General features: G+C 40.1%; 4 protein-coding genes across 6 annotated transcripts in view; all 4 read left to right on the plus strand.

Annotated features, from left to right (window-relative positions):
- Positions 1-6,606: 6,606 nt before the first annotated feature.
- On the plus strand, positions 6,607-30,117 carry PAIP1 (poly(A) binding protein interacting protein 1). Its single transcript, XM_032213194.1, has 11 exons — positions 6,607-6,983; positions 13,998-14,146; positions 14,422-14,610; positions 20,044-20,156; positions 22,359-22,470; positions 23,320-23,445; positions 25,018-25,124; positions 26,342-26,459; positions 26,591-26,645; positions 27,794-27,878; positions 28,537-30,117. Exons 1-11 carry the CDS (start codon positions 6,767-6,769, stop codon positions 28,643-28,645), a joined length of 1,380 nt encoding a protein of 459 aa, XP_032069085.1. The 5' UTR covers positions 6,607-6,766; the 3' UTR covers positions 28,646-30,117.
- Positions 30,118-32,157: 2,040 nt separating this feature from the next.
- C3H5orf34 (chromosome 3 C5orf34 homolog) lies at positions 32,158-50,391 on the plus strand. 2 transcript variants are annotated; one of them, XM_032214609.1, is made up of 13 exons: positions 32,158-32,398; positions 35,235-35,471; positions 37,777-37,866; positions 39,100-39,737; positions 41,216-41,317; positions 43,960-44,080; positions 45,314-45,405; positions 46,581-46,650; positions 46,741-46,911; positions 47,968-48,062; positions 49,081-49,173; positions 49,507-49,547; positions 50,002-50,391. In XM_032214609.1, exons 2-13 carry the CDS (start codon positions 35,277-35,279, stop codon positions 50,241-50,243), a joined length of 1,950 nt encoding a protein of 649 aa, XP_032070500.1. In that variant the 5' UTR covers positions 32,158-32,398; positions 35,235-35,276; the 3' UTR covers positions 50,244-50,391. The 2 variants fall into 2 exon arrangements, with proteins under 2 accessions (XP_032070500.1, XP_032070499.1); XM_032214608.1 differs by having other exon boundaries at positions 32,158-32,255.
- A 2,717-nt stretch (positions 50,392-53,108) lies between these two features.
- TMEM267 (transmembrane protein 267) lies at positions 53,109-61,721 on the plus strand. Of its 2 annotated transcripts, none has more exons than XM_032214736.1 (3): positions 53,109-53,174; positions 57,010-57,397; positions 59,569-61,721. In XM_032214736.1, the coding sequence occupies exons 2-3, from the start codon at positions 57,074-57,076 to the stop codon at positions 59,902-59,904; spliced, it is 660 nt and encodes a 219-aa protein (XP_032070627.1). In that variant the 5' UTR covers positions 53,109-53,174; positions 57,010-57,073; the 3' UTR covers positions 59,905-61,721. The 2 variants fall into 2 exon arrangements, with proteins under 2 accessions (XP_032070627.1, XP_032070628.1); XM_032214737.1 differs by having other exon boundaries at positions 53,115-53,174; positions 56,951-57,397.
- Positions 61,722-103,386: 41,665 nt separating this feature from the next.
- CCL28 (C-C motif chemokine ligand 28) overlaps positions 103,387-103,681 on the plus strand; it is a 20,319-nt gene continuing 20,024 nt past the window's right edge. The window contains exon 1 of the mRNA XM_032212466.1: positions 103,387-103,504. Coding sequence (XP_032068357.1) covers positions 103,444-103,504 — 61 coding nt within the window. The 5' untranslated portion in view covers positions 103,387-103,443. The remainder of the gene's footprint in view (positions 103,505-103,681) is intronic.

Genomic DNA, 103,681 nt, shown 5'->3' on the forward strand with positions numbered 1-103,681 from the left:
ATTTAGTGACCGTTTACAGTTACATTAGCACTGAGAAAAGTGACTTATGCCTGGTTTTTCACACTTATGACCGTTGCAACATCCCCAGGGTCACATGATCAAAATTCAGCCGCTTGGCAACTGGCTCATATTTATGACACTTGCAATATCCCGGGATCCCCTTCTGCGACTTTCTGACAAGCAAAATCAATGGAGAAGTGAGATTAGCAATAGCAATAGCAGTTAGACTTATATACCGCTTCATAGGGCTTTCAGCCCTCTCTAAGTGGTTTACAGAGTCAGCATATCGCCCCCACAGTCTGGGTCCTCATTTCACCCACCTCGGAAGGATGGAAGGCTGAGTCAACCTTGAGCCGGTGAGATTTGAACCGTGGCCTGCAGTACTGCACCCTAACCACTGCGCCACCTCGGCTCAAGAGATTCACTTAACAACCATGTTGCTAGCAATAGCACTTAGATTTATATACCGCTTTACAGTACTTTACAGTTTAGAGAGCCAGCCTATTGCCTCCAACCATCTGGGTCCTTACCCACCTCGAAAGAATAGAAGACTGAGTCAACCCTTGAGCCTAGTGGGATTTGAACTGCCAAATTGCAGGCAGCCAGCAGGCAGCAGAAGTATCCTGCAGTACTGCACTCTGACCACTGTGCTGCCAAAGCTCTTAACAACTTAACGACTGTGGGAAGAAAGGTAAAATGGGGCAAAACTCACTTACCCAATGTCTCACTCAGCAACATAACTGTTGGGAACAATTCTGGTTGTAACTGAAGAACTACCTGTACTTCAGAAGAGAGGGGTTAGCTCTTTTTAAACTCGACAAAGTGGTAGGCCTTGACTTACAACCACAACTGGGACCATTTATTTCCATGGCTATGGAAGGCAGCTGTTCAGTGATTCACACCCAATTTTATGATCCTTTTTTTTAGCCATGGTTATTAAGCAGCCACTCGGTTGTTAAATGAAACATGCAGTCATTAAGCAAATCTGATTTTCCCGTTTGAGTTGGCTTATCAGAAGGCTGCTGGGAATGTCACAAATAACAATCGGGTAGCCCCAGGAAGCTGCAACTATAATAAATGCACCCTGGTTGCCAAGGCCCTGAATTTTGATCACAGGATTGTGGGGAATGCTATGATGGTTAAGGACTAGCCATTAAGTCAATTTTTTCAGTGCCATTGTAATTTCAAATGGTTGCTAAATGAATAATTGTAAGTCAAGGACTACTACTAGTCAGGCTTCAGCAATTGAAATTGACAGGATACAAGAGATTTGTAAAGTTCTGCATCTGGGTAGGAAAAATGTGAACTGTGGGCCAGCAGTATGATGCAGCTACTATCTTGAGGTACATAAGCGACATAGAATTTGGCTCATTGAAAGTAATTGTGCAATTCTACTTTGCTCTAGTCAGACCTTACTTGCAATACTGGTTCTTGGCAGTAAAGTTCAGAAAAGGGAGTGATATATTAGAGTGAGTTCAAAAGCGGGTTACCAAGAGGCCTAGAAACCTGAATGGCCTAGAAACAAATCCTATCAGGAACAGTTAAAGCTCTTCAATACAAGAGATTAAAATATGATAACCATCTTTAAATATCTGTCATATAAAAGGGGAAGTTGATTTATTCTTTATTTGCCCCAGGAAACAAGACCAAAACCAGTAGCCATCAGGAAGAACTTCCTGATATTACAATCTGTCAGCCAATGAAACAGGGTAGAATATGAAGAGATAAAATCTTCCCTGGAGACTTTCAGAGGTTAGATGCTCATCTGCTAGAAATGCTTAAATGAAACTTGCTCTCAGTGAAGAACTGGCATCTAGAGTACCTTCCAATGTTGTAATTCTATGAATAGATTATAATCACAAAATCAAGAAAAATGCAGTACTGAGCATTCTGAGCTATTATTGGATTAGAAATGCAAAAAAATGGATAAAATTCTAAATAGGAATAAAAATGGCTCCTATCCCTGAACTGAGCTTGTTGTAAGAACTTGGCAGTTTTTTTAAAATGATATCTATATCTGTTTCCACCTGTCTCCCCATTCATGTCCCTGTTTTAGAGATTATAAAACTGAGGCAAGAATTATATTATTCTAAAATAATGTCTTTCAAATATCTATTACGGTAAACTTATTTCAAAAGTTCTTTATAAAATAATACCATAATAATCTGCCTAAAAGATAGGATATAAAATGGCAAATAATAGTGCCTGGATAAATTTTTTTCTAATTTATATGAAAAGCAGTATATAAATGATCCTTTTGCTTACATATTGTCAGTAATGAAATCATTCTGAGATACATCATCATCCTGGAATCTGAATTCTAGTACACAGAATACATGTAGCAAAGTATATGTGGGCCCAGTTGTAACACACACACACAATGTGTGTGTGTGTGTGTGCGTGCTCACATTGTAAACCTAGTTGCAGATGTGAGTCAGGCATAAGGGAACAAAACACACACTAGCCCTATGAAAAATTTAAAACAAAATTGAAACTCCTTGCCATTGAAATGACAGAGGTAGAAAGCAAAAGAATGGGATCATCAGGTATCTGAAATAAAAGCCAGATTTTTTTATGGGCCGCTGGAAGCTGGTTTGTTTGCTTGCTTGCTTGCTTGCTTTAGGATAATACAGAGCTTAATCCACGAGTCAGCTTTGGTTGTTGCAGTCGAATACAACCAGATTCATACAAGAGATTGCATCAAAAACACAACATGTTGTGATATATAGGGCAATCCGTAAACCCATCCTGTGTGTTGAAACTACAAAGGATATATACTTGCAAAGGATAATCCTCTGAATGCTTTTGTGGAATAGTCTTAATGGGGCATAGTAGGGTTTGTTTTTCCTTAAAGATGATAGGATTGCTTCCTAGTTGCATATTTGCTAGGAGTATCTCTGAACATGATGAGACAAAGACTTGTTTTAGTAAAGATGGAACATGCTTAGGCTTATTAACACTGTCACTTGAAGAAATTATTGCTAGTCACAATTGACTTTAGCTTTAAACAAGCGCAGATAGAAACACAATTGTTTCTTGCTTTTTAAATATCTGTTGAAAGAAATACCTTTCTCGGTTCAGCTCCAAGTGGGGAAAAGGACACTGGAGACATGGAGGCTGCTTGGAAAGATGGTTTAATGGTGGACAGGACCACATGGCTTGAGTCCTGAACAGAAAAAGGTGATCACATGCTTCAATGTTGGTGGAGAAGAGAAGGGGTCGAAGCAGGGGCTTGCTAGCCTTTTTATAACCTGTTCAGTCCCACCTCTGCTTCCTGTTCCTGTGTAAGAAATATATTCAGATTGGTTGTCAGACTCCCATGGAGCCATGCAGGGGCAACTCTCTAGGCTGCGTTTTGAATCCAGGTTTGGTTGAGTTCTCATTTGCCAAGTGGTGAGTTGGGTAAAGGGCCAATATTATCATGCCTTAATCCCATCCCCTGGAGCTGAAGGGGAGAACTCTTTATTATGTAAAGGGACTGGCTTGGACATCTTAATGGCCCATTGACAAAGTGGTGGGGGCAGGAAGCTTCAGGGAGCTATTCTCTGTTTAAAACATGTTTCTTCCTTTTCACATCCAGGGAAATATTCTACCTTTTCAATATTTCCTAGGATATTTCATTTTCTGGGAGAGGGATGATACATATCAAAATATAGATTTAAGATAAATGTTAAAATATCCAAATTACTCTCTCTGTATGTTTGTGTGTGTGTGTGTGTGTATACATACATACATACATACATACATACATACATACATGCCAGATTTAATGGCCTTTTGGCCACCGTAGTTCAACAAATCATGCAGTTACGTGAATCATGCAGTTGTTAGGGAATCTGTCCCCTCCCCCCCCCCATTGACTTTGCTTGTAAGCTGGCTGGGAAAGTGATCACATGACCCAGGACGCTCCCATTATTATAAATGCATGCTAGTGGCCAAGCATCCAAATTTTGATTACATTGGGTGCTATGATGGTTGTAAGTCACTTTTTTTTAGTACTGTTAGAACTTCAAACTGTTGAAAGAAATATCCTTCTGGGTTCGGTTCCAAGTGGGGAAAAAGACACTGGAGACATGGAGGCTGCTTGGAAAGATGGTTTATTGGTGGACAGGACCACATGGCTTGAGTCCTGAACAGAAAAGGTGATCACATGCTTCAACGTTGGTGGAGGAAAAGAGAAGGAAGGGCTGAGATGCTGAGTCCCTGGTTTTATGCCCTCTCTGGCCTTTGATCTTGAGCTTGTATTCTGTTTGGTTGTCAGACTCCCATGGGGCCATGCAGGGGCAACACTCTAGGCTGCGTTTTGAATCCAGGTTTGGTTGAGTTCTCAGATGCCATGTGGTGAGTTGGGTAAAGGGCCAATATTATCATGCCTTAATCCCATCCCCTGGATCTGAAGGGGAGAATTCTTTATTATGTAAAGGGGCTGGCTTGGCCTTCTTAATGGCCCATTGACAAAGTGGGTGGAGGCAGGAAGCTACAGGGAGCTATTCTCAATTTAAAACATGTTTCTTCCTATTCTGCCTTTTCAATATTTCCTAGGATATTTCATTTTTCTGGGAGAGGGCTAACTTCCTACAAAACAATCTCTAAACAAATGTGGTAAAACAAGGACTAGTTTAGTTGGCAAGAATGTGAAAAAGTAGTTTGCATCATGAGCTTTTTGCCTATTTCATACTCTAGTTTTCCTGGTGGTCTCTCTTCTGAGCATAACCAGACCAATCCCTTTTAAGTTTTTGAGAAGGATAGCAGCCCAAGTCTTTTAAGAAGGAGTGCTGTGAGAACATTGGAAGACCATTGGAATAGTTCAGTAATGATATCAGGATCCACTTGGCAAGGATTGGTAAGGGTTGAAGATAAATGGCTGCTTTTTGAGCTTTTGTGCTATATTAGAATCCATGTACTGTAATACCTTTGTAGGAAGTTATCACCCAGCCCTCTCCCAGAAAAATGAAATATCCTAGGAAATATTGAAAGGGCAGAATATTTCTCTGGATGTGAAAAGAAAGAAACATGTTTTAAAAGACAGAATAGCTGCCTGCAGCTTTCTGCCCATCCCCACTTTGTCAATGAGCCATTAAAGCCTGAGCTAGTCCACTTTACATAATAGAGTTCTCCCCTTCAACTCCAGAGTGATGGGATTAAGGAATGATAATATTGGCCCTTTACTCAACTCGCCACATGGCATCTGAGAACTCAACCAAACCTGAATTCAAAACGCAGCCTAGATAGTTGCCCCTGCATGGGCCCATGGGAGTCTGACAATCAGAATACAAGCTCAAGATCAAAGGCCAGAAAGGGCATAAAACCAGGGACTCAGCATTTCAGTTGGCCCTTCTCTTCTCCAACAACATTGAAGCATGTGATCACCTTTTCTGTTCAGGACTCTAGTCATGTGGTCCTGTCCATCATTAATACCATCTTTCCAAGCAACCTCCATGTCTCCAGTGTCTTTTTCCCCACTTGAAGTCGAACCCAGAAGGACATTTCTTCCAACACCTTAAAAGTTAGGTTTGTAGCACATAGGTTGCAAAGAGCAGGAGATAATTGATTCTGCTCTCTGCTGCTCTGACTAATCAGCATTAATCTATTAACCCACTGGATTCAGATATTACATTTTCTGGTTTTTGTTTCTTTGACAAAAATATGTGAATATAAAAACCAATGTACATGTTGTTTAATGCTGTGTGAACATATACCTATATTATGACATTGAAAAGATGATGAAAACAAAAGAAATGGCTTGGGGGGGGAGGTTGCATGAAAAAAAAGCAAGGAGTTTATCAAATTGCTTGAAAGACATCTTTCCTTGTGTACAAACAATTGTTTTCATAACGTTTTGTTGATCAAGCAATAACAAGAGGAAATGGAATTCCAAGTGCCAGTGAAGAATGTGTATTAATCAAGCCTAGCACTTTTTAGCTACATGCTTTTGAAGGGGCACTTTGTAAAGGTGGTAGAGACGTGTTGCATTGATATCCCTGGCTGTCTCACACATACTAAAAATCTAAATGTGCCTTTATCTTCTCCTTTGTTTTCTTCTACCCTCCCACTTGTCTTTACCGAACAAGCTGTAGTGCTTGCATTGGCAGGTCGATGTAATAAACTCAGCACACCGAAAATTTAGCAAAACGTTTTAAGCAAAGGCTTTTCTTTTGTTTTGGCTTAATCTTGACAAAGAGCGTCTAAGCCTCCCGCCGGGACCGGCCCCTATAGCGCATTCAGAAAACATTGGCTTGCCCAGCGGCAGCCTCGCGACCGGAAGAAGCTCTTCCCGCTGTACCAACAGAGGGCGCTGCGAGCTCAGCCGCTTGCCTGGAGGAAATTCGCTTGTGTGTACAGTACTGTAAAGCAGAGGCAGCTTTAAGACTCGTGGACTTCAACTCCCAGAATTCTTTATGCTAGGAATAGCTATGCTGCCAGAATAGCTATGCTGGCTGGAGAATTCTGGGAGTTGAAGTCTTAAAGTTGCCAAGTTTAGGGACCTCTTGCTGTACAGTAATATAGTTGCCGGGTCGCTAATCCTGGATTGTTCTGGCGACATCTTGACAGAGACCCTCCGGAGCGCTGGGAGGCGCTGTGGGCAAAAGCGGAGGGATGGCTTAGAGGCGCTCTGCTTCTCGTTTGTCGGCGTGCCCTGCGACCAGAAGCGGAGTGGGGAGGACTAAGAGCGGCGGGGCGAGGGCGGCCGGCGGCCCGGACCCTGCTGCTGCCCCCCCTCCTCCCCACTCGGAAGAAGAAGAAGCAACGGCTGCGGAGAGCGGATATGTCCGACAACGGCTTCGACCGGGCTCCCGGCGCTGGTCGAGGCCGAGGGGGTGGTGCCCCATTAGCCCCAGAAAGCGGGGCTCGCTTGGGGAGCGGCGGCGGCGGCGGCGGCACTTTCGGGACTCCCGAGCAGCTCCTGAAGCAGGGCTTCGCGCGTCCTCAGGAGCCTCTCCGGCCGCCCAAGACGGCGCCTCCGGGCACCAACGCCGCCTCAGGTACTGCACTCCGTCGCCCCCTGCAAAGGATCCCCTTCGCTCCCCTTTGGGTGGAGGAAATGGGGGGGGCTCTGGCCTCCAGGCTGGGCCGCTGGGGACCGTTCCCCGCGTTGCCTCTCCCTCTCTTTACAGGAGGAGGCGAGCCTGGTGAGGAAAAAGGCCGTCCCACACTCCTCTCTAACCTCGTCCCCTCCTTAATGCACCATGAGGGGGGGGCGGAGGTTGCATGGATTCTCGCTTTCTTCCCACCCCGCTACCAAATGTCTCCCAACGTCCCCTGTTAACTTGCTCGCCACATTCCTGGGTTTCCAAGTCGTTTGGGAGCTCTGCAGTTTTTGTGGCAAATATACTGAGTTTTTTTTCCCCAAATAAACACGCAGCCTCCCTAATTTAAGCCCCGGCTTTTGCTGTAGTCCTTCTACGGGCATTTAAGTTTTTTTTGGGGGGGGGGTTGTGTTTCGGTGTGCAATTTAAGTGAAATGTGGCCTTTTTCGTTAGATGAGATCCAAACGTAAGCTTTGAATGTTTATTTGCAAATGTTAGGGGGGGAAATCTATATAGCGGTTCGCTTTTGTTTAAATGCTAGTGGATTCTTGACATTTGTCAAGAATCATAAGGTACAACACTTAATGATAGTCATAGGGCACAAATAAGCAATCAGGAAACAATGTCAATATAAATGTTCTTCAAATGTTTTAGTCTCCAGGTCTTTAATCATCCTTCCATTACTTCGAAGGTTTCAAGAAATCGAATTATTAACTTACGAAAGGCTATTTGGACTCATGAGTAGTGTGAGAATATGCATGTTGTAGAAAAAATATTTCTGGGGCTGACTAGCTTCAGCTGCATTTGGCAGTCCTATTCCTTGAATATACTGCTTCCTGTGATTGCCCTTTAAAATGCCCTGGAATAGATATTTAAGGTTGTAACAATGTGTCATTGATCTATATTTGTGTAACTTCTGGTATTACATAGTGAGGTATGTATAATTTGACCTTTCAATGCATGAATCCATTCGTACCTGTATCTCTTGGGAATATGAATATGAAGACAGTACTCTTTTAATAAGAGATTTATTATAAATAAATAATTCATTTTTTTATTTTTGCCTTCCTGGTGCTAAATTTTATGCCAATTGGACATTGTTTTGCTCAATCAGTAGAATTCAGTTCCAAATTTGTATATTGTTGGCTCTGTGAAATCCTAAACGTGAATAAAAATACAAAAAAAAAAACCTTAATTCTGAATACTCAAGTTTTTAGGGATGAATTAAACTTAATACAACTATATTTAATCAATCCTAATAAAAAATTAAGATATTCAAGTAGTTCTGTTCTAGGCATGTAAAAAACATAAATTGAAATTATGTTTAAAGCAATTTACAATGCACAATAGGACACTAAGAATAAATAGTAATCTAAAACCTGTGTAAACCATGTTTACATGTTGCACTCTGCTTGAGAAGCAAATTCTATTAAAATCGTTAGCTTATTTCTAAATAAATTTGACTTTCACTTACTTGAAAATGTTCCAAACCAACTTTCATAGCTCTCAACAGTTCAGACTCTAGACTAATGGAAAAAATGGGGGAAACCGTGTTTTTTCCCAAATTTTTCTGTTTTTTTCCCAGGCGTTCCCATCTCTAGGTCTTCCCCATTTTTATCCTTTACAAGGATATTATCAAGCTATAAATGTGTGGAAAAAAAGAGAAGAATGTGTGTTTTCAATAAATGCCTGCTGTGGGGAAAAATCTATTCCTTGGGGAAGGATAGTTTATTCAATTCTGTCAAATACCATAAATATTTATGGCACTATTAAAATAATCATGATATAATGTGCTTTTTAAAATACTGTTAAAACAAATTGATTGCTATTTTTTTCAGAAAATAGTATCTATACAACCTTTGCTTATTATTATTATTATTATTTGTTTTATCATTTTAATGTTTTAATGGGTGGCACACAAATCTAATAAATAAATAAAATACAGTATTGCTCTTGATCCATCCTATCTGTACTCTTTACCTTTCATTTTGATAGTCATATCTTTTTGGGTATTGGAAGGATGCTCAATGTTTGGCTTCCTTTCTTCCAACATTGAAAGATCTCTGTATATTTTAAATAATATTTAAAGCCAGACAGTATAAGGATCTGTACTGGGATGGAAGAGGTAACATTTTAGTTTTAAAATGTTACCTCTTCCATCCTGTGATTATACCTTATATTACAACCTGGACTGGTTGTAATAAGGAGGGCAGTGCATATTAACATTTGCATTGTTGCTTGGTAATATCATCAGTACTCTAGTGTAAGAATGGTCCACACACACTGTTGCTGGCAGAAATGTATGATGCTATTCTCCACTCAGGCCAGTTAGTAACTAACACAACTTTTGTTTTCTGGCTCCACATCAGATGTACACAGATTGAAGTCTTTAGGGCAGAGAAGTCCCTTGGGTATTACTGCCTTTAAAAAATTGTACAGCAGTGTAAACAGCCTTCCTAGATTAGTGCTCTTTGATTGCCATTACAGCTCCAGAATTCTCAATCAGCATTCTGGAGGAGATAAGAAGGACAAGGTTTTTTGATTCAGGTAATCAGCCAGATAGTCTACCTATCCAATAATTCCTCAGTTCTGTCTTTGGGATGCTGTTGGAAAAGAGCTGCATTAGCTTGCTGTACTATACAGACATAAATCATTATGCACTATAATTTTATATTGCAGTTTTGAAGTGACACTGTACTTTATGTACTTTAAGTACTTTAACAGTATGTGAACAGAATTAATGATGATAATATAAGGTCAGTTATTACTTGGTATTTAAAAATGGTATTTTTCTATGAGACTTACAGATTTCACACTGACTCAATAATTTTCTTAAGGTTGAAATCTGCTATAGATGTTCAGGTCACTAGGTTTATTCTACTCCATTGATTTGAAAATTGCAAACAAACATTTTCTCTTAGGAATATTTAGAAAAATCTTGGAATATAAGATTGATACAACTTTTCCTCTGATTGATAGTAATTTACATTTAAATTACCACAAATTCTAATACTGAATTCTAAAAATGCAAAAAAAAAACCTTATTTATAATCAAATGTATTTATTTAGGTGACCCCAGGCTGCTTCCAACATTAAAAATCCAAACATAAAAACCCATACTCCCATCCACATAGCAGCAGCAACATAAACCAACCCCTTGATTGGCTCCATGTCCATTCATGGTCCCCAAGGCAAAATTGCAGACTACTCCATTCTAAGCCAACCAAAGCTTCCGGACACACACTCCAAAGGCATCCCGATGTAGATTGCATTATAATAAGTCAGGTGGGAGGTGATCAGGTTGTGGGTAACTCTGAGAAGGTCCAAAAATGGGCATAACTGGCATGCATCTAGAAAATGGTTGCATGCGAGATTCTTACAGCCCCATCACGTGTATTCTTGCAGACAGCTGTCTTTGAACAGAATTACCTAGAAAAGTTATAGCAATAGCAGTTAGCAGTTAGACTTATACACCGCTTCATAGGGCTTTCGGCCCTCTCTAAGCGGTTTACAGAGTCAGCATATTGCCCCCACAGTCTGGGTCTTCATTTCACCCACCTCGGAAGGATAGAAGGCTGAGTCAACCTTGAGCCGTTGAGATTTGAACAGCCAAACTGCAGTCAGCTGAAGTAGCCTGCAGTGCTGCATTTAACCACTCCTCCACCTCGGCTCTTATCAACCGTTTCCATTGCTATTGGCCATTTTTATCCTATCAGGAACCACTTCTTACTTTATTTGTACATTAGAACCTCTGTTCACAAACACTTTTGATCACGACCAAATCGGGTATTTTTGTAAGCACCAAATTTCCTGTTATTCTCCATAGTGAGGGGAGGAGTATACAGGATGGCTTGACTTATCCTCTCGTTGATTGGACTGAATCATATAAGCTCTTGGTATACGCCCGTGGTCCACTAGGCACTGCCCAGTTATCGACTCAGTCCCTCAACTGGGCGGTTTGCCATCCTGGATCTCCAATAATTTTGAGGAATTTTAAAGGAAGAAAAAGGATATTCATCTCTCTAGAGCAGCAGCTGCAAGCGAGCTAGACAGCTCCCCGAGCGGAAGAAAACTCTGCCAAAAGCCCCCTTGGGGGCGGCACGCTGCCCAGGCATCTGAGACAAGTATCACTCAGAACAGGAAATCTGCTAGGCAAACAGAAAACAAAGGGCACAAGCCTTCCAAAGGCAAGCCCTGCTGCGTAGGCACCAGCGGCGCCGGAGCGCTCCTCCGCTTCCCACAGGGTCGAATAGTGGGCTGTGGCTTCCTCAAGTGCCATGGGGCGCGAATCGGGCCACCAGCAAGTGAGGGCGGCGCTCAATTCCCGCCCAGAAGGTAAGCCTCGCCGCGGGAACTCTGCCAGGCACCGGTGTGCTCCGCTGCTCCCCGCTGGGTTGAGCAGCGAACCGCGGCTTCCCAAATGCCACAGAGCGCCTGCGCCATTGTCCACATGGCCCACTTCATTGGAGGGGGTCCACAGGCAGAGCCCAGCCTCTTGCAGCACCAGAAAGACGCAAAAGAAAGAAAAACCAGCGGCAGAGGTGCACGGCAGCTCTTTGGAACACAAGCCGCCAGAACAGGAGATTTAAAAGAGGCGCCCTTTGTTCTCCTGGCACGGGCGCCATTTTGAAGCCGGGAGGAGCCACGTGTTCCAAGATGGCGGCACCCATCAGCAACGAGGAGACTGGCAGGACTCAAGTACCTGCAGCAATAGCCAGCAGCCTCACCAGAGGGGCAGAGGATCAACCAAGGTTAGTGACCACCCCAGAGGCTGCCCAGAAAGGAGGGGGGGACAAAGGCTAGAGACAAGAAAAAGCACCTTTCCCCCAGGGCAGAGCTGGAGGCAGAGGGTGGTTAGAAGCCTTCCAAACCCTCTAAGTATGAGAGGCGAAGGGACAAGAAGCTGGAGCAACTCTACAAAAAGGCAAGTGGCCTTAAGTCCATCCCAGGCCTGGGACAGAAGGGGAAGGCCCCTGGAGTCCCTACAATAGGTGGGGCTACAGGGGAGGCACCCACATTGCAAGCAAGGATCCCTATTGACACATCAGGTCTTTGGGGTCTTCCTCAGGGGTGGCAATCCCCCCCCACATACGGGTTCCTGGGGTTCAGCCCAGCCCACGGGGCTGCCACCTCTGGGTTGTCCCCACACACAGATGGGCATGTGTTCTAGCCAGCAACCCCCCACAGGGCTCCCCAATTTTCAGGACCTGGTGATGTGGGCCTTCTAGCAATGCATGACAGCGGCATTTCAGCAGCCACAAATGCAACCTCAAGTGGCATCTCTCCCAGGATACCAGAGGGCCTGGAAACCCAGGGGGAAGACAGCTCTAGTTCCTCAGCCTCATCACAAGAGGACAGTGACCTGGATTGCGGGGAGAGGGAAGTTAGGGAGGATAAACTATCCAAAGATGAAGGCACACCCCCTCTTAAGCCGGCCTTCACTGGGTTGTTCTACCCTTCATTGTATAAGTTACTCCTGTTCAAGGCCAAAGCAGCCGCCAAGGTCGGAAACAGAGCAGCAGAAGCACCACCTCAGCACCAGCGGTTTTCTGCAGAAACCATCTTTGATGAGCAGGCCATTGAGACCGACACGTTGCCAACTCCCAAGGCCTTTTTTGAGTCGGTCAAGCGCCAATGGGCTGCACCCACAGCGGGGCCCATGCCCACATCCACAGACAAGACTTTCTTCAATGTGGACAAAGACATGGCTGGGGTGCTATCTCAGCCCTCCACTGATGCTCCAGTATTGGTACTACATACCGCCCCCCCCCCTACTCTGCCAGGGGAACCAGAGGAGGCTCTGAAGTTGGAGGACAGGAAGGCGGACCTCACCCTCAAGCAGCATCAAGCAGCTGCCTGGGCCTGGGCAGTGAAGGCAGCCACCACCACCTCCTTCTTCAACAGATCTTCCCTACTCTGTCATGATCTTCTTTAATACACCTGATTGGTCTCGTTTTGTGCAGAGTTAGTAGAACTTTTTTAAGCAGAGAATATTATCAAGTAATGCAGCTTAAGTTAAAAAAATATGTGTATACAGATTCCACTGCCACTACTTCCACTTAAGTATTAGAACCGACATCATTCAGAGTATCATCGCAGTGTGGCACTTCATAGAAAAAGGAAGGTGGTGACGATCAATTCCCATATAGTTGAGCATTTTATAAATGTTCAAAGTTATGTTTAAAAAATTAAAGATTGTTTCCTCACCCTCAGATTTTAGAGATACAGAATCAGTAAATTAAACAAATATACTAGGAAAAGGCTGCCAACACAATAAAGAGTAGAGAAGTAGGAATGCCTCGCCATTCACATAAAGTAGACTCTGGTGTCACATGCATATATAACTTCATTAGATAAGATCAGTTAAGAGGGTACTAGATAACCACTTTTTCAGCAGTAGTTCCAGTGTCACAGAGCATTCTTGCTTCTTTTAGATGTATTATTATTAAGCCATCTCTTGTTCCAGAAAACTTTCTGCCTACTGACTTCCTAGTGGTTCAGATATTGCCTAGGGCAGGCAACAATTCTTGGTTTTTAATTGCTTTTTACTGATAATTGAGTCTAATATTGTAAAGTATCTGTGAAGGAATTTATCACTAAGGATGACATATCCATAGTTAAACAGAAAAATAGTGAGTGAAATCCATCTCACTATCTGTTTACAGAAGCAGTTTCCATTAGTTTTAGGTTCCTTAAAATAGCTCTATGGTGGATTTTGAGGGTATATAAAGGGGGAAGGCAAACATCCTGTCATATGTGAAGGTTCACCTGTTCAATAAATGTTCTTAATATATTTTACTGGTTTATTTATATAGTCTTTTATTACATATCTCCTAATTATTTTCTGAGCTAGTAATTTATAATGGCAGATTGTATTTGTCTGCTGCCAGAATAGATAATGGTAGTTTTAAACTGACATATAGCGCAGCATATGAAAGCTATTTAATTAGGCTTTGTATATTTTTTCAGAGCCAGCAAGACCTTCATCGTTACCAGAAAAAAATAATCCAGGCTCAGCAGTAACTAAACCTCATGTGGTTGTGGCTCCAGTGGTAATGTCAAAGCTGTCAGTAAATGCTCCTGAATTTTACCCATCAGGATACACCCAAAATCACACTGTAAGTATTAAGAATTTATCTCCACCTCTTCCACCTAAATAAAGAAATTTATAAGTTTATTTTTTAAAAAAATAGGAAATACATTCACTCTATTGTGAATGCATCTATTTCATTCCAAAATCTTCCTTTTGATGTAGATTTAAAAAATGAAGATGTTTAAAAAAATAATAAATGTTATTCACTTACTATTCCTTGAATAGTAAACTGAACATACAGAGACATTTTAAGTATAAATTAATGATAGCAAACCAATTCATATTGATTATTATTTTTAGGGATCTTCTTTAGAAGATGACTATGCTGGATATCCAACTTCAACAGAATATGTGCAGGATTTTCTGAATCATCTTGCAGAGCAACCAGCCTGTTTTGAAACTGAAATAGCACATTTTGCAGAAATTCTAAATGGTTGTGTGACTACATACGAAGCTTTACAAGAACTTGTTGAACTCATATATCAACAGGTAAAGTGTTGGGTAGCTATGGCATTAGAAATTTGTGTAAATAAAGCAAGGGAGTACATGGCCCAGGACCAAGTTATTTGAGGAGCCTCTTTCTGCCTGTCCAAACATGCCTCAGCAGAGTGCATGTGCTCCAGGTCCCTTCCTTGAAACATTGTCATCTCACGGGATTTAGGAGGTAGACCTTCTCTGCTTTCACCTGCATAGTGATTCCTTCTCTCCTCCCCCCCCCCCCTGAGGTTTTTTCTCAGGCATTAGGGGCAGAATGGGCTTCATCTTGCAGATGTAACAGGTGTATGACAACTATGTAACCTTTTAATGGTTATTGTGATTTTTGATGTTGATGTATGCCTCTGAGAGTCCATTTTTTTGCAAATTGGGTAGTCATATAAATCTTTAAAATAAGTAAACGTGTAATGCTATAAAATCTTTACCTCAAATCATTAAAAGCTTAGACCAATTGGAGATTTTGAGATTAAAAAAAAGGTTTGCTATGCAATATAAAAAGAATAGAGGGAAGCATTCCTTTTGAATATTGATTAATAGCAAATTAATTGTGTGCTTTATCTGCTTTAACACCTGATATGAAAGAACCTTGCAATCTAGCATAAGAGAGAAATGTTTACCAAATTTTTTTGTTCAAGGAAATAAATGGAAAGAGCGTATAGTAAACTTCTAGGCTTTATTTTTAGGGGAAAAACCAGCAGCAAATCAGCTGTTTTTTTATTAGAATCTCACCAAAGGAAAGTTTTCATATATAAAGCAGAAGTAATAGAAACATGCATGGAAACTGGCATCTATCTTGCAAATTATTGATTTTAAAGGAAATTAAAGCTGAAGGCTCTCACATTTATATTTAGGATGTCAAGAAAACAGATTATAATAGGGAAATAATAATAACATTTATTATGGAGAAGGTAATGTGAAAATAGAACTTAAGATGACTGAGAAATCCTACTACAATTTGAGTTATTAAAATTAAATTGCAAATAGTTCCAACAACAAAAATAAGAAAGATAGTTGAAGACATTAAAGTGCTCAGAATGCTTTTTACAGAATCTGAAAATCACAAGGATATGTAGATAGAAGGAATGGACCATCAAGAGTGCACAGAGATAGTCCAATCTTGTAGCGATGTTGTCCAGGAGGCTAAAGTACAAAAATTATCTGAATTAAGTGAAGGATGCTAACAATAATAAAAAGAGCTTCTATTAATATATTCAAAATAAATAGAGAAGAAAACAATTTATCATTCCCTCAATGGAAATGACAAAAGAGTAGCAAAATTCATCATTTATTTTGTCTTGTTTTTGAAAAAAAGGATATGGATTCCATTAGGCAATTGTAAAGAATCAGTAAAGGGGGCACATTTCAATTTGAATTAAGGGATACCTACTGGTTCTGAATTATGTTCAGATTTTTAGCCCATGTGTATTGCATCTTAGTGTCATAAAATACCTGGATGATGATCTGTCTAAACCTCTCATTAGTGTCTGAGAAATTCTGGTAAGCATGTAAATTGTCAGACGACTGGAAAGCCATGAAATTTCTGTTTTCAAAAGGGGGGGGGTATCAATATTTCGGAAGATTCTAATTCAAATATTAAACCAGTATGTTAGTGTCTTGAAAATAGTGCAGCAATGTGCTAGGCAAATCCTTTTGTGTGTTGGGGGTGGGTGGGTTAATAACTTCTTAGTACATGATGGAAAAGGGATGGACTTTAATGCATCAGGACTTCAGCTAAGCATTTGACAAAATATCCTGTGATATTCTTATTGGCAAACAAGTTGAAGATGGGATGGAATATTAGTTGGATCCTTTGGTGACTTGAAAGGTTTACAAAGAATGTTAATAATTGTTTTGAGGGAGTATTTTTCAAATGAACCTCCATATAGTTTGGTCATTAAATATATTCCCTGATGACTCAGATAAAGAGAGAAAGGGTTTTTTTTTTTCAAATTTTTGAATGGTATAAAAACTACGAAAGCTAAAGCTTCAATAGGTGGAAACAAAATACAAGATCATATTGATAGAGCAATGCCAGGATTAAACTTAGAGTTAAGAAGAGGGAAAGGCCAGTTCTTTATGAAAGGGCAGGAGAAAGAAACCCAGGACTGAATCCAGCATTATATCTTTTTCCAGTATTATGAGGCTCTGTGTGCCCTGTCATCTCTCACTTGGTTGACCGCAACTCACTCTACATTGAAGAGTATTTGGAAATTTATCACTGGTGCAGAACACAGCAGCACAAACAGTTCTAGATGCCCCTCGGTAGCACATGTAGCACTGAGTGAGCTGCACTATTGCAGCTCCAGTTCAAGGTGTTGGTTAATGCCTGCAAAGCCCTTTATGTCCAAGGTATCTGAGGAGCCATCTCACCCCAATGGGATTGACCTGTCCTACTCCAGCAAAAGAAGCCTATTTTAGATCCTGTATATCAAAGAATTTTGGCTCTCAGGGTCCAGGAGAACATCCTTTTGTGGGCCCTGCCCTCTGAAATATTCCCCCACCAGAGGTGAAGTCAAGACCCACCTTCCTGGCCTTCTGGAAGAGCCTTAAAACCTGGCTTTGCAAGCTGATCTGGGTCCTAATAGCGCTGGTGCAGTCTGCTGGGAATGACTGAAAGGATTGGTAAAAGATCCACCCCTGTTCTTTCCTGTGTCATCTAACCTCTTGATTTTTAATTTCTATTTAATCTTAATGGTTTTATATCAGATTTTAACAGTTTATAAACCTCCCAGAATCACTTCAACAGTGAGATAGATCGCAATAAATTTAATAAATATATCATTGGAATCTTTAGGCTGCTAGAAGCTTCATCCCATTTAGAATGCTATGATTGCAGTAACAGAATTTTACTCATTCAAATCAGGTTCTATGTTTCTTGTGAATGTGCCAAATTCCAGAGAAAATTATTGCCAGTGTCCAAGGCAATCTTATAATGTAGGGAAATGGGCTGTAAACAAATTGAATTCAATAAAGATCTAAAGTACTTTGCTGAGAAAAAAGAAGCACCAACAGTAATATAATTTTCAGTCAGACAAAATAATCATTTCACTGTCTCATTTTCAGTAGAATGTCCTATTCTGGGCTCTAGACTCCTAAGAAAAATGTGAGTAAACTGAGACTGAGCAAATAAAAATAGTGAAAATTATCAAGATGTGTTATACAGAAGGCAGCAAAAATCTGTTCTCTGGAGGCCTAGGTGCTCTTCGTTTGCTTGCATATGTTTTATCATCAGCTAGCTAATATTAGGATCATGATGGGAGATCATGATATTAGCAATAGCAATAGCACTTAGACTTATATACTGCTTTACTGTGCTTTATACCTCTCTCTAAGTGGTTTACATTATCTAGTAATGCGATGAAACATCTGCAAGCAAACAGCCATGCTCAGAGATTCCACAGTTCAACCCTGAACTACATATATTCTCTTCTATTGGATCTGTTATCTATGGAATAATAGTCTTCTGTTAAAATAAAACAGGTTCTGATTGAATGGTAGGAAATAATTTGACCAGAGCAGATTATCTAGGGAGACCTAAGCTGCTTTCTCTGGATATGATCAGACAGAATTTAGACAGCCATCTGTCAAGGACGCTTTAATTTGGATTCTTGACCTAAGCAGAGGTTGTACTCAATAGCTTAAATGCCCCCTTTGAACCTTGTTTCTGTGAGGAGAGTTAGGTAGGAGTATATAGCTAATTCAATATAAATTTATGAAAACTCTAGATATAAAAGAGCAATAGGTTGGTTTTCTACAATGCTTTCATAATAAATAGCAGCTATTAGGACAGTCAGTCTTGGTTTCTTGATTTGGTGTACCTTATAATAATAATAAACCCTGATGTTTGTTAATATTGTCTCATTGTTTATCTAATCAAACTAGAAATAGATTGTTTTTTTATGGATAAATTTTAAAATAATATTCTAAACATTCTCTCTATCCTTTTACTATAAAGGTAGTCCTCAGATTATGACCGTAATGGAGCCTGCCAATCACAGTCATAACTCATGACCGTGATAAAATGGTTTGGTCAAACCAATTATAGGACCTTTTTTGTAGTGGCCATTGAATAAATCAAAGGTTTGCAAAGGTTTTGCCACAAACAGGACATGCTGATTTTCAGCAAAACTGTCATAATCCCCGGTCATGCATGGAATGCTGCAGATGGCCATAAATGCAGCCTAGTAGCCAAGTGCCCAAAGTTTAGGCATGTGTCCATGAGGGAAAATGTTGAAATTCTGAATTCAGTTTGTAAGTATCCTCTAGGTAGATCCATTAGAATTTCAAGTACTTGTTAAGTGAGTAGTCATAAGTCAAGGACTATTTGTAGACATATATTTATCTTATATATGTTCATAATTTAAGGAATTGGTTTTTCCATCTTGGAAAACATCTGCTGCATAAATGTAGCAAAATAATACTGTCAAAGATAGTAATTGTAGAAAAAGAACAGTTACGGTAATTACCAAAGTTAAGGCCGTCTGTATATTTTGAAAATGAGGACAAAGGATATGAATTGAGAACATGAATCCACTAGGGAACTCAGCATTTGATTACAAAGCAGCATTTGTTTGTAAATATTCTGTGGTATGTTATGTTAAGTGCATTTGGTTTCTGTTTCGTTTTAGCAAGGACTTTAATTGTTATCTGTTAAGGGAAAGTGAAACTAGCAAGGGCAATTTTGTTTCTCAATTTTAAAAAACATTGACATTCAGGGAAAGGAAGCTGTGTATCCGTAAAAAAATGAAATGGTTCAGGAATTCATAATTCAACAGATTGATGTACATGTTGTATAATGTGTCTTCACAATTGTTATTAAATAAAAGATTAGGTGATGCTAGTAATGTTCATATGCCTTTGAGTTGATTTGACTCTTTGCTACTTCCTGGACAAGTCCCTTCAAGATTTCAGAAGGGGCTTCTGCTTGCCTGCTTCCTAAGCCTGAGAGAGGGTGACTGGCTTAAGTCATCTGTCTTTGTGGCTAAAGCAGATCTAGAACCCATGGTTTCCTGATTTCTACCCTGGAGCCTTAATCATTATACCTAACTGGTTCTCTTAAAGAAGTGAACTAATAATTTGGGAGAATTCATGTGTGTTTAAAGGAAGGATTGCCTAACTTTTAAGCAATCTTTTCGTTCCAGTCTCTTTATGAGAGAGTAAGAACTCCTAAATCTTTGAGAAACCCTTTCAAGTCCCATCCTTAAAATTCAATTCTGAAGTCAAATACAATCTTAATGTTCTATTAATGACTATCCAGTTTTTATTGTGATGTCAAGTTTTAGCAAAAATCCAAAGAGGTTTGCCACCTAAAATTCCTGAAACGCTATTGAGAATATTACCTATATTTGAAATAAGTAGAAAATATAGAACCACCACAGAACTTTTGAAAATGTCTAATTCTGGTTGTTTTTCTGATTATTTTGAAAGGCTACATCTGTCCCCAATTTTTCCTATATCGGGGCACGGCTATGCAATTATCTCTCTCATCACCTCACGATTAATCCACAAAATGACAACTTTAGAAAATTACTCCTTTCCAGGTCAGTACATGTGTGTATGTGTATATGTGTGTGAATTTTAACAAAAAAAACCCTCTGATTCAATATTTCCCAGGAACTTTTCAGAACATTTTTTATTCCAAAATTAATTCTCTATGCATTGTTACTAGCTTTAATTCGTAAGATACTTGTATGAGGTTGAAATGGAAGTTTGCAGATGTTGTTATATTGAAAGAAGCTGCCATTGACAGAAACAAAACTGTCAATCTTGATTCTGTGCATATCCTACATTAGAGCTCTGCATACTTTAAAAACGATTCAAAGAACTTGCTAACGCAAGCCCTTTCAACTATTAATTAAAGCAGTCCATTTTTTCCAGACTTCCAATCAAGCATGAAGAAAAATGTTTCTGCTTTAAGATGTTCATTATTAATAAAATACTTTAAAGCAGCAGAATCAGTTTCCAAGCTTATTTAAAAAGCTAGAAAAAAATTGAATGGTAATACAGTGTGCTAGATTTGCATTGCTCAGAACTATTGTTTCAACTTTTAAAATCATTTCTTGTTTTGTTAAAAATGAACAACTTGCTTCTTTCAAAAATATTATTTGAAATATCAAAGTGAATAAAATATCTTAACTAAAAATGAATCAAAACATCTGCAAATTTCAGAGGGAAAAATCTTTAGCTTTTGTGATATCTGACATTATTTGTTTCAATTATTGTAAGCAATGAGGAGGTTTGCTTGCCACAGACCTGAATTTTGAGTGAAAGTGTGGAAGAACAAGCAAAACATAGGAGACTGAGACTTTGAATGTCAATGATGTTGTGCTGTTTGCTTTTATATTCTCAAAGGTAAACAAACTTTATAAATGAATATTAATGAAAGTAAGATGATATTCAGACTGTTTACTTCTTTCAGAATAAACAGATACTCTGACTAATCTTGCAGATAAACTAGGTGAAGCTCCTTTGTTCCCCCCTGAGGTCAAGAATGTTGCCTTTGAGGACATCATCAAATCAAGAAAATAAAGCCTGAGTTTGTCTATAAACATTGGTTTATTTTCAGTTTTGAGGCTGCTTAACTCCATAACAACTCTAGGCAGTTTACAGATAAAACATTAAAACAAGTATTGTAAGAAAAAGGAGACAGAATTTTTAAAAAGCCCAAACTAAAAGGGGTCAGACATCATCCTAAATCAACATTTGGGAGGACAAACAGGTTTCTGTTGTGGCGTTTGCAGGAGACAATTAGTTCACTTAATTAGTTCATGACTCCCCGAGACTCCTTGCCAAGTTTCGGAGATAGCAGCCTGCCAGATAAGGTCTGTGACTGTAGATCCTCCCTTGAAAGACTTTGCTGGACGTGAATGAGCAGAATTCGCAGTAAATTAATAAAAGGGTTTTTTGTTGGGACAAGGTGTTTGCTTCATGATCTTGGGAAGCCTCGGTCAGAACAGTTTCTAGCAGTTTGTTGAAAGTCATGAATGCCAGGTTTTATTTTGAATAAGTGAGAAAAACTACTACAATACTGTTTTCTGCAACCACCAGCTTCCTGTTCTTTCTTTGGAGAAGTTACTGATAGGTCTGGGGAAAACCTCTGATGAAAGATCAGCCACAGAGAGCAGAATAAGCTACCTGGGAGAGGGAGAAAAGGAACGATTCTTTACCTAGTATTGAAAACCCACGTCCAGATTTGTTCCTGAGTGAAAGCCATACCAGATATTCTGGGGTGAAATACTGTTGCCTCTAAATACATCAGATTGAAGTTTTACATGGAGCCATCATTGTTTATATATTTTAGTATTGTTCAGGGACTCCGTTGAAATACTTTTTCACAACTTTATCCTACATAGTGCCTTTTTTTTTTACTGTGTTATGTAGGAAGTGGAAGACTTTGAGAATAGAATCATCCCCTAAATGTGTTACTTCTCCTTGGAGTCCCTTTTTGGTCATGTTAAAGCAGACTATTGACACTCATGGTGTTGGATGATAGTTACGATGATTCTTAAACTTTGACCACATCATCAGGAATAAACAGAGTTCAGAAATGACAGCCCAAGCAACAATAAAGTATATAATCAAGCTGCATAATCTATTTTAATGTTTTGTTACTTTGCAACCAAAGATACTTTATTGTATAAATGTTAAATCTTTTTCCTGTCATCCTTTAACATCATATATGCCTCAGTTTTTAAATCACATTTTATGAATTTTACCAATAAGTACAAAAATGTATCTTTTAGGTGTCAAAAAGAATTTGAAAATAGAGATGGAGCTGCCAAAGGGGATGATGCTGTAAGGAAAAGATTTCATGCATTTGTGCTGTTTTTGGCTGAACTTTATCTAAATCTAGAGGTAAAAAAAAATATTTCTTTCAGATTGAATTGCTTCTTTCAATCTATAATTCTGGCCAGACATTTGCAAGGAAAATGGCTGAAGAATTCATCTGTAGAGCATTGTAACTCAATGCAAATCAGAAAACTCTGGACAAATTTAAATTTTTATTAGACTCTTTCTTATTTAATTTTGTTCTTAATTGTCATATGCTTGCATCCTTATAAAAAAAAACACTAGGTGTTCTTGCACTAATTTGCACATTATTATTTTAAATGAACAATTGAATAAAATGCTGAGAGCATATTTTCCATTATATTTCCAAAAATAAAATGTATTTATGGAGATTTTTATTATTTCCTAACATAACCGTTCAGAAGAAGTGCCGGAGATGTTGTTATAAAAATGAAGTGGTAGTATGCTTGTACATATTGTCGTGATCATTTTATTGCTAGAGCGATACCTTTCAGTACAACAGTCATGAATCAAGCTTTTCTATTTCACTAGACTCAGTTGCAACATACTACTTACTGTAGGCATTTTATATCCTCTTTGGTATAAAATTGTGAGTCCTCTCATTCAATTAAATCCAACAGGTAGTTAAATTGTATTTGTTTATTAAATTTACATGCTGCTGATTTCACTATCGAGAGTGATTCTTAATAAATAAAATATTTTGCCGGGTTACCAGTGGCAGCTAAAAAAATTTGAACTGAGGAAAATAGCTAGCCCCTTGAGGTGAAGTATTCTATTATATAATCAGCTATTCAATTAATATAGAAAAATACCAAATACCTGAGTAATAAGAACTTGGAATAGTTTTTAATTTTCAATATTAATTTTGCAAATATTATTTTTACATATTTATAGGTAAAAGGAAGTAAAGGACTAGTAACTCGAGCTGACATTCTTCAAACTGGACTTCATGAGCTATTAAATACCCTTTTTTCAAATCCTCTGGACAGCAATTTAATTTGTGCAGTAAAACTATTGAAGGTAAGACATTTTTATTCTGAGATTTTTTAAAAAACAATTGTGTTAATTATTAACGCAATTAAAGAGCCTCTTTATCAAAGAGCCTCTTTGGGTGTTTATTAATATTAATATAAATACTGAAGTGTGACTAAGTGTTTCTTTAACCGGTGGAAATATATTCATCTCTCCTGGCAAAATGGGGGGTTGAACATTACATTTAGTCCATGGACAGCCTGTCCTATTACAGGATATCCTAGCATTCAAAATGCTGTTGATAATCCAGCCACATCTCTACCCATGGCTGTCCAAGCGAAGCTGCCAAAATTCTGTTCCCGTATCTGGATGTGGAAGAATAGGCTTCAGCCAACCCTTCCAAATATTAATGGCTGTAGGCATAATGACCAGAAGGAGTAACCTTGGAACAGGAGAATCACAACCAAGACAACACTCAGAAGACAAAAGAAACCCGAACCCAGGACAGAGATGTAATTGGACAAAGTGTTTGAGACAGGATTTTCCCTAGTTCTCACAAAAATAAAAGTTTTTCATAGTTCTCATAAAGTATTCAGACTTGGAAGATTCTGTACCTTATAATAAAAGTAGTATTAGCATTCATAACTTTACTTTCCTAGGTTAATCTACCTTGAAGGGCTGATGGTAGGTCTTGAGACCCCCCTTGTCTAAGAATTTGAGAGTTTACATTTTTTACTTTTGAACTAGGCTCAAGATTTCAGTGTGCATCTGCTCAGGTCACAACTCCTGCCAGAAGAGTGGCAACAGCTACAGCCAGGGAGGCTATTGAACAACTTTGTCTTCTGTGCCAGTTGCTGGACTAGGGGGCCTTGCTCATACCTTGACTCCCATTAGGGTTACTACAATGCACTGTACATGGGGCTTCCCTTGATGAAGATCTGGAGGGTTTCTCTTGGTCCAGAATGTGGTGGCTCAAGTAGTTATAGGCTCTGAATACTCCTCTACTCCACAAGCTGCAATAGCTTCTAAAAGGCTTCAAGATTCTGTACATCATCTATAAAGCCCTCCATGATATAGGACATGGTTATAGGCAGGGTTGCCTTCTCTAGGGTTGTCCCAGATGCTCCAGTAAGGCCCATTCTCACTCCCGACACCTTTTAGGACTTTAGCGATGTGCTTTCTGAGTTGGGCCCCTTACTGTTGAAACAAATTGCCCTGATACCTGGCGGACAACTGGCGGCCCTTCACATTTTTGGAATGTCTGTCAAGACCTGACTCTTTTCCCCGGCATTTGAGTCCAGATGAGTGGAGCATCAATTAGTAGAGTTGCAGTGCAGTTTAACCTGGTTGCATTTTATTGCTTCAGTTTTTTTAAAAATGTATTGAGCTGCTTGTTTTTTATTTTGGGGGGGGGTGTTATTTGTTGTTAACTTTTTGTTTGAATTGGGCAGCATTATGCATTTTATAAATATATAAATAAAAGTAGCTTTGCAAGAAGCATCGACTGTAATCGAAAAAAGGTTAGAAAGCATAGTTCTTATCCAATTCTGAATGCAACTCGCTTTTTCAAATTATTTTAATCTGATGTGTTCTCAGTCATTGCTTTTATTTGTTTCCCAGTTGACAGGATCTGTCCTTGAAGATGCATGGAAAGAAAAAGGAAGTACTTATATGGATAATATAATACAGAAAATTGAAAATGTTGTCTTAGATGCAAATTGCAGCAGGTAGTAAGAAAATTCAATCGTTTCCCAGTTATCTTGTAATGTAAAACCATTTTGTGTCATTTCTAATGTAATAAAAAGTACAGTTCAGTTTGTAGCTGTCTTGCTCATTTCCTGCAAAAATTATCATTGTAATAAAAAATGGACTGTGAAGTGTGTGTTAAAATATATGTCATTTTTAAATAACACATCTTTCAATAAATGTACGGAGTAAAAAATGTTTAGAGGATCCTAGGAAATAGGTATATTTTGCCGTCTTTAAAATCTCCTTGCAGTTACTTTGAATAGTGACATAATATTATGTGTAATTTTTAAGACTAATAGAAGACTGCAGTGAGCTCACATGGCATTGTAGGATATTTTAATTTTTGTAGTTCTGTAATTTTGCAGCACCTATCTTTGCATCAGAAGGGTGCCACAAAATGACAAAGTTAGGTAACCTCTGGATCAATAAATAAAGCAAATAATAACCTGTGATTTTCATATATTCCCTAAATAATTCTACATTCTAATTCTATGTTTATTCTTTATTCTTTCATTTCTATGCTTAAGCAGAGTAAGAATCAGGTAGACCAAAATGAACTGTCCTGTGCTTCCTAGCAAAGCCTTATGTGTTATTCTCTACAGGATATGATTTTTACTAGCCCTGAATTATACCCTTAAAGAAACTTCATTTGTCGTTAGTCTTGCAGTGATCAGGGTGTCCATGATATCCCCTTCTTTCTTATTTGTCGTGGACATCAGCACATGTCTGCACAATCTATTGCTTGCCTAGACCGTGCCTAGATCATTAGGCTACTTCTGGTGTATGAATTATCGCCTGTAATAGATATTAGGGAAAGACCAGAACTGCTTTTCTCATTACTAATAGAGTTAAGAAAATGCTTACACAACCATTTCAGAGAAGACAGTACACTTAAAGAGTAATAAGGAAAGAGGCTGGATGGAGTCCTTGAACGCAGCAGAAAGGACAAAATCAACAGAAGTGCTAAATTTAAATAACTTTTGTTTAACCAACCAACCGCTCAGAGAGGGCTGTAGATTCTTCAAAGCCATGTGTCATTTAATATCTATATTTAATGTATGAGAATACTGATAATAAAAGTTGTTCTTTGACAATGCATTAGCATTAAATTTTATTTACATTTTGAGAAGCTATAATAAATTGGGTGTATTCTAACGGTAAACACTAATTTTTATTTTCTACTTTTCTGTTACAGAGATGTAAAGCAAATGCTATTAAAATTAGTAGAACTGCGGTCAAGTAATTGGGGAAGGGTACATATTGCTTCAACATACAGGGAAGCAACTCCAGAAAACGATCCTAACTACTTCATGGTAAAGTACACTGGTATTCTTCTTCCGTAGATTATCCCTGAGATAGCTTTACTGAAATAAATATAAAAATGTTAAAGCACACAAAATTAAAAAATAGAAACAAAAATAAATAAAGTATATTTTAATTCTAGAATGAACCAACATTTTACACATCAGAGGGTGTGCCTTTCACTGCAGCAGATCCAGGTATGTTCTATTTGCTCTGCAAATAATACCTAAAGTAGAAGTTAATTAAATCTAAATGTTATAGCTCTCAAAGAAGGCAGACAAAAATAGATAGAGCTTTATTAAAAGTTCCAGAAAATGCTTTCTATCTATTCAGATGGAATCCTAAGTGTCATGCTAGTTTCATTGTCTGCAGTCACAGCAGCAGCATATTGAATCCATTGCTGTTTCTGTCATTTGTAGACAAATTATTAACAAAGATAAATAAACCTAGAGATACAAAGTTTTGTGACAGATAGTTATGGAGAAAATCCATCTATAGGTAATCCTCATTTAGGAACCACAATTGGAACTAGCAACTTGGTTGTTAAACAAAGCTATTACAACCATTCTTACAATCTTACTTCAGTTTTCCTTTATTTTACAGACCTGTAAAGGTCTTAAATGTGAAGATTGGCAATAGCACTTAGACTTATGTTCTGCTCCATAGTGCTTTACAGCCCTCTCTGAGCGGTTTACAGAGTCCCCCCAAACAATCTGAGTCCTCATTTTACTGACCTCGGAAGGATGAAAGGTTGAGTCAATCTTGAACCAGTGGGAATTAAACTGCTGACTGCAGCCAGCAGAGGTAGCTTGCAATGCTGCATTCTAACCACTGCACCACCAAAAGGTCGCTAAGCAAGAACTATTTGTATGGAATTGCTAAGAGTACTTGATGACAGTTAATCAATCAATGATTGCTATCAGTCATGCTTTATTCCATACCTGCATCCTACATCCACAGTCTTGGAACCCTTTTTTTCTTCGTGTGACTTTTTATAATTGTACTGTTTAGCACTTAGTTGCTTTTGACTAATGGTTTAAAGCACAGAACGTGTCTTTCCACTTTATTGTGCATTGCAGACATTTACTTTTGTTGGCAGTAAGAAAACCTTGCTACAGTACAGTATATTGTGAGTTCTTTAGTGAGACCTATGCTGCTTGAGTGCAAACATTATTTGAAGAAAAGCAGGGGAAGAGAAAGCTCAGGATATGCATGATGAAGTACAATAAAATGATACGTTTAAGCAAAATCAATGTGTTATTAAGAGCTTACCCAAATTATCGAATACATATCTGTAATAATAATAAGCTTGGATAGGGTACTTCATAAAATGTTGATATTATAGATTACCAAGAGAAATATCAAGAACTTCTTGAAAGGCAAGATTTGTTTCAAGGATATGAAGAAAATGGAACAGGAGCTGGAGACCAGTAAGTTCTTATTTTAGTCTAACTTGTGATGCAGACAGAATCGTTTTAGCATGATCGCTAACATTCCTAATTGGTCACTACTTTTCAGGAATATTTTTGTCAAAATTTATCATTTTGAAAATACTTTAGAATTCGAACTGCTTCTTTCAGTTTTATTTACTGATATTCTACTAAATGGTAACATTAATAAATACCTTAAGAGATCTACAGAGCTCTTTTTACTAATTGTTGCTTTTTAAAAGAATATTTTCATAATATTTTAGGCCCTACAGCAAAAAAGCTACTTTAAGATTATTATTTCTGTCCTTCTGTTCAGTTCCTTATCTGATCTGTTTTTTGGATCCTATAAATTCCTCTGTTTGTATTTGAATGTGCAGCGTAGACCTTAGCAGCTGGAATGTAGATGGTTTCCTGTTGGAAAGAATACTTGTTTTGTACTTAGGAATTTATATTGACCATTCTTGCTCATAAGTGATGCTAACATTTATAAATGTGAACTTCTTTGCACCTAAGAAATTTAAACTTGGTGTGCAATGAGAGCTTGCCAGTGTTCAACTTATACAAATATATATCCATAACATTATTATTGGTATTTTTAATTAATATTTTTAAAAGTTGAATTTTGAAAAATGTGTATTTAACCTGAATTTTATTGCAGATACTATGATGATGATGACGATGATGAAAAAGATGATGAGATGGATCCAGAAATTGAAGAAGCGTTTGAAAAATTTTGCTTAGAATCTGAACGCAAGAGGAAACAATAAGTTTTACATAAAGTTTGTTTTTTGAAAAAAATAAAACAGCATAGAATGGACAATAAGGAAACAAATGGAAAATCCTGCAATCCATATCAAAGGAAATTAAGTTTTTCCAAGTATGCAATTTCCCTCTTGTTAAACAGAATCTGCCAAAAAGAAGCAATTGTAAAGTGAAATTCTTTATCTTGAATAATATGTAAATATTATAGTTTATTTTATGTACAGTTAAATAAGCAGTGTTTTTGCTGTAACAAATTTATTTGGCGCGTCGCATTAATCTAAAAGTTCAAGTTAGATTAAATTTGTATTAAAAATTCACACTTTTCTGAAGTAAAATCCTTTCAATAGTAATGCATTTTGACTTGCTTTTGGAATGGATTTGTACATTCTTTCCTTTGGATAGCTTGTAGCATTCACCCCACATTTTTAGGCTCATGAAGTTGCCAAATTATTTACTTAATATTTTACAAATCATTAAAATTGTAACCAGCCAAGGACAATTTGGAGCTGGGCACAAAAATTGAATTTTCAAACAGTTACATTGTCAATTAATGTTTCAGTTCATCAAATCTGTCTTCAACATTACTGTGTTTTAGATGTCATATTGGTCATCTTCTGAAGTATGGTTTTAGATGATCAGAAATGTGTCATGTTTATTCCTTTACCCACTTTCATATTAATACTTCCTGATTTAGCCATTGTTTATTGTCAGACAAAACAATGATTAATGCTAATCAGGATTACTTTAAAATGTTGGTTTAAAAATCTGGTTCATCAGGTAAAGGAGAAGATTGCAAAGTCTCCCAAAATGGTTTAGGATGCTTTCTAAATCCTGATCCACAGATAGCAGCCTAGAAATTCTGACCTTTGCTCATGTTTGCAGAGAATAATTAATTTTTTACACCAGCAACATTGGGCCCTAAGTTGAGGACTTGCTGTTTTAGAGGTTTCAAAATAGAATATGTCTGAATTCAGCCATTTCTGTTGATTTTCACTTTGAAATTTTAAAGAAGCTATTTTTTTAGTTCGAAGTTCATAATTTGTGTCTTTGAAATGCATACTAAAAAGAAAGCACTCGTGTCTCTTTTTAGTTTCCATCACATTTAACAAGTAAATTGTTTACAAAGAAATTTGTCTACTGATTATGTCTTCCCTTTAAATCATCTGGGTTTTTTTCTCTCTAAAATTGTGTCCAGAATACTTTTAACATTTTATTCACTATTTTATATTACCTAGAATCTTATTTCCTAACACCAAATGTGTTGAACTTCCTGAGCAGTAGGCTAAATAACTTATATAAAGACATAAGTTGTAAATATGTATGTAAATAGTGCTGTTTAATATTGCACTGTTATAACTTGGTACAATTTGTGTCTGTTAAATGAGTTAGTATAAAATTACATCTTCTGGTTGTTTAGCATTTAGTTAACACCATATTTTGCAAAAAATAAAAATAAACAGTTTGTTGTTGTTGGATACGTTTTATTTACTTTTTTAGTGCTTTCATTTTTATTAAGAAAGAATATTAAATCTTCCTTGTTTTCTTCTGTCCTGATGAGTAATATCTTTAGAGTTGCTGGTGAAGTCTCATTTAAGGCCTGATGACTACATGTATATATCCATATTTTCTTGACATGTGTGTACGTTTGTGTGTGTGTGTTTTTACATTGCCTTCTGCCAGGATGTGGTTTTTTTTCCAATTGTAATCTCCCTGACTAGCCTAAGGCCCAATGTACATTTCTTGATAGTTTCCTGCTGAAATATTAACTGGATTCAGCCTTGTTCGCCCTTTTCAAAATCAAGGTCAGAAACAGCTACATTGCACCTGCTTTTCAGGACTTCAGACTCTTCATCCTCAGGAGATAACATTTTTTTTTTAAAAAATGAAAGACTGAGGACCACATGGATCTCTCCCTGTATGTATGTGTTTTAGTTCCAACAGTACAAAATAGTAAATCCTCTTCAAGGAACAGTATTTATACAACATACTTCAACCACAAACTAGCCGCCATCATGTCATCTAGTGTATGGTGTGAACTGGTTAGTATATTAGCAATAGCACCTAGACTTGTATGCTGCTCCATAGTGCTTTTACAGCCCTCTCTAAACTTTACAGAGTCAGCATATTGCCTCCAACAATCTGGGTCCTCATTTTACCCACCTTGGAATGCTGGAAGGCTGTGTCAACCTTGAGTCTGGTGAGATTTGAACTGCCGAACTGCAACTAGCAGTCAGCTGAAGTAGCCTACATTGCTACACTCTAACCACTGCGGCATCTTGGCTCTTATATTATTAAGTCTTATATTAAGGACCGTATGGTTAGTATATTACACAATCTAACAAAGTTAATTGGATACATCATTTAATGTGTGGTTTGAACTCAGCCATTATGGCTTACCAAATTTTATAATACAAAAATTACATAACGGAAGACAGAGGAAATAAATGTTGGGAGATGGAATCCCAAATCTTTAGCAGTGAAAAAGTTTCAGGTGGGGGGGGGTGTAGTTTGCCTTATGAGAAAGGAAGAACACTCGATATCTCACTTATTGTCCATCAGAGACTACAGAACAGAACAGAATTCTTTATTGCCAAGTGTGATTGGACACACAAGGAATTTACCTTTGGTGCATATGCTCTTTGTTACATAAGAATAAAATACATTCATCAAGAATCAAGGTACAACACTTAATGATAGTCATAGGGTACAAATAAGCAATCAGAAAACTCAGTATAAATCTAATATAAATGTAAACATAAAATATGAAGATACAAGCAACCAAGTTACAGTCATGCAGTCATAAGTGGGAAGAGATGAGTGATAGGAACGATGAGAAGACTAATAGTAATGCAGCCTTAGTGAATAGTTAGACAGTGGTGAGGGAATTATTTGTCCCTCAAGTGTTGATTATTTGTTATTTGTTCATTTTACAGTAAATGACAGTGACTACCGTATAAATAAAAGATGAGCACCGCCCCCTAGAATCGGGAAGGACCAGCACATATGTGCGAGGATCTTTACCCTACTGTATAAACAATTGGACCTGTAGCCCTAGATCAGAGGTCTTCAAACTTGGCAACTTTAAGACTTGTGGACATAGCTGGCTGGAGAATTCTGGGAGTTGAAGTCCACAAGTCTTAAAAGTTGCCAAGTTTGGGGACCCCTGCCCTAGACGGTGCTTCCAAGCATTGCATCCGCTGACAAGCATGGAGGTGCCTTTTGCTTTATTCAAAACGCACAAGCTGATTCCCCGGGGATGCGCACCATGGCTCCATACAAAATCATAGTAGATCTCCAACCCCTTCAACCTTGGGGGAAGAATCCCATAGCCTTTCTGATCCAGGAAGGACTAGCAGCGAGAAGCGCCTACCGTTCAAAGAAACTGGTTAACTCAGAGAAAGCCACCACAAATCCGAAAAAAAATCCTACTCTTCTGGGTCCCTCCCAAGCTCCGCCTTCCCTAAAGAGGCGCCTTAGTCCGTTTGAATCCTGACCTCCTCCTCTTTAGCGCCGCCCCTTTGAGTCTTTTGCCCCCGCGCTCCTTGGTCGGTTTCCCGGCTCCTCGTATACCCAGGAACGAGGACTTTAGTGGAGTTGATTCTGCCCTTAAACGAGGTACGTTGTTTAAACCTGAGTTTCCCTGTTTGCACCAGGGGAAGATCAACTGGCGCTGCGTTGCTTCCCGAGGCTGAGTACGCAAGGAGTGTTGGAAGGCTCTCGTCTCGGCGGATTGCTGGAGAAGAAATACACATTAGAGTGTGAGCAAACAGTTGATTCAGTTTTAGTTACTTCTCCCGCCTCTGGTGTCCTCCGAACGTGTTGCGCGAGAGGTCCAGGCAAACGAACTTCTAGCTAGTAAGAGCTAATGTACGATTAGCCTTTCCCCCTGAAAATGTTTGCACCGTTTTATTTTGGAGGTTTAATTTAATTTTTAAGCATGTATAAGATAACAGATATAAGTATAAACATGATTATGAACACAGGAAATGGATGCGAATAAGTGGGGACAGTAGTAGTTTTAAATAGTAGTAGTAGTAATTTAAGCACACCTGGCCTCATAGCGCTTGCTATCTTTTTATCTTTATTTTTTTAATTGATTTTATTGTTTAATGTCTTTGTTGTAAGCCTCCCAGAGTCGTTGAGAGTTGGGTGACAGGTAATTTCAATAAATTATTATTCTCTGACCACAATGTGATGTCACAGCTGCTAGTTCTTTATTCACGAGAACTTAGGATAGCTATTGATGTAGTATATCTGTGAATCCCAGCAACCTTTGGTGATTGCCAGATGGAAATTTTGTTGTCAATGTGTGTATTTTCTAAGTGCCCTGCAAGATTTTTTGATATGGTACCTAGTGTGTCAATAACCCCTGGGACCAAGTTACTAGAGCCAAGGTGGCGCAGTGGTTAAATGCAGCACTGCAGGCTACTGCTAGATCAGCAGGTCAGCGGTTCAAATCTCACCGGCTCAGGGTTGACTCAGCCTTCCATCCTTCCGAGGTGGGTAAAATGAGGACCCAGATTGTTGGGGGCAATATGCTGACTCTCTGTAAACCGCTTAGAGAGGCCTGAAAGGCCTATGAAGCGGTATATAAGTCTACTGCTATTGCTATTGCTATTGCTACTATGGTTCAATGCACAGTCAGGCAGATATTTAGACAAGATTTGGCATTTTATCCACCTAGCAAGCTCTTCACAAGGACTTGAGATAGGAAGATGCTGGTTGATGGTGTTACAGGCTTCATTGCATGAGGTAAGCTGTTCCAAGTAAATTATTAATAAAATAGTTTAATTAAGGTGGATATAACTGCAAATATAGGCAGGGGTTTATTGAGCATGTGAAATCACATTTTGTTCTGTGGTGATCCAATTTTTGCAGGAAATTGTACTAGAACAGATTCCACGGTGCTCAAATTCTGATCAAAATAGTTATGTGTGTAGCTATCCTAGCAATTTACTTTTATTTCAAATAAATATCTTAGGAAGGCCTTCCTAAGGAAAGACAGAAGGCTTTTATCCGTTAGTTCAACTGCTGAAGAGCCCCACGAAAGTATAGGTTCTATTTCTAGTGTTGATCCACAATCTTAATTATAAATGTAGTAAAAATACAGTCTACAAGACAGTGGGCTCCTGTTGATATCATGGATACACCTAGACCTTCAACTTTTGCATAAACTCAATAATAGGAGGAATGAATGCTTTATTTTATTTTTTTAGACAAGTTTTATTGCATTTTTTCTCCATCATACATACTTTATAGACAGAGTGTGGTCCAGGTCACATCTTATTCATCATATTCATAATCATAGTTACAGTATATTCTAATCTTCCCACTTTTATCAATTTTCATCTCTTTTGTATAACCCTTTATCTTTTTTCTATTAATTCATTTAAGCTTACATATCATTATTAAACACCCTTTTCTTTTTGTCTTCAACTATTATTAATTAATCTTTACAAATTAAACATTTTTAACATAGCTTTGCTATTCCAACTTCCACAATATTATTGTTTTCATAATTCTTTATCATTTACTATTCCATTTTTACACATAGTTAATATCACTGTATGTCCTGTATTTCACCTTTTTTGCAGTTTTTCCAGTTATTTACCCTATTTTTTCTTCCCAGAAAATATCTCACAAATTCCCCTTCCCCAATCATTAACATTTTAAATTCCCAACATTGTTTAAATTTCCATTCAAAATTAATAGCATTTATTTAATTATCTACTTTCACATTCCCATATACCATCCCATCTAGGAATGAATGCTTTAGAAAGCAAGAAGAAACACTGCAATGCCCCAAAAGTCATTCTTTTCACCTAATATCATGGTGAAAAGGATAAGGATGTCTTAACTTTTTTAGACTAAGAGCAGCAACAAATAGGTGGAGCCAGATTTTAAAAAAAGAATGAATCTAGGATAGAAATTGAAACTGATTTAATATAATAAATTCATCAATGCATTTCCATATATAGCAGTAATCTGACAACTGCTTTGGGGATGAACTCAGCCATTTGGGGGCTGTATAGAGCTTGAGATTGTGCTACTTGCTGAAGACTTTCGTAAAGTTCATAGTGCTGAACAAAAGTGTAGTACACATTTGTACATAGTCCTTACTTACTAACCACAATTCTTTCAGCAATTCTATTGCTAAGTGACAGTTGTAAAGTGAAACATGGCATGACTGTGCCTGACTTACGACATAAGTTCATCAGTTTCAGCTACAGTTGTTAAGTGAATCACCCACGGTTGCTTAAGTGCAATATCACATGACCACAATTTTCTAGTTTCCCATTGAGTTTGATTGTGAGAAGCCAGCTGAGAAAGTTGCAAATAGTGATCGCAGAGCACTGCGGTTAAATGCAGACCTCTTGCAAAGTACCAAAATTGCGATCACATGATCAAGGGAATGCTGTGTGACTAAAATTTTTAAGGATTGGTCATAAATCTCCTTTTTCTACACCATGGTAACTTTGAACTGTGACTGAACATATAGTTGGTAAGTGAAGGCTATCTGTAACATTACTGATATTTGCACCATTTCTAATCCACACCTATATGCTAAAATAATCAATTGTGATTCCTTCACAGATTCACTTTGTAAAAACACTGTATGTGTTTTTTGTGGTTGTGATGGGGTCAGAAAGTCTCATGATCCTTTATGAAGATAATTCAGTGGAAATCCACTATGCAGATGGCTCCAGATTGCTCCTTTCTCCGTGTGGGTCAGAGTTCTTATTTGAAAAGGCGATTCCTCCCTCTGCGCATCCAATACAGCCACCGGAAAGAGTTCGCCAGAGGACACCGTTTGCTATTAGTCTCTATCGGGTAAACCAAACCTTTTTTTTCCCTCTAAGCAGGAGAAAAAGATAGCCTGTTCTGGGATAATAGGATTGTAGTAGAAAATATTTTGCTTAAAGTCTAAAGAAAAGGACTAAGCAGTGGTAAAATTCAAATATTTTTACTACCATTCTGTGGGCGTGGCAGGGGAAGGGTGGTGCAAAATCTCCATTCCCACCCCACTCCAGGGGAAGGATATTGCAAAATCTCCATTCCCAGCCCACTTTGGGGCCAGCCAGAGGTGGTATTTGCCCGTTCTCCGAACTACTCAAAATTTCTGCTACCGGTTCTCCAGAACCTGCTAAATTTCACCCCTGGGACTAAGCAAAAGTTTGGCAATTCTGAAAAGTCAGCAAAGAAGGCAAATTCATCACTGACATACCAGCAGACTAAGAGTCCATATAACCCAATTCTTTCTATCACAATCCCAGTGATTATCATATAAGTGCTACTATAACCAAATCATAAACACAACCATTAAAAAAAAAACATAACCATTCACAAACAGGCAGGCCTCAATGTACAACCACAATTGAACCTAAAATTTATATTGTTAAGGGAGATATTTGTTACGTGAGTTTCGCCCAGTTTTACGACCTTCCTTGCCACAGTTGTTAAGTGAATCCCTGCGGTTGTCTTCCAGTTGTTAAGTGAATCTATCTTCGCCGTTGTCTTTGCTTGTCAAAAGGTTGCAAAAGGCGATCACATGACTTTGGGATACAGCAAAGGTCATAAATATGAACCAGTTGCCAAGCATCTGAATTTTGATCACTTGACCATGGGGATGCTACAAAGGTTAAATTGTGAAAAATGGTCATGTCACTTTTTTCAATGCCAATGTAACCTTGAATGTCACTAAATGGACTTTTGTAAATCGAGGCCTACTAGTATAAGGAGGCTTAAAAGATATTCAGTGAAGACAATCCAATTAAAGAGTTGCACGTTTTGAGTTTGTAAAATAGTAGTAAAAGGGCAATAGCCAGAATTTTAAACAGTAGTACCCCAAAGCGTAAAATGTTCTTGTGGATTGTATTGGTCCCAGATTTAAAATTGTGTTCTTGAGATTTTTTTTGGCTCAAACTCATACAATGCAATGCAATGCAATACAATAGCAGAGTTGGAAGGGACCTTGGAGGTCTTCTAGTCCAACCCCCTGCCTAGGCAGGAAACCCTATACCATTTCAGAGAAATGGCTATCCAACATCTTCTTAAAGACGTCTAATGTTGGGGCATTCACAACTTCTGGAGGCAAGTTGTTCCACTGATTAATTGTTCCTAACTGTCAGGAAATTTCTCCTCAGTTCTAAGTTGCTTCTCTCCTTGATTAGTTTTCACCCATTGCTTCTTGTTCTACCCTCAGGTGCTTTGGAGAATAGTTTGATTCCCTCTTCTTTGTGGCAACCCCTGAGATATTGGAAGACTGCTATCATGTCTCTCCTAGTCCTTCTTTTCATTAAACTAGACATATCCAGTTCCTGCAACTGTTCTTCATATGTTTTAGTCTCCAGTCCCCTAATCATCTTTGTTGCTCTTCTCTGCACTCTTTCTAGAGTCTCCACATCTTTTCTACATCGTGGTGACCAAAACTGAATGCAGTATTCCAAGGCATTATAAAGTGGTATTAACACTTCACGTGATCTTGATTCTATCCCTCTGTTTATGCAGCCTAGAACTGTGTTGGCTTTTTGGCAGTTGCTGCACACTGCTGGCTAATATTTAAATGGTTGTCCACTAGGACTCCAAGATCCCTTTCACAGTTACTACTGTTGAGCAAGGTACCACTTATACTGTACCTGTGCATTTCGTTTTTGTTGCCTAAATGTAGAACCTTACTCTTTTCACCATTGAATTTCATTTTATTAGATAGTGATTATGATCTGTCCTACACATGTCCTAATTCTAGGCAGCCCTTAAGTGTCTAGGTACATCTGTTTTACAAGAACAGAAAGCTGGACTAAGGAATTCTTTGGGCTGACCCAAATAATTAGATTCTTGTTCTGTTTCTAGGATTCCTCATCGGGAAAAATGGTATTGATGAATAAATCTTCCTTGGTAGGGTGCAGCTTTAGCTGTGTGTGATACAGACCTGAATGCCAGTAAATTACTTGAGAAGATTGAGCAAATGGATTTTGCTTACTTTCCAATACACTTTAAAATCTTCTTTTCTTTTAAAATCAGAAATTATGCTGGATGGCATTTTAAAAGAGCTTTTTGTATAGCAATAATGCTAAAGAGTAAGAAGTTAGTGATTTTGCCAATATATGAAATCAAATTTTCTTTACTTTTTTTTAAGGAACAACTCTTGCGGGCAATAGATTTCCGAAATCAATACTCTGATCTACCCTATTTACCTTCAGACATTATTCCTCCAGAAAGGAAAAATGTAAGTTTTGAGTATACGTTTTGAAACAAACATAGATTCTAATGAAATATTTAATTGGCTAATATGTGTTATCTTCTTAGATTATTAGACACTAATGTATAATTATACTGATTCATTGGGAAGTAAAGATAAAAAAACATTAGTACACATTATCTGTGTTTGCACAACACACTTTTCTCATGTAGTTGCTTTTGTTGTGGCCTGCCAGCAGCCAACGGAGCTAGCAGCAGATTCGGACAGTGAGGAGTTTGGGGAGAAATGTGGGCCAGTCCTGGAGTCTGGGGAAGGCTCTGATAAGGGCTCTGTGTTGGAGGAAGAGAGGGGGCCAGAGCCATATGCCGGTTATCAGCTGCCTTCAAAGTCAGACATCAGTGAGGCAGACAAACAGCTGGAGCCTGTTCCCAGTGTGCGCATACGCAGAGTTGCCAGACAAAGGGAACAGCTAAAGAATAGGTGTCAACTTGGGAGTAAGGCCAGAGGTGGATGATGAATGGTCCTCCCAGAGGAAATAAAAGAGCAACGAAGGGGGAGTAGAGTTTGCAGGAGACAATGACTCTCTGAGTTTTACCAAGTTCCATAGGATGGTGAATTTCCTTCTCTAAAATTGAACTCAGGGTGTTGACCTCCAAAGAGGAAGAAGCTGTGACTTGAGATTCCCACAGCACCTCTATACCATCTTGGTAACTGGCTGTTTCTAAGATCAGAAAATTCGTCCCGGGAAAAAAAAAAAAGAGAAAGAAATAGAGTTGTGGTGGAATTTGCATTACGCCAGAAGAAGTGGGGTTAGATAGGGTCCTGTCCTTTTCCTCAGTTCAGAAAGAACACCTCGAGTTAATCTAAATGTATTCTTTCCTATTACCCACAAGGATATGAACAGAGAAGAACAAAGGTTTTGATCTGCCGTTGGCAGGGTTTTAGGAAAGTCTAAGCCAGGGGTCAGCAACCCGCAGCTCTTGGAGCCGCATGTGGCTCTTTCATCCCTCTGCTGCGGCTCTCTGTCGCTCAAAATATGTGTCACAAGCACCAATGGGCGACGAAAAGAAAACAGAACCTTTAATTCAAATACATATGCTAGTTTTGTGGGTGCTCAGGAAATAGTCGGGTACGGGAAGGGTTTTGTGGCTCCCGGTGTTTTCTTTTCTGTGGGAAACGGATCCAAATGGCTCTTTGAGTGTAAGGTTGCCGATGCCTGGTCTAAGCTATCAGAACTTTAAAACTCAATCTCTTCTGCAGGTTATTTTCACAGATGTCACTGAAGCCAAATGGCCTGGCCTTCATACGGCTAAGGAGGAAATGTGTCTGCTAAATGGCAATGCGAAAGTCACATCTTTAGATGGACATGCTTCTCTTTCTTTACCAGAGCTTCAGCAAGAATTTACGGTGGAGTTTTTATGCAAAGTAAGCGAGGGGCTAAGAATCCCGTCATCGTTTTCAAAGAGGAGCTCCTGTAAGTCAACCGAAGCAAGTTATGAAAGTTCCAGTCAAAGCTCTGACTTAAAAACGCATTCAAGGTTGCTAGGAACAAAAATGAAGGGCAATGTAGTTATAGAAAATTGTGCTCAAGAGAACAGTTCAAGGGCTGTGCAAAAAGAAGATAAGATATCTCAGTCTTCCCAGAAGAGTTTATTTGAATACTGTAGGGTTATACAGCATATATCAGTGTCATCCTGTCCTGAAGAATGGAAGTACCCTTTGTCATTAGCATTAAGAATCCATCAGTCACATAGTGGAAATGAAGCTGGCTCTAATAAAGGAAAGAATGAAAAAGATTGCCCAAGCCTGGATCTTGCTAATGAATGCAGAATGGCTGACACAGTTACTTGTCTACCTTCAGCGTTACCTCTCAGTTGTCATGCTCCATTTCTACACAGGTAAACTAGTTTTATACATTAAAACGTCTATATCATTTATTTCCATCTTTTTAAAAACTTCCTATTAAATAGCTAAAAATCTGTTTAAAATCCTACCAACATCCATACTAATATAAACAATGGAAGTCATTGTCTCCAAGTATCTGGAAAGGACCAAATGAGAGAAGTTCCTTTAAGGATTCTAATCAAACTTTGATTTTTGAGATCTTAATATTAAATATTCCCTTTAAGGCCAAAACTGTTATTGTAAAACAAATAATTTGCAGCTGTTTATTACATTACATTCAGCTTTGGATGGTAAAATCTAAGTAGCATAGAGTAGAATATTCTTTATTGGCCAAGTGTTTATTGGACACACAAGGAATTTGTCTCTGGTGCATAAACTCTCAGTATACATAAAAACAATCATAAATCATAAGATGTCCATAAATCATAAGATACAATCAACAAAGTGATAGTCATAAGATATCAATAGGACTCTGTAATAGGAAAGGTGAAAAGGATAATAGTAATACAGTCCTGCCACATGGTTAGATCTCCTTAGGCATAGACAGTGCTGTGGAAATTATGTGTTTAGCAGAGAGATGGCATAGGGCGAAAACTATCTTTATGTCTAGTTGTTTTGGCATGCAATGTCCTGTAGCAGCATCCTGAGGGGAGCAATTGAAACAGTTTATCTCCAGGATGTGAGGGGTCTGTAAGATATTTTCTCAGCTCCTCCTTATGGCTCGCACAGTATACAGGTCCTCAATGGAAAGCAGGCTGGTTTATTATTATATTTATTAACATCAAAAATTCAAATCATAATTAATTCTCTTCTATTTACATTTTTTCCTATCTTTAAAAGTCTAAGTCATCTCTAAACATTAGAGCTTTCATAATCTCTTGTCAACACTGTATATGTATGTCTGGTGTTATGTATGCTGTTAGGTAAGCTCCCCATTGGGAAAGCGAGTACGTTCAGAGAAGCATTGTTAGAGTTGTGTTGGAGAACACACAAACCAGCATACAGAGACACTGCAGTTTAAATAGGCTTTTACTTTGGTGGAAATAGAGGTATCAGAGTCCATCAAACAATCCAAGTCATACAAGGATAAGACAGTCAGTCATCAATGTCTTTCAGTTAAGGGATAATCCAAATAACATAGTCCAGTATCATATAATCAGTTCAGTACTCAAAGTTTGCTAGCAGTTTCAAAACTTACAATAGCTCATGGCACTTTCTAACAGCCAACTTCCAAAACATTCAGATCAGATCAGCCCAGCATCTAACAAACAATCATTCTGGCTCCCTCTTATGGCCGATTGAGGAAAACAGCAACCAATCACATTTTACAGTATGTTTTAAAGAAACAGGTATAACATTGTTACATGAGTTATATATTGTCAACCCAACCGTTAGAATTATATCCCTAACATATGCCTAATATAATAGTTTTTAAAATAGTTTTTAAAAACATAATTGATTTGATCCATAGGTGGACCTTCACTGATATTTTTGAACAAAAACAGGAGGAGGATGGATATCACTCATACTCACAACCTATCAAAATACTTTGGAGCAAGGGTATTACTTACAGGTACTGTAAGTGTATGTGTGTTTATGAAAGGAGATTTAAAGACTAATAAATCTGTATTCTTACTTAATGGTAAGAAGACTGGTACTGAAGAATATGCAAAATAATAAGGATAGATTTTTAATGAGCATCGGTGTTCCAGTGTAATGAGCAGGCAGCCCTCACTTATCAACCACTCATTGAGCAATTGTTTGAAGTTATGATGGCACTGAACGAGTGCTAATTAGGGTGAACACTCAAAGTTCTGACATCATAGATCTATGGCCATGTGCTCATGATTCAGTAGCTTGGCAAACAGCTTGCATTTAACGATGGTTGAGGCATCCCATGGTCACATGATCAGTATTTGCAACCTGCCCTGTTGGCTTCCCACAAGCAAAGCTAATGGGGAAGCCAGAAGAGAAAGTCACCAGTTGTTCTGGAAATGTTGTGGCCAGCCAGCAGAGCTGGAGGCCCACAACAGGAGCAGGAGACAATTAGTTTGCTTAATTGGTTCGTGACTCTACGAGTTTTGCCAAGTTTTGCAGATATCGGCTTGTCAGCTCTCCAAGCCAGATAAGGTCTGTGACTGTAAATCCTCCCTTGAAAGACTTTATTGGATGTGAATGAGCAGAATTCACAGTAAATTATTAAAAGGGTTTTTTGTCTGGACAAGGAGTTTGCTTCAAGCTCTTAGGAAGCCTAGGTCAGAACAGGAAACACCTCCCACACACAAGCATCTCAGGCCTTCCTGCATGGCATATCTGGCTTCCCTCCTCTTCCCTCTGCTTAAACACACCTGCTTCCTCCTCGAGCTGCCACATCACAGCACCCCCTACTCCACTTACACAGTGTCTACACCAGGCCTTCCCCTAGCCCCTGGCAGCACCCCTGCTGTTTACTTGGATCTTATCCACTTCCCGCTTAATGATCCACATATCTTGGATTATGATGGCAATGGGGACTAGCTGGACAACTATTTCCCATTGTCCACCCCGATAACATTCTGGAAAATCATTGAAAACTTGGTAATTTTCCCAGGCTTGGGGTAAGAAGGTCTTGAGACCCTGTCAGGTATGGTTTGGTTTGGCAGGGTTTTACCCTCGGCAAACAGTCTTTCAGAGGAATAGTTATCAACACAAACGTTATCTTGCTCGGAGAGTTGCCAGATAACTAGTTTCCAAATGCAGGCAATGCAACATTTGGCACAGAATCTCTTACAGTCACAAACAGAACTTTCCACTCTTGAAACAACCAAAGGAACAAATGGTTTCCTGCAAAAGCCTACGACCTCTTTTGTTTCCTATGCGAGGGGCCAATCACCTCCAAGGGGTAGCTTTACTCTTAAGTCAACCCTGCTTTCTTAGTTGTTCTTGTGTTCTGGCAGCTCTGCGCATTAGCATACTGGGAACAGGCTCCAGCTGTTCCTCTGCCTCACTGCTGTCTAGCTCCCTCTCTACCTACAATGTAGCTCCTCTGAGCTTTCCTCAGTCCCCAGGACTGGCCCATGTTCCTCCCCAACCTCCTCACTGTCCGACTCTGCTGCCACCTCCGCAGGCCGCTGGCGAGGCACAACAATAGTACCGTATTTTTCAGAGTATAAGACGCACCAGAGTTAAGACGCACCAAGATTTTGAAGAGGCAAATTAAAAAAAAAGTTTTTGCACTCTGCAAACCTCCTGAAAATGACCCATTTTTTGCAAAAATGCCCCCCCCCCCCCCAAAAAAGTCATGAATAGTCTTAAGGGGGCTTGCAGAGTGCTCCTGGGGGATGGGGAGGCAAAATGAGCAAAAAATGTCCCATTTTCTGGGGGGAGAAAAGCATGGATAGCCTTTAGGAAGCTTATAGAGTGCTCCTGGAGGCTGGGGGTGGGGGGTTAAAATTGAGCAAAAAAACAGGCCTTCTAAAAGCTCTCTAGAGGCTATGTACGGCCATTTTGGTGAAGAGGCGGGGTTTTGGGAGGCAAAAAATGCTGCATTCAGTGTATAAGACACACTCCTTTTTGAGGGAAAAAAGTGCATCTTATACTCCGAAAAATACAGTATTTCTTTTTTTAAAAAAAAACTTTATTTAAATAAATATATCTGAAATCTTATACCTACAACATATCACACTTTAGAATACCATCTGAAACCATCACTTCAAATTAAGATCTCATGGTTTAAAACATGCCTCCCACACCTCTGGTCTGTGGACCAGCACTGGGCCACAGCATGCCAGCAAGTGGGCTGCACAAAGAAGCAAAGCCCCATCCATGGGGTACAGGTAGCACATGAAACCACGGAACCAGCCACGGTGCCCAACCCAAAAAACCTCTCCCCACGGAATTGGCTCCGGGTGCCCAAAAGGTTGGCAACCACTAGTTTAAAACATTTAGCATACATTTTTCCTATTCTTAACCCTGTTTTTTTTGCAATACTTTAATTTATTAATTAATTGTTCAGGAGAACGGAAAAACTTGCTTAACTTTTTAAGGTTTCTTTAATTTCAGTATTTAATTGTAGATTGTAATTCTTTCTTCCATGGCTCGATAGACTATGAGAAATTTTTTAAAATCTGTTAGCCTTCTTCCAGTATCAGATCTTAGATTTGTTTACAATTAATCTACATAGCCTATTGAGATAATCAAAACATAGTGGAGCTAATGACCCATATTTTCTATTAGGTTTTCTCTTGGACTTAGAAGCATAGAAATTTATCCTGGTGATGGATCACTTCTTAAATCGGAAGGTTTCTTTTTGGGGAAATACTTCACTCGTTATTGTATTAACCCACAAACCAAACAGGTAAATAACTGCAAGTAACCCTTTTCTTGGATATTTTATGATAGCTGTTTTTCAGGAATGCTGTAAAACTAGCCCATTTAAAATGAGGATTGTGATAGATTAAGAATCATGGCTAACAAATTAGTGAGAGAAAGAGAGGGAAGGAGAGGGACTGTGTGTGTGTGTGGGCGCGTGCACACGCAACCACACAGTGTACTTTTCTTGCCCCTTTGCAGATAACAAAGAGGAGAATGTATAGACCAGTGATGGCAGACCGACCGAGCGCCCAAAGCGTGCGTATGCAAGCATGCATACCCCAAACCCCAAAATACAATGTGCATGCGGCCCCCATGCATAAGCACGCGGGCCCAGCATGCGCCACGCCCATGCACACATGGGGCCCACGCATGAGCCTGGCATTTGTGCGGCAGAGACCCAAAGACCAGCTGGCTGGCGGGAGGTGCGCATGCGTGGTGGAGCTGAGCTGGGGCAATGGTTTGCAGGCCCATAGAGAGGGCGCTGCATAGCCACCTCTGGCACACGTGCCATAAGTTTGCCATCACAGGTATAGACTGTTAGTGCATTTACTGATTTTTTAAAACTTATTTATTCATATACTGTATATCAAATTCTTTGTTCCTAGGTTCTTACAATTATTTAAATCAGATGTGAGATTTTTGATGTCTAGATCTGCAATCATGGTTTAAACCCTTTCATGAAACAGAAAATAACAAAGAGCAAGTTCTCCTGGCTGCTTCTAAAATGATGAACCTTAACTCTTATCTTAAGAAACGTGTTTATCCATAGTCTGTGACCAAACACCTTTTCCAAAAAAACAGGAAACAGTTAATATGGTTCCTTCTTACATTATCCATCTTCCCATCTTCCTAGAATATCAGGTTTTTTTTCCAAGCAGATAATCCTACTTCCACATTAATTCCTGGATTTACTGTAAGAACCGAGATGCTTTATGTTCATGTTGAAATCCCTACACCTATCAACAGTCTTATAGGCAGTATTGCACTTTCAGTTTTTAGTTTTGACAGAGCTGCATCAGACTTACAATTATCTGTGGCATATGTCAGAAAAACAAGAGATGAGATCAATTTAACACCAAAGGAACAAACTGCTTTTAAACTGTATAATGAACAACTGTTGACTTGGAGTCCAGTAGTTTAATGATCTGTTGCACTTACTTTGTTGGTTAGCGCTTTTGTAAATAGTTATTTTTTTTCTTTTACATTCATCTTTTAGATAGAAGAAACTATGTATTCTGTAAGCAGCCTACCACCAGATGTCCCCGGGAGTCTCTACTCTCTAGGGGCAATAATAACACAGTCAGTAAGGTGAGGTACTTTGCTTTCTTTTAAGTATTTGTTCATTTATTTAGCTTATACCACTCAGTTTTCTAGGTAATTTGAAATAACGTTTAATCACTTTCAGTAACATTGAGAAAAGGACAACAGTTAATGAAAACTGTTCAAAGTACCAAAATCCATGAACCTAGATCAGTGATGGCTAACCTTTTCCAGACGAATGTGCCCTGCGCATGCACCACACCCCCGTGCATTTGCACGCCTCCCCCTGTGCATGCACATGCCCCCATGCACACGCTACACACACACACACCCTCGCTCATGCGTGGCAGAGATCCAAAGACCAGCTGGCTGGCGGGAGGTGTGCAGGTGTGGGAGGCAGAGCTGATGTCTTGAGTGCCATCAGAGAGGACGCTGCGTGCCACCTCTGGCACGCAAGCCATAAGTTCGCCATCACGGACCTAGATTAATTCTGGGCATGCTGTGACAGTCATAAGTGCAAAAACTGGTCATAAGTCACTTTTTTCAGTGTCATTGTAACTGAACAGTCACTAAATGAATGCTTGCTGGACGAGGACTACCTGTGTATGAATGACATATAAAATAAATCTATCTTGATTCTAAAGAAGAATAGCTAGGAATTTTAAAATGTTGCCAAGCTTTAATATAAATCATCAAGCAATTGTGCGATAGACCCCTCCTCCTACTGCTCATTCTAGCACAGTGTTTCTCAACCTTAGCAACTTGAAGATGTCTGGATTTCAACTCCCAGAATTCCCCAGCCAGCGAATGCTGGCTGGGGAATTCTGGGAGTTGAAGTCCGGACATCTTCAAGTTGCCAAGGTTGAGAAACACTGTTCTAGCATAAGGCGCTGGGCATAAATGGTAGCTATTATTTTTTCCCAAGCATTTTTATTTCATCAGATAACAAGAAAGTCAACAGTCAACAAGAAAACCAGAAAAAAATGGAAAACTAAAAATAAATAGGGTAGAGGGTTAGAAGCATTATAACAATAAATATTTTTTCAAAGTTAGTGAGTTAACATGTAGTAAAATATTCTGTTGATTTAGAACTTCAAAACATTATTAAGATCAAGTTAATATGCAATAATTAACAGCAATGGACAGTATGAATAATACATTTAAATGTTTTAAAGGCTTGCAACATAAAATGAAATTTGGGTCTTTTTTATTTTTCTAATTAGAGTTCTTCAACATGATCTTGAGAATATGCTTTCCTTGACACATAATTATAATGTTTGCTGCTGGAAATTGGTAGGTATGAATGTGATAATCAAATACTAGCATAAGATAAGTTAATACAACTAAAATGTATCTTATTTGATTTCACTTGTTTTTCAATAGTCTTCTGAGACAGGTGGAAGAGAAGTTTTACCATTCCCTGTGGCTGAAACATTTGTTCCTAATGTAGGAAGATTCTTTGCGTATTCAGATAAGAAAATACATGCTGTATTTTGTGATGGGATAGTCCTGAATATGGAATGGGATTTCAGTACTCACTCTGGAAGATCACAGGTGAGCAATAGGTAAAGTTAATTATGTTTATTTCATATTTAAAGACATATCATTTAAAGAAATATGGATAAACTCAATCAGATCAGAATAAGTCCCCAAGTGCCCATACTATAAACAATCCTTGACAACTTTTAAGATTGGCTATTTAACATATGACATTGTAAAACAGTGTTTCTCAACCTTGGCAACTTTAAGATGCATGGATGGAAACTAATGGAGGGGGGTGGAGAGGGGACTGGATGGACACATAAAAAAGTCCAATGCTTGCCCTGTGTTCAACACTGCCAGGATAGATTTTTTTAGATAAGATTAGATTAACAAAGTTGGAAGGAGTCTTGTAGGTCATCTAGTCCAACCCCACCCAAGCAGGAGACCCTACACCACTTCTGACATGTGGCAGTCCAATCTCTTCTTGAAAGCCTCCAGTGATGATTTTATTTTATGTTTTATTTATACACACATGCATGTTGCAGGAACACTGTAAATACACAAAAATAGTTTTAACAGAAGGTTAGCATTAGCATTAGATCCTTCCAGTGGTGGGATTCAACTGGTGTAAAAACCAGTTCGCTAAGTGCGCTTCACTCCACATGTGCGCAGTACATTTGAAAACATCTCAAAAACTTACCTTCTGCAGTTCTGGTGAGTAAAAAAACTGAGGCATAGCAATCCACTCTGCCACGCCTATCAGCTGGGCTTCAAACAAAGGAAATATAGGTCAGTAGAGAGTGCATGCCAGCGGATCATTGGAGCAAACTGGTTTGCTCTCAGCTGATTATCAGAGCTACCGGTTCACCCGAACCAATCCGAACTAGCTGAATCCCATCTCTGGATTCCTCCCATGCCAATAGCATGTCAGACAGCAAGCGTTTTCAGTCTTGAGCGAGTAGTAGTGTCTTCTCATGTGAGGTTTAGTGTCTTTAACTCTTCCATCTTGCAGAAGATCCAGAAAGCTACCTGGTCTCCTAGTTTAGACTAGGAAATCAACATGACCTAAAATAAATTACGGTGGACGGAGATAGTAGACATTCTTTCCTATTTTATTTTTTGTTCAAGAATCCTCAACAGAACAACGCAGGTTGGTATAAACTGACTTGTCCTGGAGGAGCACAGCAGCTGTTCCAGATTGATCATCCTGGGCCCTATGAGAGGTACTTGTGGAGAATTTTAGGAGCCTTGCTCCAGTTCAACTTCTCTAAAACCAAGATGGTGGAAGTTGTTTTATAAATTACTTTTAGCAAAAAAGCCTTTTTTAAAATACAGCAGATGTTAAAAGTAGCTGTATAGTTGTTGGTTGATAGATGGCTGGAGTAGTTTTTCAAGAATTACATTTTTTTTCTCCTGAATTCTGTGTGTCATGACACAACTATTAAAATGTATGCAATCTTTTAAGTTAGCTGATAACCACAGGAAAAATGATTATATGCAGCGGTACAAGGAATATGTCCCTCTACATATTTAATGCTGCATGTGATAACCGCAGCAAGATTGGTATATGCACAAAATTGGAAAAGCAGAGACGGCCAACCGAAAAAGAGGTAATAAATAAAAGTTTGATCTGTTCAGAAATGGACAGATTGACACTAGAAATCAAAAATGGAGATGAGACAGAATATTATGAAATTTGGAACAAAATGTAACAATGGTTGGAAATGAGGAAAAGGAGTTGGACCACAACATTATGAGGACTGTAAAATTGGAACTGGATAATACATAGATAAATATATAAAGGAGGATAGGGAATGTGTTAATAAGATTAATGTAGTTATGTACAATAAGTAGAAAGTGTATTTGTTGTTGTGTTAAAATATGTTTGGGATGACAAAGCCAGAAAGATCACTCTATGTCCAATGTTTTTAATGTTTATTCAATTAAAAAACATTTTTTTAAAGAAGAATATGTCCTACTGCTGCCAAAATGGTTTCCATGATTAAAAACTCAAGTCCCTCCTATCTCTTATATCATCATCACTTACATGCAACACTCATCCATTCTGCTGATAAGCCCATCGAAGTTACTGACTGTCCTGCACTTTTGTTCTGCTCTTTATTTTTTATTACTTTTTACTAACTTAATTGGTGCTCATAAGATGCTCCACATTTGACGGGACTCCTGAAAAGCTGCTTCCCATTTACACCAGATGTAACAAAACCTTTTTCTTTAATGCAGATATATCACAACAGTGGTGGAATGGTGCCAAAGCCTGAACAAGGACAGAGGGACATGTACCAATACAAAAGTATCCATTCAAGAACAAAGCTGGTATTCTTAACTAAAACAATCCTGAATATTCTCAAATCTGTAGTGATGCTTTGTAAAAGCCATTCATTGGATTTATTATCTTGGCCTTGATATCTCAAGGATCTTTTTTTCCCCATTTTAATTAAAAGTATAGTTTGTTCTGCAAATTAGTAGCAAAACATACATTCACTTTTCAGTAATCCCCACCCCCACCCCGAAGTATATTAAAGGGAAGCAATGAAACAAACTTTTAATGTTTCTAGAGGGACATTCTATTCTACCAGATTTTGCTAATATTATACTAACCAATAAAACAAATGTTTGTTTTAATTAAGCTTCTCTTTTTTCCCCCAGGTCAGTTGAGGCTGAGCTTGAAAAAATAAGACGATTCAATTGTATCCTTTTCTATACCTTTTCAATCCCCACAACACTTCTTAAAATAGATAATTCTTGGTTTGAGACATCCAATAATTGCCCTATTGGGAACTCTAATTCAGTTTTCCAGTCAAAGCATCAGTAAAATAGCTGGGAACAATAACATCCATATGGTACAGACTTTCTTGTGACAATGTTTGTTATGCCATAGTTATCATTAACTGGATTTGCATTCTTATGTAATGAAATACTCCAAAGAAAATTCTAAATTGTGATGTGCATGTTTAGTTGTGTTCTAAGATCACAGAGACACAGTCAAAGGGAAGTTTTTGTAAAATTGTATATACTTGTATATATCACATTGCAGAATAGGATACAGTGAAAAGCAACTCAACAAGTTCCTTCTAATTTGAGTAAGAAAAGTGAGAAGTGGCTGTTTTTAGTATCTTGTTTCTCCTTAACTACCTACTATAGTTTTAGTCGACAACAGCAATATTCCAGGTAGGTTTTCAACTGTGGGAAGAAAATTGTCATCTGGCCTAGATACAGAAAGTGTACAGAAAGAAGTCTTTTTGGCAGAGGATATCAGTATCAAGAACATAACTGAGTCTCTGGAAAAAACTTCAAAAGTTATAAATGATATTGACTCTCTTCTGGCTTCTTCCACAAAAAATCCTGGAGTCAAAAATATTTCAAGGAAGGTTGTCCGTCTTTAATTTGACTGAAAAAGTAAAGGTCGCTAACTTCACAGATGATTGTATAAAATTTATATAAATTATGACAAATCATAATTTATTTTTTAAAGATTAAATATTAAATTACAAAGAAATGTGAAATGTGGCTTCACTGAGATGCCCAAATAAAATTTACCACATATGGATATCTAACACTATTGACTTGGTTTTTTAAAATAATTTTTGCAATATTTTTCAAAGTCCACAAAAAGGCCTAACCAATATGTTCTAATCAAATTGGCACAGTACTTTATTGTTTGAGAAGTAAACTGCAGTCATATTAGTATTAGTTGGTACTGGTAGTTACAAGGAACACACAGATTTTACATTATATTAGGAAACATCCTTAGGATGTTTAGCATTTCAATGAATGTTATATTCAGACTTAATAGATTTGATGCAGTGGTGGGTTGCAGGCGGTACACACTGGTACGGGCATACCGGAGCCTGCCCGGAGCACCGGGTACCGTTCCGGTGCTCCGGAGGGCCCTCCCACACTCCTTCCCTTCGGCGCTTAGACACATGGCGCGTACAGCACCTGCGGGATGCTCTGCCGAGGAGCTGGAACGTTGCGGAGGCGTCACTGGATGGTAAGACGCATACGCGTGCATGTGCACGCACACCGCATGCATTCATGTGGAGGACGCTGGGACCCGTTCCAACCCTACCGGTTTGATGGCCCTTTTTCTTGAATAAACTATCCAAAATATATTCCTGAACTATGTTTTAAGTAAATAAATGATCTAAATAGGAGCAAAGCCTTATTAATGGCCTGTGCCTTTATTAATGTTGCACTATCACTTTCCTCTAAACCACTGTGAATCGCTTAGGTGAAATGGATGGGATGGATAGATGGCATTGGGAAATGGGACTAAAGTTAAATATAGATAAGATCTACCTGTAATTAATCATAATAGATTCAAAAAGAAGTGGTAAGGATCAACCATCAACATAAAGAAATCAGCAGTCAAGAAATACCCCTCAGACCAGAATTCAGTAGAGCTGCCATGAGCTGCATTATACAGATGATTGTATAAAATTTATATAAATTATGACAAATCATAATTTATTTTTTAAAGATTAAATATTAAATTACAAAGAAATGTGAAATGTGGCTTCACTGAGATGCCCAAATAAAATTTACCACAGTTGGATATCTAACACTATTGACTTGGTTTTTTAAAATAATTTTTGCAATATTTTTCAAAGTCCACAAAAAGGCCTAACCAATATGTTCTAATCAAATTGGCACAGTACTTTATTGTTTGAGAAGTAAACTGCAGTCATATTAGTATTAGTTGGTACTGGTAGTTACAAGGAACACACAGATTTTACATTATATTAGGAAACATCCTTAGAGAATGCCGGAATATATCTAAACCTGCAAACACCGAATTGTTCTGGAAATGGTTTTCCCTGTGACATTATGGAAGTGAAAGTTGGTCGCTGAAGAAGCAGAATAGGAACATATTAAAGCTTTTGAACATGAATAACAAAGAAAACCAGCAACTGGCAAGAAAAATAAACCCAGAACTCTAATTGAAGACACAACTGACCAGGCTCAAATTATCCTACTTCAGATATCTGAAGACCTTGCTCTCTTAAGAAGTCTGTCATGCTGGGAAAGGTGGAAGGAAAGAGAAGCGGATGGTTAGCAACAAGGTGGATGGGTTCACGGTTGGAGTAGCTGAAGCATGGGGGGAAATGTATGGGGTTACTAAAAGTCTTGATGGCATGTTAATTAGTCAATCAGGTCCCAGACTATGGTGCCTACTGTCTTTGTCAAATAGCCTCTGGTCTCAGGTGGCACAACAAGTTTTCTGGTGGAGCTAAGCACAGTCAGGCTGGATTGGTCCTTGGATGGGAAACCACAAGGAAATCCCAGGGTTGCAAGTTTGCCTTGAAAATAAGACCAAAAAACCCCTTACATCCTGTTAAAAGGCTACGCCAAATCCCTTCAATAACATTGCCAAGAAAGCTGCATGACAATTTACAATAGCAGAGTTGGAAGGGACTTTGGAGGTCTTCTAGTCCAACCCCCTGCTCAGGCAGGAAACCCTATACCATTTCAGACAAATGGTTATCCGACATCTTAAAAACTTCCAGTGTTGAAGCATTCAAAACTTCTGGAGACAAGTTGTTCCACTTAATAATTGTAACTCAGGAAATTTCTCCTTAGTTCTAAGTTGCTTCTCTCCTTGATTAGTTTCCACCCATTGCTTCTTGTCCTGCCCTCAGGTGCTTTGGAGAATAGTTTGACTCCCTCTTTCTTTGTGGCAACCCCTGAGATATTGGAAGACTGCTATCTTTTCTCTCCTAGTTCTTCTTTTCATTAAACTAGACATACCCAGTTCCTGCAACTGTTCTTCATATGTTTTAGTCTCCAGTCCCCTAATCATCTTTGTTGCTCTCCTCTGCACTCTTTCTAGAGTCTCCACATCTTTTCTACATCGTGGCGACCAAAACTGAATGCAGTATTCCAAGTGTGGCCTTACCAAGGCATTATAAAGTGGTATTAACACTTCACGTGATCTTGATTCTATCCCTCTGTTTATGCAGCCTAGAACTGTGTTGGCAGCTACTGCCCATTTCCATCTAAAAATCTCGATTTTTCATATCTCTTGTTTTTAAAAAACGAATTTTTCGTAAAACTAAACACGAAGCCCAATAGACTTAACAACAGCGAGTATCCCTGTTAGTTCCCGGGCCTTTTAAAAACACGCCTCATTTTTCAGCTAGCCCCAACTTGCCGCACACGGATGCTTGATGCCAGCGGGCGGGGATGGGGAAACACCAGTGATGGAGTGAAGGTGGATGGGCGGGACTTGTGATCTCCGCAGCCCGGCGGCCGTCCCAGAATGCTCCGCGCGCGCGTTGCCGGTCAATGGGCGCCTCAGCTGGGGCCGGTGTGAGGTGAGCGAAGCGTCTGGGCCAGAGGAGGGGGGTGGGTGCCGCGGCTGCGGGGCCAAAGAACGCCTTCCCCACCCCCTTCCCAAATCCCCTGAAGCCGTTATCCCTTTTGGGGCCATCCGGAAGGGCGCTGGGGCAGAAGCGGCTGACAACGGAGGAGCGCCTCGTGGGCGAGAGGGTGGGATGCGAGGAGCATCGCCAGTGTGGAGCTCGGCTCTCACATGCCGGGGGTGACAGGAGAAGATGGGAGGGGGAGGTCCCTGCCTTTTTTTTCCCCAAGCAGAAATTCAACAGGGGAACGAAGTCCTCGCTGCGCTCAACGGCAAGAGAGCGTAGACAGACGGGCAACGGTCAGCCATGGCTACGAAGTCCGCCCACCCCCTCTCCATCCCTGCATCTTCGGCACTTGGATAAAGCCTGGGCAGCTAAGCCTCCTTTGTGGACCGGCTGCCGTTCTGGCAGGCGAGGCCTTCGGGGAAGAGTGATTAAGGCTGTGTGGGGTTAATGGTGTGGCTGTTTACATCTTAGGGGGAAGCATGGGAAGAGCAGCCAGCCGGCTGTGATTGATTCGGTTTCATCTTGGAACTAAATCATGGATGCAGCGAGGTGGGATTTAACGGATTAACAGAGTTGGTTAACTCTGTAGGTCATCTAGTCCAACCCACACAGCCCCCTCAAGCAGAAGGCCCTACCTACACCATTACTGACACATTGCAGCCCAATCTCTTCTTGAAAGTCTCAAGTGATGAAGCTCCCACAACTGAAGACAGTGGTCTCCGGGGCTCTGGACTAGATTGGAAAGCTTTAAAAAGAAAATAAAAGGCAAAAGCAAAAACCATTTGAATGGTTTGCCACAAAAGCTACCTGGACAATAATCGTAAAGTCACAGGAGTCCAGCTTGGCCCAAGAATGCAGTAAATTGATAGAATAATTAATCCGCGGAACGACTGGCCCCCAGAAGTTGTGAATGCTCCAACACTGGATGTTTTTAAGAAGAGATTAGATAAAATTTATCTGAAATGGTATATAGGCTTTCCTGCCTGAGCAGGGGGTTGGACTAGAAGACCTCCAAGGCCCCTTCCAACTCTGCTATTTCTGTTATATATATTTGCTCTGCGGATTTCTTGGATTTCAATTCACAGCCAGCATGGGAATGGGTGAGATGGGATCAATGGTGGGTTACAGGCGGTATGCCCCGAACAGGCATACCGGAGCCTGCTCGGAGCACCGGATACTGTTCCAGTAGGGTGCTCCAGAGGGCCCACCCACCCGCTTGAGCTCCTGACCTGTATTTGAAGGCTTCCGCGACACACATGGCACATACAGCGCCTGTGCGACGCTCTGTGGAGCATCATGGAGGCTCTAAGACGCATGCGCGCGCTGGGCATGTCCATGTGGACGCCCCCGGGCCAACCACTGGATGGGATATACAACATCTGGAAGGCAATGTGATGAGTGCTTCCAGCATAAGTGAAAGGATGTTTAATTCTGCTATGGATTCCTATCTTACCTTCTCTCCTGTCAAATTTTAGATGATGAGCATCATAAGTTCTCAAACTCATTTATTGTATTGTGTAAAGCAGTGTTTTCCCAAACTTGACAGTTTTAAGATACTGGGACTTCAACTCCCAGAAATGAAATCCACACAAGGGAGTTGATGTCTTAAAGCTGCAAAGTTTGAAAATCATTGGCATGTATGATTACTATGAGATTAATCAATGGGTAAGAGCAACATTAAAGGAAATGGAAGCTACCAACAGCAGAAATTGATAAAAGTTAACATGTAACAGGAACTGGAAAAGACATTTGGGGAGGTATTTTACATAGATAAAGACACTGATGTAAACAGTCATGATGAAAGGTAACTACTTTTTAAATTTAGAAACAATACAATTATTGCATAGGAGGAGAAAATACAGTATATACAGTATAAAATGATTTAATGGGTAGAAATGAAGGTAGCAAAAAACAGGAATATGTTTTAACAATAATAGGATTGGGTTTTAAGGTAGATCACAGATTATATATAGCAGTAATTATATAACTAAACACAATTGAGAGAAGTAAAAAGGAAGATTGGAAAGAATAGAATAGCCATACAAATAAGTCCACACATTTTTAGGCTGAAGTTTGCATGTAATTTTTTCTGGTTTTAGTCATAAAAAAAAATCAAAATGCTATCTTTAAAAATGATGGTTTTTGCATCCCATCCTGTAGATATTTACAGCTTCTATAAAATCTCAGGTTCAGTTTGTGCTATTAGACAGCAACAGGTATCTAAAGTAGTTACATAACTTTTAAAAAAAATCAGCATAGCGGAATATCGCAATTTGAAAAGTGAACATAAGTTGAAAATTTGCTTTTATTGTGAGTGATTGTTCAGTAGTAAAACATACTTTTTAGTTAAGCTGTTATCATAACAGTTATCAGGTACACTGTGTTTTTGAAGTATAGTGTTAAGCTTTCCTTGGAGATGTACATTTGCTATAGTTCTTAAATTCACTAAAACGCAATTCTTTTGAAAGTTAGAACAGGCCAACATATTATCAGTATGTTAAAATTTTGCTCTCAGATAAAAACACTTAATGCTACAGTGGTAATAGCCACTTTTTAAACTATGGCTATAAAGAGAAAGTTTCTATGAATAAATCAGTAAGCTTGGCTTTTTAAATGTTTTATATAATCTAGCAATTTAGTGTAACTGGTAAACTATTTTATGAATTCGTATAAAAATCACAATTATAAATACATTGAATTGATTGACCCCCATCCTCCAGTTGAGAGTGCTGGAAGATGGGGTACATGAAAAACTCTGAATAAGCAGTAACATATTAGATCGTACTGTTCTATAATTCTGGTTTTTTTTACAGAGTCTCATGTTTCCTTCTGTTACTGTTTCCACTTAAATTTAAAAATTTGTATGACAATCTATGTTAGATTTAGTTGCATGATTCTAAATGGATCTTTAATTACTTTTTTTTACCTAAGATATCAAATTTCCTAACCAAAGCACAAGCACAGCAACCCTTCATTTTTAAAACTTTACTTTGCCATATTCTGTAGATTCCTCATTTTCTAATTATGGCCAAATGAACTTTCCAGAAGAGCAACTATAATTATTTTAATATCATCATCCAATGCTAAATGCAGGATAAAATCAAATTTCAAAATCATTTCCTCCTGAAATGTAGTTTGTACCCAGCATTCAGAAAGTATTATCCCATTTTGTGACAAGGCCTGGATAATGTGAATATGGACATTATAAACATGTTATAAAATTTACAAATACTATTAAATATAATTCAATAATAATATATTAATGTTATTTTAATAATTATTGTTCCCTTTATAACTAGTCTTGCAATTCTGTTTAAGAATTCATCCACATATGTTGTGTTTATCTTCAAAAGAATAATTGAAAAGTGGGTTTTTTTCCTTTTGAAGATAAATTTATCAATTGCAAATACGTGTATATAACCATATGTCCTTTTGCTAGGAGAGGAAGGTTAGACAAACAAACATTTAAAGATATTTAAGAGGGCTTAAGAGAGAAAAGTAAAATAAAAATGAGACGAGGGGGTTTGATGCTCTCTGAGATGTTTCATTACCAATATTTGAAAATAATATAATTGCCTACTTTTGAAAATAATACGGTGATGTCAAAACATGAAAAATGTTACAAACTGTATCCAGGGTGCATAGTTTTCTTTCTATGGGAGTGTGACCTAAAAAATTTACAATTAGTTCACTGATTTCTGTTATATTTTTGCTTATTTAAGGAAGAAGAGTATCAGAATTGGTAAGGCTTCTCATTAAGCTTTCTTTGTGATAATTACAGAATGCCTGAAGATTTTACAGAAAATGGGCTGTGTATACCCTAATGAGATTTTGTGCATGGAGACATGTTGCTTGCTATGGCGTCTGAGACTGAAAAAGCCAATGCTCTTCTCCAGTTGTTCAGCACAGCGTCTGTTATTTCAAGTCTAGGACTGGGGATTTTCTGCTATTTAGCAGATAGACTTCTGCAATTTCCTTTCATTCAGCAAACTTACTGGCTGCGGGCATTGTCCGATAATATGGTGCATGGTATTATAGGACTGTGGTCATGGGCCATAGTGATTGGACTCAAGAAAAAAAGTGACTTTACAGAAGTAATTTTAGCTGGCTTCCTGTCCTCCGTGATTGATATGGATCACTTTATTCTAGCTGGCTCCTTTTCACTAAAGGTAAGTAAACATAAGTTTATTCACCTGAAATTTCCAGTATATTTATGAGAAAATAAATCTGAAGATACTTTAAAGAATAAATGTTGCAAAAATTAGTTTACAACTTCATTAATATCATGAATTCAAGTTTTAGCAAATCTATTTAGTAGACTAAATTACAACTTTTATTGCATAATAAAATAGTATTTTTGGGGGGCCACCTTGATATGACATTTCTTGCCTGTGTTGAATTTGATTAAAGAGAAACTTGGGCAGCTTTTCATGTTGTTTGCTGTCCAAGGCTAGGGAGCAATTTACATTTGATTTTAGGGTGAAATCTCTCATTCATATTATTGATAGATATACAAAGTTTTATAGCTTTATTAGATGTATTTTCTATGAAAAGAAATAGCATAGCTTGTCTAATCCCAGAGGCAGATCTTCCCAGGTTTTTCTAGAGGAAATTCTGGAGTTTATATTTGTTTCATGGAAAGCACACATTAACCTCGATTATTTTTCATAGTAGTTTATTGAATTGCCTGGTTCAGTCATAATGCTAAGCAACGGTTAAAATTTCATACCACATTGGTTGGCTTTGCACAAAAAACATTATGCTTTGTTTGTTTGTTTATTTGTTTATTTATTAATTAGATATCTTTCTTTTATCCTGCCTTAGTACATTATGTGGAGGAATCCATAGGTGAACAAACAATAAAAAAAATTCACAGTGAAATTGGGGGCAAGGGATAACTGTAAAAACAGGGGTTTCCAATCTTGGCAACTTTAAGATTTGTGGACTTCAACTCCCAGAGTTGAAGTCCAAGTCTTAAAGTTGCCAAAGTTGGAGACTCCTGCTGTAAAGGATTTTATTCTCCAGAACTACCATATCTTCATTATCACCTGTATTTAAACTGGAGAGGATGAAAGCTCATTGTTTATCAACTTTTCCATCTTCCAAGTTGAATGCCATAGCTTAAAAAATGGAAAGCTTTCTAAAAAGTGGTGGGGATATTAAGATTGAGAATCCATAAAAACAGTCCAATCTGATTGTTTGCAAAAACTGTGCATTATATTGCTTTTGTTTTGTGAGTGACACCCTTGTCCTTATTTGACCGTAAATACCTTAAGCCAAACACTATTTGACCTTAAACACCTTGGTTCAGTGTTGTGGTTGGCAGGTTGGTTGGTTCCTTAGCTAATAGGGGGAAACTGACATGACATTCGATATAAGAACTCTGTAATCAACCAAGCATAATCTTCTGATAATGCTGCTCTGTTTGTCCCATTCCACACACTTCAGGTACTTCAAGATCCTTGGAATAATGGCAAGGATTGTTATGCTGTTTAATAGGCAGATTGGCCAACCACAAAATCAGGCTTAATATGCAGTCTTTTTAATCTTGTAATTTCCATAGGTAAAAAAATATACTGCTATAGTAAAATTATAGTTTATTAAGAATGCCTGATAGAAAACTATTATTAAAGTGTGCCCAGTTAAAATATAGTTGAAAGAATTTAAAATTCCATCACAAGAAGATTTAGTTTGTGGTTTGTATTCCCTCTTTTTGGATAGTGTATTTAAGAGGAAAAGATATATTTGAAATAACAATTATCACCACAGAGCATAGGGAAATAACTTAGCATTCAATTTTGATATTTTTTTAAAGATCTGCCCTCCAACATTTTAAAACAGGTAGTAATCAAGTTGTTTTATTACACCTTTCCAGTAGATGGCATACTTGAAAAAGAATTTGAATATATTGATTTTGTATGTAGGATTTCTAATTCTCATTTAACTCTTATTTACAAATTTTGATTCAGTAGGTTTAATGTTGTATTTAAGTAACTTGGTTTTTTAAGTTTGATAGATAGATGGAAGTACTGAAGGCTTATCCATTCATTCTGATCATCATAATTTATACTCCTCACTTCTGGTTCACATAAGATACCAACTACAGGTGAAACAGACTAAATATAGTAGTTGCCTTATTTAATAAAGGAAAATATCCATCTGGTCCAGAACTGGAGCTTTAAGGACAATCTGCTTAAAAAACCCAGAAGGAGCAAGTTTTTAATACACTCGTTTTTTATTGTCTTTTGATAATCCTGGGCATAAAATGAAAATCAAGTAATTTGGTGCAGCTGTTATGTTATGTTAGCTTTTGTACCTTTTTTTTTCTTCTCCCTCTCAGGCTGCCCTGACTCTCCCACATAGACCATTTCTTCACTGTTCTACTGTGATTCCAGTTGTGTGTCTGATGTTAAAGTTTGTTATGCATCTCCTCAAGCTGAAGGATTCCTGGTGCTTTCTTCCTTGGATGATGTTCATCTCCTGGACTTCGCACCATGTTCGAGATGGAATACGCCATGGCCTGTGGCTCTGCCCCTTTGGAAAGACTGTTCCCCTGCCTTACTGGCTTTATGTGGCCATCACCGCAACTTTACCTCATCTCTGTTCTTTTCTTTTGTATTTAACCGGAACAAGAGAACTGATGTCAATAAAACATGGGATTCATATTGATGTGTAAAGGTATTGAAGATGGTTCTGTTCTTGAAAATATTTTTTTCCTGATTATTGAATTAGGTCAAAGTTAATGTTGCATAGCCTAATGAAATGACGTTGATTTCCTGCAGTCACTGCTGCACAAGGTATTTGTGTGACTGGTAGGGGACATTTTATTTATTGGTAGCTCCTTTTTTTTAGATTTTATTGTTATCTGTTTTAAGTGTCTGTAAATAGATGCTGGTCCCAATCATTGTTTTTCTTGCCTGAACATAGTGGCTAAAACCCCTTTTAATAAATGGATTCTAGTTTCAGAAAGCAAACAAAATACATTTCCTCTGATTCGGCATCTGTTTAATATCGGGACTAAAGGGCTTACTGTATAGAAGCTGTTACTGGAGATTTCTAGACAGCTGACGCCCTCTGCTTCCCTTGAAAGATGGGGAAAAATGGATAAAATGCTATCTATCTCAGCATTACTTAGATGTTCTCCTGTATCTTCTGCTTTAGGTATTTGCCATAGATATTGTCAGCTGTATCCACCATTTTTAATATATGAACAACATCACTGATAAAAAGTTTAAAATTCAACACTGTACATTATTTAGGAAAATATAACAGTAGTGACACTGCACTTTAAGAAATGGCAAGAAATAGGGGTCTTTGGAGTTAATGCCAGCTCCCTAAAAATCTATATTTTGGTTGGGTTGTGCAAAGTAATCAGAAGAAATTATTTGCCAACAGGTAGGTATACAAAAGAAGGGATTAAAAAAATATCATGAAAACAGTCACATGTTTTGCAAGGCTTGTACATCAAAAGCTACGGTATTTCTGTGTGTCTATATGCATTTACAGACAATACTACCGTGTTTCCCTGAAAATACGACCTACCATGAAAGTAAATCCTAGCTTGATTTTTACACGTGTGGTCAATATAAGCCCTATCCCCCACAATGAGCCCTGATTAAGACTCCACCCACTCCAGGGTGCACAGGTAAAGATTAAGCTAGGGTGGGGGGTGGAGCTGCCCTACTACTTACCTTGGGACAGTTGCTGCCAGGCCTTGCACAGTCTGGCACCTGCCTTGCTGGCCCATTTCTTCTGCAGCCAGCAAGGGTTTCCTGAAGGCCTCTGCAGCTGATAATAGAGTTCTGGATCGATTCTGAGCTCTGTTATTGGCTGCATAAGCCTTCAGGAAAGCCTTGCTGCCCGCAAGTCAGGTGAGTCTGTGGACGACACCCCCCCCCCCCCAAAAGAAGACCTGGTGCCTTTTTTGGTGCAAAAAAATATATATAAGAAAGGGTCTTATTTTGGGAAAAACAACGTAATAGTGAGCAAAGTGGCTGGGCATGCAGATACATTTGGAGAATAACCAGGAACAGGTTTTAAAGTGGCTGCATCTATATTGCAAAAGACGCAGCTACCTTAGCAGTTTGAAGAATGGTGCTTCATTCATGTTCTCATGAATGACACAACATGCAAACTATTACTGACTTTGAATATTTTGTACTGTCCTCCTTTATGCCTCTAATTTCTTAAGTACGAGTGATATAAGTTGGGGTAGATGAGTGGAATATTATGTAGTAACAGGCAGAATATTATTTTGCCACTTGCAGAGAGGTTGTTTAACATTCAGAACACTGGAGAGATGTTCTCATTTTGAAATGAAATGGTTTCCATTTTATAAAGAATATAAAACAGCTAAAATGAAGAATGTATTGTATTGCCTGTAACATTCTGGTATGAACACAAATGCATTTGCTTTCAGGATTTTCACTGAAATCATAACAGAATTAACATTCCTGGAAGAGTTGGTGCCAATTAAAATATTTTCTGCTTTTATTGAATGTTAGTATTCCTTTTTGTTTGCAAAAGAATATTGAAATGTGCAATATTGCAAATTATCAAGAACTTCTAAGCAATCTTGATAAATAGTTTCTAACAGAATAACAGTTGGAAGGGATTGTGGAGGTCTTCTAGTCTAACTCCCTGCTCAGTCCAGTCTCTTCTTAAAAACCTCCAGTAATGGAGCATCCACAACTGCTCATTGTCTTTTGTTGTTGTTTTGCTGTTTGCTTCTGTTGTTTTATTTATATAAATGCACACATATTTGCCTGTCTTGCAAAATACATAAGAAAGTGGAATCGGGAACAGTAATTCCTGTGAATGTTTTACAATAATACTCCTTTTGCATTAAAACTGCTTTAAATACCTGCTGTTGAAATAGCCTTTCTTTCAACTCAAGGCAGCAAGTATACTTAATACAGGTAGTTCTTGGCTTGTGGCCGGACACTTAGCAAACATTCCAAATTATGACGGACCCCAAAAATGAGACTCATGATCCAGATTCATAGTTCCAATGTGTAGGAGGATCTCCCTTCCTGCAGTCACATGACCCAATTTGGGCAATTAGCATTCAGCCCACATTTAGGGCTGTCTGCAGTGCTACATATTCACATGACCACAATTTACGATATTTTCATCAGAAACAGTGATTTACTTCCAGTTTCTAGCAAAAACTGCCCCATGCTTAACAGCCAGCATGTTCACTTAATGATTGCCATGTTTGCTTAATGACCTCTGGGGGGAAAAAAAGTAAAATAGGGCACGGTCTCATCCCCCAACTTAGCAATCAAAATTGTGGACTCAATTATAGGTAAGTTGAGAGCACTATCTACACCTGCATCTTGCTTTTTGCATAACTATCCATGAAGTGGGTTGGACTGAGAGAGACGCAACCAAAGATTTCATAGGTTTCATTTGTTCTCTTTCCCACACATTACATGTTAACAATACAAAATTGCATTAAACAAAAGATATTTTGTCCTAAACAAAACAAAAAATAGACCAACTCAGAATACTCCCTTAGAACAATTCAAGTTTTATAATAAAGCAGGATAAAATGTGAATTAAAATATAAGAATAAGACATGGCAAAAGGGACAGATAAAAAAGCTTGCTTGTAAAAAGACAGGAAAATGTCATCAGCCTTCAACCACAGAATTCCAGTAAAAGTTCCAGTAAATGTCCTTATGTCAAAAGCCCAAAACCACAAGGTTCTCCTAGGCACTGCTTGGAGTGTCCAAGCATGGGTTAACTTCAGCTTGCTGCCCAAGGACTGAGTTCAAATTTTGTGTAGCCACGCCTCCTCCCCACAGAGGCTCAGTTTTAAAAACTCAGTCGCCCTAAAAGGATGCAGTTGGAGAGCTCCAGTCCTTGAACAGCAAGTTGGACTCTTCAAGCAGTTAGTGTAGCCTTTTTTCTTATTTTTGTGTTTAACACATAGGTTAGGATTTGTTATTTTCCCTCTGAATGAAGTTCCCTCCTAATTAAAGCGCGGAACAGGGGCTTGGAGTGTGGCTGCCTTTCGCGACCACCACGGTTGAGGCACTACCGGGAGGCTCGTCAGCGGCGGCTGGAGAGCTTTGGGGGCAGGCAGGTAGGTTAGGGACCCCCCAAGATTGCTGTCGGTGGTCTAATTTTAGACCGGAGGCTCTACTGAGCTCTCCAAACTGCCGACAGCTCCAGGGTGCGCTCCAAAGCTTGTGGTGGCCATTTTGGACAGAAAAAAAGTGGTGCACTTTATTCTCAAGCTGTTTGCTTTGCCGTAACCTGTTTTCCATAGCAGATCGCCACTAGGAGGGCTTATTAATTTGGGATTTCGCTCTGGGGCTCCAGGCAGGACCCCCCTTCCCTAGGAAGACTATTGAGAGCGGCTGCAAGGAGTTTGGCTTTCTCAGGCCATTCCTTGCTTTATCACAGCACAGATCTGCAGCGCCTTGGGACTTCCAATTTCGGCGCCAAAAATATTGCTGACTGTTACTGATCCCTGCCAAGCCCCGGTTCCTCAGAACCTGGACTGAATTAAAGGGGCATACTTCCAGAACTATTTCATATACTGGGAATATTACAACTAAGCTGTGACTGTGATAGAAGTGTGCCATGGCCAGCAAGATTGTGTCTGAAGCCTGGGATCAAGCTGAACCTCCCGCTCACAAGCGCAGCAGTCCCAACCCTGCTGCTAAGGGGAACAGTGCAGGCTGCCCTGCAAAAGGGAAACAGCCCCAAGCCAAGAAGGTCTCAAAATCTGCAGAAAGGTTGGCTGAAAGGAGACAGAAGACCCTGGAGAGACAGTTTCAAAAGGCAGTTAGTGCCCAGGCACAAACTATGCAAGCCAGGGAACCACCTCCACCACCAGTCCCTACGGACATTCCCTTGGTGGAGACTCCACGAGAGGGGTCTCCATCTCTGGTGGACGAAGGGGATTTTGGATTTTCTCCCAACTCTTCCACGGCATCCCCCAGATCTCCTATTTCCTCTCTGGAGGAGGTAGACATGGAAGAGGCTTGTTCTCTAATGGGGGAGGAGGCTCCTCCCACTGGCCCTATTTCTGGGGAGGCTCCTGAGTTGTCCCAATGATGCAGGAGGTTGTTCAACGGGCAATATCGCAGGGGATTGCTAATGGCATCCAACAATGGTTTATTCTTGCCCCTCTTGAGCAAAGCCAAGCCCAGAGGACAAAACACTGGGGTTCTCCCTCAACCTTCCGGGGCCTCCCCTCCTGTTTCCTCAGCTGTCAGCGAGGTGTCTGATGAGGAAGAGGGTGGACAGGATGCCCCTGATCTGTCGGAGGACGAGAACCTGACCCCCGGCGCCCCCACATTCTCTGGCTTATTTAAGCCTACAATGTTCAAGGCCATTCTGACCAAGGCTAGAGCTTCGTCCATTCAAATGGGACTTCCCGCCCAATCTGACAAGACTACCACTGATCAGGGTAACAAGGAGACTATAGGACCAGGGGATCCAGGTGCAGACCTCTTTAAGGAAATCTCTCCCCCTCGGGGGTTGGTTCCGGTGCCACAGCTGTTCCTGGATGTCATCCAGTGAAAATGGGTTCAACCTGGGTCAATGGCCAATCCTAGTGGGGTGGATAAAAAGCTCTACTCTGTGGAGACCACCATGGAGGAGCTCTTGAAGCTGCTGCAAGTGGATGATCCCATAGTGGCGCTAACTTCCAAATTGGTTCTCCCAGCCGACCTACTGGAAGGTTTCATAAAACTGTCATAAAACTCACATGGCCATTGCGTGGGCCATGAAAGCTTCCTCCTCCTCTTCCTACTTCAGCAGGGCAGCCCTATTTTGGCTTCTCAAGCTCTTAGCTAACCTTCATGCCAAGACATGAACAAGATTATTGCAGCAGTCGAATACTTGGCTGACGCTTCAATTAACACCACCAAATTTTCATCAAGGGCTATAGCTTCTAATATGACCACTTGCCACTTGCTGTGGCTACACCAATGGCAGGCAGACATGAAGGCTAAATGGAAGTTGGCTCCGGCTCCCTTCAAGGGTAACAAGCTATTTGGGGAGGTCTTGGACTCTGTCTTGATTGAGTCCAAGGACAAACTAAAGATCTTATCGGCAGTCACCAAGAAACCGGACCGCAAAGGCCGCTCCTATTTTCATAGGCAGCCCTTTCGCAACAATGATTCCCCTTCCACTTCGGGGAGTTTTACCAGGTCCTATTCCCAATCACAGGACTGCACCCAGGATAGGGTATCCTTCAGGGACAAATCCAGACAGCAGGGGAACCACAGGTCCTTTCGAGGAGGGTCCCCACCCCAATTGGAAACGAGCTGGCTATGAAAGACAAGGGAGCACAACCCGCATGGCTTGTTCAAACAGCAAAAGAAGGGACAGGAGAGGAGTTCGGCTGTTTGAAAAGCGCCGCTTGGAACTCCTCCCCTGTTCCTTCTTTTGCTGTTTCTACATGCAATGCAGGTCGCATTCCCTTGTCTTTCATAGCCAGCTCGTTTCCAATTGGGGTGGGGATCCATGGAGAGGGATGGAAAAAATCAATTTCTTCCCCCCTCCCCCAATTGGAAACAAGCTGGCTATGAAAGAAAAGTGAGCGCAACCCACATGGCTTGTTCAAACAACAAAAGAAGGGACAGGAGAGGAGTTCAGCTGTTTGAAAAGCCCCGCTTGGAACTCCTCCCCTGTTCCTTCTTTTGCTGCTTCTACATGCCGAGCGGATCGTGCTGCCTTGTCGGCAAGGGCACTTTGCAGCGATTGGAGCCAGGACTGGTATCGGCATTCCCGGAAGTTAATTACTTCCGGGTTCACCGACCAACCGGTCCGCAAGGACTGGCAAGGACCGGTAGGAACCCACCCCTGCTCCAGACCATCTTGGGTTGCATCAGGCAGGGCGATTTCCTGACTTCAATCGACCTGAAGGAAGCGTACCTGCATGTCCCCATTCATCCAGCGCATCACAAGTTCCTGAGGTTCCAGTTTGCAAACCAGCATTATCAATACAAGGATCTTCCCTTTGGCCTATCATTGGCCCCCAGGATTTCACCAAACTCCTGGCTGCTGTCGCTGCACACTCAGAACTCATCCAGTGAGGATCGTTTGTTACCTGGACGACATCCTGTTAATGTCGGCGTCCAGACAGAGGATGTGCCAGGATCTCAATGCTATCATCACGCACTACAGCAACACGGGTTCTCCGTCAATTTGGAGAAGAGCCATTTGGAGCCGACCTCCAGGATTCAACACTTGGGCACTTTGATTGACTCCAGAACCTGCAGGGTTTTCCTCACACAGGAGTGAAGGGACAGCATCACATCCCTCGTACGCCAGATCAGGAAATCCAGGTCAGCACCTTTAGTGACTATCTCAGCTGCTGGGGAAGCTGATTTCGTGCATCGCTGTAGTTCCGTGGGCACGGCTGCATGCACGAGAACTGGTTCCTTCTCCCCATACAGTGACGCAAAGCCAGCAACTCCAAGAGGGTGGTCACCATTCCCCCAAGAGTGATTCGGTCACTCAGGTGATGGCAATCCTCAGCACTAGCGAGAGGGTCCCTATTCAAGGAACCAGAGCACCTAGCTTATATGGCTGGGGTGACACCAGCTTATATGGCTGGGGTGCCCACCTACAGACTCATGTGATGCAAGGCAGGGGGACGCAGGCGGAGCTCGCCCACAACATAAACTGGCTGGAGCTCAGAGCCGCCAGACTAGCCCTGCGCCACTTCCATCAATTCATAGAGGGCCATCGTGTCCTTATTCTGATGGATAACATCGCCACCAAGGCTTATGTCAATCATCAGGGTAGCACTCGATCAACTGCCCTGATTCGGAGGCTCAGGCTTTGGGGCGGTGGGCGGGATGCCACCTCAAGTCCTTCAGGGTGGACCACATCTCCGGGGAAGACAACATGACAGTGGACTGGCTGAGCAGAATGACCATCAGCAACTCGCAGTGGCAGCTACATCCATCTCTCTTCCATCAGCTGACGCAGAGGTTCGGTCTCCCGGTTCTAGACCTGTTTGCCAGTCCCGAGAACGCTCAGCTTCCCCAGTTCATTTCAAGGTTCCAATGCCCCGACGCGGAAGGAACGGATGCTCTTTGGTGCTGCTGGCCCCTGGGACTGCTATACGTGTTCCCGCCCCTCCCACTGATACCTCAGGTGATCAGAAAGATCCTGCTGGCAAAATTTATGGGACACCATGAAAACTTATTCCCGTGGAATTATTATAGTGTATTCAGGAAAAAGAAATAAAGAAAAATGGGCACAACAGAAGATATTAGAGGAGGAAACCAAAAATTTAGAAATAGAATTACAAAATAAGCCACAAAGTGACAAAATCAGAAAGGATTGGATGTTAGCAAAACATAAATTAAATATATTAGACCAGGAAGAAATGGTAAAGGGCCTAAAACTAACAAAACAAAACTTATTTGAGCAAGCAAATAAACCAGGGAGGTGGCTGTCATATAGATTGAGAAAAGAAAGAGGAAAAAAGATTAATATGTCAACTTCAAGAGGAAACTGGTGAACTACAACATACAATAGAAGGGAAGAAAAAGATTGCATACAAGTACTTTGAGAATCTGTAGAAAGGGGAACAAGTAGATGGAAAACAAATAAAATAATATTTAAATGGAGAAGAAACCCCGACAATAGCAGAAGATATGAAAGAAATGTCAAAAAAAATAACAAAACTAGAATTGAAACAGGAGATTCAGAAACAGAAAAATAATAAAACGCCAAGCCCAGATGGATTCCCAGCAGAATGGTACAAAATAATAGATGAATTGAACGAATTGATAGAATCCTTGATGCTGGAAATGTATAATGAGGCACTGATGAAAGCAAAAATACCGGACTTATGGAGGGAAGCAAATATTACATTAATATTTTTAAAAGGTGCAAAAATTTGGAAATGGGTGCAAGAAACTACATATTAATAAATCTGCTAACTACAGCTAGAATAGCATTTGCCCAATGCTGGAAACAAAATAATACCCTCTCGGACGAATTAGTGATAAAAAAAACTTTGGATTGTGCAGAGGTGGATAAATTAACACTGATATTAAAAGATAAAGAAGAGTCGGAATATTATGAAATTTGGAACAATTGGTACAAATGGCTGCAAAACAAGAATAAAATTAATTAAGCCAAAAAACTATATATAAATATATATAGAACTGTGTATAAAGGTGTGTAAATATAGAAGCGAAATATTATATACATGTACAGGTATGATGACATAACAACGTTGATGTAATGACTGTAAGGTGTTGTAGAAGGGAAAAAATAATTTAAAAATCTGCAAAAAAAAAAAGAAAGATCCTGCTGGAGGGGGCCGAGGTACTGCTCGTGGCTCCGCACTGGCCAAGGAGGTCCTGGTTCGCTGACCTTGTCAGTCTGTCAGTGACCAAACATTGGCGCATTCCTCAGGAGCAGATCTCCCTCTGCCAGGGGGCCATTCCTCACCCGGACCCTCAATGGCTTCAATTGGCCATGTGGCATTTGAGGGGGAGCTCCTGAGGCAGGACAACTTCTCTGACAAGATCATCCGCACCATCCAGGCATCCAGGAGACTTTCTACTGTGCGGATCTATGATGCAACATGGACCAGTTTTTCTTCCTGGTGTCACTCCCATCAAATCATTGCCACAGCTGCAACAATTCCACAAATCCTGGACTTTCTACAGGAGGGCTTGGACAAGGGCCTTGCCCTCAACACACTTAGGAGGCAGACAACAGCCCTGGCCACCATCTTGTCAGAGATGATTCTCAACCGCTCAGAAGACACCCAAGGGTTCGCAGCTTCCTGAAGGGGGTTACCAACTTATGCCTTTCGACGGTGCACCGTTACCCAACTTGGGACTTGTCAATTGTCTTGCAGACCCTAACATCACCACCATTCGAACCTATTCGATCAGCTAGTCTACGGCATTTGTCGCTCAAAACTGCCTTCCTCATAGCCATTACCTTGGCGCGCAGAATCTCAGAGCTGGCTGTGCTTTCTGTTAGGGAGGACCTTCGTATCATACATTCGGACAGGGTCATTCTGAGATTGGATGCAGCCTTTTTACCAAAAATTAACAGCTTATTCCACAGAAACAGGAGGTGATCCTCCCCAACTTTTGCCCGGACCCTAGCCATCCCAGGGAGCGTGTCTGGCACAAACTGGATGTGCACCACATTGTGTGGGTGTACAAAAAGAGGACGGCCGGCTTTCGCAAGTCGGAATTGTTCTTCATTTCATTCCAGCCCACTTCAATGGGCAGGAAAGTGTCATCTTCCACCATAGGTCGTTGGCTGCGCACATGCATCAAATTGGCCTACGAACAACAAGCCAAGCCTGTTCCTCCTTGTGTAACAGCACACTCTACGAGGAGCGCCGCAACAACAGCCACTCAAGCACCTATTGAGGAGATCTGTCGGGCAGCTACTTGGTCCTTGCCGTCTCTGTTCATTTGAATTTAAGACTGGACTCCTTTGCCTTGGCTGAGACCTCATTTGGAAGGAGGGTATTGCAATGGGTCCTTGCAGCCCCTGCTAACCAGGACATTCCTTCTTCCCACCCTGGGACCACATAGCTTGGGTATGTCCCATGCTTGGACACGCCAGCAGCCCCTAGGAGAATGACCGTTGGCTTACCTGAATGGTCATTCTCTAGGTGCTGCAGGAGTGTCCAACCCCGCCCTGGCACTTTTTTGTGAGGGTGCATGACTTAGCACCTATATAACACGGACGTTTCCATACAGCAACCTTTGGATCAGATACCTTCATTTTTAAAACTGAACCTCTGTGGGGAGCAGGAGGTGTGGCTACACAAAATTTGATCTCAGTCCATGGGCAGCAAGCTGAAGTTAACCCATGCTTGGACACTCCTGTAGCGCTTAGAGAATGACCATTCAGATAAGCCAACGGTCATTCAGCTAAGGTTCGCATAGAGACACATAGTCAGTACCTATGGCCCAAGACAAAAGGAGAAGTTAGACCCTATTTACTTAAAAGGCTTTTTCCTCAAGGTAACCAATAAAAAATAAGTTAAGTGTTCCCGTGTTGTGCCACTTTTGAGAATGTATAAGAATGTTCTGATAATGAAGGTTGTTATTAGTCTTTGGCTAGTTTTCTGAACCTGGCTGCCAATAAACTTCTCCTTGCATCCCGAGACATCTAAACCTGTCATTTTCTGCAATAATTACATTTTAGGTGCACACTTAAAAACTCTTAATATATAATTGTAAGAATTACCTGAAAAGTAGGCAGAACCATTATTTTGAACTAACTGGTGTACAGGGATAAATCTTGTCAGTGTGTGTTTCTTATGCCATAAAGGTAAATTATGTGCTAGAAAAACTGAAAGGAACAATGTGCTTTTGCAGCTACTTTTTAGCAAATAATTTCAAGTACATTGTGTTTTGAATGAATACATTTCAAAAATGTTTTAATAATTTCATCACAAGGAACAATGGGAAGTTGAAATAACTCTTACTTCCTTGTTTTTTTTTTTACCTACATAATATAGTAATCCACACTAAATGCTACCTACTATGCAATTTGCAGGAAAAATCGCCAAGGGGATTTTTTAAAAACAAACAAGCATTTCCAGTTTGCATAGCATAGCTATCAAGATAAAGAAACAACACAATGATTTCTTCCGATGCACATGAACAGAATAATGACAGCAATAGCACTATACACTATTTTGGTTTTACTGGCTGGCTAATGCTCTTTCAAGTCCTCCATAGCCTGCAGGATTCTTTTTTCAATGAGATAATTACAAGTGTTGAAACACAGAACATGGAATCAATGGTACCTTTTTGACCCAAGCTTAGAAAAACATAAGAGACAAAACTTTAGGACACCAATTTATTTTTACCCCAAAAATCCTGGCACTCAAATTTCAACCTGGAATATTTTTTGATCACGAATTGGTGGATTCTATTAAATTCTATCAGTCTCTTTAACATGTGACCTTGTTCCCGAAAATGTCTTTTTTGATTCATGTTACATTTTAGGTGCACACCTATAAACTCTTAGGATATAATATAAGCATTATCCGAAATGTAGGTGGAACCATTAAATAGAGCAAACTGGTTTGCAGGGAAAACTTTGTAAGTAGGTGTTCATTATGTCTTAAATGTAAATTATGTGCTGGGAAAACTGACAGGAGCAATGCATTTCTGTAGCTATTCTTTAACAAACATAAATGCACCCCAATTGTTTGTAAAGTCTGCTAAATAATATATGATGCCGGTTAATGCAAAGAAATGGGCTTGGATGATGTACCTTCTGTGGTACAGTTACCTTGTCCACTTTGTGAGAGTTAGAGTTAGAGTTAGAGTTTTATTGATTAGTATGCCGCCCACTCCCGAAGGACCTCGGGCGGCTTACAATAAAACAAGGGAGGGGGGATAATACACAAACAACATATTAAAATATACAACAGTCACAATTTCCGAGGGCCTGGATATTTCGAGAGCCCCCCGGCCTGAGAATCTTCCATATTTCTTATATATGGTATTAGAATGCAACCTAAGTGGATGTGGGCAGCTTGACGTTGTATTATAAATTTTATCCGGTTTCAAAATTCTTGATAAATGATTTTTCCTTTTAGAAACTATTTTACTAGTTAAAATTCCTTTGTGCATTCCTGCAAACTCAGTACAGAGGCTGCTATCCATTGCTATATAGCAGTGATGGTTAACCTTTTGGGTACTGAGTGCCCAAAGTGTGTGCACACAACCGCAAAATGTAATGCGAGCACCCTACGCACAGCAGAGATCTGAAAATCAGCTAGCTGGTGGGAGGCATGCGCAGTGGAGCTGGGCTGGGGCAATATCTAGCATGCTCGTAGAGAGGACTCTGCATGCCCTGTGGCACACCTGCCATCACAGCTATGTAGGATTAACTTTTAATCTCTGTTGCAACAATGGTTCACCTATTTTTTGTTTTATTGTTAATGCTATATATCAGTCCTATCCTGGGTTGCTAACAGTGTAGGTGATTGTCACAAGTAACAGGCAGAATTAATACAAAGTTATCTTTTTGATGCTGAATCAGAGCTTTGTTTGAAGTTTAACACAAGCCAGAATTTATTTTCTCCCTCTTTAAGCAACAAAGAAAAAAAGGTGTTTTCTAAATAAAATTTTGCAAAGGAGCTGCATTTTCCTCTCAGTTCAGTGCACCGGTCTGTCCTGCCTCATTTTTCTTTAAAAAGGAATGATTGAAACAAATTCAAAACGCTGCAGTGCTTTAACTATGAAAAAGTAATTTTTTTCTACTAGCCCTAATAGGAAAAGAAACAGTTCTGTATAAAAATCATATTTTGGGGAATGCATTTTAGGTTTAGGTTTAGGTTTATTGACATTTGTATGCCGCCCACTCCCTAGGGACTCTGGGCGGCTTACAGACAAGACAAAGGGGCATATAAAATTAAAAATAAAAATAAATTTTTTAAAAATTACACTTCATGCATACTCCTTAGAGTGGGGCTGGATACTAATCAACAGCCCCAGGCCTGCCGGAACAGCCAGGTCTTCGTAGCTTTACGGAAGGCCGGAAGATTAGTAAGGGTCCGGATCTCTACGGGGAGATCGTTCCAGCAACAGAGAAGGCCCTCCCCCGGGGAGCCGCCAACCGACATTGACTGGCCGATGGCACCCAGAGGAGGCCCAATCTGTGCGATCTTATCGGTCTTTGGGAAGTAAAATGGCAGGAGGCGGTCTCTCAGATAGCCAGGTCCTAAACCATGTAGGGCTTTAAAAGTAACGACTAGCACCTTGAAGCGTGTCTGGAGACCAATGGGGAGCCAGTGCAGCTCGCGGATGATAGGTGTAACATGGGTGTACCTAGGTACACCCATTATCGCTCGCGCGGCTACATTCTGGACCAACTGCAGTCTTCGAACACTCTTCAGGGGAAGCCCTATGTAGAGTGCGTTACAGTAATCCAGTCTTGAGGTGACAAGGGCGTGAGTGACCATCCAAAGGGCCTCCCGGTCCAGATATGGTCGTAACTGGTGCACCAGGCGAACCTGGGCAAAGCCCCCACTGGTCACAGCCGACAGATGATGTTCTAATGTTAGCTGCGGATCCAGGAGGACCCCCAAGTTGCGGACCCTCTCTGAGGGGTGTATAATTTCACCCCCCAGGCTAAGAGATGGAATGTCTGGACCATCCTTGGGAGGGAGCATCAATAGCCACTCAGTTTTGTCAGGATTGAGTGCAAGCTTGTTCGCTCCCATCCAGACCCTGACAGCCTCCAGGCACTGGCACATCACTTCTACTGTTTCGCTGAGTTGGCACGGGGCGGACAGATACAGTTGAGTATCGTCCGCGTATTGGTGGTATTTAATCCCGTGCCGGCGTCTGATCTCACCCAGCAGCTTCATGTAGATGTTAAATAGGAGGGGGGACAGGACCGAGCCCTGCAACACCCCATTGAGGGGCCTAGGGGTCGATCTCTGCCCTCTAACCAACACTGACTGTGACCTGTCCGAGAGGTAGGAGGAGAACCACCGTAGGACAGTGCCTCCCACTCCCACCTCTCGCATTTTCTTATTTTAAAAGAAATTGCAATTGACATTCTCTGAAAAGATACAACATTCCCTTTAGAAAATGTAATAAATGTATTCAGCTGCTTACATTTTGTAGATGATGCCATATAGCTTATATAGCAGTACTTGTTTTAGAAGCTTGTTCATTTACCTGCAGTACAATTTTTAGAGAGAGATCAGTCCTGCAAATAGATTCAAGACAACAGTTATCTGGATTAAACCATGATTGAAACTTAATGATGCTTTCAAGCATTCAATACAGGGGTGGGATTGAAAAATGTTAGCAACCAGCTCTTTGCCCTTCACTCCCTAAACAGAATTGGAACAAGAATGTTATCATCTTTCTTTTAATAGATCGATCTACATTAATATTTTATGTTATTTCTGTACCATAACTTCTGTATATTATGCTATTGTTTACCCAAAGCAGCATTAAAACTTATTGCCAAGAAGACCAGTACTGTACATACCATATTTTTCGGACTATAAGACGCACCGAAGTATAAGACGCACCATGATTTTGAAGAGGTAAAATTTTTTTAAAAAGTTTTCGCACTCTGCAAGCCTCCCAAACCCTCTGCACGACTCATTTTTTGCAAAAAAAGTGGGGGCATGCAGAGCTTTGGGAGGCTTGTAGAATGCTCCTGGGGGTTGGGAGGGCAAAAACAAGTAAAAAATGGCCCGTTTTTTGCAAAAAAAAAAAAAAAAGCATGCAGAGCTTTGGGGAGCTTGTAGAGTGCTCCTGGGGGCTGGGTGGAGGCAAAAACGGGTTTTTGCCCTCTCCAGCCCCCAGGAGCACTTTGCAGGTCTCCCAAACTCTCTGCACATCCATTTTTGCAAAGAGGATGGGGTTTCTGTAAGCCAAAAATGCTGTAAGATGCACCCACATTTTCACCCTCTTTTGAGGGGGGGGGGAAGGTGCATCTTATACTCTGAAAAATACGGTACCTATTCATTGTAACTTAACTCAAATATTGTTGTTTCGGTTGTTAAATATGCTGATAGTAGTCAGAATTTCATTGTAAGTGTAGTTAACATACCTATAGTATTTAACTTTAATTAGTTACAATCAAACAGCCATTCACTTTGGAATTATGTTTTGAAGTTGACAGGTCAGTTATCAAAAAGAAGTAATTCATATGTGCATACCAGGGACGTGCAGTCAGGGGAGGCAGGGGAGGCAAAGCCTCACCACTGTCATCATGAAAAGAAAAAAAATGTAAAAGGAAAATGGCAAGAGCTGAGGTCAGGCTGAGCTAGTTGCTGCCAGAGTCACCATGCTTAACTGTTTAAAAAAACCTTTTAAAAAGTGCCCTCTACAGGAGGCGGCAGGATAATGACGTGCCTCATCTAGTCTGGTGTTTTATGATCACTCAAGCAGAGTTAAGCAAGGGTTAAAAGCCTAAAAATTCCTGATGTAGATGAGGCACGTCGTTCTCCTGCCTCCTCCTGTAGAGGGTGCTTTTTAGAGGCTTTTTAAAACAGTTAAGCACTAAGCAGAGTCATCCATGGTGACTCTGGCAGCAACTAGCTCAGCCTGACCTCAGCTCTTGCCTTTCTCCTTTTACATTTTTTTTTCTTTTCATGATGGAAGGCAAGAGCAGAGTTGGAATCCTCTATGAAACATCTGGAAAAGGTACGTATGGGTCGGAGGGAGGGGGAGGAATTCAAACTTCAACCTCCTGGTGCAACTTTGTGTGTGTGTGTGTGTGTGTGTTTGAGAGAGGGGGGAGGGAGGGAGAGAGGGAGGGAGGAAGGAGGGGAAGGGAGAAGAAAAAGAAAAAGAAAGAAGGAAACTTATTTAGCAAAGAGAAAAACAAAGGCTGTCACTTTAAATTGGAACTGAGCATGCCTGGCTGTGGAATTCTGGGAGTTGAAATCCACAAGTCTAAAAAAATTGCTGCCTCACCAGCCATAAACCTCACCGCACGTCACTGGTGCATACATACATAGACATGGACATGATTAGAAATTATTTTCTAAAACTCAGGAAATCTTGCAGAAATAGCATTATGTCAGGGTTCCAAGTAATAGATCCATTGCAAGCAAAAACTCCAAGGCAGGTAGGTGAATTCCTCAAAGAATAGCTTTATCGGAAATATCATATTGGCACATATCTGGTGAAAACCAACTCTGAAGGTTCCAATGGTTTTCACCTAATTAAAAAGTTCATCTCTCAACTCCAAACAATCAATCCTATAGCCTAATCCTGGCGGGGTCCGCAGGTCTGGTGACATCATACCTCCTTCCTCTGGCCAGGTGTGAGAGCATCCTTGGTTTCCAGGGGAGAGTGTTTTATTTTCACTACACAACCCCAGCTATCTCTAATCCAGTGGTGGGATTCAGCAGTTCGCACCACTTTGGGAGAACCAGTTGTTAACCTTCTGAACAGTTTGGTGAGCTGGTTGTTGGAAGAAATCATAAGGGCGGAGAACCCGTTGTTAAATTATTTGAATCCCACCACTGCTCTAATCCGTTCTCCCTAGCCCTCATCTCCATTGTGGCAGCATTGAGACTCCAAGATGGCTTCAGCCAGATCAGCTTCAGGGTTGACACATTGTTTCTGTTTGAAGATGTGTTCCTATATACACATCAATAGAATTTGTGATGATTTGCTGTTGAGAGCCTCTGGATTTGGGTCCTTGGGGAATTAAAACTCCATGCTGATACCCACCTTCCAGAATCAGCTCAGGAATTCATGACCACCATGGGCCTACTGCATTTGTTATCATCCTTTATTAATCAACTAAGATTGTTTCAATTTTATTTTATTTTATTTTGCACTGAGGTAGATGTTGTGTGCAGTGGTGGGATCCTCCCAGTTTAACAACCAGTTCGGTGATCGCATAATTTGCGTGCGCACCCACACCTGACGCGTGCTGCGCACACATTTGGAAGAAATCTTCACTTCCGGGTTTCTTCGAAGTAGTAACAAGCTGATTCACACGACAATCTGCTCTGCCACGTGAATCAGCTGAGAAGTTAAAGGTAGGAAAATAGCGCGGGTGGGCCTATTTGATCATCGGGGAGAACCGATTCACTCCCAGATAATTGTTGGTGCTACCGGTTCACCCGAACTGTTCCGAACCGGTAGAATCCGTGGCAGCCAGAAGTGAACAATTCATATTTGGTTAAGGAGCTTCAATTGGTTTCCTCCTTCTCCCCCCACCCCTTTCAGACATGCAGGCTCATTGCAAGAACCCACTCATAACATCTTCTGGATCTGGTGAACCTCCAGAATTCATTTCAGAGTCAGTTTGCTGTATTACCAAACCTTTCAGTGGAACCTTGTCAGTGGCCTGGAACATCCAGCTTTCTCAGGCCATAAAACATTAGTTTCCCAAGTGATCTCTGGCTGCTTATCAAGCATTTAGGTTTCTTTTGTTGACTAAGAAATTTTGGCCTACAAAGCAAATAGAAGTCTGGAATTCGGGTGATGGAAATCTAAAAGTGAAAACGACCGAACACAAAGAACACTTGAATATTTTTACCATGGCTTTGAGAATAGAGGGGGAAAAGGTTGAGTGGTACAGGAGCGAATGCATCTTGCTAAGGTTAGGGGAGGTCTTCTCATGCTGTGACGGCTTTGCAAACATTTTCTCAGGCAGATTGAAGACACACATTCTGATGAAAATAGGATAATGCCAGCACATCTTTTTTTTTTCAAATTTTGTTGGATTAATTTTTGTTGGATCAATTTGTTTCCCTTGTTAATTTGGGTAGACCAGACAATTTCAAGTTACTGTTAATCCACTGCCCTTTGCTTCCTCTTGGCTACTTCTGTCTGGGAAAGGCCCATTGAGGGAAATGTTTGATACTGTTGTTAATGCCTCTCCTTCTCCAGAGCTGATGCCATCTTTTTTTTTTAAATAACGTGCCTCCTGTTCAAAAATATTTTTTAAATTCTTGTGTTTTAACCATTACAATGCAGTTTCTACCATTCTTAGTGATATTGATTGAATGGATAATAGCTGAGCAGCTCCAAGCACTTCTGGATAATGATTTCAGTACAGCTTTAGATTAGAACATAGCACTGAGATGACTTTGATCTTCCTGACAATTTGCTGAAGAGGTTCAGCAGGGTTATTTTTGCTTTCCTTGTGCTACTGTACCTCTCTTTTGAGGCTTTTGGTGGTAGCCTCGCCTCCTTGACCACTTGAGAAAATTGGAGGTTAGAGTCATGGGTTCATCATTGCTCTGTTCCTACCAGTGGTGGGATTCCAAAAAAATTAGTGCCAGTTCTGTGGGCGTGGTGTGGCTTGGTGGACATGGCAGAGAAAGGATACTGCAAAATCCCTATTCCCTCCACACTCCTGGGGGAAGGATACTGCAAAATCCGCATTCCCTCTCCACCCCACTAACCTGCTTTCCAGCTCCGTTCTTCTGTGCAGGGCAGAATACCCAGCCAATCAGCTGGTGCTCGGGAGGCAGCAAATAGATGGGGGCAGAGCCAGCCAGAAGTGGTATTTGCCAGTTCTCCGAACTACTCAAAATTTCCACTATCGGTCAGAACTGGCTGAATACCACCTCTGGTTCCTACCTTGATGGCAAGCTCCATTTGGTAAGAGTGAAGCTCCATTGCTCCATGAATAGTGAGGTGTTTGACTTCCAATGAAGATTTATGACAAAGTAGATGCCACTGAAGGGGTGGTGACAGCATTGCAGCACAGATCAGCAGCCAGATAGTGAATTCTGGCTGGCAAAGTCACTCCAGAAAAGAGGAGCTCATGAAATTGTATTTGTACCCTGGGCAGCTACTCCTTAGGAGCAGATTTAAAGAATGGAAGTTTTTAATGGTCAAATTGTGAATTGAGTGGCTGAAATTCAAAAGACTTCAACCAAGCTCACAGCTATAATGCAGCTTATATAAAAAATAAGGTCCATCAAGTTTCATTTCCTCATGACTTTTTGAAATTGTTTCTTAACTGCTATTCAGCGATTAGCAACCTTTGAATGGATAAGATGCTTATAGCAAAGGATGAATTTCCTTCAAACTTGAGCAAGAAAATTGTTAAATATACGATCAGACTTTGAAGGTTAGACACAAGAGAGAACTTTAAAAATAATTTAACCATTGACATATTGTAGGATATTTTGAAACAATGCACTCAGAAGTTAACTTGACTGCCGGCTGCCTGCAATTTGGCAGTTCGAATCTCACCAGGCTCAAAGTTGACTCAGCCTTCCATCCTTCCATGGTCGGTAAAATGAGGACTCAGATTGTTGGGGGCAAGATGCTGACTCCGTAAACCACTTAGGGCTGTAAAGCACTGTGAAGCGATATATAAGTCTAAATGCTATTGCTATTAAGAGTGTCTGCTATTATAGATAAACAACCTGCTGATTTCCTCTCCAATAGTTTATCATAATGCCATTGTATGGAGATCCCTTCAAAGGAAACCCAGGGACTACAGAAGGTCAAGAACATGGGAGTCAGGCTTCAGGGCATTTGACATCTCTCCCACCTCTGTAGAACTTGCTACTTGTAACTCTCAAAGCCAAATTCAAAGTTCAGGTCATTGATAGAGTTATGAAAGCTAACCAAGTGATTAAATACAGTAGTTTCTATTTAAACTAAAAGAGAAACATACTGCAACTAGAACTACAAAGCAATCAGGGCATGTTGAATTTTATAGGCAATATAACAAAATTTCTGAAATGGTATTGGTCTGATAGAAATATTTCACATAAAATAATTCAGAATTGTCTGGGTAATACACTGGAGTCATGAAATAAAAAGTTATGAAATTTCATTATGAAATGTAGTAACATAGAACGCCTCCTGTTAACTTATACATTTCTTAATATAGTGGATTCTGCCTGCCTAACTAGAGGAGAGACTTTCACATGTTCACATCAATTGGGAGATCTCTTGATCCCGTATGAGTATATTATGAATTCTATCTGGAAAGAAAAGGCAAATAGAAGCAAATAACAGCAGGGCCTTCTAAGGAACAGCACCAATTCTGGAAATTCTCTCTCTCTCCCCCTCTCCTCCCTCCCCCCCCCCACATTGTATGGTGACTGGTCTGGATTTTATATATGTCTGTATGGATTTTATTTTATTAGTGTTATTTATTATTCTAACATAGCTTTTCAACTCACACTGCTTACTACTGTATTCTTGTATTAGTCAATCTAGGCTGAGCTTTCCAAGCCAAACAATCAATCAAAAATAGAACAAATAGACATTGTCCAATAGAACAAGCAACTACAGTATTATTAATGTGTAAGTTGTTATTTAATTCTTAAAAACTACCTTCAGAATTGTATAAATGTTTGCAGTTGCATTTGGAACTCCAACAAAAACAATCAGGAAATAAATCACCAGAAGCTTGAATCCAGTGCACTGGATCTCAAGTAGGCTCTCTCAATCAGGAACACTTATGAAACTTTCATCTGCTGGGAAAAATGATTTTCAGAATTCTCACTTCTTCCTACGGCACCAAGCACTCTGTTCCACTGTTCCTGATGGCTCCCAGACTTGTTAATCATAAAGGCTGCAAACAGATTGGTAGAAGAAGAGGCCTACAAAAATCATCACCTCTGCCCAGGGGTGGGATTCAGCCAGTTCAGACGACTTCGGGCAAACCGGATGCTAATTTTACATCTGGTTCGCCAAACTGGTAGTTGCAAGGACTGGCTGGCTTCACTCACCCCTCCCCTCCCCTCCCCTCCCAGGAGTCTCCATGCAGCCCGTTTTGGATGCCAAGTAACTGCAGGTCCTGTGCAGAGCTCGGGAGGGTGAAAAATGGGGCTCCCCAAAGCTCTGGAAATCTGGAAATGGCCCCATTTCTACCCCCTGGGGGGCCTCCAGAGCCCTGGTGAGGCTGTTTTCACCCTCTCAGAGGCTTGAGGAAAGCCTCCAGAGCCTGGGATGGGCGACAAACAGGCCTCCCAGAAGTTCCAGAGCCCAGGGGAGGCCATGTTCATCCTCACGGAGGCTCAAGGAAAGTCTCCAGAGCCCGGGGAGGGTTAAACCCCCTCCCCATGGTGCAGGAGGCTGAGTAGGCTACATCCAACATGGCCATGCCCACCCAGCAATCGGGCAGAGAACTGTTGCTAAAATTTTTGAATCCCACCCCTGCCTCTGCCTGCAAAACTATTCCACCAAATCAAAACCTTCTGCTTCAGGAAAGACAAGATCTGGATTGTTTTCTACCAAGCCATTTTGAAAGATTAACAAGTTTTCATCATAAAAGGGATACTAGTTTAAAATGTTCATTTACTGGTACAATATTTTGTTGGTTGGATACGCGAGATAACATTTACATACTTAATGCAGCTTTTTTGCATGTTACAACTCTTCAAACATTCAGTTCTAGAGAATAAGGAAGTTATTTTTAAGATGTGTATTTCTCCCAGTCTTGGAACACTGGAGAACTTGAAAAAATCTTGTGTTACCTGTATTGTATAAGTAACAACCTGAAATTGTGCCAAGTGCTTGGCTTTTTGAACTTTGGCTCCTTCCCTGTCACAAGTACAGCACTCGCACAAACATAAAATCTAAACGTGTATACTTTATTAATGGTACAGTTACATTAGCCATAAAGTTTTGTGCTAATTATTTTTGGCTGACTTTGATGTGAGATTTTAAATGTTACATCATTTGCAGATTAAAGACTAAGACTGGGCTAGAGCTGGCAGCTGGAATTTGTTTCCTGAAATTTGATCAGCCCCTACATGATTAGGCTTCAGAAAACTTTTAAAAGCAGAATCGTACATTTTATTTTTTATTTGTATTTATTTATCTGTCTTTATTACTTTTACAAATAACTCATTAATGATGCACATATCCAACACATCTTCCTCCTGTTTTCCCCACAATAACCAGCCTGTGAAATTAAAGTAGAATAAAATATGGATTAAAAATATAAGAATGAAGACGTGGCATAAAAGGGACAGTTAGAAGTTTGCTTAAAGGAAATGTCATCAGCCTCTAACCACAAGATGTTCTAGCCAATGTCCCTATGTCAAAAGTCCAAACCACAAGATTCAGATAAAGTTTGTTAATGACACATGGTCCATACCTGTAACAAAAGGAGAAGTAAGACCCTCATCTACTTATAAGGCTTTCCCCCCAAAATAACCAATAAGAAATGAGTTAAGTATTTCCGTGTTGCGATGCTTTTGAGAATGTAATAGGAACAAGTGCTTTGATGATAAAGGTTGTTCAGAATTTGCAATGTTAGCCGTTTCGCTAACTTTCTGAACCTGGCTGCCAAATAAACCTTTCCTGCATCCTGAGAAGTCTAAAGCCTGTCATTTTCTGCAACAAAATGGTTTAGACTAAGAGAGCGACTAGCCCAAAGTAATCCAGCCGGCTTTCATGGCTAAGGTGTATCTCAACATCTATAAATGAATCTTAAATCTTAAATTAAGAACCAGTTTAAATTAAATTAAAAGCCAGATTAAATTAAAACCAGTTTGGTCTAGTGTAAGGCATTAGGCTACAAAGCAGGAGACTGGGAGTTCAAATCCGATTTCAGTAATGGTGGGATTCAAAATATTGTACTACCGGTTCTGTGAGCGTGACTTGGTGGGAGTGGCAGGGGAAGGATAGTGTAAAAGCCCCATTTCCTCCCAATCAGCTGGGACTCAGGTGGCAGAGAATAGATGGGGGCAGGGGCAGTTGGAGGTGGCATTTACCGATTCTCCGAACTACTCAAAATTTCCACTACTGGTTCTCCAGAACTGGTCAGAACCCGCTGAACCTGGTGTATATCAAATCTGGCTTAGCCATGAAAGCCAGCTGGGTTACTGTGGGCCAGTCGCTCTCTTAACTCAACCCATGCCTCTGTCTGTCTGTCTGTCTGTCTGTCTGTCTGTCTGTCTGTCTGCCTGCCTGCCTGCCTGCCTGCCTGCCTGCCTGTCAGGATGGATGGATGGATGGATAGATGGATAGATAGATAGATAGATAGATAGATAGATAGATAGATAGATGACAGATAGATAGATAGAATAGCCTCTGTATGTCTGTTTGTGTGTGTACACACACATACACACACATAGCTACATAGGCTATTATATCAATATATTTATATCTATCTACCTATCTATTATCTATCATCTATCATCTCTCTCTGGATGTATAGGTAGGTAGGTAGATAGATATAGATATAGATATAGATATAGATATAGATATAGATATAGATATAGATATAGATATAGATATAGATATAGATATAGATATAGATATAGATATAGATATAGATATAGATATAGATATAGATATAGATATAGATAAATAACTGTGTGTGTGTATGTGTGTGTGTGTGTACAGACACATATACACACATGTATAGGCTGTTATATTGTTATATTTACATCTATCTATCAGCTATGTTTTTTGGTACTGTAATTGTTGAGATTGCTTATAGTTCGCTATCATGCAATTATAATTGTACTTTATTTTATTGCCTCAGAATGATTAAATTGCATGTAAGAAAACACCAATTTAAGCATATACATACACAAATTTTAAAAACACAACCAAATGAAAAGTTGAAGAAATTTTAAAGTACACTGAGAATAAGGTAGAAAAACAAAACTATTTCACAGGCAAAAACAACTGCTAAGCAATTGTAAGAAAGATTTCAGCACAGGATTGCTATCATGAAATACCATATCTTAGTATTTAGCTTCCCCATGATGCCTAGCTTTATCACTTTGCCTCCTTTTCCCCTTGGTCTTGAGCAAAAAATTAGAGGAAACTCAAATCTAACTGTTTTGATACTCCAGTTGGTTCTAATATATGTAAATGGCTTTCTGTGTGTGTTTCAACCAAACTTGGTACACAAATGACTTACTCTCTGGGGAAAAAAATACTGTAAAACGCTCCTAACACCCCTCATGGTATGTGTTTTGTTAAGATACACTGTTGTGCCTTAAAATGGTTTCTACTGTACTGCCGTAAAATGGCTTCTGCTGGAGTTGGAGAACCATGGAGTTGCCATGGTAACGGCTTCACAGTACTCCACAAAGGGGCTCCCTCTGGTAAGGGGGAAAATCCAACAATAGAAATTAGGTTTGGTTCGGACATTTCCCCCCTATAAATAAATACCCAGGCAATGCAAGGTTATTAACTAGTATTTCATATTAACCAACTGAAGCTTAGTGAGGAATGTTACATCTAGTTTTATTTAGTTATCTTCATTTTGATCCAGTACAACAAAATTATTGCCTGAGATTTCTGGTTTGTAAACGCTTTGTCAAAAGAGAATTTCTGTAAAGGCAAAGTATCAGGGAAAAAATTGTTTTATTGGAAAGTTGAGAGATTTGCTGGATTATCTAGTTCTACTTGTTAAACAACTTCCCTACAATTGGTGAACACTTCAGATTTGTTTTCCTGATAGTCATTTACTGGTAGCAATTAAAATAGCAATCAAGAACTTGTCTTGCTGAGATACTTCCGCTCTCCCCCCACCATTCTGAATGACAAGTAAAAGTTATAAAATATCTTGAATTTCCCATTCATGTGAAACATCAGGAGCACTATATTTATCCATTCTAGATTTAAAAAATGTAAAGGGGACTATGTTCTGGAGCAGGGTCATCAACCTTTCGGACCTCAGGGATCACTAAATTCATAATTTTAAATCCACTGATATGATTTGCCTAATGATCGGCTGAGTGGGATGGCTAGGTAGTCATGTGACTGGGTGGGTGTGGCCTCTACTCACCCCTCCCTCCCAGCACTCCTTGCCTCCTCTCCTGGGCTCCTTTGGCCCCTAACAGGAAGCAGTTGTTGGAGATAAGCAGCCACCATGAGAAAGAGTTTGTCAGTTCAAATTGGATCTGACTGAGAAGGAGGCTCAGTAGAAGCACCTCATCTCAGTAGAAGCACCTCACTGAGGACCACTGTTCCCTCTAAGGTGCGCGGCCGCGCGGCCGCGCACATGGCAAGAAACCCCCACGCAGAGGTTTCTAACTCCCGCGCAGAGGTTTCTTTCAAAGCAAACGTGGGGAAGTCCTTTGCAGGCGGCTAGAACTGGCCGCCTGCAAAGGACCTCCCCAAACTTGTTTCAGCGGCAGCTCTCAGCCTGGCGGCAGCGTCACACAAACTGTGGAAGGAGGGGGAGGAGGAGGGAAACAAAGAGAGCTTTTACCGAGTCTGCGCCCCACAGCCAGGACCGTCCTTGCGCCTCAAGCCGCGTTTCTTCCCGCAAAGCCCTTCGGGCAACCCGAGAGTTCCGCTTGACGCCAGAAGGGCTTTGCAGGAAGAAACGCAGCTTGAGGCGCAAGGACGGTCCTGGCTGTGGGGCGCAGACTCGGTAAAAGCCTCTCTTTGGTTCCCTCCTCCTCCTCCTTCTTTCTGGAGCCCCTTCCTCAAAGATTTGGTACCAAAGCAATGGCGGTGAGGAAGTTGTGTCTTTTGGATTTTGCACTGTTGTCTTTTCAATGGTTCTCAGACTGGTTGAACCTTTAGCAGCTGGGGTGATATTCTTTACTGTTAAGGTTATAATTGGATGTGTTGGACAAATCTTAAAAGATGAAACTTTTATTAAAATGTTTGACTTAACTAAAAACGTCTTCCTTTTTCTTCTTCTTCTTAAATATGATTTATTTATTTATTTTTACTTCAGAAGTTTGATGACCGTTGTACAAACTAATCCAACCTAAATGTAGAGGAGGAGAAGAAGGGGGGGGGATTTAAAAAGAGCAGAGGAAAAAGAAAAGAAAGCATGAAGAAAACATAAAGAAAGGGATGGGAGGGAGGGAAGGAAGGAAGGCACTTTATGTTGAAACAGAAAATATTATATAAGGAAGAAAATGGAAATAACTTAGGAAGGAAGGAAGGAAGGAAGGAAGGAAGGAAGGAAGGAAGGAAGGAATTGCACTTAATATTGAAGGAAAAGAGAATGAAGGAAAAAGTATTGGAAGGATTGAAAGAAGGAAGGAGGAACAAAGAATTACACTTAATATTGAAATGGAAAAGAAAATATAATGAATGAAAGAAGAAGTATAGGAAGGGAAGGAAGGAAGGAAGAAAGAAAGAAACAAAGACTGTTGAAACAGAAAAGATAATATAAGGAAGAAAATGGAAAGACGTATAGGAAGGAAGGAAGGAAAAAAGGAAGACAATGTTGAAATGGAAAAGAATATAAGGAAGAAAATGGAAAAAAGTATAGGAAGAAAGGAAGAAATGTACTTAATATTGAAACAGACAAGGGAATGAAGGAAAAAATATTGGAAGGATTGAAAGAAGGAAGAAAGAATGGAAGGAACAAAGACAATGTTGAAATGGAAAAGAATATAAGGAAAAAAATGGAAAAATGTTAGGAAGGAAGAATTACACTTAATATTGAAACAGTTGAATATAATGAAGGAAAAGGAAACAGGAATAAGGGAGGGACAGAGGACTTCAGCTCCCAGAATTTCCCTGGCTGAAGAATTCTGGGAACTGAAGTCCACCCCTCGTAAAGTGACCAAGGCTGGGAAAAGAATCCGCACTAGGGACAATGCAAGCTATGCTTCACCCCGTCAGTCCATCTTAGCGTGCAAGAAAGACATCAGACAACGCCATAGTTGCTATGGTAGCATTTGGCTATGCGCAGCGATGCTCTCCTGGTCTTTATGGGTGGGAGGGGGGCAGTTGAGCTATGATGCTAATCCCCTCGTGGGAACACAGAGGGTGGGAGAAGAGAACCAAAGAACTTCAAACTCCAAGGTTCTGGAGTGGAGAATAAGGGGATCAACTTTGTCTAAATGATATTGACATATAAAGAACGGTTGTAGGAACTGGGTATGTCCAGTTTGATGAAAAGAAGGACTAGGGGAGACATGATAGCAGTCTTCCAATATCTCAGGGCCCAGGGTTGCTCCAAAGAAGAGGGAGTCAAACTATTCTCCAAGGCACCTGAAGGCTGGACAAGAAGCAATGGATGGAAACTAATCAAGGAGAGAAGCAACCTAGAACTAAGGATAAATTTCCTGACAGTGAGAACAATTAACCAATGGACCAACTTGCCTCCAGAAGTTGGGAATGCTCCAACACTGGAAGTTTTAAAGAAGATTTTGGATAACCGTTTGTCTTAAGTAGTGTAGGGTTTCCTGCCTAGGCAGGGGGTTGGACTAGAAGACCTCCAAGGTCCCTTCTGTCATTCTATTCTACGATTAGGGGACTGGAGGCTAAAACATATGAAGAATGGTTGCAAGAACTGGGTATAATGAAAAGAAGGAATTGGGGAGACATGATAGCAGTCTTCCAATATCTCAGGGGTTGCCACAAAAAAAGAGGGAGTCAAGCTATTCTCCAAAGCACCTGAGGGCAGGACAAGAAGCAATGGGTGGAAACTAATCAAGGAGAGAAGAAACTTAGAACTAAGGAGAAAATTCCTAACAGTTAAAACAATTAACGGAACAGCTTGCCTCCAGAAGTTGTGAATGCCCCAACACTGGAAGTCTTTAAGAAGATGTGGGATAGCCATTTGTCTTAAGTGGTGTAGGGTTTCCTGCCTAAGCAGGGAGTTGGACTAGAAGACCTCCAAGGTCCCTTCCAATTCTATTTCTATTGTATTCTCTATATTCTATTCTTTCTCTGTTCTATTCTAATCTCTTCTGAACTAAATGTTTATCTAGAACTCAAATAAATAGCTGCTTTTTGGTTTTATTTTTTTAAATATTTATCAGTCTCTCTTTTATTCCATACTTCTGGTTGAAAGACTATTCTATGTCATGCTAAACAAATGCATATTCTAGTGGCGGCGGGAGCTCGTTGGCATCTTCAGCAGCAGCCCTGCCTCCTGTGAAAAAACCGAAGATGGAGCAGATCCACGCAGATGACGTTGCTGCAACATGACTGGAGGAGGAATTCTGGGAGTTGAAGTCCACAAGGCTTAAAGCTGTCAGGTTTGAAGACCCCTGGGTTTTTTTTCCTAAAGGGTTAGGGGTGCGAGGGTCTTGTAACTTGACAGCTTTAAGACTTGCATGCTTCAAATGCCAGAGTTTCTGAGCCAACATTTTGGTTGCTAAGCAGGACCGTTGTTAAGTGATACTGATATTATATAACACTTTTAATTAAGCGGGTACCTTGAATAAACATAACTTTGAGTTTCAAATAATACTGATTTCGTTGTTGTCTTAGGTGACATCTGTGAAAAAAATTCAGGTGCTCAGGCATGAAAATGTGCCGCTCAAACACTATACTTTTCCGCTCACACTGAAAAAAAATTAGAGGGAACATTGCTGAGGACTATGAGCATAGGCTTTCCAAGCAGATGGAAGACCTGTGGGAGTGCAAGGCCAGGTACCTATGCCTGGAGGCTCAGCGGGCTGAAATGGTCAGCCAGTTCCAGGCCATGATACAGTCCCACTGGAACAAGGCCCTCCGGCTCTTTGCCACCAGCAGCACTTCCCTCCAGCCTTCGCCCAGAGCCCCACACCAGGAGGCCGAAGCAAACCCCAAGTCAAAATTTCTGCCCCACTTCGACCCATACAAAAAGACTCCGAAGGAGGAAACTCTCTGCAGCAACACAAATGTTCATTGCATGTATCCAACCCAGGGGCCATAGTTTGAGGACCCCTGATTTAGTGCAATATAAAAAATGCAAATTATTTTTCAGCGGACCACCAAAATTTTCTCATGGACCACCTGTTGGTGACCGCTATTCTGGACAATGAAATATGGCTAGCAACAAAGAGAGTTCAGGTAGTCCTTGACTTACAACCATTTGTTTAGTGACTAAAATTACAACAGCATTTTAAAAAGTGACTTATGACGAGTCCTTGCACTTATGACCTTCACAGCATCCCCAGTCACATACTCAAAACTCAGACATTTTGCAACCCGTGTGTATTTACATAGTTGCAACATCCTTAGTCATGTGATCACCATTTGCAACCTTCCCAACCAGCGTCCGAGAAGCAAATTCAAGGGAGGCAGCCAACTTCACTTAGCAAGCCCATAATTCACTTAAGAATTGTAATGACTCATTTAACAACCATGGCGGGAAAAGGTCGTTACATAGTATGTGACTCACTTCACCACCACCTGGCTTAGCGATAGAAATTCTGGTCCCAATTCTGGTTGTAAGTCAAGGACTACCTATATTGAGACCTTCTTTAATTGAAGAAGACATATATGATGACTCAAGGACACAAAATACTAATGCGAGGCTTTCCAGGCCTTGAAATGTGCCTGTAACTCTTCTGATCACTCATCATTGGCCATATCGGCTGAGGCTTATGGGAGCTGGATTTTTCTATCTGGAGGAACAGAGAATAGCAATAGCACTTAGACTTATATACCGCTTCACAGTGTTTTACAGCCTTTTTTAAGCAGTTTACAGAGTCAGCCTATCTGGATCCCCATTTTATCGACCTCGGAAGGATGGAAGGCTGAGTCAGCTGAATAGTATGTCATTCCACTATGCGTTTTCCCATTTTATAAGAGGCAGTTCATCAAATGGGAAAAATCGCAGTGCTGTGAAATGAAAGCAAATCCAGCAACTAGGAACAAGACTGTGTACTTCAGCTTTCCACCATACATGCATTACACATTACTTCTCTGTATCAGAGCATAACTGAGATTTAGAAAAGAGATCACTCTCTGTAACATGTAGCTGTACTCAGAAAGCCTCATGATCGGGATCTCCAGATTCATGGAAGTTTAACGTGAATGTAGAAGAGACTCTGACACCTTTAGTTTAAAGTTAGAGAAACAGAGGCGTTCCCACTACTTCTGGTATTCCTTGAAGAACTAGCTGAAGAACTATTATGGAGAAAAGAACATTGTGTAGCCTTTTGTAAGAAGCTATTATGGAATATGCACTTGGCGAAAGAGTGAGGAGAGAATCCTGGCATGAGCACCACAGTTTACCATAGAGGAGGCAGAACATTCTAGAGCAGGGGTGTTAAACTCAAGGCCTACGGGCTGGACTCAGCCTGTGGGATGTTTAAAACTGGCCCACGGGGCCGGCCTGGAAATATCAAAGGAACGGCATGTGGTGTCTCCATGCAGACCATTTTTGTCTGGCAGAGTGCTGCCCCCATGTCCCATTTTGGCTGGTAGGGTGCTGCAGGAGGGTCTGTTCCATCTCTCCTCCACCCCCCCGCTCCCCAAGGAGGAGAAGTACAATGCTGATCCAGCCCTCAAAGAAATCCAATTTGATACCCTTGTTCTAGAGAGAAACCCAGATTAACAGACAATGCTGTCCTGAGGTGGATGGAGCAAGGAGCGGTTTAGGGCAGGCCCACCCTAAAATATCTCAGAATATATCTATTATATTAGTAGTAGTTGGCTATAGCTTTAGTCTGGTGAGATTCCCTCTATTGAGCTGTGGTGTTGCAGTGGTTCGAGTGCAGTACTGCAGGCTGCTTCTGCTGACTGCCAGATGCCTACAATTTGGCAGTTCCAATCTCAATAGGCTCAAGGTTGACTCAGCTTTCCATCCTTTCTAGGTCAGTAAAATGAGGACCCAGATTGTTGGGGGCAAGATGATGTCTCTGTAAACTGCTTAGAGAGGGCTGTAAAAGCACTATGAATCAGTGTATAAGTCTAAGTGCTACTGATATTAGGTGTAAACAAATAAAACATTGGACTCCATTGGATTTCACTGTGTAATTTTTGAGTTTGAATTTGACAGATACTGCTGTAAAGAATCACCATGTTCACATGATATAACACTGTTAAGAATGGTTTGTTCAATTCACCTAACTAGCTAGTTGCATCCACCATAAGGTTGCATTCACACAACATACCCAGCTAAATGTGGTTGGCTAGCTTGCAACTCACCCTGTCAAGTGAACAGGCACAGTTTCAGCGCCATCATCAAGAGCCATTTCAAACCAAATACTTACATTTTGAGGAAACTAACTGTTTATCTACAACAATTATAGGTGGATAATATCAACTGATCTGTGAAGTTGGCACACATACCAGTAACCCAAGCCACTGCTTAATAAACACACACAAAACAGGGACACAAGCAGGGGAAAAACATTGTTTATACAGTATTGCAACATATTAACTTCAAGATTGTGTTTTTAGTAATCCAATTACATTTTCAATATAGCCACAGGTTTTTAAAAAATGGACCTTTGACTCTTCAAATATTATTAAATACAAGAATGTTGGTGTACCTGGATCCCTGGTTTTCATGCCAATATTATTTTGCACAACTTCAATTAAATTTCCCAACTACTGGCAAAATATTTTGAAGCACCAGGAAAATAAAAGTGGATAATACGTTGGTCTCCCATCAGTAATCATGCCACCACACTTGAGTTATTTGTAGCATTTGTGTATTTGAATTACATATTTTGAACTGGAGCTAGAATTTTTTGTTTTGTTCTTGTCCGAATGATAGACAAGATAGCAATAGCAACAGCACTTACACTTATTGTCAGCTTCTACCTTGCATGCTTGCTATCGGCTGCCATAATAACAGGGAGGGTGGGGGCTCATGGTATTTGGGAGGGGGAAAGTGCAGGTGGAGATATCTCAAGAAGGGAGTTTTGTTCTCGCCATCTTCTGTGCATGCTGATGGTATGTACAAGTTCGCGCTTTTTTGCTTCCGATCCTGCTTTGCTTTCGCTGTTTTCATTTATTGTCCAGTAAAAGTACCTTTTCTCTAATTAAATGGAGTTGGGGGTTTTCTTGATGGATATTGAGTGAGGCACGCCTGACATTTATATACCGCTTCATAGTGTTTTTACAGCCCTCTCTAAGCGGTTTACAGAGTCAGCAATCTGGGTCCTCAAGATGCAACAAACTGCTCTTTGGAGTGGCTGTAATTGCTTGATTTCAATGTCTAAGCAAGCTAGTTCACAGCTGCTGAAAAAGCCAATGCAGTCCTAGGCTGCATCAGCAGAGGGATAGTATCAGGATCACATGAAGTGTTAGTACAGGTAGTCCTTGACTTATAAAGTTCATTTAGTGATGGTTCAAAGTTACAAAGGCACTGAAAAAAGTGACACATTGTTTTTCACACTTACAATCATTGCAACATCCCCATGGTCATGCAACCAAAATTCAAAGGCTTAGCAACTGACTCTTTTATAACAGCTGCAGTATCCAGGGATCATGTCCTCATCTTTTGCTACTTTTTGACAAGCAAAGTCAGTGGGGAAACAAGAATCACTTAACCGCTGTGTTACTAACTTTACAACTGCAGTGATTCACTAACAACTGTGGCAAGAAAGGCCCTAAAATGGGAAGGAATTCACCAACTGTCTCACTTAGGAACAGAAATGTTGAGCTCAACTGTGGTCATAAGTCGAAGACTACTTCTACTGCTTTAGACTGCACTGGTGAGGCCACACTTGGGATACTGCATCTAGTTTTGGTCATCATGACTCGGAAAAGATGTTGAGAAAGAGTCCAGAGAAGAACAGCAAAGAGGATTAGAAGACTTGAAGCTAAACCATGTGATAAACTGTTGTGGGAACTGGGTGTGTGAGAACCCCAGCCCTACTCTGACAAGTTATGACTAGAAAGGAATCTAGTTAAAAACTAATCAATGTTAAAATATCTATCTACCATGTGTATCTCTGTCTCTCTGTCTCTCTGTCTCTCTCACTCTCACTCTCACTCTGTGTCTGTGTGTGTGTGTGTGTCTGGGCGTGCATGCATCTTTCCATTCTCTCCTTCTGTGCCTCTTTGTAGGGCTCAAACCAGTGGTGGATTTCAAAAAATTTTAAAACCTCTTCTGTAGGTTTTAAAAAAACCTACAGAAGAGGTTTTAAAGCAGGCCACACACTGCTTTGTGGGAGTGGCTTGCTGGCCATGTGACTGAGTGGGAGTGGCTTGCTGGCCATGTGACTGGATGGGCGTGGCCAACTTGTAAAATGTGGTGAAACTCACTTAACAACGCTCTTGCTTAGCAACCAAAATGTTGGTTCAGAAACTCTGACATTTGAAGCATGCAAATCTTAAAGCTGTCAAGTTACAATACCCTTGCACCCCAAACCCTTTAGAAAAAAAAAACCCAGGGGTGTTCAAACTTGACAGCTTTAAGACTTGTGGACTTCAACTCCCAGAATTCCTCCTCCAGTCATGTTGGCTCAGGAACTCTGGCATTGAAGTGTGCAAGTCTTAAAGCTGTCAAGTTACAAGACCCTTGTATCCCTACCGCTTTAGAAAAAAAATACCAGGGGGGTTCAAATTTGACAGCTTTAAGACTTGTGGACTTCAACTCCCAGAATTCCTCCTCTCGCTCTTCATCTTGATGATGTGCAGATGGGCGGGGCGAGGGAGCTGGAACCGGTTCTAAATGGCACTGTAGATTTGTGGAACCTCTTCTATAGAAGAGGTTAGAACTGGCAGGAACCCACCCCTGGCACAAACATTACTTTGAACTTTGGACTTCAGGAAATCAAAGGGTATGGTAGTTACATAATCTTTGTTTAAGTACAAATCCGTCTTTCCCTGGACATGTTTCTCCTGTATGTTGCAGACTGCGTAATTTAAGGCAGCTTGTGGTTTAAAGTACAGAGTTAGCAAAATCTCTCGTTAAAAGTACACCATAGGTTCAATGGTCAACCTACCTACAAAAAATGTCAATGCATTCTAGTAATGAAATATAGCCGTATTGAGAATGTTCTTTTCCAGATTTTATCTGTGCCTCTATTTTTGAATTGGGAAAAATGGTTTTGAACTAGCTGGTCCACTTGAAGGGAAGATCTGTGGGAAATGAGCTGTGCATATAACAGAAGAAATGTGGAAGAAAAGTGATGGGCTGAATCCAAATATTGTACTAAGTCACAGTTCGTTTTAACAAGAGTAGCCAAATAATCCATGGTTGTAGGTACATCACACATCATTTTAGACAAACACAATACTTGGTGTCTTTTAGGAATCTAGCTGTAGAGAAATTTGGAGACACCCTTGAAAATGGAATGTGAGAGCAGTTATATAAATACCAGTTTAGCCTTGAGTAAGGAGAGATTAGAAATAAATTTAAGATTATCCTCCCTTGTTTGTCTTTGGTATAAGAAGGGAACAGCTTTCCAGATTCTGTTACTATACCCTATAACAATAAAGAAGAGTTCCAGTAGTTCTTGTGATATCTGTTTCTTGACCTGGCCCATTTCAAAGGATTGACAACCATACATAGTTGAGAGAAAATAAAGATGAGTCCTACAGTGAGGAGAACGTCTCAGTGGCTAAAACACTGAGCTTGTTAATCAGAAAGGTCACCAGTTTGGCGGTTCGAATCCCTAGCGCTGCATAACGGGGTGAGCTCCTGTTACTTGTCCCAGCTTCTGCCAACCTAGCAGTATGAAAGCATATAAAAATGCAAGTAGAAAAATAGGAAACACCTTTGGTGGGGCGGTAACAGCGTTCCGTGCGCCTTTGGCGTTTAGTCATGCCGGCTACATACCATGGAGATGTCTTCAGACAGCACTGGCTCTTCAGCTTTGAAACGGAGATGAGCACCACCATCCCCTAGAATTGGGAATGACTAGCACATATGTGCAAGAGGAACTTTTACTTTTACCTTACAATGAGGAATTGTGTAAGAGATGTGTGAAGTTTGGTCACCTATCTTCTCTACTCCTTAATCTCCTTTACGGATAGTTTTTCTCTTAAGGGTAGACAACACACACCCCAAACCTAGCAAGAACGGATTATCAAACAAAGGTACACATTCTGAAACAAATAATTTAATTATGTGTCTTCCAATCATATGACACTTAGTAACGGCATAGAAAGAGTTTCACCAGGATGATTTACCCCCTACCGGGCCCCTACCGTGCCCACTCGATCTTTCAATATTGGATCGATTTCCACTTTAATCAAGTCATCCTTGATGTTAGTCATTCTCTTCTTCTCTCTCCTTCTACCTTTTCCAGTATTATAGACTTCTCAAAGAATCTTGGTCTTCACATACACAATATCCAGTCATGGATAAGTGGCTATGTTCTGATCATTACAGGAGAAAATAATTATCTTTACATCATTGGGTTCATTTTTCATAGAGGTATGGTTCTGCTATTTATAATAAGGGATGCAAAAAAGAAGAAACATGTTATGATTGATCACACAGTCAGACAGCTGTTTAGAGTGGATTTGGCATTTTAAATTCACCTATCGAGTCATTCCCAAAGGCCTGGAACTTCTTGTTGTTAGTTGTGAAGTTGTGTCCGACCCATCGCAACTCCATGGACAATGTTCCTCCAGGCCTTCCTGTCCTCTACCAACCTCTGGAGTCCATTTAAGCTCACGCCTGCTGCTTCGGTGACTCCATCCAGCCACCTCATTCTCTGTCATCCCCTTCTTCTCTTGCCCTCAATCGTTCCCAGCATTAAGCTCTTCTCCAGTGATTCCTTCCTTCTCATTAGGTGGCCAAAGTATTTGGCCTGGAATAGGCAAATGTTAAAAGTATCATCACAGGATGTAAGCTGTCTCAAGCAAAACTGCCTTTCACAATTGATTGATGATTATTTTGTCAGCATCAACAGTGCTCACGTGGCACTCCAGTTGTTTTGGGATTGCATCCCAGATGCCTATCAGATTAGTACCCTCTATGCTTTCTTTTGCCAACTCACCATGCAACCGCAGGACAATTCAACAATTCCATTTATTTAAAATATTTAAAAATTATTTTAATTTTTGTCATTCACATTTCATTTTGTCTCCTCTTTTACATCCTTTCTATTCCACCATTTCTTCAATATTAGGGTAACTCTCCTTCCATGATGAGCTGGCCATGGTGAATTGACCACGGTAAGTTGGCACTAAGTTGGCCATGGCAAGTTGGTCGTGCGAATTGGCTGTCTATCCCCAGCCTGCTATGACAGTAGCTTGATATCATCTGCACTAGTCCTGCTGTTGAAGTAATGTTTTTCTTCTGCTGCTGATACAGGTCTTACAATATGAGCACTCTGCAATATACAGTGACAAGTGTAATGATGAACCGGTCAAGAAGAAGGAATTGGCCAGTTCAATTGACTTTTCTATGCACTGCTTTCTATGACAATTTGGATGTGGGCTGAGAAAGAGACCAGACATCTGGCTTACACACAGTAGATCTGCCAGTCAGGAAATGCCCTTCCTCTACCTTGTTCCTCTGCCAAAAAAACAAACAAGCAAACATTTGTCCCACTAGCTGACGGGTTGCTTACGCATATGAGAGGAGTGAGGTAAAACAGTAGGGAGCTTTGTTCTTCTCTGCGAAAGCTCCACTGATTTCATTATGCTTTGTGTTATTTTTCTACCTTAGGACTATCGATCTCCTAAAAGATCAATAGTCCAATAGCAACCAACACACACACACAAATCTGGCTGAGAAGTTTCTGGTGCATATGAGGGAAGCGGGATCAATGAAGTGAGAAAGAGCTGTTGATCTGTAAGGCAATCGTTTCCTAAGAGACAAAGGAGTGAAGTTTAGCAAGAAGATAAAAGATGACACAGACTAATAGAAAGTTAGGAAGAAAAAAGGGAAAAAAAGAAGGAATCAAAGAAAAAAAGCACAAAAAGAGAAAGACTATATACAAAACAAATATGGGACTAAGAAATTCCAGATAGCCTATGCTTAAGATCAGGAATGATTTAAACTGTTCAAAGTTAGCGTAGCAAGAAGAAGCTAAGATCAATGTAGAGATGTTATTAACCCTTTTTTTTTAATTTCTTTTTTCTCAATATATTTTAGACTGTGTTTGTTAAAAATCTATACCGTGTATGGGCTCTGGGAAGTCGGGGGGGTGAGGGAGGTGGGGTGTTGGGGGGGAGTGGGGAGGGAGGGACATATACTAGGATAGATACGATGTGTTAGACTTCAATGTAATGTGACCTCACATGTATACTGTTTTTCTTTAATTTCTCTGTTAAAATAGGATAGGTTAAGTACATTGACATATAGTGGAAATACACCAAGGTGAGGAGGAGTGGGATAGAAGAAAGATGGGTAGAGAGGGATGGGAGAGAGGGTGGGGGGAGAAAGGTGAGAAGGAAGGGAGGGAGTGGATTGGGAGAGAGGAGTGGTAGAGGGGAAGGGGAAGTAGGGTAGAGGGGGATGATGGAGGGAAGATAGAAAGTTGGAGGGGGGAGGAAGAAAGAGGTGTACGGAGAGTGGAAGAGGTATATTGGGTTTCTATTTTGGGGGGTATTGTTGACAAGAGGAATTGCTGTGATTATTGTTTAATGTTGTACAGCTCCGGCTATGCACAGTATATATGTGAGTGTATGAAAATGAAAAAATGGAAAATAAAAACTTTTTCAAAAAAAAAGAGAAAGAAATGAAGGAAAAGAAGGAAAATGAAAAAAAGTGGCTTCTGAAATTCTTCGCAGCAGTTCAAATATATTTTGACTTCTCTTTCTAAAGTTCATCATATTGTTATTCTTTCTGTAATCTGATCCTGTTTAATCATCAAAAGCCTAAACCACAAGTTCTCTTTTTTATTACTAAGCAACAAGTCCACAAGAGGTTTCCAGTCATCAATCAATGTAGGAAATATAGGAAAGCAACAATCCAAATAAACAAATAAATAATCCAGAATACTGACAAATTCTAGGAGAAGCAGACCTCACCTTACGACCAGCTTACAATTGTTAAAAAAAAATATTCCAAGACTCTTCTTCACTCATAGTTTATAATATCAGTGTTGGAAGGAAAATCCATCTGGTTCAGTTCCAAGCTGGGAGAAAGATGCTGGAAACAACATGGAGGCTGATTGGAAAGAGAGTTTTATTGATGAAGCAGAACCACCAATCACAAGGTGATTCAGAGAAAGCTGACAAAATGGAGTTGAGAGTGTGTGGGTTTTTAAACCTTCTTTGGGCTTTGTATTTGAGCTTCCTGTTCCTGTGCAAGAACATGTCCTTTAATATTCTATTGGCTGTTGTCAGATTCCTATGGGATCCTGTAGGGGTTATGTCAGGGGTGGGTTGCTATCGGCATTACTGCCAGCAAGAATTTTTGCTGGAGGCAAAATTGAGGCTGGAGGTTGATTTATTAAGAGGGTTCATTTATTGATGAAGCAGGACCACCAAGCATGTGTGATTCTGGACAGCTGAACCCACATGGGTTTTTTTATATCTTCTCTTGGGCTTTGCACTTGAGCTTCCTGTTTCTGTGCAAGAACATGTATTCTATTGGCTTTTGTCAGACCCCCATGGGGCCATGTAGGGGTTAGGTAGGGTCAAAGCTGGCTCTATAGGCAAACTACAAATCCTGAGTGTTTGTCTGAGCTAACGTTAATTGAGGTTTCTGAGGGTTATGCAATGAACGGGTGTTGGGCAATTCCAATTGTGGCTGAGGGCTAATCCTACTTGTGTTGGATCTTGGGTGCGGGTATTTGCTTATGAATACAGCTATCTACCTCTTCATCTCTTAAGTGCTGACCTGCTGTGGGCTATTAAGGAAAGTGGGGGCTGCTTTCCAAGATCATGTTTCTCCATTTCTCAGCCAGGGAAATATAATATTCTGCCTTTTTAATATTTCTCAACATCTTCTAGGAGAGGTGTGGGTTCTAACTTTCTACACACACATCCCAGTATCCTCTTCCCCAAAAGACAAGAGAATAAATTGCTAGGCTTTCACCAATTTCTCTGCTTGTCAGGGTAGCAAATCTTACTTGCTATCAAAACTGATATTGCTGGCACAATGGCAGATTAAACTTTAATTCAAGATCGCTAATAAAATTGGAAGCCAGGACCTAGATGATAAGCTGAGTCAACAATCTACTTCAGTGAATGTAAACACCAGGTCTTCAAGCACACAGGAAAGTGATATATTTCCATTCTGAACATATCAGTAGAAGAACATATTTGTAGCACAGGACTGAGCTGTGAGGTCCTGGGTGCCCTCTGAGTTTGGTTGTTTTCCTGAAGACATTTCACTACCCAACTAGGTAACATCCTTAATGCATCACTGATGATGCTACCTAATTGGGTAATGAGACATTCTGAACATATCCCTGGCATAGGCATGCACTGAAATTTCTCACAAGTGGAAGGTCCCAGTTATGATATCATACAAACAATGGAGCAAGTTTCTCATTGCCATTATTGTGACTTTGGAGGAGAACTAACAGATTCAATGCACTTGGGTGATGCTGTCTTATTTATTTATTTATTAATTAATCAAATTTATACACCTCAATATCTAAGTGACTATGGGCAGTTTATAAGTAAAAAAGACTCACAAATTATCCTAGAGGACTGTGATGAATGAAAAAGGAGGGTTAAAGTATTTTAAACAATACATTGGACAATTCAAAATGCTGGACTGAGATCATTGCTACCGTGTTTCCCTGAAAATAAGACAGGGTCTTATTTTCTTTTGACTCCCCCCCCCAAATAAGTGCTTGGTTTTATTTTTGGGGAGGTCTTATTATTTTTGAGATGCAGGAAGCTGCGAGCGTGGTCACCTCATGGCTGCTGCTGTGTTGTAATATTTTGGGGGAGGGCTTATTTTAGCACTGTGCTCAAAAGCCCGATTGGGCTTATTATCCAGGGAGGTCTTATTTTCAGGGAAACAGAGTAGTAGAATAGTAGTTTTAGTGAATTTACCTACTTAGAAACTGTTTCCTCAGAACTAAGTCCCATTGCATTCAGTGGAGCTTGCTTCCAAGTAAATGTGGGCAGGATTATAGTGTCAGAGAATACTGTAGAAAGTTAGCACCCACCCCTCTCCTAGAAGAATGAAATATTTTGGGAACTATTAAAAAAGGCAGAATATTATATTTCCCTAAAGGAGAAACATAAAGGAGAAACATATTTTTCCAGATAGAAAGCAGCCCCCAACTTTCTTAATAGCCCTCAGCAGATGTCAGCACTTAAGAGATAAAGTGATAGCTAGCTCTATTCATAAGCAAATACCGTCACCCAAGATCCAACAAAGGTAGGATTAATCCTCAGCCACAATAGGAATTGCCCAAAGCCCCTTCATTGCATCATCTCATTTGCACCAGCCCAGCAGTTGAAACTTCAACCAAACCTAGCTCAGACAAACTCTTAGGATTTGTACAGGGTATCAATGGAGTCTGATAACAGCCAATAGAATATATTTTCTTGCACAGGAACAGGAAGTTCAAGTGTAAAGCCCAAGATAAGGTATAAATACCATCCACTCTCAACTCCATGTGTCATCTGCCCAGAACCACCCATGTGCTTCTGCTTCATTAATAAATGGACCCTCTTTCCAATCAACCATCCACCTCCATTTTGTCTCCAACGCCTTTCTCCTAGGTTGGAACTGAACCAGATGGATATTTCTTCCAACAGTACAATAAATTATGGTATCTTCATTTTCTTTCTTGAAACTGCTGCTTTCCACTTTAAAAAATGTTCAAAGAAGAATGCGACAGATCAAAGATCTTCCCTGAAATCAATAGATTCTAAACAATAAAAGTACAACAGAACAGATTAGCATTATTTGAAACATACAACAGTGGTACAAAATGATAAACCTTAAAGGTCATAAAACAATAAAAACACTTGGTTATACCAATCAATTCCAGCTTGCTCAAGTAATGTCCTTCAAAATCTGGGCAGATTTCAAAATCTTGGCATGGCACCAGAAAGGTATAATGAAAGGTATAAACATGATTTCCTTGGAAAAGGAACCTCACGTGTGCAGAGTCTTACTGAAAAGGCTTCACTGTATTCCACCTGCTTAGTTTCTAAAATGGAGGAAATTGTGGCAGGGATGATGATGATGATGATGATGATGATGTTGATGCATTTGAAAGAGAACCGAGAAGGGGGGGTCTCAAGCCACATGTGGGGGAAAGCAACCATTTGTAGTAGATATGGACACTTCTACTAAAAAGTAGTAACTATTTTCTATTTATTTGTTAATTAACAAGAATCCTAGGCTATCTACCCAGTTATAAACCATTGTAAAAAATGATTATAAAATCAGGTGAAGTGATATGGTATCTCAGTTTAGGACCATAGTGACCTAGGACCAAGATTCCAGGCTCCATTTTGGTCAGAAATCAAGGACTATTTGTATGATGCCTTTTGCTGCTTTCCAGCCTTCAGTTAACCTGGAAGCCCTTACAAGGTATTCAAAACAGCCATTACTGTAGCACAGGGGTGTCAGACAAAAGGCCTGTGGTCAGATCCAGCCCACAGGGCCATCCTGGAATGCAAAGAGGAAACATCGGGCCAGTGTAGCTTTAGCCCGGTCTACCCAATGCGAAGAGGAAACATGCCAGTAGTTTAGGGAGTGGTGTCAAGCTGGCCACGCCCACCCAGTCGGCCACGCTGAGTGGCATCAAGCTGACCAGACCCACCCAGTCAGCCACATCCACCCAGTGTCTGTGCCCCACTGCCCCCCCCCATGAGGTAAACCACAGCTGTGATGAAATTGAGATTGATACCCCTGTTCTAGCAGAACTGTCTAGCAGAACTGTCTAGGACAGTGTTTCTCAACCTTGGCAACTTGAAGATGTCCGGACTTCTTCAAGTTGCCAAGGTTGAGAAACACTGGTCTAGGATATGAGGAGATATTTCAACTTGATAATGTCAATAATGATTTCTTGTCTTATCCAATATTGATAATATTTATACTAAGAAGACATAGCATTTTCATAATGCTGGTGTAATACGTCTCATAAGCACCATGCTGAAATTCATAATCAGAAATAGGATCTCAGTTGAACCACAGCACTGGCCTTTTACATGTTTATCACTGAATGGGATTTTAGGGCATCACTGTGCTTATGGATGACTGGGGCCATAGAACCAAAGCAGCACCAAAGTAAAAGGAACATTACCGACTTAGCTTCAAGGATTCTGTTCAGAAAGATTCTTTCAAGCAGATTTCTCTATTGTTTTATACCTGTAGACAGAATCTTGCCAAATTGAAACAGACTATACTTACATGAAATACTACTATATGCACTGTTAACCTCTTTTTCTCACACAAACTATCTGAACTGAATTGTCTCTTACTCCTCTTGAATATAAGCTCTTCCTCCTGGAAACTGGCCACTACATCCCATCACATTAAGTTCCAGATGGTGTTGATCCAACCAACCAGGGGTGGGTTTCAACCGGTTCACGGCGGTCCCCGCGAACCGGTTGGTCGGCAAACCCGGAAGTAAGTAACCAGCCCGCCCGCCTGCGCTCCTTACCGGTCTTTGAAGGCTTCTGCGCTTCCACGCAGGCACATGGCACATACAGTGCCTGCGCGATTCTCCGCGAGCAGCTGGATGGCACATACAGCGCCTGCGCGAGTCTCCGCGAGCAGCTGGAGCATCGCGCAGGCGCTAAGACGCATGCGTGAACTGCACGCGTGCACGAGGACGCCGCCGGCCCCGTTCCAACCGAACCGGTTGGAACGGGATTAGCAACCCACCCCTGCAACCAACCATCCAGAAACAAAGAAAAATTTTGATCTGCTCAATGTAATATGAAAAAAGATGGAGCACTATACAGAAATGTTATTAGTTTTATATGATAGTTAAAAATCTACATAAATGTTTGTGTGCAATTCAAACTGTTAGTAAATGTTGACTAAACAAGGAGTAGGACCAAATATTGTTAATAAAAATCTATAAAGACTGAAAATAAACAATCTTACTTGTTCTAATTTTTTTCATTTTCCCCCTCATATAGTTCTATGATTCATATTGAACTCCCATATACTCAGCTGCAAAGTATCTAGTTCCCAATACATTTTTCTCTAACAAAGCAAATGTCTCCAGCTGCTTGTCCAAATGGCTTCCAAGCTTTACAGCTAAAGTACTGAATTAATCCAGGTAACTGAATGGGTAATTGTGTCCTGTATTGATCTATCCAGAAGAGTTTGTAGCTACCACAGCAATCTCTACCTTAGATGCCAACTGAGCTTTGGAAGAGAGCAAAATGGTTGAAGATTGAAATTCCTAGTAGTATACGAAGTTAAAACCGACCCTTCTCCTAGAAAAATGAAATATGCTGGGAAATATTGAAAAGGCAGAATATTATCTTTCCCTGGCCAAGAAATGGAGAAACATGTTTTAGGAAGTAAACAGACTCACTCTTAATAGCCCCCACCTTTGTCAATGGGCCATTAAAAGGGCTGAGTCAGTCTATTCTACATAACACAGATCTCCCCCTTCAGCTCCAGGGTAATGGGATTAAGGCATGATAGTATTAGCCCTTTACCCATCTCACAGGGCATCTGAGAAGAAGCAATGCTCAACCAAACTTGGACTCAAAACACAGCCTACAGAGTTGCCCCTGCATGACCCCATGGCAGTCTGACAATCAATCAGAATACAAGCTCAGGTTCAAAGCCCAGAGAGGGCATAAAACCAGGGACTTTCAGCATCTCTGTCTTTTCTTTTCTTCTTCACTCAACATCTTGACGCATGTGATCACCTTTTCTGTTCAGGAAATCAAGCCATGTGATCCTGTCCACCATTACACCATCTTTCCAAGTAGCCTCCGAATTTCCAGTGTCTTTTTCCCCACTTGGAATTGAACCCAGAAGGACATTTCTTCCAACAGTAGGATACTTGCTTTGACCAGAAAAGGTAGCATCAATCCCTAGCATCTCTGGTTGAAAGGATGATGCTAGAAGACTGCTGGTAGGTCACAGAAGGATGCTTCAAGTGGACAATGAGGTAATGAGGAATATAACAACTTATTCCTTTCCTACTGGAAACTCCAAAAATCCCTAGTGAGCTCTAGCCAATGTTTACACTTTGCTAGGGGTGGGGCAGCAAAGTTTCTGTGTAAATCTAGAGGAGGTAGTAATAGCCTTGGCAATTCCCTCACTATCACTTTCAATACCTCCTGTACTGTGGATGAGGAAACATGAAGTTTCACCTTATCCTCATCGCATTTGGGATTGTCCTAGTTCATCATATGTCTGACGGTAAGTCATTTCTAATGCAGATTTTTTTTTTTTTACATTTGGGGGCCTTTGTGCAATGCAGTTTGCTATGTTCAGAAAAACAGTTAAGTCATGCAGTAGTCATAATTGTCATCTTTGAACGAATGATTTTGTTTTTAAGTTTACCAGTGAGACAATGGAAGTCCATGTTCTATTCAT

This window comes from Thamnophis elegans, chromosome 3 (assembly GCF_009769535.1).
Source record: "Thamnophis elegans isolate rThaEle1 chromosome 3, rThaEle1.pri, whole genome shotgun sequence".
Taxonomy (NCBI): Eukaryota; Metazoa; Chordata; class Lepidosauria; order Squamata; family Colubridae; genus Thamnophis; species Thamnophis elegans.

Coding starts and splice junctions, on each gene's coding strand:
- PAIP1 (XM_032213194.1), top strand. CDS start 6,767: ATGTCCGACAACGGCTTCGACCGGGCTCCCGGCGCTGGTCGAGGCCGA. Junction 20,157..22,358: donor AGAAAATTACTCCTTTCCAG/GTCAGTACATGT, acceptor TGTATCTTTTAG/GTGTCAAAAAGAATTTGAAA. Junction 26,460..26,590: donor ACGATCCTAACTACTTCATG/GTAAAGTACACT, acceptor TTTTAATTCTAG/AATGAACCAACATTTTACAC.
- C3H5orf34 (XM_032214609.1), top strand. CDS start 35,277: ATGGGGTCAGAAAGTCTCATGATCCTTTATGAAGATAATTCAGTGGAA. Junction 46,912..47,967: donor CTCACTCTGGAAGATCACAG/GTGAGCAATAGG, acceptor TTTTTGTTCAAG/AATCCTCAACAGAACAACGC. Junction 48,063..49,080: donor CATCCTGGGCCCTATGAGAG/GTACTTGTGGAG, acceptor TCTTTAATGCAG/ATATATCACAACAGTGGTGG.
- TMEM267 (XM_032214736.1), top strand. CDS start 57,074: ATGTTGCTTGCTATGGCGTCTGAGACTGAAAAAGCCAATGCTCTTCTC. Junction 57,398..59,568: donor CTGGCTCCTTTTCACTAAAG/GTAAGTAAACAT, acceptor TCTCCCTCTCAG/GCTGCCCTGACTCTCCCACA.